Source organism: Sabethes cyaneus, chromosome 1, assembly GCF_943734655.1.
Source record: "Sabethes cyaneus chromosome 1, idSabCyanKW18_F2, whole genome shotgun sequence".
NCBI lineage: Eukaryota > Metazoa > Arthropoda > Insecta > Diptera > Culicidae > Sabethes > Sabethes cyaneus.
Window position 1 is genome coordinate 63,458,960 of NC_071353.1, and position 144,179 is coordinate 63,603,138.

Below are 144,179 nucleotides of genomic sequence, written 5' to 3' on the forward strand. Positions count from 1 at the left end.
AAATTATAATTTTTTCAGTCATCTTTTTTCTTCTTTTTCTTGTTTCTCAAGCTGTGTTTAGTTACAAAACCCAAAAGTTATAAAAGTCTTTGCTAAGCTTCTACCAACAAAACAAAAAAAAAGTTTGTTCCAATACGTTGTGTAGTTTCTGAGAAAAAGGTACATAAAGTTTGAAAATCGTGGTTTTACAGGAGTGGCGTTTTATTCCGGCGAAGTTCTTTCACGCCGCACTGGAATGCTTATGTGTTCGATCATTTTTCGGTCACTTCCCGTGGTCGAATCATTACAAAATCAGTATCAAAATAAGCGGAAATGACTGCAGAATCAAAATCTGAAATAAAAAATATATGACTTTTTCAAAAAAAAAAATTATCGTTTATGTCCCCTTAACCGCTGGATGTTGAAACGCAGCGTTCTCTCAGTGCGAGCTTTCGCCGTGTACGACAGCCTTGCGCGAATCTTACTCACTACGAGATAGTGGTCAGAGTCGATATTTGGTCCCCGAAAAGACCGTACATCGATAACATCAGAAGAGTGTCGACCGTCAATCAAGACATGATCGACTGAGAGCTAGAGTCTCCATTTGGATGCCTCCAGGTGTGTTTTCGAATATTCAAACGTAGAAAGTAGGTGCTACAGATGGTCATTCCTCTGGCCGTGGCAAAATTTATGAGCCTCAGACCGTTATCATTGGTCGACAGATGAAGGCTATGTCTTCCAATGACTGAACGGAAGAATTTCTCCCTCCCGATCGGCGCATTTGCATCTCCGATGATGATTTTTACGTCGTGTTTTAGGCACTCTTTATAGGTCCTCTCAAGCCTGTCGTAAAATTCATCTTTGCATCTTTATCATTTGTCGTTGCGGATTTATCATTTGTCGGTGCGTATAAGTTGATTAGGCTGTAGTTGAAGAATTTGCCCTTAATTCTCAACACACATATACGGTCGTCTATGGGCCGCCACCGGATAACTCGTTGCTTTTGTTTTCCAAACACTACGAAACCGATTCCATGTTCTGCTTTTTTGCCGTCACTCTATTAGATGTGGTAGGGTATGTTGCTGCTTTGCCTATTCCCGTCCTATCCAACACAAATTATTAAAAATATCAGCATTTTTATGACACATAATGCAAAACTAGTTATTCCTAATATTTTTGTTTGTTGTCTATCATACGCGATCAATCAAAGTGAGCTGAGATCTATTTAAATGCTTTTTATTAGTAAAGAAGTTCTACTAGCCAAATTTCTTACGTTTTTTCGTGCGATGATGAAGAAATTGTCGACTAATCGTTTTAATTTCCGTCATACATAAATGAAAATAACTCACGCAAGGCATTGTCCTTATTCTACAGCCCGGAAAACTTGCCTGACCTGCAGAAATTTTGCAGAATAACATTTGTCATGCCGTGCTACACAAATACATGCGCGTTAGCTTCGTAAACATTGTTGTGATTTTTAGTTCGGACGATGAAAAATGTTGATGGACGTATTTTAAAACGGTACGACGAATTTCAGAAATAAAGTCAGTTGCGTAATTTCAATAATATACTTTAATAATCGTTTTTCATTGATTTCAAAGTTTACGGATCGGAAGGTAAGTGTGTTTTAGTCAAATCAGCACAAGAACTTTTAGAGTATTCATTAAATCCATCCAACAAATGATGAAAATTAGAATGGCTTTACAGGTATACCTCCATAGTACGTACCCTCGTTAGTACGTACCCTCGATAATACGTACCCTCCATAATACGTACCCTCCATAATACGTACATTTTGCCTCCATAGTACGTACATTTTCCAACAATGTTTTTTTTTTAGTTTCTATATAAAGCAGAAACATTTTTATGAATATTTATAAGTCAATACAAGCAAATACGTATTCAATAATTATAAATTTTTGAATAATATCAGTTATTTCTATTATGTAAAAAACCAAAATTTTAAAATTAAAAGCGGTTCCTTAATAGTAAATTAATAAAATATACGTTCTAAATAACAGTTGTTTTAGCATTCCGGGCAGACTCATTGTCGGTACTAAATTTTGCAGATTTTTGCTCAGAGAATTCACCTTTTCTGCGATTCGCATTCTTCCCAACTGCGACGGGTGAATATATGTTGTCGTCATTATACAATAATTATTTTACTTTCTTCGGAAAAAAATTTACGTTACTCTAGTAATTAAACTATCCACATTAATTTTGTTGTAAAGTTAAACACAAATGCATTCTTTTTCAAAATTTCGAAGATTGAACAATTATGCTTTTATTTACAAACGATTGCAAAATAAAAGCATGTCTGTCCCGTATGTATTTTTTTAAATTTTTCAACAGTACATGGCGGAAGATAGTTCCTATGCCAATGTATGCGCAACCGGAATGCTCCTATAATATTCAGGACTTTAAAATCGTGATTAAAGAAGCCAAGAAAGACGTCGCGGTCTTGGATATAGAGTCATTGGTCTGGTTTAAATACACAATTTATAAATCCTAATATCTCGAAGGCATTCGAAAGACTATATTTAAAAATGGGCAGCTTCACTGCTAAATACAAACTTAATAAAGTTTGAAGTTGCTCTGCTGTCGAAAAACCAACACGAGCTATTTCTTGAAAACTTCTCAAATGAAAAAAAATCACCATAAATGACATTGTGGAAAAGAATCGTAGAGAAAAGTCACTCTATCAAATACTCTTCTCCCTGTCATCACCGAAGAAAATTGTGCCTGTGTAAAATCTTTACCGATTAAGAAAAAATCGTGGTAGAACTATGATATAAACTTAGAAACAAATATTACTGTCATATTACTTTTTTGTTAAATTATTATCACACTCAATAGAAGCGAAAATTAAAAGAATATTGTTTCCTAAATTGCATATGGAACGGTTCAAGTTTGATATTTTTTGGAAAAATTTTCGAACAATGTCCGTCTAAATTACAGTTTTTTAGGTAAATTAGGATATAAATAAGCTGCTTCCGCGTTTTTCTCAAAATCGATCAATATTTACATGTGACAGGTATACTTTCCTACGCAGATAAGCAGCCTTATAGGAACTTCTCCAATTACGCAGCCTACATCTGAAGCTCCGATTATTATATTTCTGTTTTCTGTTCATAGCCCTCACTCAGCTTATTGTCCAGCATATAGATTGGAAGCTCACTCGATTGATATTACTGGCTTTGGAATGAAATATCCCGAATGACGGCTATTGAGCTCCTCTTGTCATGCTTCCTTATTCCAGCATATATTTACATCTATGCACCAAAGCTTTACCTAGATTTATTCGATTAAAATATGTAAATTTTCATTTTGAGAGAGAATTTTGAAAAATAGGTGTTTTTGGATTCCTTTTGCTTTACTTTTCAACTATTTTTTAACATTTGTGGTTTTTTTCTAAAATAAAATTTTACTAAGATAATTATTTATTTTATAATATCTGATCTGATCTATCTAATTTGGAAGTTTTAGACAATATGTAGTATAATAAAAACAATACTTTACCTTAAAAGTTGTGATTCGATAGTACGTACGTTTCGATAGTACATACGCTAAACGATGCGCGGGTGTACGTACTATCGAGGTATACCTGTACTTACTACGACGGGAATTAGAAATAAACCCTACTTGAAAAAAGTGCCTGCAATAGGGTTTACTACACGAAACTCCCTTTCCCCGGAATTTGGCCATCGAACTTCCTGAATAGCAGCGATCTCCGAGTTGATGTAGCTCTCGAGCAAGCAAGCTAGCCCGTGCCGGTTCATGGAGAGTTCGAACATTCCAGGTACCAATTTTCCAATCGTTATCCCTTAATAGTTTCCATGTCCCTTGCCGTGTCCTATACCGATTGTTCCGTCCTGAATTTCTTTCTTCGTTGTTCGTGGTAATTGAGTTTTTCGGTAGGTAGTAGTTCGGTGAGGTAGTACCGGGGTCGCGATACCTACATCCCGTAGATTGGTCTGTCATCTTAGGTATAGTTTGCGGGATACAGCATTTTATATTCAGCCGCCCGTTCCGAGACAGACGCTGTGTGAGCCGCCCCTCACCTGGAAAATAGGCGCTCTAGTTCGCACCTCCTAGCTCAGCTGCTCCAGTAAGTACATGAAGCATTTCCAGGTAAGGCCATCAACCGTCATCATTTGACTTAGATTTGCGTGGAGGCGCTAGGCGGGAGCTTGAGAGAGCCTGAGCTATATTTGACGCTCCTTCCAGGTAACTCTCTCCATTTCATACCCACCAAACTGCTTCTGCATATAATACACCACGTTAACTGAAGATTAAAGTTAAGATTGAAGTCGCATTGAAAATAAGTTTTTAACGGTTTTATCCCACTACAACGCAATTGATAAACTGTTGATCATTTATTTGTAATTCAATAGGCAACTGGCAGGATGAGCAGTTTCAGGCACATAAGGTACCCCGGGTCACGCGTTAGTCCAGGATAAGTGTGAACGAAGGATACAATTCGCTCAAGTCACACTTTCTCAAGCATAATTGGAGCTTCCCACTTCCGTTGACCACGGATAACGCCAAAGTCACTCTTCTATAATTAAATGTACTGGTCAATCTCGTCAAGGATGGCTATAGTTGGAGACAGTACTGGCCTGAGGAATGAAGCGGGTAAAGTAGAACAAGCATTGAAGGAAGGGTAAATCCAAATCAAACAAGCGCGCATAAAAATAATGATTTTGTCATCCTATTAGGCGGATTCATGGTCACCCTAATAGTGTAAGAAAATGTGCCATATTTTATTAATAAACAGCCCCGTTGAAAAGTTACACATTTTTACGCTATAGTGGCTCCGCTGATACATATCAGTAAAGTTTTCTTGTATAAATTTCATCAATTATTTTTAAATATCTTTTCACAAGTGAAACCAATTATTATGCGATTCTGCAGATATATTTGCAGTCTCAAAACCTTTCGGTTGATACTAAGGTAATTGAAACTAGATAAATTATCTTAGTTAAAGTCAGTATAAATTATTGTTAATTTTGCACGATTGCTCATAAGTTTCAAATTGAAAATCCAATTCAATAGTAATCTATCTAAGGTAATATAACCACCTTTATGAGATTGTAGTTACGGCGCTACAATGCTAGTAACTCGTTAATGACTAAATGAACGTTCACTAGCACTAGCATTGTAGCACCGTAAATACAAAAGATACACCAATACTTTATTCAGAAAAGTTGTAGATATCTAGTTCTTCAATCGTCCCATATATAACTTTTTCAAATTCTGTATGACTGAGACGGTACTGTCAAATGAATGTGAATTGAGTCAAAGTGATTGTGCCATCCCTGGTTGTAATCGTACTAATATTTATAAATATTAATATTTATAAAGACCATGTGGCATCGCATAATTTTTTAAATAAATGATATTACAAATAAATTTGTTATCTTCCCCTGCTCGAGATGTCATGGCAGGAAGATAGTTAGCTCTAGCTAATTGCAATAACTTTTTCAAGCATATAGTTAATGTTTCCCGCCATAACTAAGTTGACTATTCTTACCCATTTGCTGCTCATATCCAAGCGGAAAATCATTGAAACGTATACAAGGCTTGTGCTTACGGTCTGCCATGAATATTCTGTTCTCTAATCTAACAGAAAGTGTGCCTCTCAGCAAAACTATAAATATAGATATAACATGAAAAATAACCAACCACATTTCGAAAACAAGCTATCACAGCTTATACGAATGCATCTCGCGAAAAATAGCTCACGGTTGCTGTTCGGCGTATGAGACAATGCTTCGCTGCAACGTTACACGGAGGTTGCATTTCGTATAATTTATCGACGCTGATTCCTTCTGTTTGTATAGATAGCCACCGATGCAGACCTCTAAAAAAGTTTGAGTGCATCATTGCTTGCGGTAAAACCGCCATCTGAACGACACGAAAGATACGACGAAGAACTTAGGCTGGTATAAATGAAGATCAAGTGAAGAAAATTTAATTTTGTAAACGTAGAAATAAATCTTTTAAAACACGCCTCCAGCAGTGTAGAGAATTCACAGGAGTTCGACAGTTGTAACGTGAACTATTCAAATACAGGGGATTAAAAATATTGATAAAGTATGATGATAACCTAAGTGTCAGTAAAGTCAGATCATTTATTCAAAAAGTCATTATCAATCCATCTCATCAGCTAAACAAAGCTTAATCAGTATATATTTAAAACTATGTCCGCATTCAGCTCACAATAGCCATCACACAGTTGCCAGTCATGAGGTAAGTTGTGCATTGAAGCCATTTTCTAAATCACAACCGCCGCGAAAAATCTGTACTCTAGATAGTTCCCTTTATCCTACCCTACTGCATTACGTGGCAGCCGCGTCACTTCCCACTGGTGCTGTCTTTTACTGGATGCAAATAAAAACATTAAAACGAACTGCATGATGCCACTTCTCTATCCACTTTTCAATAAATGCGGCAACTGCAGCATCTTTTTTCCAGCCGAAAACCTGAATTTCCTTTTTGTCGCGAGCGATCGTTAGCGTTTTATCTAGGCAAATGTTTTGTCTTGCTCGTTCACATTTCGCATTTCCTCCTCGTCGGCAGATAGATATCCTAATACCCTTCATAGTAAGGCTTTTCTCGCGATGCAGGGATGCTATTCGACTGCATGAATAAACGAGAGAAAAAAAAAAAACAATGTGCACGATGACGACGAGGCGGCTGTCGTTTCATATGTTGGAACCGAGACGCATATGCAAAAATGTGCATTTCTCTATTCATACGAGTGTCGATAACTTGTCGAAGCGCTAATTTCTCCGGTAGTGTAGTACGGAAAAGCCGCAAGCGTGGGGTCGAAAAGTCCATAGCAAGAATAACTTACTATAGATGGTTTAAACCTATTTACTTGAAGTATAGGGTTTTAGGAGCAATTGGAAGTTCCAATTTGGAACATGGTATTGAAACTATTTTACTGGCTGTTTGCGACGTCATTATTTCGTTTACAATGTATTATGGTAGCACTGTAAACTTTATTCTTACAACCGAAACATAGCAGCATAAATCCAGTTTTATGTTTGATGCTGGTTCAACTTTAGTGAATTAGTAAACTGTAGATTCTGGCAGTTATAGTACTATGTTTAGTGAAGCTGCGTTTCGAAAAATCTCGTTCTGTCCATTATGGGTTAGAAATTGGTCGAAAAACACAAAACTGATCCGAGGCCCGGAGGGCCGAATCACATATACCAATCGATAGAGCTCGACGAACTGAGCAATGTCTGTGTGTGTATGTGTGTATGTGTATGTGTGTGTGAGTGTGTGTGTGTGTGTGTGTGTGTGTGTGTGTGTGTGTGTGTGTGTGTGTGTGTGTGTGTGTGTGTGTGTGCAGCTCATTTTCTATCGCCTGTTTCTCGGATATGGCTGAACCGATTTATGCGTTATTAGTCTCATTTGAAAGGTATTATTGCCTAGTATATCACTATTGAATTGCTTCGTGGTCCGATGTTTCGTTTAAAAGTTATAAGCAAAAATATGAAAACTACGTGAAACGGTTTTCTCAGGAACCACACAACCGATTTCAATGATCTTAGTACCAAATGAAAGCTCTTCCTAAATTATAAAATTTTTCGGGAAGTTTTATTGAAAACAAATAAGTAGGTTAAAAGTTATGCTTAAAAACGTGTTTTGACAAGGTCGCCTGTTTCTCAGAGATGGCCAAGCCGATTTATGCGCTATTAGTCTCATTTGAAAGGTAATATAGCCGAATAGATCACTATTGAATGGTTTTTTGATTGGACTTTTAGCTTGAACGTTATGAGTAATTGAAGTTACACGTTAAAATTTACAATACTTTATAGCGATTTTAACCAAGATAATTTATCTAGTTTCAATTGTTTTAGTATTAAACGAGAGGTCTTAACACTGCAAATGTATTTACCAAATTTCATAAGGATTGGTTCTACTGGTCAAAAGATATTTAAAAATGATTGATGAAATTTATTCAAGAAAACCTTAATGACCAAACCTTTAATTGGACTAAACCTTTAAAACAGAATAATATAGTAAAAATGTGTAACTTTTCAAGGGATGTTTCTTTGCAGCAGTTAATTAATAAAATATAACACATTTTCTTACACTTTTAGGGTGACCGTGAATCCACCTAATAGGGTGACACAAATTTTTGTTTTTTACATGCGTCCAAAAAAATAGCGTTTTCACAAAAATTCTAGAACACTAAAATAAGCAACTTTGCTGCATATAGTAGCTATCTATCTTTTACTGGTTGCGAAATTTAATGATTTGTTTGAAGAAACCACTTTAAAATCAAGCAAAGCAAAGCCATGGGTGTAAACGTCCTTCAGAACTTTAACCGGAAAGCATTCAGATTCACAACATGCACGAAGCATTACGGTACGCAACATAGCATTTTTGTGCTCTCGGAAAATTGTTTTTTTTTGTGCGAAAACAAAGTTTTTGAGTGCCGAGTGCTAGTGCTAAAGGTTTTTTACCGCTACTGCAAGCATAGTTTTTGTGTGCAGGTAGGTAACAGTGTATAAAAGTGAAAATAAGTGATATTTCTGCCTCCGTAAATAGTGGAGTATTCATTAGAAGGCAGACAAAAGGTTGTAGCAAAGCGCGTGCCGCTGCTACAAAATCTGCAGTGTGTACCGCTGTAAATGAACTCTGATATCTAAAAGTGTGTGGACACGCAACAAACTGTGCTGCCAAGTTCATTGCAAAGGAAATTACTGAAATGATATTCAAAGTATATTATATTTTGGGTACGGTATTCCCAGAACCGCAACTTTAAATATAAATATATTTCTATTTTAGTTGATTATTTTATTTCAATTTATTTTTCTTAATGCAATCACATATACATTTATAATTAAATTTATTTATTGTTTTATTGTCCATATATTATATTAGCAACTTATTTATATCATATTCTATTAGTTTATTTATAACTATTTATTTACTTATTTATTTATTTTTTCTCTACTGTTGAACATGCATATTCAGACCTTTTCTCTTACAGATAAATCTAATGCTTAAGTGTTCTCAAATCGCATAATGAAAATAGTTAATAATCCCCATTTTTGTGCGCTTTATTGACATTTTCATTATGTCTGGATACCAATATTATTATTTTTTTTTCAGCTTTACAGACACGTTCTGAAATTAATAGGTGAAATAAAATGAATAAGGGACCCAAGTCGGAGAATTTGGAGAAAATGGAGACGGAAGAAATCTTGGCAATTGAGGAATCACTAGAGAGCCAATTGCTAAGAGATAACGGCTCGGATGGCCAATCTTGCTCTTCCTCAATCCTAAACACCCCAAAACGTGTTAATCCGTCTGGTAGTGAAAGCGATGACGAAATCAATGTCACTATAGGGCCGATTACAGTAGGACAAGAGGAAAGTGGGCCATCTGAAAAGAACCGATTAATAAAGAAATGGCGTAGGCAACTGTCAAAGAGCGAAAGGAACAAAATGAAGAAATTATTGCAGTCTGGGCTTTCTAAACAGGAAGCTCGGATGAAAATGTTTTCTGACGGTGTTCCGGAGACTCCGAACGCTGTCAAACGTTCAAGAGACGGTGATCTAGGAAGTAGTGGAGAGAAACCCAACGCTAAAAGGACTAGACCTCACCTATGTCCTTCGCAACGCGCTGGGTTACCCTGTAACCAAGCAACCACGTCTAGAATGGAGTGTGATCAGAGTGATAAGGAAGCTAGAAAAGCTGGAGGCGCCCAAAAGCGACCTAAAAGTTTGTCAGCCGACTTTAACTCTCCCGGTCGCTCCTTCAGGGATGTAGTTAGCACGGTAAAGGTAGGGATAATCCTAAACGGCTATCCTAGTAAACAGATGTCAACGGCAAATATGGATGCCGTACAAAATGCATTGCTTCTGAAAATTGAAGACCAAAGACACGCGACGGTAAAACCGAAGTTTGCAAAATGTAGCTATAAGAGTGGTTACTTAGTCCTATCCTGTAAGGATCAAGAAACTGCTATATGGCTGAAGGATGTGACTCGGTCTCTTACCCCCTGGGAGAACGCTGAACTGATTGCTGTGGATGAAAAAAACATACCTCGTCCAGATATGTTCCACGCGTTCTTCCCGCTAAGCGCAGATTACAGCGACGAGCGGCTTAAAGGACTCATAGAGAGTCAAAACGACGAAATAAGCACAACGGGCTGGAAGATCATTAAGCGTACTAACCCGAACCATCATGCAGAATGGAAGCTGCACTTGGATGAAGCATCGCTAAAAATTTTATTGGAGCGTAACTTTATCCTCAACTTCCGTTTTGGAGAAACGCAGCTGAGGAAGATAAGTCAGGACCAGCGGCGAATCGAAAATAGCCGAGAAGACAAGCCCAAGCAAAAAAGACCAAATGACTCGAGTGCGGGACCAAGCCGAGCCAAATCGGAGGCGTTAGCTAGTAGTTCCAGGCAAACAGATGAGCGAGTTTGGACAAACGAGAAACGGCAAATTATTAAACGCGACAATTCCACCCGAGAATTGCATTCTGGGTCCACTGCTCCGCCTAACGAAACGAGGAGCGAGAAACCCAAAAACAATGAAACCAATTAAATTCCTTCAGGCGAACCTCCATCATGCTAGAGGCGCTTCGGCGATCCTAAGCAGGAGGTTCGGAAAGGAAGGAGTGGACATGGCGTTGTTGCAAGAGCCATGGTCAAATAAAGGAATAATACTTGGTATTCATACACAAACATGTAAGTTATTCTACGACGAGAATCAAAGCTCACCCCGAACTGCAATTCTCGTTAAAGATACACTAAAATGCTATTCCATTACAGAATTCATTAAACGTGACATCGTTGCGGTCATGGTTGAGGTACCAACCACCAGGGGAAAGACAGAGGTCATAATGGCTTCAGCGTACTTTCCGGGTGATGTCCCAGAGGTGCCTCCTCCTGAGATCGCGTCGTTCATCAGATATTGCCGGGAAGTCAACAGGTCCTTCATCATTGCATGTGACGCGAATGCACATCATACCGTGTGGGGCAGTACCGACATTAATACTAGAGGTGAGAATCTTCTTGAATATTTGTCACATAACAACATAGACATATGTAATTTGGGTAATAAGCCTACGTTTTCAAATGCAATCAGGGAAGAAGTTTTAGATCTAACACTGTGTAGCTCTGTAATCTCGGAAAAAATACGGAACTGGCACGTTTCAGACGAAACTTCACTCTCTGACCATAAACACATTGTTTTTGAATGGGGGGAAGGCGGTACTCCGCCCGTAACATTCCGCGATCCTAGGAAAACAAATTGGGATCAGTATACTCATCACTTAAACACAAATGAACTTAATAATTATGGTAGTGTTGACTCAAATCAACAGCTTGAATCACTCTCACAAAAGTTAAACGAAGTAATTCTTAATGCCTACAACATCAGCTGTCCTATTAAGCAGTCGTCCTCTAACAGGGACGTGCCGTGGTGGAATCTCAAGTTGGAACGTCTTAGGAAAGGTACTCGGAAAATGTTTAATCTAGCAAAACGCACTTCAAATTGGGCTCAATATAGGAAGGCCCTCACTGAATACAAAAACGAAATTAGGAAATCTAAGAGGAAAACATGGATGAGAACGTGCGAATCCATAAATAATACTCCAACAGTTGCAAGACTACATAAAACCCTTGCTAAAGATCATACGATAGAACTAGGCAACCTTAGGTATCAGGATGGGGCTTCCACTAAAACTCCTAACGATACTCTAAGACTGATGATGGAAACTCATTTTCCGGGCTCGACTGAATGTGGGGTTTCGGAAAGCATTGGCGTAGTAAGTTCTGCAGAGATCTTATCAGAGTCTAGCAGGGCAGAAGATCTACCACTAAACATTGCTGACGAAATTTTTACAACAGCTAGAGTGGAAAATGCTGTCAGATCTTTCCAACCCTTTAAATCTGCAGGTGTCGATGGGATTTTTCCAGCCTTGCTTCAAAAGGGTGAAGCAATCCTAATACCGACCCTTACTAAGGTTTTCAGGGCAAGCTTAAGGTTGAATTATATTCCATCGACATGGCGATTAGTAAAAGTCATCTTCATACCAAAAGGTGGTAGGAGAGATAGGACGAATCCCAAATCCTTCAGACCCATTAGTCTATCTTCGGTACTGTTGAAGACAATGGAAAAAGTTCTAAAGGATTACATCGATTCAACGTACATGCAATCTTATCCATTATCTAAATTTCAATATGCATACCGAGCTGGCAGCTCAACAGTCACAGCGCTCCATTCGCTTGTGGGAAGAATTGAAAAATCCTTTTCAGTTAAAGAACTCGCTCTTTGTTCATTCTTGGATATTGAGGGAGCTTTCGATAATACTTCCTACACATCTATGGAAAATGCTATGAAACGAAGAAAATTTAACAAGTACATTGTTGACTGGATTCATACAATGCTTGCAAAAAGAGAAATCACTTCTAAGCTTGGTGGATCGTCTATAATGATAAAGGCTATGAAAGGTTGTCCTCAAGGAGGTGTTCTTTCGCCACTTATGTGGTCCTTGGTGGTAGACGATTTACTCAGAACTCTTGAAGCAAAAGGTTTCGAAGTTGTAGGCTTTGCAGACGATTTGGTCATCATGGTAAGAGGGAAATTCGATAATACGGTTTCAGAAAGAATGCAACAGGCTCTGAAACATACCCAAATCTGGTGTAGAAAGGAGGGCCTTAGCATTAATCCGGCAAAAGTCGTAATCGTCCCATTCACAAAGAGGAGGAAACTCAACTTGAAGCCTCTCAAGCTGGAAAACAGAGAAATCCAATTTAGTGAACAGGTCAAATTTCTAGGATTGGTCCTAGATGTTAAGCTCAACTGGAATGCACATCTCGACGCCGTGATAAGCAAGGCAGTCAGTGCATTATGGTTGTGCTCGAAAACCGTTGGTAGAAAATGGGGTTTAAAACCTAAAATGATCATGTGGATCTACACGGCTATCATACGACCAAAAGTAACGTACGCCTCGTTAGTGTGGTGGCCAAAAACAAAAGAAGTTACCGCCGAAGCAAAACTTGCAAAACTCCAACGACTTGCGAGCATTGCAATAACGGGAGCGATGCGTAGCACTCCATCGAAAGCCCTAAATGCAATTCTCAATCTGCTGCCTTTGCATGAATTCGTACAAATAGAAGCGGAAAAAAGTGCTCTAAGGCTTAAAAGGTTCAGGCATATTTCGGATCTTTCTGGTCACATGAATATTCTGAAACTTTTCAAAATCGGGCCCGTGCTAAGTATGAACGGAGATTGGATGAATCCGGAGGATAACTATGATACTCCCTACAAGGTGTGTGAAACTTCACGCTCCGACTGGGAGAGGGGAGTTTCTATGGTTCGTCAAGGCTCAACGATATTTTTCACGGATGGCTCAAAAATTGGTTCAAAAACTGGTGCTGGAATCTATGGCCCTGGAACAAAAATATCAGTGGCTATGGGACTATGGCCAACTGTGTTTCAGGCGGAGATCTTTGCAATAATTGAATGTGTGAATGTTTGCTTGAGAAGAAGATATAAGCATGCAAATATATGCATTTTCTCTGACAGTCAAGCAGCATTGAAAGCGATAAGCGCTTGCAAATGCACATCAAAAATAGTCTGGGATTGCATTCTTTCATTACGGCAGCTATGCCAAATGAATACAGTAAATCTATACTGGGTTCCAGGGCATTGTGGCATTGAAGGCAATGAAATAGCAGACGAGCTAGCAAAAGCGGGCTCCAATTCGGAATTCATCGGTCCGGAGCCTTTTTGCGGTATATCAAAATGCACAATCAAAATGGAACTTAAACGCTGGGAAGAACAAAAGGTGACGGCCAATTGGATGGCTGTCAGAGGTTGTAACCAGTCAAAAAGATTCATTAATCCAAACGTAAAAACTACTAAAAAGCTCATAGAGCTCAACAAGAGAGCTCTGTGTACATACACCGGCCTAGTAACAGGGCACTGTCCGAGTAGACATCATTTGAAGAACATGGGTCGTGTTGACAATGATGTCTGTCGCTTCTGCAATCTTGAAAGCGAAACGTCGGAGCACCTGCTCTGCAGTTGTAGTGCGCTTTACACGAGCAGAGCTAAATTTCTTGACAAGAGATGCTTATCTCCTAGTGAAATTTGGTCTGCCAATCCCGGGAAGGTTATCGGTTTCATAAACCATATTATACCTGACTGGGAGCGTGCAGGAGCAAATGACTAGTTGTCTATAATGGCAATTGGCTTGCATGGCACGTACGGTAAACAGGGATATACTACAAAAGTTCAAATTAATGGACAAAGTAGTCAAATCCCATTCTAAAAAAAAAAAAAAAAAGCATTACGACTAAACTGAGGGATTCCTATGTCATCAAAAACTTTTCTCATAGGTCCACCATCTTTCAAATCATCATTTCAAATCAATCTCGAAAAGCCACTCTTCTTTATCGATAGACTTCGCAGCCGGTTATTAGAGTACAGGAAAATTACGGGGCTAGGGCAAAGATCCTATTAACTCTGTAGCGACACCGATCAGTCGAGATTCGGACATACAATGACTGGCTTGTTAGGCTTGCATTGTACCCTGAAGCTAACAGCCACTTTAAAATCAGTTCTGCTCAAAAATTCTGTGCACGATGTTTTCATTGCTTTCCTATATTCTATAAAGTAATTTAGTAGGTTAAAATACACTCTGAAAATTGTTTGTCGCTAGGATGCATATGGATGATAACTAGTACAGCGTTAACAAACAGTTGAATTAAATTCCGAAGACGTGTCGATTTCTTTATGATCATTTCCAGCTCAAAACACTAAAAAAAGCCAGTTTTTACTCGACTATTTTCGATTGGAATTGGAATTTGAATGTGAAAATAGTTTCTTTTTAAACCTAATATTTGACGAGCAGCATTCCAAAAGGTCCAATGTGCAAATGAGAGATTCTCTTTGCGACTCGTCTCTTACGGTTATTACGGCGGCATAAATGCACTTGAATGCATCTATTTTGCATGAAACGGTTACTGGTGTTATTGGAAAGCTTATCCTTTAGAATAATTGGGTTGAAATGTATTTATGCCGCCGTAATAAGCATAAGAGAAGAAACGCAAAGAGAATCTCTCATTTGCACATTGGACCTTTTGACATGTTGGTCGAGATTTCCAGGTTTATCTGTAAGTAAAAAATAAAAAGGTTTGACAAAACGGGTCTTTTTTTAAAAAGGAGGTACTACCACTAATCGTACCACTAATGGAGGTATCAATCGGCACCAAATTTAAGATTTTTGCTTTCTGACCTAAAATGAACAATCTGACAAAATTTGGTTCAAATCCGTGAAAGTCGATTACACGGTTATCGGATACTTTGCATGTGTTGACTCCAATAGATAATTTTGAGATTTCACATCTGAATAACTTGAGAACGGCTGGGCCTAAGAAACAGTTTATATAAGAATTTAGTTCAAAGTGATGCGTATATAATTTGACTCTGTCAGTTTTATGAAAATTACAATTCAAATACAAATTAAAAATAATATTTTAACTGAAAATGCCTATGTCAAATGACATATAAGATGGTATAACAAAGGTTCCTTTCACCACTAGGTGGATTAAATCGGGTTTTTACCTTTGTTATACTATAACAAAGGTTTAGGAATTGATCGAAAAACACGAAACTGATCCGAGGCCCGGAGGGCCGAGCCACATATACCAATCGATAGGGTTCGACGAACTGAGCAATGTCTGTGTGTGTGTATGTGTGTATGTGTGTATGTATGTGCGGGGCGCAACTTTTCTATCGCCTGTTTCTCGGAGATGGCTGAACCGATTTGTTCGCAATTACTTTTGTTTGAAAGGTATTATTGCCTAGTATATCACTATTGAATTGTTTCGAGGTCCGACATTTCGTTTAAAAGTTATAACTAAAAACGTGAAAATTACGTGACACGATTTTCTCCGGAACCAAATGACTGATTTCAACGATCTTGGTATCGAATGAAAGCTCTTGTTAATGCTAAATTTTTAGGGTAAATTTTATTGAAAACAAACAAGTAGTTTAAAAGTTATCCTAAAAAAACCTGTTTTGACAAGGTAATAATTATCGCCTGTTTCTTAAAGATGGCTAAACCGACTTAGGCGCTATTAGTCTCATTTGAAAGGTAACATAGCCTAATAGATCACTATTGATTTGTTTTTTGATTGGACGTTTAATTTGAAAGTTATGAGCAATTGAATACAACACATTAAAATTTACAATAATTTATAACTATTTCATCTAGGATGATTTATTTAGTTAGAATTATTTTTGCATCCAATTAGAAATTTTAATGCTGCAAATATATCTGCAAAATTTCAGAAGAATTGGTTTTGCGGATCAAAAGATATTAAGCCTCCAACACTCGCGCCAACTTTTGTAATACGGTTACTCGCGCGCACAATGGCCCAAAGCCAAAAAGACATGCGCACTAGAGTTTTGACTGGGAAAACTTGGTTTTAGGTTTATCAAACCTTTGGAAGAATTTCATGAAATTGAAAGTTTTATCGTCTGGTGCAATTTAAATTTTGATTAATCCCCCTAAAAGTGAAATAAAAAAAAATATTTTTCTTCAGTTTCAATATAACACATTGATGTGTTCTGCAAAGTTTTAGAGCATATTATTACAAGAAATTTTGCTGAAGACAGTAACCCTATATCTCTTCAGCGAAGCTAGAAAAATCTTATTTATTGTATATGAATTAGTGAAATCAGATCAGATACATTTTAAACATTTTACATTATTGCTGATTGTTTTGATGCATATAGACACCATTTTTCCATATGAAGAAACGAGAGAAAATTCCAGTTGGGCCAATTCCGGTACACCTCATATGCTGATGCTTCATTTCTGTGATGTCAGTATGTAGTATGCTGATCTATTTTCCCAACAATTTAAAGTATTAATGCATTGAATAATTATGACATTTTGCTCATAACAAGTTTATTGAAGAATATACGTTAGTTACACAACGATTTGTAATTTTATAACAATATGGCGTTCAAAAACCTACACGTGTTATACAAAATACAACAGCGTGAGTAGCCAAAGGTTAATAAAAATTGATGGATTTTTTTCTGGAAAACTTTATTGGTGTGAATCAAATAGGCATTACAGGAAATTATGCATAGTTCAAAAATCTATAAACTAGACCTTTACTACGCAGTGTATATGTTAAAGAATAATATTTGCTCTTACAACTTACTTTTACTTGCACTTACTCAAATTATTAACAACTTACTTATCTTTATTCAGCACTTTCATGAAAAAAGAATCTATCAAAATTTATAAGTGGTCATATTTTGTTCAAATTTTGCAAACTTATTCAATTTTCAAAAATTTTATGTAAAGCAACGCAATACGTAACGTTAACCAATAGATGAATTATACTCCGAAAACGTGTCGATTTCTATCTCAAATAGCAAGTAAGACCGTATAACAAAGGTTCCTTTCACCACTAGGTGGATTAAATCGGGTTTTTTACCTCTACCTAAATTTTTATTTATTTATATAACTCTATATTTTTTTCATGTCATTAGATACGATTACTTTTGATCTGATACGGAAAGTGGCTAGAATTAGGTGGATGTATTACAGCGTTTTCGAGTAACAAAAAAAAACAAATCGCGTAACAACTGCGTAAGAAGTGACTTTACTGTACCGTGAACGTACCACATTCAGGGCAGTTAAGACATTTTAATAATTCTCCCGCTATTATAAGTATTCTAGATTTGTATTAACAACGCTGATAGCAGCAACGAGTAGTGCTACGGTCTATAATATCAAGCAAAAAAAATACAGTCAACCAAAAAAGTATTCGGACAGCAACGCATAAATTTTTCTTTTAATAACTTTGTGCCGGATTTTTGCATAGAATGATGATACTACTTACTTACTTACTTACTTAATTGGCCTAACGTCTTATGACAAGGCTTGCGCAGTATAATTTCTCCATCTGTTTCGGTCCATGGCAACTGATTTCCAGTTCCGCGGGCACCCAGTGCTCGCCAGATCTCGCTCCACCTGGTCTTACCACCTCGCTCGCCCTCTTCGTCTTGTTCCTATCGGATTTGATGCGAAACCCATTTTTGCAGGATAGTTGTCCGGCATTCTAGCAACATGTCCTGCCCAACGTATCCGTCCAGCTTTAACCACTTTCTGAATACTTGGTTCGCCGTAGAGACGCGCGAGCTCGTGGTTCATTCTTCGCCTTCATACGCCGTTCTCTTGCACTCCGCCATAGATGGTTCTTAGCACCCGCCATTCGAAAACTCCGAGTGCTCGTAGGTCCTCTTCTAGCAGTGTCCACGTTTCGTGCCCGTAGAGGACAACCCGACTTCCACTGATAATACGTCTTTTAATCTCACGGCTGGTATTGTTGTCCTCTGTTGCCAGCGAGCCAAGGTATACGAACTCGTCGACTACCTCGAACTCATCCCCGTCGATTACCACGGTGCTGCTCAAGCGAGCCCTGTCGCGCTCGGTCCCGCCCGCCAGCATATACTTCGTTTTAGACGTATTTATCTGCAATCCAATCTTCTCTGCTTCGCGTTTCAGTCTGGTGTACTGATCTTCCACCGCCTCAAATGTTCTGCCGACAGCATCCACGTCGTCAGCAAAGCAGATAAATTGACTGGATTTATTGAAAATCGTGCCCCGCATTTCGATCGCCGCTCGCCTTATAACACCTTCAAGCGCAATGTTGAATAGAACCCGAGATTCTCACACAGCACTGGATCCCATCCATCGTAGCCATGATAAGTCTAGTAAGCTTACCGCTTAGAATGATGATACATATTTTTTAAAACATTGTTTAACTAAAGCACAAGAAAAATTAGGGAAAAAGCTTTTCGTTTTGATGATTGACTACATATAGTTTGAATTGCCTAAAAATGCAGCCAAAAAACTATTCGGACAGTTAACTATTAATTGAAATAAATGTCCTTTTCCGCTCAACAACTACCATATAGGACAATTTACATTCTTGATGACCTGTTTCAATCTGTTTGGGATAAAATTAACAATTTTTGAAATATACCTCTATGAATAGCTGACCATTGTTTTACAAGAGCTCGTTTTAAGTCATTTTGATAAGGTATCAAATGATTTCTCATTATGAAATTATCTCAAAAGATGTTCAAAAGGGTTCAAATCTGCACTAAATACTGATGTTTCGATAACGCTAGGATGTATTTACCACACAATTATAAGTTTGCTTTTATTTCGCCTAAAATTGTTCAGATAATTGAGTTTACACTTAGTTCTATCCAAAAATATGTATCTTTGGTACCTCGGAGCTTTTCATGCACCCCCACATGGTATGACACCAACAACCATTATGCAGGAATAACTACAAAAGAAGGGCTACAAGAGAAAAATCACTCGTCAGTAAGAAAACAAGCAATGATAAATTAAAATTAGTTATTGATCATGTTATTCAATTTGTTCAGTTATGAAAAATCGTTAAATGTGGCACCTTTGGCTTCGATGGAAAGTAGAACATGTGGAAAGTGAAATACGGTATTAACGGTATTACGGTATTAAGATAAAATCATTCCTAAATCCTTCAGACCAATTAGTCTGACATCAGTACATCCTAAGCTGGTGAAAAAAATCACGGATAATCCCACCCGTAATGAGTTCTTCTCTCCTTTGCATGGCAATCGACATACTTACCAGCGCGGTAACCCCACGAAAGCCGCACTTTATTGCATATTGACGCTGATTTAACTTTTTAAGTCGCTCTAATGTCAACAGACGACACTGTGCTTTTCTTGATATTAAAGGCGCTTTCGAAAACACATTCTTCACTTCAATTGATATGGCTCTCTTTAACAAGAGAACCGATCAGTCGACAATGAACTGGATTCAAGCAATGCTGTCGAGCTGAAAAATTACAGTCTCATTGGGAGAAACGTCGCTCACGATTTCAACCATCAAAAAGGTGGAGTTATCTCCCCGTTGTTTTGGTTAGTGGTGGTCGACGCACTCTTTGCACAAGCACATCATTTCATGGTGTTAATAAATAATAAATGGGGGGCTCAGTACAATCCCCACCAAATCAGTCGGTATAATGTTTGCCAGGCAGAGGAAACATACCATTATCTCCTCCTATACTCAATAGTGTCGGACTAAGCTTCACCAGAAATATAAGAGGCCCAAGGTGGCTGCCTTGTGGGACTCTAGACGTGCTATCAAAGTAAGCAATAGTACAATCTCCGACTTTCACTAACATTCTACGTCCTATGAGCCAGTTTAGCAACAATATTCTCAGACCTTTGCAACTATATATTTGGATTGCTGAAATTTGTTTTTGAATGGCATTTAGAAGCAAATTCCAAATGGTGCCGCAACCATGATGACGCAATAAAACTACTGAAATGTCAATATTTTTTGAAACGGTAGTTCTTTTACAATTGACGAAGGGACGGTAGAAGAAAGTAGGGGACATGTGTATAATGTGCCCCAGGTGGGCAATACGCCCTAGTTCGTTTATTCGCAAGCTAGTATAAATTAAAAAGCAAAACTAACGAGAAACCTTAAAATACTATGAAACCAGCCTACTATGCAAGTTTGACAGTTGTCACTATCTGTCAAACCAAAAGAAAAATAAATTTGTCTTCTAACAGATTCCGATGTAATTTTTTGCGTCGTTTCCGTAAGCTCTCTTGTGCTTAAAATCAAGGTTGTATTTACAAGGTTGTTACGATTCGATTGCTTGAAGTGAAGTTCTAAAACATTACTTCAGGCGAAAACCAGGTGAAAAACGCTTAGTTTATGTAATTATTTAATATTTTTCCCAACAAGCCGTATGCGGCCAATATGCCCTACTTGCGATGGTGCAATTTGCCATATTGTAAATTTGGCTATAAATCCTGATAAATAGATATGAGTGACAGTCTATTACCACTATTAGCCTCAGTTAGTAATGTAGAATGGAAGTGCTAGGAATATTTTATCTACCACGTCCAAATTACAAGTTACTTAACTATGCGGGGCAATATGCCTCAGCTGCAGTATAATATGCCCCTTGCAAAAAAGAAAAGTTATCGCAGGAGACCGAAACTAGGTTTATTTTATGTGAAAACACATGGTTTGAGAATATCTAAACAAGTTTAACTTTCCACAAAATAGTATAGGCATATCAATCTCAAAAATAGTCGAAACACAACGTGGAGCGTATTATACTGCAGCTGAGGCATTGCCCGCACAAACGAGAAACCCAAATTTTAGAGGCTGTTTATGAATAATTCCTAGCATTTTTATTTCACAACATTAAAGGAAGTAAACAGTTGCAATTGATTTTCAGCTCAAAAGTAACATATATTCGTAATTGTAACGTTATTCTTGGGAAGCCTGTTTGAGATATATCCATTTATTCCTAAGGGGGGCATATTATACTACCTTACCATACATCTAAAAAATATATTAAGACTGAAAATTTTGTTCTGAAACTCTTTATTTTTAATAGAACCCACTAGCCACGGATGCACTGAAGTGCCGCCCTTATTTCGATCCATATTTTAAATCCATATATTAAATACCGTTTGAACAACTATTTTTCAGTTGTTAATTGTTAATAGACTTTTTATGTTTACTTACTGTCAGAAAACATGTACTTTTACGAAAGCCTGCTGCCAAAATATCGTTTATAGAAAGGTGCATCCAACTTACAACGCAAATTGAAAATAACGCTTAAATTGAAAGTTCAATTTTGGTTTTTGGAATGCCAATTATAAATATTCTACATTATAATTATAAAAATCTACACTTTTAATCTTTCATTGCTAGAAAAGGTTCAGTTGGAAAAAATGAGGTTAAAGAGAGTTATGTGCTCCGTTCCCACTTACCTCGTATTCTCACTTGCCCCGGGGTACCTTATATGAGTTTCTTTTTGCTTAAATAGGCAAATGTTAAACCGATTTGCGATTTGTAACGTTTTTGCTGTGAATATACGGAGTAATTCTCGCTGAAACGGGACCACTACTGATAAAAAATCGCCGTTTTCATCATGAGGCCCTCCGCCACCGATTTTCATTTTAAGACCACCATTGCACAGTGGTTTGATTGCTCAGAATCGTGAACTTTTCTAATAACTCTTTTCATAGTGTTTTTTTTAATACACTGGCACACTTCCCTAACACAGACATCAAATTGGACAAGGATTAATCGCGTTCGAAAGAAATTTGTTGACACGAGGGGGCTTTGTCACTATTTCTGGTGGACTTCCCAAACAAGGACATCAAAATGGTCTAGGTTTAATCGCGGTGTTAAGAAATCTTGTTGAGATCTTGTTGACTACTTCCCAAGCACAGATGTCAAATTTGTATAGGTTTAGATCATCGCAAAGAAACTTCCAACCAATCACGAAGCGAGGATTTGCAGTTGGACAATCCTTCATTATTTTCAATTTTTCAATAGTACGTATTTTGAAATCAATAGATTTCACTATTGATGTGGATGCGTAGAAGATATTCCAATCTATTGGCGTAAAAATATTGAAAATCGATCTGGAAACCGCTAAGCTATTAGCGCTCAAAATCTTTCATTTTTCGTGACGCTCGCATTTTTTGATTTTTTAGAATTACCCCCTATACCAGCTACCTTCCTGAAAGACGTAGTCCTATGTCAAAACAGTAAGAACCCAGATTAATACATATGAATATTAATTTTGCTTTATTTCATCATTTACTTAATTGGCCTAACGTCTTATGACAAGGTCTCCGCAGTATAATTTCTCCATTTATTTCGGTCCATGGCAGCTGGTCTCCAATTCCGCGGGCAACCTAGTGCTCGCCAGATCTCACTCCACCTGGTCTTGCCACCTCGCTCGCTGTGTCCCTCTTCATTTTGTTCCTACTGGATTCGATACGAAAACATTTTTTGCAGGATAGTTGCCCGGCATTCTAGCAACATGTCCTGCCCAACGACCCGTCCAGCTTTACCCACTTTCTGAATACTGGGTTAGCCGTAGAGACGCGCGAGCTTGTGATTTATTCTTCGCCTCCATACACCGTTCTCTTGCACTCCGCCAAGGATGGTTGTTAGCACCCGCCGTTCGAAAACTCCGAATGCTCATAGGTCCTCTTCTAGCAGTGTCCACGTTTCATGCCCGTAGAGGACAACCGGTCTAATTAGCGTTTTGTACAGTGTGCACTTTGTACGAGGGCTCAGATTGTTCAACCGCAAGTGTTTGTAGAGTCCGTAGTAGGCCCGACTTCCGCTGATAATACGCCTTTTAATCTCACGGCTGGTATTGTTGTTCTCTGTTTCCAGTGAGCCAAGGTATACGAACTCGTCGACTACCTCGAACCCATCCTCGTCGATTACCACGGTACTGCCCAAGCGGGCCCTGTCGCGCTCGGTCCCAGCCGCCAGTATATACTTCGGTTTAGACGTATTATCTTCAATCTAATCTTCTCTGCTTCGCGTTTTAGTCTGGTGTACTGATATTCCACTGCCTCAAATGTTCTGCCGACAGCATCCACGTCATCAGCAAAGCAGATAAATTGACAATCGTGCCCCGCATCTCGATCACTGCTTATCTTATGACACCTTCAAGCGCAGTGTTGAATAGGAGGCAGGAAAAATCATCTCCTTGTCGAAGTACTCTGCGAGATTCGCCATGCCATGATAAGTCTACTAAGCTTACCCGGAAAGCCGTTTTCGCCCAAAATTTTCTATATCTCTTGTCGGTCACATTGCAATCATATCTGACGTTGTCCAGCGGATATTGCACTTCTGCGCTCAAAATTATGGTGGCCCGACTCTGACAAAAAGCGCTTTTGTAACATTTATTCTTACCATGTTCAAACGCGTTACAAGAGACAAGAGGACTTTTACTCTAATGTTTGTTATGAGAAACAACACACGTAACGCAATTTCGATGGTTATCTTAACGATTGCATTGTTCTGGGACCACTCCTTGAAGACGAGTACATTGTACCCGGGAAACATTTTGTACTTTCTTATGAACGATTAAATGTATTTTTTGTAAAGAACGAATATTGGAAGAACTGAGAAAAATGATAAGCAAATTGTGAAAAATAATTGACTTCCGGGTGGGAAACATTTAGTGTATGGTTTTAACTACTGAATTCAGAGCCAGCGTTTTATAACACAATCGAAACTCTCAATATTATGAAAAGTTAGTATTCACAGAGATACATAGATGATACGGGCTACTAAAACGGTAACCTACCCTGACAGTGTTTCAATAAAGCGATTTTCTGTCGCACTGCTGGATTGTATTCAAATGAGTTGGATTTAAAAAGTGAAATCCGATAGTTTATATTAGAGGAAATATCTTTAAAAACTTTTATTGTTTTGACCTTAAAGGAATCGTGAAAATTGCAACTACATCTTGTTGTAAGTGGTTATTTTATAAATAGATTTTCAAAATAAGACAAAATTTAATAATTTAGTTTACTATGCTGTTAGGCGATATTTATATCCATCATACTCCGCTTATCAACGACAAACGAGAGATTTTCTAAAACCACATATTAAATACTGCCATCTAATTTGCGAAATCATCTCTTTTTACTTTATCTGCTATTTTTGAAATTACCCCAAATGTCCAGCCGGCAACTCGAGGGTTCTGCAGAAATCTTTATCGCTGGACTGCCTGCGAGAAAGTGTGGGAAATGCCTTGGACAGCGCTAGGTTGTGAGTATGCGATCAAACAAACCATAGTACATAACATTAGCATGTAAAAAAGAACTGCAAAAATAGCTCATACCACACGACTGCAGCCACATAAAAATTCACCTTACCGTTCACCAATGCAATACAGAAAAAGTCTCATGTATAACAGGAGTGCTTGGGTAGGTTTCAGCCTGCCTCTGCCATAGTTTCCTTCCAGCTTCTCCTTGCTGTATCCTGCTTATGCTTGCACTACAACGACGACGTTGACGACGATGATGATGACGACGGCGACGACCATCACCAATAATGGCCGGGTTGGGTTGTAGGTGGAGCTTAAAAATTCTCTTTTTCCTATTCCCATAGCCATGGCCATATAACGGACTTTTTTCGTCCTTTTTCTATATTTTTCACCCTCTTATTTTCCTACCACCAACACCGCCATCATCGTCAGCATCACCATTACCACCAACGGTGCCATTCGTTTGTCCTATTGAAGGCAATGTACAGTTCCAGGTAGTTGCAAACACCCCTTCTCTACCGTTTTCAACTACACCCTGTCTCGGATACCAAAACGAGTGTTACTCTTATATATACAATTAGGACAGTGACGGTGCCGTGGGAGGACGGGAGAACGCGGAATTTATATAACACACATCCCTGGACATAGTCAACGGGGGATGTCGGCGACCATCATGATGACGATGATGGTGCTGCTGCTGCTGCTGATGCTGGTGGTGCTTATAATGACCATGGTCATAAAGGCCATTCGAGAAAAAGAAACATGGATAAAGCGTCTGGTGGGTGGCGGGTGGCGGGATGGTGATAGCGGCCGCTTAGCTGCGTCTCTACCTCTTTTAGTTAGTCGAGATGTGAATGTTATGTAGAGGAACCGAGCAGTTAGTGGCAGATCTGGCCTGGCTTATATGAGAAAGGGTTGTTGAAGTAGAGGGTGAGAATATACGAAACGCGAAAAAGAGTGTTCATTACTGGACTAGAGCATGCTTATGAACGACGGTGATGGCGCAGAGAATAACCGAATCAGGAAGGGTGGCAGCATGGATATAGCTTGTATATACTTTGTCCGATCCGGGCGAAAAATGCTGTGCTGGGCAAAATGGACGTTTTTGATGCTTTGCCTTTGGCTTGAAATGAGAACTAAACTACCTGCGTGACTTGTCAGCAGGCAAGCGTAGAGATTTGATTATATGGTGAACTAGTAGACCCAGCAGCGATTTGCATTAGACGGCTTTGTTTGTAGAGTAACTATGAATCATTGTTATCGATAGTTATAATTTCTGCCGATGGTTAGTACTATGCTCGATGAAAATCATCATTTATTTCATCTGCCGAAACATGTCACCTTTCTGTGTGCATGTTTGGCAAGTTCACGGTAGCAAAAAGTTATTCAAAAAGCACTATGAACATCAGCAAAAGCATAGTTCCGGTTTGCATTTAACATACTTTTTCAGTAAGTATTTTATTTGAACAAATGCTTAGCTAACTGTTATGTGGCTAATATCTGGATTAAAGGATTCTAATAGATTTCTACACAACAAAAATCTTTGGTTGCTGGTTAAAATCAGTCGGTTAGAGTTGACATTTTTTCTATGACATTACAAATCACTTCCGAAATACCACGATTCCAATATGGATTCATATCATCAGTAATGTTTGGTTTAAAAAGTGGAACATTTTTCTGCAATTATGCCTGTGTGAAGTTTTTTTAACATCAGCAGAGCACTAGTAATGTAAGATTTGTTCCTCTTCATCATGATAAAAAAAAAGTTTCCAGGATCTATCTAATGCAACCAGAAAGAACTACGCAAATGTCAGCATAGTTGTTACAGGGCCAGATGATCAATCAAAACAAACCCCGAAAACGAAATTGGCACTTCTGCTAAACGGTCCTGCAGCTTCTATCATCGAGTTATAAATTACCCGTCACATTTCAATACACTCATCAATCACGATCGACCCAGCTGCAACAGTGACGGTGACGGTGACGGCCTCGACGGAGTGGTGCTAACCACAGACGTCTGTTTTCAAACCTGTCGGTACACTGCAAGTTTAGTGCAAGCTTAAGTCTGATATTGTCTCAATAATGGCCGTGTACAGATTGTGTTCTCTGAATAGGAAAGCACAACTCACCGTCGGATGGCTAACAATGCAATCTAACCCAGTGCAGTGAGCACTCCAAACGGTTTGTTTATCTTACTAGAACCTGGGTGAACGGTTATAATAGAATTACAGTAAGTTTTACCACTGAGCGACTGTTTGCCGAAAAAATATTCTAGTGCATGTGTAAAAGAATTAGATCCGACCCGACCAATTCGGGTTTAAATGACATATCATTTGGTTTGGCCCCATACCATCCTCTACCATTACTATAGGCAATTGCATCTATCAATAAATATTGATGCAGGTGAACCTCCATGATTTGCTGAGGGGTCTGCAAATAAAGTTTATCATCTGGTTTAAAAATAAATATAAAATCTATCCCATCTATAATTCCAGGGCCGATAAGTTCTTGTCAGGCCGGAGCAAGAACGGTTTTTTTATGATTTCTGATTTAGAAGCAACTACGATAATTGGCCGGATTGACTGTCGAAAACCACTTTTCTGCTAAGTGTATAGCAAACTGAATATTGCGGACCTCAATTACTATGAAATTTTTCTGGACAACTAAAAGTTTCAAGCTTCTCTAGAATAAATTTGATTACTTCTTCTGACGTCGATTCTTCGAGTTTCCGAAACTCTAAAAAAATCACTGAAGAAGTCCACAAGAAGCACAAATTCATGACCGATGAAATGGAAAAGATTTGTACTTGTCATAATCTGAAATCCTCTTGAAAAATACACCCACATGTTTAGATTTTTTAGATTTTAGCGCCTGTTGACAGCTCGCACTTTTCCACAAAGTAACAGATTGTTGTTGCCATTCGTGGTCAAACAAAACAACAGTCTGTTCCGACTCGGAAAAAACAAGTTCTTCATATTTGATAATTGAAACATTTAACGCTAGAAATTGTTTAAGAAATGAGAGGTAACCTCGAACACTTTTCATCGCTTGTTGATCATTGCTGGGCCAACCACCAAAAATGTATTCCAAAAGCTCCTGCATATTGATTACAACCTCCCATAGTGACTTTCTTATAACGCTCTTATAACTGAACGTTCAAGACAAGAAAAGGCACCCAAAGTCCATTCAAAGCATCAGCGACAAGTTCGTCTTCGCGTACTTCGAAATGCTGAGTATGTTACTCGAGCACCAATTTTCAAATTTGTCCGCTAGGCGTTGCAGATCAATGTGTTCGGAATTCATTGTGATTGCCTTAAAGATTTTTACATTTACATTTTACATTATAAAAAGATCAGCAGCCAGGTGGCAGGAGAGTTGATAGTTCGTTTATAAAAAAAGAAAAGAGCAGTGGTCCGAGGTTGCTCCCCAGTGGCACGCCAGAGATGTTTTTTTTGTATGCCAGAAAGGCACTGGGTTCAAAAATGCCACTGCCACAGTCACGAAGATTGTCTTTTGTAGCTGGCCCCGGTTGCTGTAAACCAGGGCTGTCCTGCGCTCAGTGCACCTATTTTGCTTATTTGTCTCTAGCACCTTAGTGAAGCAAAATTCGAAAATGTTGTGTATGGGGCATTTGTAGAGTCAATTATATAAGATAACAGCAAATAAGATTGCTGAACTAAATATTGCTCTAACTTGCGTATTTACGGCGTACTCCCAGTTCACACTGAGTGTTGTACAGAGAGCGCTCTTGGTGCACCACCCAGTGTGAACTAAGAGTGCGCCGTAATTACATAAGATAGAGTAATACTTATTTCTGCATTCTTATAGATAATAATTGACTCTACAAATGCCTCATACATAGCATTTTCGAATTTTGCTTCGTTGAGGTGTTACAGTTAATTAAGCAAAATAGGTGCACTGAGTGCAGGACAGCCCTGCTGTACACAGTTTATGGATTGCTCATACCCGTTGATGGAGTTGAGCTAGGTTGTAAGACTGTGCCCCAATTAAGTACTACATGGTTAATAACACTAACTAGCTTCTTGAGATGAAGTTTCCAGACAGAGTATGGAGTTAATAGGTAGCTTCCGAAGAAGCTGTACCTGGAAGACGCAAGAGCTCCACAGGAGTAGAGCAAGTGCGCAGAACTTTCTAGTTCTAAATTGCAAAAGCGGAAAATGTCGGTTATGACCTTGACAATTCTCTTTTAATGGTAAACAGTAGGACAATGTCCATTGGTGTAGCTAGGAAATTTCTCTGGATGGGGTCTAGGGGGTGCCTTCCAAAAAAGGCGTTAGCGATAATACAGAGTTTTGCAGGGAATTACCAGGCGGGCTTCATGGGGGCTCACGAACTACGGGCCATATATTTACCATCCGACAGATCTTGTAGAAATGTCGGGAGTACAACGTGCCCACGCATCACATCTTTATTGATTTCAAAGCAGTATACGATACAGTCGATCAAGACCAGCTATGGCAGATAATGCACGAACATGGCTTTCCGGATAAACTGACGCGACTGATCAGAGCTATAACGGACCGGGTGATGTATGACCGAGGGTTGAGACAAGGAGACGGCTTATCTTGCATGCTATTCAACATTGCTCTTCAGGGAGTGATCCAACGAAAACGGAGTCTAGGAGGATTGAGTTAAAAATAAATGTGTCGAAGACCAAATACATGAAACGAGAGGCTCAAGGGAAACAAACGCATGCCTTCATAACAGTAACGTGTATTTGGGATTGCTGGTGACCGCGAACAACAACATTAGTAAGAAGATCCAGCGGTGCATTTAATCGGGAAATCAGGTCCACGTTGCCCTTCGCAAAACGCTACGATCAAGAAGCATATGCCGCTGTACGAAGTAGTTCTTTATGGACTTGAAGCCGTGACACTGCTCACGGAGGATATACGCGCCCTTGCCGTGTTCTCACGGAGGGTACTGCGGACGATATTTGGCGGAGTACAAACTGAAAGCGGATATGTGGTGAAGACGTATGAATCATGAGCTACAGCAACTGTTTGGAGTGATTCCCATTGTGCTGGCGAAAGTCAGTACGTTACGGTGGGCCGGACACGTCATAAGCATACCGACGACGACAGTGCGACGAAAACAGTTCTCTTCAACAACTGCACTGGCACCATGAACAGGGGGGCTCAACATGCAAGATGGCTCGACCAAGTCCAATGTGATTTGCGACTCCTGAAGCGACTAGAAAATTGACGATCTGTGGCCCAAGTTGAACACAGACGATCGCTTGAAACAGCATGAGCCGAAGTGACTACTAGAATACTAACGACGACAACTCCGCATTTGTGAAAGTAGTGAAAAGAAATACATCCACGCATTGGAAACATACACAAAGATTTTTTTCCGGGTTTTAAATTTCAATGGGGAAAATTTCTGGAGGGGGCCTGCAGAATTCTAAAGGGGGCCTGGTCCTCCAGGCACCCCCTCTAGCTACGCCAATGACAATGTCCGGTGAGGAGTCCCGTGATTATGCGCAGTTCCCTACGCGTTAAGGTAAGTAGTTTTTAACTACTGCAGGGTCTGGGTAGATAAACTGTTTAGCTTGTCTACAGCCTTGCGCTTGGTACCAACTGGATGTTATTTCTAGTTTTTCCCAGGTCAGTAATTCGCTTTTGACAGCGGATATGGAGGTGTCCAGAAACGGTTCGGGGCCAATAAACTGATGAGCAGATCCTTGTCTCGCTAGGCTGTCGGCAAGCTCATTGCCCTTGATTCCGCAGTGTCCAGGCACCCAGACTAGTGAAACTTTGTTCTGGAGGGAGAGCTCCTTTAGGTTGTGATGCACACTCAAACTAATTTGGATGCACATTTGGTGGACTTGAGAGCCAGTAGTGCAGCCTGGCTGTCCGTAGAGATTCCGATTTTCGCATGCCTATACTTTCGTTTTAGACATACGCCAGAGATGTTGCAGAACCAGTTGGTCAGCCGGATCTTTGCATTCATCCTACGGTATGTTAGGTACGATTGTAGCCACTTGCAGAACGGTGCGGAAACTCCCAGCTTCTTTCCGCCGGATCAAACGATGCTTTCAGCTCCGTGAACACTCCTTCATTCATGTTATATTTAGGTAGAAAGAGACAAAATCAACGAGATTCATAGAAACTGAACGTTTTGGAAAAACCCCGCAAAGGAATTTAGGGTAGGGAACTTACCCTGCCGGATTGAAGTATTGAATAATAGTGGTCTAGCAAGAATAGAAGAATACTTTTTCTGGATTGAAGATGGAATACCGTCAGGGTCGGCAACTAACTAATATTTTAGTTTTCCGATGGCATTCTGGACTATCACCTCAGTTACACGAAAAACCTTGGATGCTAGAATGACCTTGAACAATCTTTACTCAAACATCATTTCAAAAGCGAACCGTAATCTGGGTTTTATCATACGTATGACTAATGATCTCCGTGACCCATATTGTTTGCGTGCTATTTCCTATTCGCTGGTATGCTCCATTCTGGAGACGGCTTCTGTAGTATGGAGTGCTTTCACTAATATTTGGTTCACAAGAATTGATGCCGTGCAATGGAGATTTATCAGACATGCGTTAAAACATCTACCGTAGTTGGACCATCAAAATCTCTCACCCTATGGGGACCGTTGTAAATTATTGAATAATGTAACATACTGTCGAAACTTTAAACAAAAAGGAGAAACGTTCCCAGAGCCGTCTTTGTGCCACGGCCACTTAGATCCCGAGGATTTCTTCGATCGGCCTTTCATCGCACACATTATGGACAACACGAATCAATCCAGGCGATGTGCTGTTAATTTATGGATGTAAATCAACTATGAAGATGATGCGTTTTTGTGCCGATTTGAGAATGATGTCAATGTTGTGGTGTTCATCATTTTGCATATCTGTTCACTTTATGTTTGTTCATACTGTGAAGACAGTAAGTGAACAGATATGCAAAAGTTTATAAATTAAAGTCCGTGTCAACGAGGCAGCATCCAGGGCAGTAAAATTGTAAATTACAAAATTCAAGCGAGTGCCTGCATCCTTACATCACTCCTCTCGAAGCGAAGAGGTGTGCTGTGATGATTTAGACACCCCTAAATTATATTTTATTGAACGCCGCACATCGCGACGGATGTTTACTTAGACCAAGCATAAACAGTCGAGCCGTGCATTGTGGCTCACTGCTAAATCCGCTTACGCATCATATGACATGGTTTTCGGCGCTGGCTGGTTCGTTGAGCGACAGCTTGAACTAAATAAATCATTACTTGTTCAACCACGGCATAGAGCGTGAGACATTTAATGAGACGTATCACAAACCCCATAAGGATAACTATATTTTGTAAAGCAAAGTCTAGGTACTACATTCCGTTATCGAGACTTAACCTTCTGTTTTTATACGATAGACTTCGCAGCCTGCTGTTAGAGTACAGGACAATTGCAGGGCAAGTTGCTACGATCCTATTGACTCTAACAGCTTCTCCCAGCCGAGAGGCTATATTTAGTAACGGAAGGCAATTTTGGAATTTTGTCGCGGCTCTTATGCTCAACAACCAGCGTTGCCAACCGGTTTTTACGAAAATCTGGAAAACGAGAATAAAAGTGTCTGGAAAAGTCTGGCTGCCATTTGCTCCAATGGAAGACAATGTTTGGAAAACGTCTTTTTATGTCTGATTAGGCATCAAAAAGTCTGAAAAATCCAGACAAATCTGGAAGGTTGGCAACGCTGTCAACAACAAACGAGCTCAGAGAGAAATGAGAGTATGTGTGTTGGCTCTCTCTCTCTCTCCTCTTTTTGCTAATATTTTTGTTTTGTTTATGCTTGTTCAGTTTTGCTAAAATGGCGTCGAAACAAGAAGCATTTCGGGAGCGCGTTATACATTTCTACAAACTGCAACAGAAATCTCGGCAAAAAGTATACGGTAAAACGTTTAAAAAGCAAATATGTTGCGGCTTCGGCTGTTTACCATATATCTAAGATGCCCAACAACTATTCGCAAGCTAGGTAGTGGAAGTCCAGCCAAAATTATGGACGCAGAAGGACATTGTTCTCTTTCTCGTTTCTTCAACAACAAGCCCTCTGGCTATCAATTAAGAAGCACCAGACGAATGTTTGAAGAAAATTTTGATCCCGTTTCTACAAAAACATCAAACAGATGGACAATACGTGTTTTAGATGGATAGAGCATCATCGCATTACGCCAAAAAGCATAGTCGTTCCTGAATACCCCATTCGATCCCATTTTTATCCAAAAACCACGACTCGAAAAATCTGTTTCAGGCCACCCAATCGAAGATTTCTTCGGGATTTTGAGTTCTTTGGTGTACAAAAACAACTGGAGAGCCACGAATTGCAAACAGTTGATTGGCAGAATCAAGAGATGCATTCGCAAAGTTGACATGACGGCCGTACAACGCTCCTGTTTCGACGTCAAACGAAAGCTTCGCCGAACAGCCGATTACGTACCGTTTTCAAATGTGCACTAATTTTTTTCAACAATGGATAATGTATCTTTAATTTCGGTACATAAGATCTTCTTCGTGTATCTTTGTCTGTTTTTGACAGCTTGAGAAAAAAATTCCAAAATTTTAGTTGTCACCCGTTCAAATCCCATCTCAAATCGGCTTTTCCCATACCTAAACTTCAAGAAGGCTCTGTCAGTTGAAGTTAAATAGAATAAATATAAATAAATATAAATAAAAATTTTCTATCGAGACAAATAGTTTCAGGTCATCGGTGTACACTAACCTGTATTTAGCCAGTATTCAATAGTAGCGCAATACCGTTAAGAACAGCAAAGAAAAGCAAAGGTCCCAAATTACTGCCTTGAGGAACTCCACACAGATTAGTTAACACCAATGAAATACTGGATCCCAGTTTCATTAGGTTCAACCATTCAACCATTTGTCGAGATACACCGAGTCGGGATGGTTTCCGCAAGAGTATTGTATGGTCAATTCGATCGAAAGCAGTTTTCAAGTCTGTATAGGTAACAGCAACTTGTTTCTTGTCTTTTATTTCCGAAATACACATAGATTTAAACTCTAGCAGATTAGTGCAGACAGACCGATCAGGCAGGAAACCGCGCTGAGCCGTTGTAATGTAGCTCGAACAGTTTTGATGACGCCGAGAGATTGGCGATTCCGCGGTAATTTCTCACATTGTGATGATCGGCATATATCGCCAAATATATTGAAGTACAGTGGGATTTCGAAATTGGCATGGTTCGATTTTGGCAACAAAAGTTTCCGTTTTAGGCAATAAAAATTATTTGACTTCCAAAAATATGCTTAAATATCAGTCAGTTTCCGCATACATACTTTAAATGACGAAAAAATATTGCCCTAAGTGTGTTCATGAAAAAAAGTTTGCGGTTAAGAATTTTTCGAACAATATTATTTTTATTGCCGTAAGACTACGTCTTACCGCAGGTCGCCAAAAACTTGCACCGCACGGATAGCTCATGGTGGATTTTGTAAACATAAAAAAGTTACAATCGTTGATTAATAACATTTAGTCAATTTCTAACGCATTTACATTCAACTTTTTCATATCAAAAAAGGGTCTCGATTTTGGCACGGTTTTGATTTTGGCAACATAGGCGATACGCATTTGTTGCCATTTTCGAAATCCTACTGTATTAAAGAACTGATGTTTCAACAAGTGTGCTTTTGATCGATTTGTAGGTTTCCTGATGGTTTGACTGCTGCAAGTCTACTACACCCTTCTATACTTTAGAGGCTCTGTTAGTTGAGACAAATCGGATAAGTAGGTGATCATCCCGATGAATGTTTGCAGATCTTCCTCGTTTCTTGGAGTATTCATGCATGCAACTATTTCAATTTTTTCGGTATGCATTTTTATTCCTTTATACATGATCAAATTCCCTAAAAGTGTACCTCTATTCGGTTCAAAATACATTTAAGGTACATCGGGGCTATTTGAAACAATTTTTTCAAAGTTCGTCTTCAAAGTTCTCTTACTTACTTATTTAGGTGGCTTGCCATCCTAAGACAAAGCCTGTTGAACAAAGTTTCTCCATGTAACTCGGTTGAGGGCTACCGCTTTCCAATTCCTCGGACACCGAGTACTCTCCGCCAGATCTCGCTCCAACTGGTCTAACCATCTTGCTCGCTGTGTTCCTGGTCGTCTTGTTCCTACCGGATTTGAGGCGAACACCATCTTTGCAGGGTAGTTGTCCGGCATTCTTGCAACATGCCCTGCCCATCGCATCCGTCCAGCTTTAGCCACCTTCTGGATACTGGGTTCGCCATAGAGCTGTGCGAGTTCATGGTTCATCCTCCGCCTCCATACTCCGTTCTCCTGTACGCCGCCGAAGATCGTTCTTAGCACTCGTCGTTCGAAAACTCCGAGCACTCGCAGGTCCTCCTCGAGCATTGTCCATGTTTCATGCCCGTAGAGAACAACCGGTTTAATAAGCGTCTTGTACAGGGTGCACTTTGTACGGGGACTTAGTCTGCTCGACCGCAATTGCTTGTAAAGCCCATAGTAAGCACGACTTCCGCTGATAATACGCCTCCGAATCTCACGGCTGGTATCATTGTCCGCCGTTACCAGTTCTCTAAGTTCTCTAATAAAACTATAAAATAATTATTTTCAAATCTGCTGATGCCATTTACTAGCTTAGTCCATTGACTATCGATAAAAAATAACAAATAATAAAAGTGGTTTTAAATAAACTGATTATTAAAATTTTAGATGCTTATGAGCGGTGTTTCAAAATGGCATCCCAAGAGATGATAATTTTTTGAATTTCAAACGCCGGCATGGTTTGTCTCTGACGAATCCACAATCGGTTGAACTTGCCAGGAAACGAGCTGCTGCGGTGTAAGTTGAAATACTGAACTAGCATGCGTTAAATATTTAAATTTTGCTTCTATATTTGCGAAATATGTTCCACAAGTTTGCAAATCTTCAGGATTGTTAAGAAACTATGTCATAATTTAGTAAGTGAAAGGTAGAGAGCTTGATACACTAAAGTGAGCATTGAGTTCTACAGATGAAGAAAAATGAAGAAGATTACCTTAAGGCCATTCACTCCTAGATTAAATGTTTAGAGACTATTTTTCATAATTTCATTTAACTTTGATAAAAACGGTACAATAAAAACGAGTGAAAAGATCACCAAAAAAGTTTAAAACATTCAGTTATATGTTAAAAGTTCAAACAACTTTAGTTAAAAATGCAATATTGCTCCAAGCAAAAGCTTGTTTCGTCAATATTATAGATTCTCTCGGAAGGCATGTTGCGGGTAACGTCTCGGAGCAAATCGGAGTAATGTGAGATAAAAAATGGATCAACAGCTCGTTTTCTGGCAAGTTCAACCGATTGTGGATTCGTCAGAGACAAACTATGCCGGCGCTTGAAATTCAAAAAATTATCATCTCTTGGGATGCCATTTTTAAGCATCGTCTTACTGGAGCTTCTCTTCAAATAGCTCTAAGTAGTAGTAATGTCTCTTTCGAGTATATGAAAATGGTTTTCCGAAAGTGCTTTCGGGCCATAATGAATTCTGGAACCGAATACTCAATTCGAAATAGGAAGTTAGTCGAACACTGTTGCTGTTTCAACTTGGCCCTCTGTATGCATTTCTATTTACCCCATGAGGATAAAGTATGAGGGGTAAGCTGAAATGGCCACAACACAAAACGAGAAAAGTATTCTACATAGCCTTTTTAATATTGTTACACTTAATCAAACCCAAATAATTACCTGCCGTACAATTTTGAGATAAAACTTTCCAAACACACTATTAATGAGCAGATTTAGACAACCCGAAAAAATGTTTGTTTTAAATTTCCGAATATCAAAAATTAAACAAGAGGACTGAGAGTATTCAGTCACTTCGATCTTCCATTTATGACAGTCAAAAGGTGCATTTAGGCGCACCCTATGTAACAATTCTAAAGCCACTAGGTTTTACTTGAATTTTATAAAGGTTTTATTGCGGTATTAATCATTACCTCTGGTTTTATTGTTGTATTGCGCAATACCTAGGGGATACGAGTCCAAACACACTTATAGCTAGCTAGAAAACCATAATAAAACTGTTAATAAAGCAAATTTATTGTGGTTGCTTGTATTACCACGTTAAAACTTGTTGGCTGCACCACGTCTCTTACAAATCTACCTTACGTGTGGCGTATCAATACAAAATGGCGCATCAATCAAAATTGATCTTATCGCGGTTACTTGTCAAACCGCAATAAATCTGTTAGTTTTATAGAGCTATTAAAACGGTAACACCCTGACCAAACAGTTTTTTGCTGCTATTATGAAGAATACCTAAGTTCAACAACAAAATCATTTTTTTATGCGAAGCCATATTGCCATATTCTAGTATTTTGTTTCAGCTCGCAAACAACTATTCATCAAAGCAAAGTGTTTTGCAGAAAAAAAGTTATTATCAACCGGTTTTCCTGTCAGACGAAGCAACTAAAATGGTTTTGCTAGAAATTGAGATTGACTAACTGAATATTTTCAATTTGTTGAAACAACCAGTTTTCGTAAATTGCAAAATTTCATTGGCACGCTGATTTTATCGACCTATCATATCAATATGCACGATGAAATTAAATGCGCACATACTGCAAACCAATGAAATCGTTTGAAATTTAATAAATATTCTATGGAATACATTATTCTGGTCGCTATAAACCAAATCATTCAGAATGATCTGTCACTAAAACCTAAACTTTTCTTCTCACGGATGTATTTTCAAGTTGCAAAGTTAGTGAACTTATTTAGCTTTTGGCAGAAAAGCGAAAAGCGAAAAGCGGAATGCGAAAAGCGAAAAGCTTTTGTAAATTATGGCAATGGCTGTCAAGCAGCGAAAGCTTAACCGGTTTTATTGCTGCTTTGAGCAGAGCGTGATACGACTACTTGAGCTTATGACCCAATTCTTATAGCGGTTATAAAAACATTCTGAGGAGTGGGCCACTTGGTCAGAAAGCAGTTTTATAGCGGTCATCAGAAAGTTCTGGTGGCGCTCATAGTTTTATTAGCGGTTTTATGAAATTGATCATGAAAACCACTATACGAACGTAATAAAACTTGGAATTGTTACTTGGGACCTGTTCATTGAAAAAAATCTGGCAGTGACAAGAAATGAACATGGTCGTTTCCGTTTTAACTTGCCCCGCATTTCAGCTTGCCCCGGTGTACCTTATCAGAACTTTGCTTCATACCGTTTTTATTCATTGATTTTTTCCTTCATATTCTGAAGTGTTTCTTCATCATTCGCATAGAAATTTCTACCACCGCAATGCTTCCGAACAACAACTCTGGAGCAGAAGCTAATCCGAATGGGAAACACTTGCAGGAGTAGCAATCCCACGGTATACTGAAGGTGTAAAGCTTCGCGGAGCGCTCTGTCAATGTCATTTGCTGGAAACATTTTCGGCAGTTGTTGCAGAAAGATCTGCTTTAGAGGCACTAATGAAAATGTTACCTTGTTAGTGTTTTTTGTACATCCGTCAAATCCACACTTTACACATAATCCCGAACCGGAACGGCAAACAAAACACGATGGTCAAAATCCGCGTCTAGAAACTGTACCGAGAGTGGCTGACGAGACCAAGAATTAGAACTAAACCCTATGGCTTGATCGTGTCATTTTGAAAATTGGTTTTTGGAATTGGTTTCCATAGTTTCCACCTTTTAGAAAACAATTTTTAAATTGACAGGATCAAGCTAAAGTTTGAGTCATTTAATATCAGGATGCAGGAAAACAGATTTATTTCGGAACCATGTTTATGAAATAAAAATATTGAATACTTAAATTAAATTAAATTGTTCGCTGATCTACTTTTATCGTATTTTACACCAGCTTGTCGCACATTACTCGATGGTTTATCGTTTTGCCATGCTTTTGCTGATCATCTTGCTCTTTTGTTAACCATAATGGTCTGCCCGCTGTTGTTTATACCAATGACGTTGATGTATCTGAATACAACTTCCGTAAAATTAATTTTGACGCCCTCAATTGATTGCTCTGCCAAATGGATTGGTCTGATGCATACGCCACTGTGAATGTTGATGACGCAGTCACTGCTTTCAATAATAAATTACGTCGCTGTTTCTCTGAGGTGGTACCCCCATTTAGACCTCCGAAAAAACACCTTGGTCTAATGCGAGATACCTCAACATCTGAAACGACAACGTTCTAAAATGCTAAAGAAATATTGCCTGCATAAAAACCAGTTCCCCAAACGCCAATTTGAGAAAGCGAGTCGAGTATACCGTTGCAATCGACTGCTGTATAGACGACATCTCAATCAGACAGAAAGTAGTTTACGCAGGCACCCGAAACGGTTCTGGACGTTTGTAAACTCGAAGCGGAAAGATTATAGTCTACCTACGTGTATGAAGTTAGGTGATCTAACCGCTTCTATTGTCGATAGAAAGTGCGAAGTTTTTACTTCACATTTCGGGAATGTATTCAACTCTAGCGCAGTCCTCCATGATCCAGAAAAAAGCAACGCTGTTCGCTATGCTCCCTTCGACGTTGTTAACGTGGATGTTTTCGGTATCAATGCCGAGATGGTAGTTGCGGCACTCGCGAAGTTGAAGTCGTCATATATTGCTGGGCCGGACGGCATCCCATCGTGTGTACTGAAAAAGTGTTTCGGTGCTCTAGTAGAACCTTTGCAAGCGATTTTCAATCTCTCTGCAACGTCGTACATTCCCTACAATCTGGAAAAACTCGTGTATGACGCCGTTATACAAAAAAGGAGCCAAAACGGACATTGCCAATTATCGAGGGATAACTTCGCTGTCTGCCGGGTCGAAATGCTTAGAGACCATACTGAACAAAGTGATTTTTGAAGCATGCAAAAACTACTTCACACATTCTCAGCACGGATTCTTCCGCAAGCGATCTGTGGAGTCGAACCTCTGTGAGTTTACTTCCTTCTGTATCAGCAAGATGGATGCTGGTGTACAAATTGATGCAATATACACGGATATCAAGGCTGCTTTTGACACAGTGAACCACGAAATACTTTACGCCAAACTTTGACGTCTCGGCTTTTCAGATAGACTCTGATTGGCTGAAGTCTTACTTAGCAAACCGACAGCTTTACGTAAAGATAGGATCGGCTGAATCAACAACATTCAGTCCGCAGTGTGGGGTTCCTTAAGGAAGTCACTTAGAATCACTTCTATTCCCTCTGTTCTTCAATGATGTCTCTTCGATTATAACGAACAGTTGTGTGTTGTTCTACGCGGAAGATTTGAAAATTTATCTCGTCGTCCGCAAGCTAGATGATTGTTTACGTCTACAGAATATGATCGACAGCTTTACCAGGTGGTGCCGGCTGAATCATCTCGTGATTAGTATAGCAAAATACTGTGTGATTTCCTATCGGCGTCTGAAGAATCCTATTCTGTTCAATTCCGTCGATGGGGAACTGTTTTGAATCGTGTCGATCAAATTAAGGATCTAGGCGTTCTGTTAGGTTACCAACTGTCCTTCAAAGCGCATTACTCTGCTATTGTGGACAAGGCTAACCGCCAACTTGGTTTTGTTTCGAAAGTTGCTACTGATTTCACTGTGTCTACGCGCATTGTACTGTTCTTTAGTTACATCTATACTCGAATTCGGGTCAATTGTATGGTCGCCATAGGAAGAGATATGGATTTCCCGAATCGAATCTGTGCAGCGCAGGTTTGTTCGATGCGCGCTACTTAACCTTCCATGGATGAATTCGCAAGACCTGTCTCCTTACAAAGACCGGTTTGCATTGATTGGCATCGAAACATTGGTAGATCGACGGAATGCCAACCAAGCAGTGTTTGGTGCAAAAATTTTACAAGGTGAAATTGATAGTCCCGCCCTGCTTGGTGGATGTAGAGGAAACTCCAGAATATGCTTTCTTCTTATGCCCTCGTTTCGTGGGCGTGAGAAGCAACATTATGGCAGTGAGCGGACAGGACACTACTCCGGATAACTTAGTCCAAAGGATGTGTTCTAGCTCGGACGCCTGGGGAGCGGTCAATGCGGCTGCTACTCAGATTGTACTTGAGCTACAAAACCGCTTGAAAGACGACCAACGGCGAGTAAACAGCCTAACTACCATTGTCCAGTAGAGAGTCTGAGAGGGAACGTTAAGCACAATAGCCCCTCCTTGAAGTAATACCGATAAGATTGTTCTATGGAGGATCGAGGCCGGAGACTCGAATAAGGTTTTAGTGGGTCGGGATCCTCACACCTCATTAGGGGGGTCGGGGTAGCCAACCCCACACTCCCTGAGTTATTTTCTCAGGAGTCTGTTAGCACCGTATCTTCTAGGTGCTCAGCCAATTTCCCTACTCGTAAAAAACCAAAGTTCCGAACTAATTACCATACTATCTGGAAGGTTGCAGTTGCTTTCGTCCCGAAGACAACAACTTTCAACAAGTCAATTTCCTATATGCAGGGATGGCACGATCACTTTGACTCAATTTACATTCATTTGACAGTAGCGTCTCAGCCAAGCAGAATTTGGAAAAGTTATGTATGGGAAAAAGTTTTGTTATGACGAGTGCTTGAAACAGCACGAGCCACCCCGGCTCTATGCTGAAGAAGAAGAAGAAGATGTATGGGACGATTGAAGAACTAGTTATTATTATAACTTTTCTGAATAAAGTTGGGCTGTATCATTTGTATTTACGGTGCTAAAATGCTAGTAGCATTGTAGCACTGTAACTACAAACTAGTTCTACAAATGTCCCACATATGCTTCGTTAGCTTGGATTTTATAAATTCTTGCTCGATTACGACAGCTTGTCAAGATTTGCAAGCAACACCCTCCTTTGCAAATAACAATTACGAAATGTACACAATTAGACTACCAGGATATATCTGAGCCACTAATTTACGACTACTCAGCCGCAGATTTCCGTGCGTTTAATTAGTTCATTGCACAAACAGACTGGAATGACATTTTTCACGATAAAGATATTGACAGAGCCGCTGAGGTTTTTACGCATATCGTCCTGTAGGCCATTGATCAATTTGTCCCCAAAAGGACACTTCGACCCGTACTTCAGCTTGGATGAATGATCGACTTAGGCATCTCAAATCACTAAAAAGATCTGCCTTGAAAAAGTTCAACAAGCATCGTAAAGCTCACAGTAGATCACAGTATATTTCCGCCAACAAACGCTATAAAAACCTCAACTTAAAACTTTTCGAGCTTATCAACGCTGAGTGCAACTAAGTCTGAAAAGTAACCCAAAAAAATTTTGGAAGTTCGTGAATGAGCAGAAAAAAGAATCCGGTTTGCCCACCTCCATGTCTTTCGGTGATAATACAGCTGACACCACTCAAGGTATCTGTGACTCATTTCGCGAACAGTTTAGCAGTGTTTTTGTTTCCGAAACTTTAACTAGTGATCAAGTAGAACTGGCTTCCGCAAATGTCCCATGTCACATATCAGTAACCATGCATTCCAACATCTCAAACGAAACAACCAGTAGTACCTGTACCATACTGAAATGCTCCACCAATTCTGGCCCAGATGGAATCCCTGCAATCGTAATCGAAAATGCTCAAACAGCCTTTCTGTTCCTTTAACGTACCTGTTCAACCATTATCACTCGGCTCAGGTACCTTCTCTAAATGCTGGAAGCAATCCTTCGTCTTTCCAGTGCACAAAAAAGGAAATAAGGCAAGCTGCTGCAACTACCGTGGAATCGCATCTCTGAGCTCCGTTTCCCAATTGTTCGAAAAGATTACACTCAACTTTTTTACTCACTATTGCCGTAATTTTATAGCGGAGGAACAACATGGATTTATTTCTAAGCGCTCTACAAACACTAATCTTATGGTGTATTCATCTGCAATCATCCGTGCGCTGCAACAACGTCTCCAAGTTGACGCTATATATACAGATTTTTCTGCTACATTTGATAAATTAAACCACCAAATTGCAATTGCTAAGCTTGAACGTTTTGGAGTTTCTAACTCCATACTGAAATGGATACGCTCGTACTTCGATGACCGCAAGATGGCAGTAAAAATCGGTGATTCTCAATCGATTTTTTTTGCCGCAACATCTGGAGTTCCGCAAGGAAGTCATTTAGGTCCCTTAATATTCCTACTATACCTGAATGATATCCACCTACACATTGAATGCCAGAGATTATCTTATGCTGATGACTTTAAATTGTTTCATATTATACAAAACGTAGACGACCAAATCTTTCTTCAAAAGCAACTGGATAGCTTTTACTCATGGTGCATTACCAACCGAATGGTTTTGAATGCTCCGAAATGCTCTGTCATCTCATTTTCTCGAAAACGCTCTCTATTATCATATGATTATAAGGTGTCTGGTCAAATATTGAATAGAGTAACTGTAGTCAAAGATTTAGGCATCTTATTGGATACTAAGCTTACCTTCAAAGAACACATCGCTTACATTTCTGCAAAGGCTGGGCACGCTCTAGGTTTCATGTTTCGTGTAACTAAATTATTCAAAAAGGCGACATCCATTTAGTACGTCACGCAAATTTTGACCAAAATCAACCCCCCCCTCCCCCCCTTGTCACATTTCGTCACACATTCGTGACCCCCCCTAAGAAAGTACGTCACGTCACGGCTATCCCCCCCCCCTTCACAACAAAAAAAAATTAAATATTCATTCCAACCTTTTTATTTAAAGCTATCAAATGAATTTCAGCAAATAAAAAAAGGAAAATTTTCGAGCTTATAAGTCATCGATTCACGGATTTTGAACATGATCTCCAATTGCTGCGATCGGATACGCTTCAGAAGTCGCTGATGTGCCGTCGATTAATGTTTCGCGCATATCCACGCGCTTTACATCCATCCACTCAAATTCGTCTGATCTAGTTGAAAGAATCAGGACTTCCTGCTGACGTCTTGCAGCAACACGCATTGGAAGAACTTTTCTGACGGATTTTATGATTTTGTGTATTCATTGAATCGTGCAATCATTCAACACTACCTTAGATGCGAAATTTAATCCGCAAGTGGCGTAAACTCTATCCTTCAGAGAGCTTTTGAGTGAGGGGCAGTATAGATTATACCGAAAAACCTTAAAAGTAGCCGTTAAACTTCGGTATGAATTTTTGTTCATCGATTGAGTTCAGCATGAATATCAAGGGAACACATTGCCATGGGTCTCTGGTAGCATCCCGTAACCCTTCAGGAGTTTGTGCGACTGCTATATGCGGTTGCAAAAATCTTTTAGGCAAGACGGTACTCAAGCAGCACTTCAGTGGAGTACTGCATATTCTGTAAAGCCTTAACCGTTATGTGTGCGACAAAAAAAAAAAACACCTTTAGCAGGGCGACAAGGGTACCCGGGTATCCAAAATTGATATTGTAATAACATCAACAATTTTAAACCGATTTCGACGAAATAGGTGTCATTTGATTCGTTTATTTATCTAGTTTTGAATCATTTGGCCATTTGGCCACTAAAAGATATACGGGGCCCGAAAATCCGGAATTCCGACAGAGTGTCCGCTGTGAGGAAGAGAAATGATTGTATTGCAGGAAAATCAGTCATGCGGATATAAAAACTCTAAAAATTCATACAAAGTACTATTTCATATAATGAGATGAATCAGGTTGGCCATTCCGGAGTAGGTTCTTGTGGGGTCATGGGTGGCCAGTCCAGGATTGGAGGTAAAACCTAGCAATATGGGTATCAAAGTTCTTGGAATTAGTTCGGTAGGTGATATTTTTTACATTTCGATGTATTTTGATTGGTTTTCTCGAAAATGGTTTCTACGGGGTCACAGATGATACCGCAGGATTCAAGATAATGCTTAGCATTATCAGAACCGTTCAAAACGTAGAACCATCCGTTATACATTTGGAACCAGTTCCGAAATTATCGATCAGTACTAAACTGACCATTTCAGTTCAAAACATCTAAAAGATCCGCTAAACCAATTCTAATATTGGATTAGGCACCCAACTCGCCATCTGTATCCCTACAGGAACCAAATTCTGGAGTGGCCAATGCGATCTAAAGTCACCAATTCATATAATTAGATGAAAAAAGGGTCCACAGTGTCAAGTTCAAAGCTAATAGGTTTACTGAAAGCTGATATTCTTTCAAAACATGCGGCTTCCCACGTTTTGCCGGATGTTGCTCCGGAATTACCGATTCCCGGGAACTACTTGTCATTTGATGGCCAAACGCTTTATCTAATCAAAACTAGATAAATGTACGAATCAAATGCCACCGGTTTCATCCAAATCGGTTCAACATAACTAAAGTTATGAAGATAGCAAATCATGGGTACCCGGGTACCCTTGTCGCCCTCCTACGTAATAAAAAAATTCAAGTGACTCTCATTGCTAAACCCCTTTATGGATATGCACCAACAAAACCTCAATTACTTAAGATCAACGAGTTTTACGATGTCGCAAAATTTCAATGACGTATGTTTTAAATTGAATGAGTTATAACTATTTTAAAACTGAAAAGGTACCCGGGTACCCTGTCGCACACATAACGGTTAATGGATAGTTCATACTACATAGAATAAATGAGTCCTGTTCACCCATATACGTTGAAAAATAGTTTTCATTCAAAAAATTTAACTATTTGTTTTAAAATCCATCAGTACGTTAATTTTATAGAAGCTTTCAATAGTTGTGTCTTAAAATGAAGGCTAAATTATAATTTCCCGAATAAATTTTCCATTTGATTTTTTTCATGTGACGTCACATAACTTCATAACCCCCCCCTCCCCCCTACGTCACAAATCGTCACGATTAGGTCAACCCCCCCTCTCCCCTCTAAGCGTGACGTACTTTATGGACGCCCCCAAACGTCCATTGTCTTAAATCAGTCTACTGTTCTCTGATTCGCTCAGTTTTGGAATACGGATCTATTATCTGGGCACCATATTACCAAAATGGTATTCAGAAAATTGAAGCAATTCAACACAAATTCTTGCGGTTTGCTCTTCGCTTCCTTCCATGGAATGATCCTAATAATTTACTTTCTTATGAAAGTAGATGTTAGCTAGTTGGACTTGACCAGCTAAGCGTTCGTCGCGATGTTGCTAAGGCTACCTTTGTTGCCGATCTGATTCGCTCGAATATTGACTGCCCCGATTTGCTTAACCGTCTCAATTTCAATGTGAGGCCTCGGAATTTACGGCGTAATAATCTCCTGTTCATCCCTGGCTCTCGCACATACTACGGCCAGGCCACAATGAACCGTTAGTAAGTGTATGTCGCGTGTTTAACCTTCGTAATGAAGAATTCGATTTAAATGTCTCTCGTGCTACGTTAAAGAAGAAATTTCGTCTTGTTATATCTGCCTCATTAGTATTTAATCAGTGTGTATGAATTAGGTGTATTATTTGTGAATTAGCGCATAGGATAGTATATGAGCAATGTTTTACTGCAGGATGTCATGTTATCTGTTGTACAATTAAAAGATGAGAGGTATTGTGCCCACGGGAGAAGATACAACGATATAGAGTATCATTCCCGAGGGCTTTTCCCTACTCCACAGAAAATAAACAAGTAAACAAATATATGTAATTTTGTCAAATTTTGCTTGGCTGAGACGCTACTGTCAAATGAATGTGAATAGAGTCAAAGTGATTGTGTCATCCCTGCCCATATGCTTTGTATACTCCAATAAGGTGTATACCATCCCATTGTAATGGGCTCTCAAGATCTTCTTAATCGAAAACGTTCTTTTTCGAAGCCACCTTAGTCCTCCGATTGTCGCATTTCTTGTATTATGAGAATATCCGGAACGAAAACAAATGAACATAAGGGGAATGGCTTGTAACAACACGAGAGTCCAAATAAATATAAAGGGTTTTGCTTTTTTGGCATGGTATTGGGTAGTAGATTGAGCGATTGATGAATGAGTCAGCGAGAGGGTGGGTGGTGGTATAAATAAGTGAAAGAGAAGGATGGAGAGAGAGAGAGAGATAGAGAGATAGAGAGAGAGAGAGAGAGAGAGAGAGAGAGAGAGAGAGAGAGAGAGAGAGAGAGAGAGAGAGAGAGAGAGAGAGAGAGAGAGAGAGAGAGAGAGAGAGAGAGAGAGAGAGATAACGGGTTTCAAGGATTACTGAAACCTAGTAGCAATCACTTTGTTTTAAATCCTAACGAGCGACATCGAACCAGGACAGTCGCGACGATCAAACCGGTCGAATATCACTATTGTTTTTTTCGCACTCATCGCTACCGGTTTTGTTTGCATTCTATCAAACGATTTATAATCATATTTATAAAGCCTTGGTGCTACATTCTGCATTCCACACTTGACCTTTTTTTGATCGACTGATTTTGCAATGAACTGTTGAAGTACAGGACAATTGCGAAACTAGACTACGATCTATGAACTCTTCAAGCCTCTTCGAGTCAAGATTCCATCATGCGACGTCTGGTTTATTAAACTGGTGTCATACCTTGTGGCTAACTGGGAGCCTGTAATCCATGGGGGCTCTATCATATTAAACATTACAAACATTTGCCTGTCATTTAAATTGAAGGAATGGCCCATTTGGTAAAATAAATTACTTGACTATATTACGTTCATATGAACTGGTGCTTCATTTTGATCTACCTTTTTTTAAAGATTTTATCCATTTTTGTCAAAGCATTTGGAAAGCCACAAACCAAAATAATGACACCTGGAAAACTGCAAAACAAAGATTTATTTACATATTCAATAAATATACTAAAGTCTAAGTATTTTAATTTCATCTTTCTTAATAATTTATCGAAATCATTATCCATTATAATGCATTGTAATTAGTTGAATAGAGGGAGATACAGTTATTAAATGAGTTTCTAAATTACCACAAAGTAAAATAAAATTAAAAAATTGCATTAGAGGACCCCTCGTTGAATTTTCTCTTGTTCAGTACAAAGCAATACCCAGCAAATTTTCCCCACACAAGCGTATCACCTTTATACCGTCACCACCAACCGGTCTTGACTGAATAGCCGTCCTACGTTGGCTGTTTTGACGGTGGTGGTGAAGCAACTGCTTTCGGTGTATTCCACCGTGGAGGGTGGCAAAAAACAGCGACTGAGGGTGCGCTTCAGTACCGGTGGCACCACTTAACTTTTCTGGGGCTCTGAGAGGTATTACCGGTAGAAGATGGAGACGTTTTTATTTCGTGTGGGTGGATTTTTTTTCTACGGATGCTTTTGATAGAGCGTCATACAGGCAGATATAAGCAGCATTTTTAGCGAAGGTTTTAGCTTCTCGCTGATAGATAGCGTTACAATGTTAGAATATTTTACCGAAAGTCGCCAATGGAAATTATTTTCACGTTTTTTTAACGGGATGACATGCGACACTAACATACCGCTGAAAAAGCTTTTCATTTTGAAATTTCTTAATTTGAATGACCAGACAGGTCCAATATATCCCGCCGAACATTTACGAAAGGAGCGTACTCGAGTTTGCCGACGGTAAAATATACATTTCTCTGATATCAAAACGTGAAAACGAGGTTTGTTTTGTTTTCACTCTCATTTTGGCTGCGAGAACGCAGTGAAACAAAGTAGGTATTTTCAATTTAATTACATGTATCCACCTGCTTTAAATTGGTGTTTCGTCACTTCACGGTCAATTCCAACCAACAGCTGTTCGGCGCCTGGCTAAAATTTAATCAACCCGAAAATCAGTTTACACGTGGCCCGGCAAATATTTCAACTATACATGATGGAAAAAATCAACAAAAAACAACATAGTTATTTTTTACGTCCTTTTTGGAGATTATTATGTATAATTAAAAAACAAATATAATGCGAAATTCCGGTTAACAGCGTCGAGGGAAAACCCCTCCGGTTGTATTATTGGCCAAATGAGTGACCTTTTTTATTGTTTTCGGCGCTGTGCCGCATGGAGTACCGATATATTGTCATCGTCTCGTCTCACATAGAAAGGAAAAATTCCGAAACCGGAAACGCTTGATTTATGCTATCACCGACATTTGCTGGGTACGTTTTCAAGATAGGCTTGAATCGAAGTCAATCGTTGAGCGATAGAAAGTTCATGATTATGCCGCTGTAATGGTTTGTGAAAATTTTGATTCAGATTCATTCCCAAATCGGAATGAATCGGAGCGCAATATAAGCATCGTAGACGTTTAAGTTTTCTAGTTCAATTAGAAAATAAAATAATACGGCCAACATGCAAAATATGAAGCGGCGTTTTACGAAATTAAGGAATTGAGTATTATTGTGATTTGCAGAGGTCATAAAATAAAACAAATACATTTTATATTCGGAACCATGCTTTTGTGCAGAAATAAGCACGCACGGAATGAATATGTATTGAATGTAGGTAGGTGTAGATGCAACGCACGGTATTGTATACGATCGTAAGCGCGACAGAGCGTTTATTATGTATACATACACGTGGTTCCACCGACCGACAGTGCGTTTCCGAAATTGTCGGAATGCATTTAATGAACAATCGATTTTTGGGGAACACATTGATTTTATTTTGTAAGTATGTTCGATATGCAATGGAACGCGAAACCATTATTTTCATCGTTGTTGCACTAATATTGCTTGACAGTTGATTTAAAAGATTTTTTTGGCATTCACAGCGTCATAGCTGACTGACTGAAATCAAGTAAAAATATTTACTTGTTTTCTATACTTTTATTTTTCACAAGGTGGACGTAGGAGCCAATTTGTAAATTGTAGTTGGCAGTACAATCGTAAGTAATACGAAATTTCTGTGCTTGTACGGTTTACGTATTTTGAAAGCCGGTCACAACTTCTTTTGACTGGGGTTTTCTGCTGCAAGGCCTGTTTATTTCACTATGGAGGAAACGCGAAGCCTTCTTTATGACACAAACATAAGTATGGTTGAAGTAACAACCGAAATATGCGTATATGCTAAATATTCATGCACTAGTAGCGTATCATAAAGTAGACCCAAGAGTAGTTTATAGCTTTATCCAGTAACTCCTGGGTAACTAACTTCGGTGGAAACCAAGGTCACATGTTTTAAGGGAAATAAGACGATTTCTCCCAGCGAGGCAGAAGGCCATCAAAATTTATCCAGAAGATCAAAATTTATTATGCTGATTCTATGTTGAAAATGAATCTTTATCATTAAAATACATCATCTAGACATGAAAATGTTCGGATCGTTCAAATAAACGTGTTTAAACATAACTTCACTAACATTTGAGATAGAATTATTAAATTAAGTTATTTTCAAAACCAGTGTTGAGAAATGAGATTTCAATCACATGAAATTTCAACCTTGACCACAAGAGAATCTACTGTCAGAGAAAACATCAGAGCAGCGAAAAATGCCGCACACATTCATGAATTAAGATGGCAAACATATTGTGGCGGAATTTACGTTTTTCCTTCGCGGGAATCAACATTTTCTTAACTAGAAAGTAAAAAGCCTAATAAGAATTAGATGAACATGCAATTTAAATGTGTGTTTTAGTTTAACTTTGCGATTTATTTAGAGATTCATTCTCTCACGCTCACGAGAAATAAAATTGGGGTGTTTTGAGATATTCGCATTTTTCGTTTTATATTTCAAAAAAATGTATGACGTTGACAAATTAGATAAAAATTAATAACATCATTCGATTGCGCGGCCAAGAACCCGTAGAAAGAGTATATTGGTATGTCTTCACATCCAACTGTTTCAGAGATATTTGAACCAGTGCAGTATTGGGAAGCCTGCACTCGTGTGATCTAATTTTCTCACACACGCATACTTACTCTAACGAACACGCCGGCATGAGCATTCCTTTAAAACTTTTATTTCATCATGCAGTGCAACGATTTTTTGTGCGTATGTGTTTAGTTAACAGCTACAGTTGTCGCTCGCCGTTCGTCGTTGCAGCCCGATCTGCTTGTGCCGATTACAAGCGAGGGATCGCGTTCCCGAACGAGAGTAGAATCGAGGGCGAAGATGCAGAAGAAGACGAAACAGTAATGCAAAATTTGTATCCCAGTGCGCCACCAACCTCACGGGCATTTGATTCCCCCCGGGTTTTTGCCTCGGGAATAAACCAAGCAGGAAGACGATGTGAGGATGAGCGTGCGCGAGTGTGTGGGTAACAAAATATCTCACACAGCACCGGTGGCTGTTTCTTTTACGCCTGCGTGTGCGGCGTAAGTGTTGAATGCTATTTTTCTCATACTCTTTCGCGAGTGAGTAGGCAGGCTCGGTTCGCAACATTGATTTGAACTCGAAAAATGACTTTTTTTGAAAATATGTAAAAAAGGAAGTAGCGCCACTGCTAGCGGGACTAATCAATCGGCATGAAACTTTGGAAAAGTGGTTGTGAGTTCGGAATGAACAGTTATGCCAACTTTGGTTGAAATTGCTGATGGTCAAATCCAACCGGTGTGTACGTTTAAGATGAAATGACCCATGTAAAAATAGAATTTTTCTATCTTCGCTGAACAGATAGAAGGTTTCTGTCTTCAGCCTAATTTCTCTTAATAATATGCTCCAAATCTCTAAAAAAATGTGACTTAAAATGAATTTTGGTGGCCATTTTTGCGTGTCTCACTTCTTTCGAGTATAGTCTTGGTTTGAGAAAGTCAATATCAAAACGGTTCACTTTTACAGTGAATAATAAAAGTTTGCCTTAGGGGGGGGGGGGATTTGAACGACCAAATGCGCCATTCCCTTGCCTGCGCCCGTGGCTCTCATTATAGCTTGGTTCGATTCACGGACTCCTCAGCTTGGGCGAAGAAGAACGTTATACAAACTTAAAAAGCTTTGCTTCAATGACGCTCCCTTATCTAATTTTCCGCTCTTTCCCCTTTATATCTTGCTTCCCCAGGGGAAACTATAAACACCTTTGTTTCATTATTTTCTTCTACCGTTCCCTCCAACGATCGTAAAAAACTACCGTTATAAATAAAATTGACCTCCCCATGCTTTATGACGATCTAAGACGAAATGTATTGGACCAGCCTATGGGTCCAGTACTTTACTTTACATAATTTTACTTTACTGTGTTGAATTTAGGAGCCGTCGCCACGTTTCTCGATCTTGCGGCTCTCCAGTCGCCCCTAGCACCCGCTGTTCTAGCATCTTCGTCAACTGTGGTCATTCAACGGGTAGAAGTTCTGCCGCAAAGTCGTTGGGCTCTGTCGAATTCTCATCGTTTTCACTGGTCTCTCATCCGGTATTCTTGCAACGCGGCCAGCCCATTGCAGCCTGCTTTTGTCGCTTCACGATATCCTCATCCTCGTCTACTTGGTATATTTCGTGATTCATGCTACACTCCTTCATCTAACAGGCGACCAAGAATGGTTCGCAAGATCTCAGGCTTAAGAACGCCAAAATCTCGCTCGGCTCAAGCAGCCTAACGTCGCCGTATGCATTCACTCAAAGCTGCACTGCTGGAAGAGGACGGCCTGAACGAAGCTCTGAAGATTATAAGAATATCATCACATAGCCATTGGCAGAGCTAGCGGAACGACTGCATTGGTATGACGATGAATGTAGAAGGGTGATGGATGAGGAGAACGCTGTGTAGGAGTGCCTCTCGTGAAAATTTGGAAAGTCACAGATTGAAGACTACGCAGCGAACTCAAATCTTCCAGGAGTAAAAGCGTTGCCTGAAAGAGCAGGAAAATATTGCAAATCGAGCGAGAAGCAAACGACGCCAACCTGTACGCGAGCCAGTGTGAGAAGCATAGCATCAAACGCTTACACCACTGATGCAAACGTACGTAACAGCCGCGGGTGCTGTGTGCAAACATTCTGATACCGACACACTCGCGAGCACATAACCTCGTAACGTCGCTTTGCGCAGCCCGCTCATGAAAACAGCAGCTCACGAGCGTAAGTAGGATGTATAGCTGCCGAATTTGTCTTATTTATTCTTTACTTTTTCATCTTACACCCCGTTTCACACGCAGGTAAGAGTGCGGGCGCTCGTAAGCGTTCGGAATGAACTACTCGGGTTGCAACGACAAGCGAGCAGAATTATGTCGGCACTAAAACTGGACGGATACGGTGGGCAAGGTATATGGTAGGAATGCCGGACAATTACCTTGCAAAGATGGTATTTGTTACAAATCCGGTTAGAACAAGACGTTCAGGTGCAAAACGAGAAAATCAGTCAGCCAACCTCTTGCCAGTCGACTAATATTGAACGATAGTCCAGTCGCGCTACGGCGAAGGAGAACCTTCGAGCCACCGTTGCGAACCAGGAACTACACACAGAATGAGCCAACGTCCCGCTTCATGAATGCCTACTTAGATTATATTTTAGAGAACAATTGTATTAGTGTCTTTATTATTTATATGTATTATTTATTTTAAGAAGTGTGTTTTATGTTTATGTTTTGTTACTAGGTTAAGATTGGGTAACGGGCTCAAAGCCTATATTCAAATACATACAATACAAAGAAATTGTTTTTTCCTGTATGGGCTCATCACTGCGACCAGTATCATTGATCTATTGTGATATCGCCCAGGTGTTTGCTGTATAACCCGCACTACATTTTTTTGCTGTAGTCGCTATTGAGTAAGCGATATGCTTATTGCACCCCTTCCTTCAAGGCTTTTTCTACTTTACTCACCTCGTTCTACATGAAAGCGCTATCCCCAATTATAGCCATACCTGCGCAGCTAACCAGTGCATTTTACTATAAGGGTCATTTTTGCACTGTCAATAGGCCTTATCGGGATAATATAGAATTTGGCATGATGATGAGAGCAGCAGAGCAGGTGATGAGGGGCCTGAGTATAAACCCATGCTAAAGTCACTTTGACATCGAATGGTCTGATTCTACTAAGATTCGAACCCATGACCATTCGCTTGTCAAAACAGACTCGGTAACCTTACGGCTATAGAGCCCCGCGAGCAAGTTGGTTACACCAGGTGGAGCGAGCTCGGGCAGCGAGTACACGGTGTCCAAGCAGTCGAAAACCGTCAACAACAACCTATGCCAATTTAATAAAAAATAAATGAAGCATAGGCCATTTTTGCAATCATTGTGGATCATGTGGATATCGATTTATACTAGCATTTTTCCAATCCTTCCAATGTTCGTTCTTCACAAAAAACAAATTTATTTCCTCATAGGAAAGCAATTTTCAAGAGAGAAATGGGGAAAATGTCGACTGAGACAAACAAACATAATTCTTTGAAGGAGATCCTACAAAGAATATCGTCATATCGTTGATTGCATTCTCGCACCAACTATAAAATTGACATCCTCAAATATACCTTTAAGGTGAAATTAGTCGCTTCCAAAATTGGGCTCTCCGATGAAAAGTTGATGACTGATAATTTCCCGTTAATCATCACTTGAACGTGCATATGTGTTACCACCAATTTTTCGCTCGCTTTAGTAAAGTATGCTGCAATGGCAAGTGTGGAGACTTTCGCAATCAAGAATTTTTTTTTATCACTATAACAAAGTGCAAAAAACTAAAAGAATAGATGTAACTGTAAAACTCTAACGGTGATGTACAAGGCGCCTCCATCAATTAACGAAAGAAGGGAGCACATGGTTTATTTTCAATTTGTATCGGATTTTGTAAAAATTATGGTGACAGGCCCATGTCATTCCTAAATTCCGTTCCTTAGTCTCTCGCTAGTTTAAACTTGACTGCTGCAGCATTTTATCGATCAGTGTTGTTGACAAATATCGATCGAGAGCATTTTTAGTTTAATCCAATTAACTTTATTGAACAAAACCACAGCATAACGTTTCCCCACTTTTGATAATTATTAAAAACAACCATTCCTTTGTTTTGTTTATGTTTCTCAATTGCGTATTAAATAAATAGAAAAAATCAATTCAACGTTCCTCCATAATCACTTCGAATAATTCCAGCAAAACTGGAATAAAAATCCTAGAAAATTATCATTAACCTGCTATCACAAATTAGAAATTATATGATTCCTGAAAATCGTCTAGAAGATATAAGATGAGCCGAAAATAAGGCAGGAGAATTTAATTGTTAATAATACAGATGGACATAATTCATACGAATTAGAAGGTGGCTACATTCAAAAGAATTTTATGGTGTGCTACAAATTTATCTATTTTCATATAACTAGGCTAGAGAAAGTGGTGTTTCGGTGATGGAAAACATTGTTAAAGCCCCTTGGTTTTGAAGCAAGCTGCACAGCAGTATGAGCCAAACATTATACTGAGGCACGTTACAAAGCAAATCTAATAATACTAGTCAGCTATTTGTCATGCATACATATTGTTGACAGCCAGTAAAACTACAGCAGCTACATGTTTCTAGTAAGCGATTTATTTACTTAGCAATAGTAACAAAGTAATGGATTCCTATAATCGAGACAGTCGTGAAGAAACACATTGTGATATGCTGAGGCTTCAGATTGCTAAATTGATCTCCGCCATCTGTAAAAAAAAAGAAAAATGTAATGTTTTATATTTATAATTTATAGGTAGTTGTAGTACAATACAAAAGAGTAATGTTAAATATTCTTAATATGTAACCTCATTTCACATCAAATTGAGTAGTTTTTAGTAATTTTTTTGCGGTTTAGTTAATGCATGATGAGGTAGCATATATATTTTATTTCAATGTATTTTAAAAAATTATAGGAAAACTTTTGACTTAGAAGAATTTAATTCGCAGAGCTTCTACATAATCTACCATTTGGTGTTCATGGCGGCAATATCATTTAAATTGAAACAGTAGAACAATGAATAACCTGAGTTAAACGTTAGAATTAATCAAATGAAATAAATGCAACGAAATCAATGGTTTTAAGAGTTTCTTCGAATTTCGAAGCACAGCGCAATTTTCCATCTGAGACACTTGCCATACACATGTTTACCGGAAACCAACCATTCTGCGCAAGTTCTTTCCACATCACTCCTCAAGGACCTCCCCCATCCGCATCCTATCGGGCCATCATCGGGTTTGGCAGTAAGCTACCTCACGCACGCACACTTCATCGTAACGCTGAAAAAACGCACTTTTTGCGGACTGGGACTTTCTCCCGCTGTAGTCGCATGCATGTACATGTGAGCAGCATCGGCGTACGTGAAAAATAAAGGATTACGGTTTTCACAGGGCGTCTTTGCCATATGTGTGCCATCCACCCGGTCTACGATGACGGTTTTCTTCTCGCAGCTCGCAGCACCAATACACACACTGATGGAAGTTCGACGGCTACATTCAAAAGTACGCACATTATGGCTGCATGAATACAAACTGCTGCGATGGGGTTGAAAAGTACGCAATTTTCGGCTCTCTCCTGCTTGCCTTTATGTTTTGGGTACTGTGCTCGGAGATGTATTTGGTAGGCAATGAAAATGTCGAAAAAAAAGCAGTGAAAAAGTTGGAGTTTGCGCAGTCACCAGTTGAGATGTAGAAAAACTGCTTTCCATGAGGATTTTTTTAATCGTTTGTACCCGTCGAATTTGAGGGTCTTATTTTTTAAGATTTTCTTTTTTTTCGGCACGTGGGTAAAGAGTTTTCTTTATTTTTAAATGTACGCTTTTCATACTTGCATTATTTACCGATCAGCTGAAAAATTATTTTGGTGCGTGCGCGAAGGAAAATCGATATGGAGGTTGTTTGGTTGTTTTGGGTTTAAAGGTATATATAAATTGGCATTATTTGGCAACAGCCGGTTAATACAAATTGACATCGTAAACAAGTCGATGCAGTATGCAACCTTTAGAGTTGTTTGAGTTGAATAATTTCAATGAAATTAGTCAGCCGTTAAGGCGCAATAACTTCAACTCACGAAAGATGACGCAAAAATTTAAAGCGATGCAAAATGCTTCACCGTTTGCTAGGCTGTATTTGAACGTTCTAAGACTCGTTAGAAAGACACAGACGTTTACCGTTTTCTACTACGGTTTAAATAAACTTAATTTTTGGTTCTAAGATCGTTTTTAGAAAATGATTTAGAACAGATTTTTAGTAGAAAGACAGGAGTAGTACTGATAAACCAAGGCTACACATTTTTTTCGACTTGACTTAGGAGCACATTATCACCACAATTACTGAATTTAACAAAGAAAAAACAAATAGTTCAGAACAAACTACGCGAAAAAATTAGATTGCAAATTGAGATTGGAAGTTGCACAAAAATCAATGGTCCTTCCATCAAGAGTATGTTTTTATAAAAATATAGAATAATGTAAGTAGCTGTTGATGTTCCAAATGGATATCGATAATTTAAAGATCTGCCATATTAGCATTTAAGTTATTACATAGCTGGCTGCTATTTTTTAAATATTATATAACAAGGGATTTTGAAATGCTTTTTGATCTACTTAGGTAAGAAACTTGATGTGAGAATTCGCGAAGAAAGGTCCAACCCCCTACAAAGAAAATTGAAAAAAATCACACTTACTAGTATTTGGCCTGATTCTTAGTATTTCTAATCACTCTACGTTACTTAGTATTTTTACGCTCTATCTATTCAATTAGCTGACCATTATAAAATTCTGTTTCCATTCGATACGATGTTGGAGATCAATGCAATCCCATCAAGGTCAGTGCTGATATCGTATGAGTTAACAATCAGCTGTGCTCTGCCGGTCAGTACACCACTATATGTGTATATCGAAAATAGCAGGTACAAGACACAGGATAAAATTTCGGGTATATTAAATTGCCGAAAATATCATTATTTGTTTGTTTTCTGGAAACCGCGGCAAGCCATCGTTTGTTGCCGTTTGGTCTTGCGACGAACTGAATCGTTTATCCCATGCACATGTTTAACGGAAGGCCCGTTTTTTCGCGAAATAATTAGGGATGGTCACTGTGCGTTATGACTCGCTTGGCAACCATTATTGCTTCTAAATTGGCCGCACTCGGTACATTACATACGTTAAATTATTTATCTAGAAGATTAATTTCATTCTATTTGCAATGTTTAGAAAGTAAACATGTTTTCTGTTTCTGATCGACATCCCTATTAGCGTTTGACCTCGTCAGGATCAAAACGAGCGCAAAATGGAACCTGCAAAATTATATACAGTCTGCACGCTGTTGCAGCAATCCTTCCCAGTCCAGGAAACAGCGGAAGCTCGTCTCTACGAAAACAGTTGTTGAAGGGTAATAATTTCGACATTTGGGCCCAGAGTCGAGACGAATCAATATAGTTCGATCGATTTTTTGGTGTTTCATCCGCTGTGATTCGATGTTAAGCGGATATTCAGACTGAAGTTTAACATATAATCATTAGTTACCGTCTGTACTAATAGGTCGATAGAGCATTCATAAGTTCATCCATAGGTACACGCTTCTAGATTGTTCTGTTTAACTTTTTGATCACGTTTTGCTTATAGTAGTAGTTGACATGATATGATCCAACTAAAGTAGTAAGAGAACTTGCTGAGAATGTTGATGCTCTTCAATACAGAATTAAAGGTATGTTTATTGAGAAGGAAAAACATTCTTTTATAGTAGTACCAAACCGTCTGTGTGAATTGCGCTTTTATTTCAGTGTGCAGAGTGCAGACTCTGAGCGTTCGCCACTCTTCCTGGTGGAGAGTATTAATGTTAATGGATCAGAACTTTCATGTCGGTTGTTTAATAGATTTTTATTAAAAGGTATAGTTTTTAGTACTGGATGATTACCACATCAGAATTATTAGCAATTAATGCAAGGTCTTTCGAAACATTTATTCAATAATACGATAGAAAAAATCTAATAACACAATAAAATGTATTCTTTTTTATTGAGCATTACCAAGCTTCTGATAGCCTCTACCTCAAATTATATGAAATTACTATGCTAAGGATCTCAAAATCCAAGCGAGGGCCAGCTCGTAGAATAACTATGAAAGGTCATAATACATCAAAGATCACACTTTGTTAGCTACCGATATACGCCAGAAAATAAAAATATTAATCTACAAATTCAATACAAAACCACCAAGGAGCTTTATTTTACCAGTCTGGAATACAGCAGATACAGCAGCATAAATGTTGGAGAATATAGGAACCACACGAAATCATTCGCTCCCCTAAAAGGAAGGTACCGTCGTCTCATCGCCTCGAACGCTCGTCAACACTTTAGATGCATAGCCGGGTTGGTGCCAGTGCACTGTCACATAGCTGATAAGTATTGTTCGGCAGCTGAGAAGAGGAGAAAGACTTTGAAAATTGCATAACCCCATAGTTGACCGCTAGCCTCAGCTATGTACATATACATGAAAGGAACGGAAAGGCATGTGGCCTGTTTCGAGTTTTCAGTCCAGACCACATGTATCTTTTCAAGGAATAAAATTCACAATTCAAACAAGCATTTGTTTGACGGTTTGCATTCATCTTTTTTCGAAATTCTGTTTATAAAATGTAGACAATAGTTTAATTCGTCCACTCATATGACATAGGGATCCACAGGGATTACTATATGGTAAAGAAACACGGTCAAAATTATTCACTTCAAACCTAGATTTGCAAGGAAAGTGTACACAGATTGAGCATCTATCGTCTACCGAATCTAGACTGATGCATTCAACCGCTTGCAATCCTGGTACTCGGTGCAGCTTTCGAAGGGGTACCACACGATGCATAAGTATGATTTTGGTTGGGGCCGGGAATGAGATTGTGCATTGTTAAAAGTGGGTATTTTCTGTCACAATCGCATGGTGGAGCGACCTGCTACTCTGTTCTTTCGGGATCGATTGCATAGAAAAGCCCTCCTCTTGCTACCGTATCTAAATACCCGGTGGTTCAAAGTACGTTTCTTTTTGCCTGGATAGAGTTATACTGCCAGTCGTGAAAAGCTCTTTTATTTGTCAGATGTACACATACTTAGGGTGGTGCTTACTTTAGTAGGGGAATGTCGTCGTGCTTGGGCCACCTTTTGGCATTTGCCCATAACTTCCGTTTCAAAATGAATTCCGGATATCTAAATACATCGTTGCAAAGAGTTAAGAATAAGGCATACTATATTTCTGAAAAATCTTGAACTGGTTATATAGTGTCCTTAGGAACATTTTTTGGTATAATAAGCCCCTTCTTGTGACTGAACCCTTTGGGTGATTAATTTCCCTAAAAGTGAGATACGAAATTTATTTGCTCTTATATTCGAGATACAGGTTTGGCACTTTCTCCAAAGTTGTAGTAAATATCAATACAAACAACTGTGTCAAAGACACCATACTTGTATCTCTTCATGGAAATTATCTATAAAGCGTTATTCGTGGACTGTGGATTTGTGGACAAACCCTATAAAACTGTTTTTAAACCCTGACTTATTCTGGTCAATTTTTAGGTATTCATAGTGTTCTAGAAAGTTGTTTATCTTGCTAAAATCAACGTTTTAGTAAAACATTACTATACGTTATTTTCTGAAGCCTTAGAGATTTTGAGCTTTTTTTTTTGTGAAAACCAGTACTTCTTTGATCTCAAATATTTCTCAATGTGGCAAATGGTGGCAGATCAAACAACTCGTACTTAAAAGTACAGTAAAAAAATTGTAAAAGCAAGTGTCAATTGTCTGTATCTGTTTGTATCCTATTTATTTATTTATTTATTTGTTTACATTTATGACCCTTTAAATCTAGAGTCATTCGGGTCACAATTTGTGGATACAACATACTATTTATACATTACTACATATACATTAATTTCGGAATAAAGATTTGTCATATTTAAAAAATTGAGTGTTTTTTCTAGTTCTTTAAGATTATCTCCCAGTGATGTGCAAAGAGCAGTTGACATTCCGCTGTCTTGTCTCCCCAGCTCGTATTTAGTGCATTCTGATAAAAGCTGTTTCACAGTAACGAATAAACCACATGATTCAGAAAGTTCTGGATCGCTTTGACTCATTAAATAACCGTGCGTTACTTTTGTGAGACCTATGCGGAACCTTGTAATCACTCGAGCATCACGGCGTCCCAATAGTCTAGAATGTAGATGCTTTCCATTCAACACTGGTTGATTTGATTTCTCTGAGTTTGGTGTCACTTTCAAACCACTTACTGTTCCACAAGTAGTTTAACTTCTTTCGTAAGACTCGTTTGAAGTCAGGATAAGGTACATGTTTGTATCCTCAAAAGTTGTAGGGTGCTGGATGGGTTCGCGGGATGGCGGGTCTTCGTCTACTTTCCAGACATATAGACCAGAAACCAGCATTACGACCAATTTTGATGCGAATTGCATTCAAGCTAACCTGGTCTTGATATTTATGGATTTTCTCTTCGCTATCGAGGAAACGAATATGTTAGTAAATTACTATTTTTGACTATTTGTTCAAAAGATAGAAATCCTCTTGGTTTTTCTACCAGTTTTGAGTATGACGAAGAGAATCTGCTGATTGCTCGGAGTAACTACTTGAAATTTTGAGCTGTGATTCAAACTATTTACACTTTTTTATAGTAGTTGAATAGCTCTTGTACACGGCTCAAAGAATATACACATAGATTTTTGTCAATAATTGCTGTCTGTTCATGATAAACGAAAGAAATCTTGCTTATGACGAAGTGAATTTTCGTATGACGAACTCCCGCTGGAGCATGAAAAATTGTTCCTCTGAGAAATGTAAATTCCGAAAAAAAAAAAATTCGGGCTAAATAGGTATACATGTATAGACAAGATATGTTAGATTTATCTGGTGTAAAAAACTTGAAAACTTGCGGATTAATTCTTATAAAAACTCGCAATAAAGTATGGATCGTGTTTACGTATGACGAATAGGGTCCGTAACCCTAGTTGTTTTAAAAATATATCTCAGTCATGTTTACGGAACAATTAACATGTACTTGCCATTTTGTTCACGTTGACAATCTCTTTCGAACAAATTAAGTTAGGGTTTATTTCTAATTCCCGTCGTATTTTCATCATTTCTTAGGTGGATTTAATGAATACTCCAAAAGCTCAGCTGCAGATTTGACTCAAACACACTTACCTTCCGATCCGTGCCCTTTGAATTCACTAAAAAGCGATTAATCTTATATCTTTATATAACAGACTTTATATCTTAAATTCGTCGTACCGTTTTAAATCCGTCCATCAAAATTTTTCATCGTCCGAACTAAAAATCACAATAATGTTTACCAAGCTAGCGTGCATGTATTTGTGTAGGACAGCATAACAAATGTTATTCTGCAAAAATTCTGTAGGTTATGCAAGTTTTCCCGGCTGCATAATAACAACAATGCGTTGCGTGACTTCTTTTCATTTTAAGAATGACGGAGATTGAAACGAGTAGTCGACATTTTCTTCTTCGTCGCACGAAAAAACGTTGGAAATTTGGCTGTTAGGAATTCTTTAATGAAAAAAAGCATTTAAAAAGATCTCAGCTCACTTTGATTGATCGCGTATGAGAGCCAACAAACTAAAATATTAGGGAATAACTAATTTTGCATTGTGGCATAAAAATCACAGATATTTTTAATAATTTGTGTTGGATAGGACGGAAATAGGCATTTACGACGAAGCAGCAACATACCCTACCAGTAATTTTTTCGCCTGTTTGCGAGTCAAAAATGAATGTAGACTTAAAATTATTTGACGCAATTAATAAGAGAAAAGCTTCCAGATAAGGCCATTGCAAATTATTTTTAAAGTTTTTGTCCCCCCTTTGAAATTGGCTTGAAAAATCGGGGAGCAAACAAATAACTTGTGGGATGTAAGCCAATTTTTTAATAAAAATAATCGTCTGTGGGCTCAGCTTCGAAAAATGAATGTATGGAGTGGCACGAAACAGAAATGGAAATTCAAACAATGGAATTTGCATGGAAAATAAAAACCTATATCTGAAAAGCAAGAATAGATTTGGTTTTCACATTTAAACTAAAAATGCCTCAAACGCATATTTTTTTCTAGATTAAAAAAATCTCATCTATTTATATAAAAGGCTTATGTCTGTACCAATAACCAGGTCTCTGACAGGGCGTCATAAGAGGCTTATTGGTATAACTAAAAACAGGTCCATGACAGGACGTCATGCTTTCGCAGCAATGGGTTGTATTCTCAGTCACCTCATTGGTCGACTGCTGGACTACTCGATTGTTCAACTGGTTGACTAGACTGCTCGATTTGATTGCTCGACTGGACTGCTTAACTGAACTGCTTGACTGAACTGTTCGATTTGACTGCTCGACTCAACTGCTTGATTGGACAGATCAAGTTGACTGCTTGACTGAACAGCTGGATTTAACTGCTCGAGTGGACTACTCGATTCGAGTCCTTGACTTCCTATTTGACCCGAGCTGCTCGACTGAACTGTTCGATTCGACTGCTCGACTGAACTGCTTGACTGGATAGCATGATTCATCTGCTCGACTAGACTGCACGACTTAACTGTTCGATTCGACGCTTGACTCAACCGCTCGATTCAACTGCTTGATTCCACTGCTCGAGTGAACTACTCAACTCAACTGCTCGAATGAACTGCTTGACTTAACTACTCGATTGAACTATTTGAATCGGCTGCTCGACTCAAGCTCGATTCAACTACTCGACTAGACTACTCGATTTGAATGCTCGACTCAACTGACAGCTTGATTCAGCAGCTCGACTAGACTGCTCGACTTAACTGATCGACTTAACTGCTCGACTTAGCCACTCAACAGACTGCTCGACTCAACTGCTTGACTTAACTGTTTGATTCGACAGCTCGAATTAACTGCTCGATTCAACTGCTCGACTGGACTACTCGACTGAACTGCTCGACTCAACTGTTCGACTTAATTTCTCGACTGAATCGGTTAACCCGACTGCTGGACTAAACTGTTTGATTCGAGTGCTTGACTAAACTGTTCTGCTCGACTGGACTACTCGACTAAACTGCTCGACTGGACCGCTCGATTAAACTGCTCGACTCGACTGCACGGTTCAACTGCCCAACTCGACTGCTCGACTCAACTGCTCGGCTGGACCGCTTGACTGAACAGCTTTATTTAACCGCTCGACTAGACTGCTCGACTTAACTGCTCAACTGAACTACTCGACTCAACTGTTCGACTTAACCGCTTGACCCGACTGCTTGACTAAACCATTCAATTCGACTCCTCGACTCAAGTGCTCGACTAGACTACTCGATTCAACTGCTCGACTGGAATACTCGAATTAACTGCACGATTAAACTGCTCGACTTAACTGCTTGACTTGACTGCTCGATCGGACTGCTTGACTGATCAGCTTGATTTAACTGCTCGATTTGACTACTCGACTCGACTGTTCGACTCGACTGCTCGACCCAACTGCTCGACACGATTGCTTGATTCGATTGCTCGACACGCCTGCTGAACTCAATTGCTTGTCGCGATATCATAAGGTCGGTGTTAAATCAGACCGGACCAGGCCAGAAAATTTAAAAAAATGAGTTAATGATATCAAACGATCAAGAATTTTCTAAGCAACATTTTACTCTAATCGGACTACATTAATGTTGTAAACAGCCAGAGTTAGAAGATGATTTCAAATGCAGCAAACTTTAATGCGTTTTCTCGAAGTCAGAATTTTGCCATTCGGTTCTGTCTGACTTAACACCCACCATATGAATCGGCAGACAATAGACGGTTCAGAGCCGCTCACACAAAAGAGCCATATTGCCCGCCTATGGAATCAGCACAGTGGAGATAATGTTTTTATTCAGTCAAATAAAATCCAATGCGACCATAAAAACTGTTTGTTTCAGTTTCCAGCTATGACTCTTTATGTACAAAATCTTCGAGCTATATCATGTAATACAAGAACTCAAAGAACTAATACAAAGATTAAACATCTTTGCAAACACTGGCCAATGGAATGTATCCGCAGTTTTCTGTATTCTGAACATACATTTATATTTTCCGGATCGTAAGATTCGGGCTAAACTAGTTGTTTATAAACCTTTATAAAATATTTGTAATGGCCTAATTTACTTATGCCTTTTCTGTTCAATACTTTCGATTAGTGTCTTTTCAAAAGATCACACTCATAATCACTGTTTTGCGTAATAAATACAGATAAATAAAACTCAGCGAATGTCATAGCTTTGAAATGAATTGTCTTGTTCTGTGTTCGGAAATTTTACTCGCGAAATCTTTGTTTTTAAGTTATCCAAAATGGCTGCAGGAATATTCAGCAAGTAGGTCATTTGGTAGCTGAAGTAGGTTATTTAGAGGTTTCTCTTATTAATTGCGTCAAGTTTAAATGTACATTACTTTTTCGACACGAAAATTAGCGAAAAAATTGCTGGTAACTTAATTTGTTAAAAAGAGGTTGTCAAATGGTCAGATGGATTTTTTAAACGACTATAACTTTTGAGGATACAAACAGATACAGACAATTGACACGTGCTGTTACAGGGTTTTTGTTGTACTTTTAAGTATAAGTTGTTTGATCTGTCACCATTTGCCACCTTGAGAAATATTTGAGCTCAAAGAAGTACTGTTTTTCACCGAAAAAGCTCAAAATGTCTGAAACTTCAGAAAATAATGTATAATAATGTTCTACAAAAACATTGATTTTAGCAAGATAAACAACTTTCTCGAATACTATGAACACGTAAAAACTGACTAGAATAAGTCAAAGTTTAAAAACAGTTTTAAAGGGTTTGTCCACGAATAACTCTTTATAGATAATTTCCATGAAGAGATACAAGTATGGTGTCTTTGTCGAAGTTATTTGTATTGATATTTACTACAACTTTGCCGAAAGTGCCAAACCTGTATCTCGAATATACGACAAAATAAATTTCGTTTCTCATTTTTAACGGAATTAATCACCCAAAGGTTTCAGTCAAAAGAAGATGCTTGTTATATCAAAAAATATTCTCAAATATGCGACAAATTTCACGTTTCGGCGTAATCTCATGCGATCACGTATTTCGCTGTTTGGACCACTGTGCACCGCTGAAATTCTAAGAAATACATATTGAAATTCTATATAGACATGGATAGAATGAATTTCCGGAAAAACGGCTCATATAAATACAAATACCGAATTTTAATTACATTATTTTTAATTACATTACATTTTATTACATTTCAATCACTGCGCCTGCTAAACTTTTATTGTAAGATTTACTCACTGAATTTTGCACGCGTGTTTTGAATATACGATTGAAACTCACAATATTGTGACTAACTAACTTGTGGCAGCTAACTTTGTCATAGTAAGAAGTTTTATAATGCTATCATGAGTTACTTAAACAGAAAAAATGGTGGAGGCTCAACCATAACAGTGACCCGACACTAATGACATTACCCAATTTTTACCTATATAAAAAAGGTTTAGAAATTGGTCGAAAAACGCGAAGTCCTTAGTTTACATTTTCGTACGTATATCCAAGTAACAACTGACAATTATGTACCGATATATGTATATCTAAAAAGATCGTATTCAAAGCACGAAACTAGTATATGCTTGAAGGCGATGTACGTGCTGCTGATGATCTGTAAAAAATTCACATTCATAAGTATTTGTATACGATGAGGTCCGACTCAACATGATTAGTATAGTACCATAATGCTATACAATAAGGTTTGTGTACGATTTCGATTTTTTTTAAAGATTATTTTCACACATATACATAAATAAGGTTGGTAAACGGCTGGATAATGCGGAATATAGACCCCATAGTGGTCGATAGCCTCTTATCCAGCAACTCCGATCCCGACCTCCTCGTGGTACCAGCCGGAATACGAGCAACCTTAGCGGAGATCGGGTAACCAACCCCGGTGGAAACTAAGGTCGTATACTAACCGGGAAGTAGGTATAGTGAGTCTCGGCACTATAAGATGGCAGCCCCATCACGAGACTCGGTAGTGTTGCCCCAGTACGGCTACACACCTAAACAACACAAACTAACAACATTCAAGCATATACGGAGCGGAATATTCGGCATCGACCTAGGCGACGAAATAAGGACGACGAATGGAGGCTCGGGACTCGGAACTGCAGATTGCTAAATTTCGCAGGTTGCGAGCGGGTGCTGATTGAACATCGGGAACCCCGCAAACTCGGCATCGTAGCTCTGCAGGAAATCTGTCGCAAAGGAGAGAAGGTATGGAAGATCCGTGGCGGAAAGGCCCAGTTTTACCAGAGCGGTGGCGCTACCAACGAACTGGGAACGGGCTTTGTAGTGCTGGGCGGAATGCAGGATCGCGTGATTGATTGGAAGGCGATCAATGAGAGAATGTGTGTATTGAGGATAAAGGGCCGTTTCTTCAATTATAGCATCATTAACGTGCACTGCCCGCACGAAGGTAGACCCGACGATGAGAAAGAAGCGTTCTACGCGAGGCTGGAGGCAACGTACGACAGCTGCTCGTCACGGGACATCAAGATCGTCATCGGGGATATGAACGCCCAGATCGGTAGGGAAGAAATGTATAGACCGGTGGTAGGACCCCATAGTCTGCACACCGACACAAACGATAACGGCCAACGGTGTATAAACTTCGCAGCTTCCCGAGGCCTGGTGATCCGAAGCACCTTTTTCCCGCGCAAGGATATCCACAAAGCCACCTGGAGATCACCTGACCAACGTACAATGAACCAAATTGACCACGTTCTCATAGAGGGCCGGTTCTTCTCTAACATCACGAACGTACGCTCCCGTCGGGGTGCGGATATTGATTCTGACCATTACCTAGTAGCAGTACATGTGCGCTCAAAGCTGTCCACCGTATACCGGACACGACAAAGCCGCCCTCCTCGGCTGAACATCAGGCAGCTAGATAACCCACAAGCTGCCGAGAACTACGCGCGAGTACTGAATGAGGCACTGCCTTCTTCCGAGGAGTTAGGTGCTTCAAACCTCGAAGACGGTTGGGGCAGAATACGCTCGGCCATCGGAGAGGACGCTACCGCGGCACTAGGTATTGAGCCTCGGAGTACACAAAATGATTGGTTTGATGGGGAATGCCAACAAGCGGTGGAGGAGAAAAAAAATGCTTGGAAAAATTATCTAAGTATTGCCACTAGAGAGAACCTGGCCAAGTACCGACGAGGTAGGAACCAGTTGACCACGATCCTGAGGAGAAAAAAGCGCCAAAAGGAGGATATAGATCGTGAAGAATTAGAGCAACTATTCCGAGCTAATGATACGCGCAAGTTTTATGAGAAGGTGAACCAAACTCGGAAGGGCTACACACCGAAACCTGACATGTGTATGGACGAGGGAGGGAATCTAATTACAAACGAGCGCGAGGTGGTCGACAGGTGGAAGCAGTTCTTCGATGAACACCTCAATGGCGAAGTCGCAGAAGGAGGCGGAACGGAAATTAACCTAGGAGCGCCCATGGAAGATAGTGATGTCCTAGCGCCTGATCTCCAAGAAGTCAAACGAGAAATCAGGTTGCTGAAGACCAATAAAGCCGCTGGGAAGGACCGCTTACCGGCAGAGCTTTATAAACATGGCGGAGAAACGCTAGCAAAGGCTCTACACTGGGTTATTTCGAGGATTTGGGAGGAGGAAAAGCTACCGGAGGAATGGATGGAAGGAGTGGTTTGTCCCATCTACAAAAAGGGTGATCGGCTAGACTGCTGCAACTATCGCGGTATTACGCTGGTAAATGCCGCCTACAAGGTACTCTCCCAGATCCTGTTACGCCGGCTGTCACCGATAGCACAAGGTTTCGTAGGGAATTATCAGGCGGGTTTCATGGGGGCTCGCGCAACTACGGACCAAATTTTTACTATCCGACAGATCTTGCAAAAATGTCGGGAGTACAACGTGCCCACGCATCACATCTTTATTGATTTCAAAGCAGCGATCGAGACTAGCTATGGCAGATAATGCACGAATACGGTTTTCCGGACAAACTGACGCGACTGATCAGAGCTACATTGGATCGAGTGATGTGTTTCGTACGCATCTCTGGGACACTCTCGAGTTCCTTCGAGACGCGACGAGGGTTGCGACAAGGTGACGGTCTATCCTGCATGCTGTTCAACATCGCTCTTGAGGGGGTGATCCGACGAGCGGGCATCGAAACGAGAGGCACGATTTTTACCAAGAGTAGCCAACCTCTAGGCTTTGCAGATGACTTCGATATCATTGCCAGGAACTTTGCGACGGCGGAGGCAATCTACGCCAGACTGAAAGCGGAGTCTAGGAGAATTGGGCTAAAAATAAATGCGTCGAAGACCAAATACATGAAAGGAAGAGGCTCAAAGGAAACAAATGCGCGCCTCCCACGGACGGTAACCGTTGACGGCGACGAACTAGAAGTGGTAGAGGAGTTCGTGTATTTGGGATCGCTGGTGACCGCGGACAACAACACTAGTAAGGAGATCCAGCGGCGCATCCAAGCGGGAAATCGGGCCTACTTTGCCCTTCGTAGAACGCTACGATCAGGAAGCATACGCCGCCGCACGAAGCTAACAATGTACAAAACCATTATTAGACCGGTAGTTCTGTATGGACTTGAAGCCGTGACGCTGCTTACGGAGGACATACGCGCCCTTGCCGTGTTTGAGCGGAAAGTGCTGCGGACGATATTTGGCGGAGTACAAACTGAAAGCGGAGAGTGGCGGAGGCGTATGAATCACGAGCTGCAGGCACTGCTTGGGGAGACTCCCATCGTACATCTAGCGAAAGTTAGCAGGCTACGGTGGGCCGGACACGTCGTAAGGATGCCGGACGACAGTGCGGCGAAAATAGTCCTCTTCAACAACCCCACCGGCACCAGGAACATGGGGGCCCAGCGTGCACGATGGCTCGACCAGGTCGAAAGCGATTTGCGACTTCTGAGACGACTAGGAAATTGGCGACGAGTGGCCCAAGACCGAGTTGAATGGAGACGAGTGCTTGAAAGAGCACGAGCCACCCTGGCTCTATGCTGCTGAAGAAGAAGAACATAAATAAGGTTGGACAGGCGTTACGCGTACTCTATTTTGGACATTTCCATTTAATTTTGCCGTAAAAGTCCAAAAGTCCAAAAAATACGCGTAACGCCTATCCAAAATACATAAACCACCCTTTACGATTTGTGGTTTGCTGGGTTGATCCGAGGTTCGGATTCACACTTCACAGCACGCTGAATATTCTATATCGTTCGGAGGGAAACTTCTAACATCTTAAGATATAACTAACACAACTTTAAAGTTTAAGTTATTCTTTTTACATGCTGATACTGATTTAGAAGACTCCAGGTATCCTATATGCATTCAACGGGTGACAAACAAAAATTTTGGAATTTTTCCAAGGCCGCTATGTTCAACAATATACGAGCTCAGAGAGAAATAATGTGTTAGCTCTCCCTCTCTCTGGCGTCAGGCTTGAAATGCTCATGTATCCGTGCATTTACATAAATAAATGTTTGTTAAAGGGAATTGGTAAAAATCGTTAAAATTCTATACTTGCTGCGTTTTATTGAATTTAAAACTGCTAATTTAGTCTGAGAGGAATTACAATATTCAAATATTTTGAAATGACATAATGATTTTGAACAACTCCTTGGAGTCTTCAAATAAAATGTGTATGATTTTTGAAATTCAAATTTAAAAAACTTTAAAAGTTAAAAGGGCACATAAAGCAAAAGTACCACCCTCGCTCCAATGCTGCATTTCATTCACAACTAACAACAGTGCACTGCCCACACGGCTGTTGGTTTGAGGCATCTCGTGTTTCGGTAGGTCCTTCTTGTTTGCTGTGGCTCTTCAGCAAATGCCTTTCCTGAAGTACCGACATAGAACGATGCAGGAAAGATTAGTGTTTTTTTTGTCATTCCACTTGCAGCGGGAAATGAATTAAATGTTGTCTAGTATTATGAGACGATGTAAATTATTTTTTGCCATCTATTTTCTACTCATTGTCATGCGCTTTTGCAACTAACAGAAATAATTTTGCTGACCCTCTTAGATTGGATGACAGGAAACAGTTTTCTCTCGGTTCACTCGGGTGTTTTTAATTTTATAAATTGCTTTCGTTGTAATACATGATAATACGTGACCATATAGAGTGCTTTTCGTCTTTTATAGTCTTTTGTGCTAGGCAGATTGGGTTCCATCTATTGAATAAAATATACCGAACAATGTCAGATGGGGGCTCGTGGGGCATCAGTTAACATCTCGGCTGTGCCCATAAGGATTGTAATTAATTTATTGAATTGCCAATCAATTTCTATCAACTTAGGAAAAAAACTGAATTCTTTTGAGGATGAGTGGAACTTCTCTCTGCGGATAATTGAGATATTTATTCCATTCAGTTCCTAGCAGCAACTGGGAGCTTTATATAATTCGTGCGGTTCAATTAGCTAAGTAATGTCCTACAGAACGATGTTGTTAATGAACAATTTTGAATCAATTTAAGTATAGAACCAGATGGGTCCCACGAGTAAGCAAGCATTGTAGCCAAAATGAAAGCAAGCGAACCTCTGGAGAAGGTTCATCACGGTACGGCCACATTGTGTAATTTACGTAAAGAACTCTGTGGATAGTAATTGAAAGCAATTGATTATTCTTTATTGGACTTTTACGAGATGTTGAGTGTGATTCCGACAGTAGGTACCTATTAAGATTAAAATAACGGTATTTAGCAAATTGGAAAACCTTTATTGAAAGTAATAGTTTTTCTGACGTTTTCGATGTAAATTAAAAGAATTATCTGAACATGTGTTGCAGCGTGGCTTGACCGTTCAATATTGTACTGTTTACAGTATAATATTAACTTAGTAAACTTAGTCAAATAATAATTAGATCTTGGTATTGTAGAGATATTGGTTGAACATTTAATATAAATAGTTCCTAATCATCAACCTCACAGTACAGTACGAGGTACAATGCTGGTCAAACAATTTAATTTAGTTTAATCCCAATGCTTTTTATTCGTAAGAGTAAGAGCCCAAGAAACAATATGAAATTTATTGTACTCTTATTGCAGTTTTAAGGCTACCCCAAAAACCATTACATGGTTTTTGACCCCAAAAACCATTACATGTGCGTAAATCTCATTTTGCTATTTTGGTGGGACAGAAAACTGAGTTTAATAAGCTGTACTGAGGTTTTCTTTTTATAAATCCATAGATCAGAATTGTGCACGGGAAATCTAATCTACGAAGAAGAGAAGAAATAGCGCTGAATAAGAAGAATCTATTATCTATAATGTAGAATCTTTAACACCTCTAAGGAATGGAATGGTCCCGTAATCTCCCCACAATTCTTTTTAACACCCTTCTCTCTGATATTGTTCTCACTTACAGCAGCACACAACAGGTGGTGGTCGATTTGGATTGAAATTTATATATTGGTTTTTATTCTTACTAAGCAAGCGGTTGTTGATGTGGGTTCCATTGCAAGGTGGATCTTCGCCACCCTAGTTTGGGGTGGCTCATGATAGCGTTTGACTCATAGCGAGCGGTTGAATTGAGAAACGTGTTATCTCGCCTCTAGTTGGTCTCGAGGTACGATGCTGGCCTAATAAGCCAGTTGTCGTATGTTCGAATCTTGGCTGGGAGAGGCTGTTAGAGTCAATAGGTTCGTAGCAATTGTCCTGTACTCTAACAGCTGGCTGCAAAGTCTGTCGTGTAAAAACAGAAGGTCAAGTTTCGGTAATGGAATGCAGCACCTAGGCTTTGCTATGCCTTTGTCTCGCCACTAATACCAAGATGGTAGCCCAATTACAGATTTACCGAGATCTAACGAAATCATAAAAAATGATCAACGTAGACAACGAATTACGGAATGGTAGCTTGGTACTTCAAATGTCCGAATGATGAGTTTCATGAGTGGCGATAGGATGCTGCTCGAGCAGCTACAACCCAAAAGTTCGGTATCGTGGCACTGCAGAAGATCTGTCGCAAAGGCGAGATGGTTTGGAGGATCCACGGCGACAAGACTTAATTTAATCAGACCGGTAGAGCCTTCAACGAGCAGGATACGGCTTTGGCTTGTTGTTGGTTGAGAATAACAGATCGTTTCGTCAACTACATCATTATAAACGTGCACAGTGCGTAAGAAGCTAGACTTGACAATGAGAAGGAAGCGTTCTCCGGGCGATTGGAGGCTTCGTACGATGTTCCGGATATGAGGATCATCATCGGGGATATGAACACCCTGTTTGATTGAGAAGCGATGTATTGACCAGTGGTATGGCCCCATAGTCTGCACATCGATATGAACGATAACGATCAGTGGTACGTCAACTTCACAGCTTTCCGCAGTCTGAAGACATCCAAAAGGTTGTCTGGAGATAACGAACAACAAATCCATTCTACCATGTATGCTCGAAAGAACCGACGGTATTCGCGACTAAGTCGTCCTCCACAGTCAAATATTTGGCAATTGAACACTTCGCAAACTGTAAAAAACTGCATTTGTCTACTGAATGACGCTCTACTTTCCTCTGTAGAGTTAAATGCTTCGGCTCAGCCCTTGAAGACTGATGGGGAAGCATATGTTCTACTGTAGCGTGGCCTTTTATTTCGCAGCTTTAGTACGCCCTTATCGCTTAGATTATGATCTTTTGACTATTTTTGAGCTAAACTGGATTCGATGGAACTGGAAAGTGATGTATAGACAGCGCCGTAGCGTGCGGATGGACATACTGGCTCCCGCCAACGGCGCTAGCTCTTGCAGGCACTAAAAAGAGCCTGTATTCAGTAAAGCATTAGCAATAATATATGCCATTAAAAAACTGCACTGATTTAAGCGATTTTTTCATACCACGTCATTAGTTGATTTGCATTCAACAGCCATGGCGAAAATAGTCAAACAACTGCGCTTGATACTTTGTTCGTACTGCCAGCTGCATCCCGTAGCGAAGAAGTTGGATATGGTGAAGCACTTCATATCCGATGAATAGAGTCAATCTGGCATTTACAACATCCTCTCCCGCGAGAAAACCGACAGCGACAACGGAAGCCTGGCTCCGGACGCCTGACAGTACTGCGCGACCGTAACGTGCAGCAGAAGCTGGAAATGAAGACCGAGAGCAAGATGGTCTCATCGTTCCGAGTCTTGGGCCGGGAGGTCAGAGCAACCGGCTAAACGGTGAAGAATTGCTTGGCCAAATTAGATATTTTTATGCGGATGCGCTAGTCGAGGCTGACTGTGTCTGAATAGCAGGCCATCGTCCAGAGAACGACTGAAGGCGCTGGTGAAAAAATCTTTTCGGCGAAGCGCGATGTCGTGGTCATAATGGGTGACGAAAACTACTTGACGCTGGGTGGCAATGGCTAGCAGAGGACCGAGTACTTTACTTCCCCCATCAAGAAGGCAAGTTATGACGTCAAGTATATCTTCCACCCCAAGTTACCCAAGAAGATCCTTCTGTGGCTGACGATCAGCGAGAAGAGAATGTTCAAGCGGCTGTTCTTTCGTTCAGTGTTTACAGTGAACGAGAAGATACGAACATATATTCCTGAAGTACCTACAGGAATTTGCCGCCTTCATCAAGATGTATCGCGTAAAGGATGTGGTCTTTTGACCAGACCTAGCCTCGGTCCATTATCCTAAGAGATTACGGAGGTGAACCGGTTGAAAATAAAGGCTGTACTGACGATCGCCAAATCTCCCAACGTCCCTCAACTGTAACTAATAGGAAATTTTTGAGCGAAGCTTAAACGGAGCATTTACTTCAATAATTTTGTTGCCAAAATGGAAAACGAGCTGATCGCCAAAAGCCACGAAAGAGTTGAATAATATGCCGACATCTATCTTTTGATCGGCCATAGCAATGGTTCCGGTGAACCGTTGTAAAGCCATTTGGCGCGGTGTCGAAACATTGTTATAGAAGGTTTAGTAAACTTAGGATTCCAGAAAAATTTGTTCCACTGAATTACCTATCACTTTTTTCATCACCATCTGAAATTAGCCCATTTTTCCAACATATACTTTAAATGCAGTGAAGTATTGGATGAGGGGCTTATACGAAAAAAATGAAAAACCTGGAGAGAACACTGATTTTGAAAACGAGGGGGTGCCAAATTGGGCTTTCGCCGAGGTCGCCACAATCTCACGCTACGGCTCTGTGTAAAGGATAATAATAGAGCATATTATTACTTTCAATATAGTTGAAGATGAGCGATTTGTAGTAGCACCGATCTTCATATAGAATATCGTCCTACCCTATAAACGTAGTTGTAATAAGGTTGTTGTGGGATGTGGTAACTTATTATATAACTAATTCCGGTTATAAATAAATCACCGCAACTATAAGTATCAGAAGTTTGTTGCTTGGGTAGTATTGCCCTACGAAGTATCTTTGGCTATTGGGGTTAGACGTTGTAAGAAAACCTTCCTCCAAAGTTTTTTTATTTTCCCAAATCCTAGAAATTATCCAATGAAGTGCCGTTACTAGTGGTTTCTTGCCACGTCTATAAATTTTTACCGGGAGTTAACCCTTTACGGTCTCACAGTAACCTCACCTAAAATTTTTGTGTGGGAGCACAATTTACGATTCTGAGAGTCATCTGGGTATTTGTACATATCAAATGGCGATTGTAAGGTGTGGTAAGCGAGTTAAGTGTGGTAAAGGAGGTGACTGATAATAGGGTCAAGGGAGCTAGTACGCTACCAGCGTTTGTGAGCCCTCCCAAGTTACTTCCATTCGAGTTGCATCCCGTACTCTGTATGGGGTAGCGTATGTTGGTGATGTATGAGAAAAACCGGCCATCGATGACAATCAGGTCGATTTGGTTCGAGATTCCTTGGTCAGATTTTTTTTTCCATGTGTGGACTCATTACTGCGACCAGTATAGTTGATCTATTGTAATATCGCCCGGGTGTTTGCTGTATGACCTGCACTGCATTTCTTTTTGCTATAATCGCTATTGAGTGAGCGATATGCTTGTTTTAAATTGTATGCGTGCTTGCGTGTATTTGGGTTTACCCTTCCTTCAAAGCTTGATCTACTTTACCCACTTATTACTCGCTGCCAGCACTATCCCATATTATAGCCGTTCCTGGCGAGGACTCATTCGTACCTCTGACCAGTACACTTAACTAAAGGAGGAACATTTGCACTGTCAAGAGGCTTCAGAGGGTAAATATAGAATTCAGCACGAAGGAAGGGTAAATTGAGGAGCCTGAGAATAAACCCATGCTAAAGTCACTTGACATCGAATGGCTTGATTATACTAAGATTCGAACCCACGACCACTCGCTTGTCAAATGATCAGAGGTCAGATGATCTCCAAGTGGTTTTGTGGATATCTTTGCGCGGAAAGAAAGTGCTTCTGATCACCAGGCCTCGGGAGACTGCAAAGTTGATGTATCACTGGTTATCATCGTTTGTGTCAGTGTACAGGCTATTGGGACCCGATCACCGGCCTATACATGTCTCACACATCATCAGTCTATCACGCTATCCAATATTTTGCCCATCACTATCAAACCCATTCCCAGCCCGCTGATTATTCCATTGCTCTGAAAAATATCGGCTCCCCCACACCTTCTCGCCTTTGCCACAGGTCAGTGCAATGATACCAAACTTTCAGGCTTCTAGGTGTTCCAGCATCACCCTGTCGCCACCCACGAAATTAAGCGATCTGCAGTCAAGGTACCAAGCGTCCATTACACGTTCTTATTTTGACGCCTTTGTCTATTTTGAATGTTCCTTGGTTGTTCGTAGTCAGATTGGTTTGAGAAGGTTGCCTTGCCAGGGCCATGCTACCGAGTCTCGTGATGGGGCTGCCATCTTAACTGTAGTGCCGAGACATCAAACGTATTTTTTAATTTAGCCGCTCGCTTCGGATCAAACGTTGGCGTGAGCCACCCATTACCTGTAGTACAACCTCGTACTTGGTTGAGGAATCGAAAAGCCATAAAAACCGTTTTGATATTGGAACAGACGCTTGAGGCTGACAAAGCTATTTCTCGTTGCTACACATAGCATTCGCATGAGTGTCTCCTTTACTGTCGGTATACGACTTTACTTTCCTCCGGGGATGATTACCCGATCTCTATGAAGGTTGCTCATATGCCGGCTGGTACCACAAGAATGTGAGGATAGGAGGTGCTGGATAAGAGGATAAGGGCCACTTTGGGGTCCTTTTTATACCTGGAGGTACGGAGGCACCGATGTTACGTATTATCCAGCCGTTCAACAACCTACAACCAACCAACCACTGTAATCGTAATCATGTTTATAGGGCAAAAGCCGTATTCGAACGGAAGATGTCGTGGATGAGTCACGAACTGCAGGCACCTCTTGAAGAGATTCCCATCGTAGACTTGACAGGCCCGGTCGCGAGAGTGGCGATGGGGTGGTGAAATCTATTCTCTTCATTTGTTTTTCAGCGACGAGTAGCCTAAGACCGAGTGGTGTAAAGGCGAGTTCTTAACGCAGCACTGCTATAGAATGGCACTATAGGGTTTATTTCTAATACCCGTCGTATTAACCTTCCGTTACTCGCGCTGTTGTATTTTGTACAACACTTGTAGATTTTTGGATGCCATTTTGTTTCAAAGTAACAGATTGATTAAAATTTTTTTGAAACGATGGTTCTACAATTGATGAAGGGACGGTAGGGGAAAGAAATGAAAATTTTTTGGTGAAGGAGGGGAAGAGCGAAAAGGAAGGGGGGGGGGGGGTTTGGTAGCTATGCTTGACAAGTAGTCATTTTGACTCCTACCTTTTGTCCAATGCTGGTAGGTGCATGAGTCGAACCAAGCTGTAATCTGAGATTACAACCGGTTTCGAACCCACAACACCCGCCAGGGCATGTGGTTCGCTGGTACTTGTACCTTTGAACCATAGAGGCGCTGGACAAAGTACCAGCGAACCACATGCCCTGGCGGGTGTTGTGGGTTCGAATCCGGTTGTAATCTCAGATTACAGCTTGGTTCGACTCATGGACCTACCAGCATTGGACAAAAGGTAGGAGTCAAAATGACTACTTGTCAAGCATAGCTACCAAACCCCCCCCCCCCCTTCCTTTTCGCTCTTCCCCTCCTTCACCAAAAAATTTTCATTTCTTTCCCCTACCGTCCCTTCATCAATTGTAGAACCATCGTTTCAAAAAAATATTAATATATATGTATGACCGCATTTCAAGGTCAAGACTAAAAACTTGAGATTAGTCTATAACAGATTGATGTCAAACCAATGTGTATTCTTCAATAAACTTATTATGAACAAAATGACACAATTATTCAATACATTAATTCTTTAAATAGTCAGAAAAATAGATTCTCATAAACCGAAATCGCAGAAACGATGCAAGTGACGTGTGAGGTGTGCCGCAAACGGTTTCTACTAGAATTTTCTCTCGTTTCTTCATGAGGGAAAGTTTCCGTATGCAGCAAAATTATTTATTAGTTAATGATCATTCCGAAGGTGTGCAAAAGTTCGCAATTTCGTTACTGCACGGCGCTAGTGTATGGGTCAGCTTTCTGAATGTGTTGTATCTACGCAATCTGTTTATTCGCAAGGTCTTGCTTTCAGAAAATGTTTTAGTGGACCAAAAACGCTAGGCAGATGAACGGAAGTTTTAAATTCTCACTTTTAAATAGAAAGTAGAAATGATATCATACTGTTTTATGTGAAAAACATCGAAGAAAACATGATAACTACTAGAAAAAAATCTATTCAATAGAATATTACATGATGTAGGAATGATAAAATGATCTTTCCTAATGCAACAACCTGTATATGGCTGCTATTGTAGGATGTCCAATTTACAGCGCATTTGAGTGCCGTCTGGTGACAAACTTATGAAATATTATCCCCCCAAGGAAAGGTATTGACCTGCTGATTAACTTTGTTGAAGACCGTAGCTTTCTATATAGCCAGGATTACGAGATATTCCGAGATAAAAAGTGTTGTACAAAATACAACGCGCGAGTATCCGTGTTACAAAAGTTGGCGCGAGTAACGGAAGGTTAAGGAAAGCTACTGTAAGTTTCATCATTTCTTAGGTGGATTTAATGAATACTTCAAAAGCTCTGCTGCTGATTTGACTCAAACACGCTTGCCTTCCGATTCGTGCCTTAGAATTCACTAAAAAGCGATTAATAAAGCATTTGATTCAAATTACGCAATTGACTTTATATCTAAAATTCGTCGTACCGTTTTAAAATCCGTCCATCAAAATTTTTCATCATCCGAACTAAAAATCACAATAATGTTTACGAAGCTAGCGCGCATGTATTTCTGTAGGACAGCATGACAAATGTTCTTCTGCAAAATTTCTGTAGGTTATGCAAGTTTTCCCGGCTGCAGAATACTAACAATGCGTTGCGTAAGTTATTTTCATTTTATGAATGATGGAAATTAAAACGATTAGTCGACATTTTCTTCTTCATCGCACGAAAAAACGTTGGAAATTTGGCTGCTAGGTATTATTTAATGAAAAAAAAAAAGCATTTAAATAGATCTCAGCTTACTTCGATTGATCGTGTGTGAGAGGCAACAAACTAAAATATTAGGGAATAACTAATTTTGCATTGTGTGTCATAGAAATCGCTGATATTTTTATTAATTTGTGTTGGATAGGACGGGAATAGGCAATTACGACGAAGCAGCAACATACCCTATATTGCCAGGCTCGGCACGCTTCTTCCGCTTCGATTTTGCTTTTTTGATTACTGCACCTCAGCGAAGCAGAATTTGAAAAAGTGGTGTATGAGGCATTTTTAGAATTAGTTCTTATCTGCAATATTGTTGAAGTAAGCATTACTATGTCTGTTGTATTTGTGTCGCTATAGCGCTGTTACCCGTTGGTAGCAAGAAGAGCACCGCACAAAAGGAGTATTTTTATAGCTCCTTGAATACAAAAGATAAATCTTTACTTTATTCAGCAATATTGTAGATAATTACTAGTTCTACATATGCCCTATACAACTTTTGAATTCTGCTTGGCTGAGTTGACGAATCAATATAGCATACCAAGCTTAAAGTGAACTTTACGAAAGATTGAGTACTCAAACTCGCCTGAAAACAACTCTAGGTCAAGATTAAAACAACAAACTTACCATGGAGGCGCTGTTTACAATCCTTTAACGGTTAGGACGCAAAACCTTTTTCCCGTTTATGCTGATTTTTCGATTTGATGTAAAAGGTTTATTTTAATCATTTGTCTTTTTCATAAGGAATATAATTAGAACAAAACAAAGTTCTTCATAATTTAATGAAAAAGAATAGGAAAAGCGTAGTATAGTAAACGTCTAATTTGAGTTGGTTTGCTTTCAAACTTCCAGTACGGTCGGTAAACAGAGTTCAATTATTTCTTCCGGATAATAAAGCTTCTCCGTTTGTTGAGTACCTACACGAAACGATAAACGACGAGCGTAGACGGATTTGATGTCGAAATAAACGCATGAAAGAGCAATTTCCATCGAGAGCATTCCTTACCATTTCATGTCTGCAAGTTTCCGAGGATAGCGTACAACAAACGCTTCTGCCGTCCATAGACTCGTTTCTGGTTCACATCATGTGATCCAATAAAAAATCAACAAAATTGCGCTTGAAATTTTCCAAACCATGAAGTTTTAATTGCACTGATACTGTTTCGTTTCGTTGTAGTTAGCTGGGGAACATTTAAAAAATGGTTTGTTGGCATAGACTAATTACTTCATTACATTTTCTTAGTAATCAAGCCTTGGATACTAATAAATGAAAACTGTGGCACAAAGCAAATTGACTTCCGAAAAATTGTTTGTTTTTGAATTCATTGCTCTCATTGTGCTTTTAACAGTGTAGAAGACGTTAGTCAGTGAATATGTGCATTTGAAATTATTACACAGTCATCAGTGTCACAAACATAGGACTTCTGGTTGAATAGAGCAAACTTTTCTTACTCTTTCTCGTGTCTATATCGCTGGCGCCAGAAAGAGACTTGTTTTCTATGTCCACTTATAATTTCTCTTGTCGGTTAGGTTGGTCCCAGCAGTCACTAATATGAATGATAACTGAACTCGCACCGCAATGAAACGACGAAACGTTGGTGAGGGAAAGTTACTGTATGGTCAAACAAAGATAGGAAGAGCAAGAGTGGAAGGACTGTCTTCTACGAACGCCAGCTTCATCATTTCAAAGCAAAAAAAAAAAAAGAATGGAAAAATCACATTTTATCCTTTTGCTACTCTTTTATATAGAGGTCCGAGTTTGCAGATGCACAACCTATTCTCATACCAGTGAAATGAACGAGACAAATCGAAAGATGATGCTGCATTGATGCCGATGGTCGTGTAGGTGGAGAAGCTACTTTTTATATTTATCTTCGGATGGAATAATTAAACATTTCGCAATCAACGGACGACTCGTTCCAATGGATCCTAGTTGGTTTAACTAAATTGAAAATATGGGACGGACCACCATCTCAACTAACGTTTTAAGGGACTGCTTCTGTTCGTACTATTGCAAGGTTTCTTTGCAATTTACAATATTTCAGGGGCCAGCGTTTATCGGAAGAAGGGTGCTCTGGGTCTGTCAGGTCTCCGATGAGAAATTTCGTATTCTGTGTAAATGATGGTCACCCATTTCCATTACGAATCGTTCCATGTGCACATGAGAAGCTGAAATTCTTTATTAGGGTAGCAACGTTTGCATGAGTCAAAACACGACTCTCGAGTTTAATAATGGTCATGGAACATGCAAAACTGTAGAAAAATTTTATTACCTCGAAGACAAAAATAATTGTTGAATTTTAGCTGACATTGTGGAACCGTATAACAACAAGTTATAGGAACTGCTCTGTGAAAAAAACAGACCTGATTTTTAATTTTAAATGATTCAGGAAAGGAATTTTCTCGTGATTTTTTACAAAGAGTTTTATTCATCTAAAAATTATATAATTATGTTTGGTGCTTTGGCATAAGTAATTTGTGACGCTGCAACACACCCAAAATACAATAAACTGAACCATTTTACTATTACTTGGCAATTACTCGCTGTATCGATCTATAAATCTCCTACTTAATTACAAATAATAATTGACTCTTTGTTGATTAAATTATTTTTGTGGTTTTACGTCAATTCAACACGGTATTTTACGTTCAATAAATATTCATGAATGATTTTTCTAAATATTCGTGTTTCTCAAGAAGTACCAATGAACTGGATTTTAATTTGAGTCTATTGCATAATATATTTGACTGAATTGAAATACGTTGTAGATGGTTTTTCTCATTTTCGTTTTCTTCATCAAATCCGAAAGGTGCAGCAAAGTGATCTGAGTTTTAATTGTTATCTTATCATAAATGTTGATTTTCAGTGGAACAAGACCCAAAACAGAATAATAACATATTAGGTAAACCATTTCAATCCTAAGTAGAATGAAAGTAATGAATTATTTTGAAACTAAACGTAAAATTCAGTACTAGTTTCCATATAGACGAGGATTCAAGAAGCGAAATGCGCCCACACTGAAATCATTGCAATGCCATTTTAATACAGTAATTCCGTTCCTATTGATTTGAGTCTCCTTCAGCAGAGGAATTGGTAAAATGTAAAACTGTGATATAATCAACCAAGCAAAACCAAAGCAAAATTGAACGAAAATTCATTTTGGAAACTTTTTCGGTGCAATCTCCTTCCAACAATTGAACACGAAATTGACTATACGTAGTAGAGAACCTATTTTTGATAGCATTTCACTGATGTTCCTTTCTGGCTGGTCATTTTCCCTTGTTGCCAGGGTGTACGGATTCGTGGAACGATGGTGCACAGCTTGGTGCGGGATGCAAAAACAGTACTCAATTTTATGTTGTGTGCTCGGACGATTCCGGAGAAAACTATTAGGAAACTAGCACCAGAAAGCGAGCACAGTTTTCCTATCCCCCATTCTTTTTAGGCGGGTATCGGAGGTCCTCATCTAGCAAACGAAGAAGCTGACCTGTGCGGTGTCAGGGGTCGCAGAGTAGAAGGTGGCTGTCAAAAAAGGTTTTGTTGTTATTTTAGAGAAAAGTACGACATTTCACCATTGAAGCATTCAGCTATAAAAGAACATTTCCGAAACTAAAATTTACGGTTCGGTAGTCTCATTTGCTTGGGTTCTATGTGTGAAGAGTTCTTTTGATTCACCTTTCTCCTTCAGTCTGTTGGTAGGATTTTCTGAGTTGGGTGGACCGAGAATGAAACGTTAGAGTCGAGTGCCGGTCCGCAGGATTGTGTTTTAGTTTTGTAGTTTTCTCGTTTGAACTGGGAGCGAGGGACTGTCAGTGCCTTTTAAAAGGAAAAAGGAACAGATAAAATTTTGTGCTGAAATTACTAATTTATAGTTCGTAAAAGTGGTCACAGCGTTGCCAGCTAGGTATAAACCGGGCGATACACCCACCAGCTTTTAAGCGAAGCGGCGGTATCGGACGCCCCGTCAAAGCTGTTTATAATAAAGAAGAATTAATGAGAAATTGTAGGCACCGGTCAGTGTGGGCGGGACAAGAGAGAAAGCACTGGGGTGGCTGGTTAGTTCGTAGTGATGGTTTGCCTTTGGAAAAGTTAAAAACTTTTAAATTACATTCCGAGTTTGGGAAATGACTCCGAGGTATCGTAGGTGGAGACTGACACAAGGCGATGGAAGTTGTTTAACTAACCACGATGGTGCTTTGAAAATAAAAGGATATTCCATAAGCTAGTTTAAGTTTCGTTTTAATTTCATGCTAACACAGATGCCTATTTTTATGGTTCAAATTATTTTATTTGGAAAATTGTATTAGCAATAGGCATTGAGATTTGTAAGAAAATTCATTACGTCAAATGTAAGCTTATGTTTAATATGAAATCCAGCAATATTATTGATTTTAACTTAGTACTTCACTACTCACTATTTACTATTCACTGCTCACTACTCATTATTTGTTACACACTATTCACTGCGCTCACTATACACTAGTACTACTCAGTACTCACTACTCACTGCTCACTACTTATTACTCTCTACTCATAACTCACCTTGAACTACTCATTATTCACTATTAACTACTCCCCACTTTCTACTCTACTCATTACTCGTTACTCACTAACTCAGTACTGGCTACTCACTACTCACTATTCACTTTTTCACTCACACTCTCACTTCTAATTTCTCAATGCTCGCTTTTGACCTTCCACTTCTGACTTCACACCTTTCACTTTTCACTTTTTCCTTTTCTCCTTTCACTTTTCATTTTTCATTTTTCGCTTTTATTTTTTCACTTTTCCGTTTTCACTTTTCATCTTTGACCTTTCACCTCTTACCTTTCACTTTGCACTTTTCACTTTTTACTTTTTACTTTTTATTTTTAACTTTTCATCATTTGCTTTTCGTTTCTCTTTCGTTTTTAAATGTTCCCTTTTCACTTTCGGATTTTCATTTTTCACTTTTCGCTTTTCAGGCCATTACAAATCTATACCTATAAAAATGGATTTCTGTCTGTCTGTCTGTCCCTATGTTTCTTATAGAATCGAAAACTACTGAACCGATCGGCGTGAAAATTTGCATGTAGGGGTTTTTGGTGCTAGGGAAGGTACTCTCGATGGCAAAAGACCCCTCTCCCTACTAAGAGGGGGGGCTCCCATACAAATCTATGCCTATAAAAACGGATTTCTGTCTGCTCTATGTTCCTTATAGAATCGAAAACTACTGAACCGATCGGAGTGAAAATTTGCATATAGCGGTTTTTGTGGCCAAGGAAAGTTCTTATGATGGTTAGAGACCCCTCCCCCAAGTAAGAGGGGGGGGCTCCCATACAAATGAAACTCAAATTTCTGCATAACTCGAGAACTAATCAAGCAAATGGAACCAAATTTTACATGTGGGTGTTTTTGGAGGCAAGAATTTTTTCTATGGTGAATTAAGACCCCTCCCCACTTTAGGAGGGGGGGCTCCTATACAAATGAAATACAAATTTCCTCATAACTTGAAAACTAATTAATCAAATGGAACCATATTTGGCATGTGGGTGTTTTTGGAGGCATGAGTTTTTTCTATGATGAATTGAGACCCCTTACCTTTTTAGGAGGGGGGGCTCCCATACAAATGAAATACCAATTTCCGCATAACTCGAGAACTAATCAAGCAAATGGAACCAAATTTGGCATGTGGAGGTTTTGGAGGCAGGATTTTTTTTAATGATGGTTTGAGACCTCTCACCCCTGTGGTAGGGGGATAAGGACTCTCATACAAATGAAACTGAAATTTTTGCGTAACTCAAAAATTAATCGAATTCGAGTAATTTCAGACTCTTTCATAAAATATTAATCAATAACAAGAGTCTTGTTACAAGACCACCAAAAACTATCAAAAGTAACATTAGATAATTTAGCGTGAGACGGTCACAGGCCGCGAGTGTTGCCAGCGAGCTCCCGTCGGAAGCACCGGACACTGCCGGGGGTAGCCCCCCGTAGAGATTATCTCTATCACCTCTATCACTTTTTACTTTTGATTGTTTTTGAACTAAAAATCAGTCGACTTTGGACTTTGGAAGTTCAACTTTAACATCGATTTGAATATTTTTTTGAAACGATGGTTCTACAATTGATGAAGGGACGGTAGGGGAAAGAAATGAAAATTTTTTTGGTGAAGGAGGGGGAAGAGCGGAAAGGAAGGGGGGGGGTATTGGTAGCTATGCTTGACAATACCCCCCCCCCCTTCCTTTCCGCTCTTCCCCCTCCTTCACCAAAAAAATTTTCATTTCTTTCCCCTACCGTCCCTTCATCAATTGTAGAACCATCGTTTCAAAAAAATATTAATATATGTATGACCTCATTCCAAGGTCAAGACTAAAATCTTGAGATTAGTCTATCGATTTGAAGCTCAGTTTAAATTTCAATTTTAGTTCAATTTTAAGGTTTATTTCAATATTAAGTCTTATTTCAGGTCCAATTTCATGTCTCATTTCAAGTCATATTCCATGTCGAATTTTAAGTTCAATATGAAGTCTAAATTCAAGTCCATTTACTAGTTAAATTTTCGGTTTAACTTCAAATTAAACTCCAAAGTTCTAATCTAATTAAATGACTGAACCCAAACTTGGGCACGTACCCCACATTCTCTACAATATTTAATCCATTATATCCTGGAATATGAGATTTAATATATAATTTCACTGCAAACCGGGCCATCATGAATTAAGGAGAAAAGAGTCGCCATTGGTTTGGTGAATTTCAAAAGCTGTTTGAAATAAAAATTCTGTTCAGGGAAACATATTCTCTGTGTTCAGATTGGCAAGAAGAAACCAGATAGCAGACGAAAGATGATGAATGCATTAATGAAATCGGCATGTAAGCATAATTGATTGTTACTGATTGGAAGTGAAATGGTCAACATGGACGGACCAACACCACCTTCGCGAATATTTTGACAGCAACTGCATTAGTAGAAATTCACTTCTCGCCGGTATGCCGAAATGTGTGAAGGAAGGTGGCAATGATGGATGATTACTCATCTTTCGCAATGTTCTTCATCATATGTTTCGTGTGATATTTGCAGGGACGGTGCTTCACCATGACTGACGGTAGCGGTGAATTGCAGTCTGATGCACTCCTCTGCGGAATAATCTGTGTTTTATGCATTTTTGAAACCCACTCCACGAGAAAGCGCTGTACGCTAGTACCCAACCGGTACTGGTCTGGGATTACGCACTGCACTTTCGGAACAATTCGGACAAACCACAGACAAACTCACACGGGACTCTCTTTTTACTGCGCATCATTTCAACGTTTGGTTTGAGTACAGTGCGATGGATAGCCAAGGCCTATTTTCCATCGGTTTCATATTTCAAACACTAGTGCTCCATAATTCGTATAAATTTTAATAATGCATTTTTATCATCCCCTCCACGTATTGGTCGTCGACTATGGCTGGCTGATGTAGGAAAACCACAAATCTTTTTCTGTTGCTTCCAAATGTGTCGCAGATTCCATTTACACCGAATGCACTGCAGCCGTCAGCCCATCACATTTGCTGGCAAGTGCACTCAACTGACAGCAGTGGGAATGCATTTTTACATCGTACGACACATCATCATGGCACATCGACTCATCGAGAATTGCAGAGTTCTTGCCATATCTGCTCATTTGAGAGGAAGAGTGTATGGATGTGCTAGAAGCTGTTGCTGTCACGTCTCTGGAGACAGTGCTCGAAACGTCCGGGCTGCCGGAAAATTCGAGTGACAGCTCAGCAAACCAAAAACTAGACACGCAAACGCATTTCGTGAGTGCATCTATGTATCATAATTGAATTCGTTAATTACGATTTATTTTTTCTCTCATTGGTTTACACACTGAGGACTTGTCTGAAAGTCTGGTGAGATCAAATGAGCAACATGGTTGTGATATGATTTCACAACTTACCGGTGCAGCGAAACTCGTTTATTGCTGCTGTAGCATTTTCCAACAGAATATATTACTAGGTGATGCATTTTTAATTTGGCTGAAGGCAAGAAAAATATATTTATAGGTTTATTAAAGGACGATACCAGGAGGATGTTAAATTCCACGACACGTTGAGACTAACGGATGACCTTTAGTCCCTACATATTAAACATAGTTAGAGAATATCAAGTAACTAATAGTCCAGTAACAGAAGTGCATCAATTTGATGATCTTTTTTGTAAGAAATTTAAAATGAACCTAATTTTTAATAATTCGTCATTAAACTTATAACAATCGGTATGGTTTTGCGAAAAGATATAACCGCCAACTAAAAACTTTATAAAACATTTGTAATTGCCTTACGAAGCGTAGTAAATGACTGAAGCATAGTAAGTCGAAACGTCCGCCTAAAACATTATAGTTCTTATTTCTTAAATCAACAAGAATAACATAGAATTTAATGGTGACAAACCCCAACAAAGGAATAAGCAATTTCCGGGTTTCATTTTCTAGTACTAAGAACGAAGGGGGTCCCCGCGCAGCTTTCAATTGGACCAAGCTATGATGAGAGCCAATTACAGTTGTGAGGATGATGAAATGATAATTACGTATTTTGCTCGGATAAAGCATTTTTTCATTACACTGAGGTGACAATTCAAGTAACATTTCTAAAGCCACTTGGTTTTATTTGAATTTTATGAAGGTTTTATTGCTGTATTAATCATTGCCTCAGGTTTTATAATGGTATACAAGTCAAAATACACGTATAGCTAGCTATAAAACAACAATAAAACTGTTAATAAAGCAAACTTGTTGTGATTGCTTGTATTACCACGATAAAATTAGTTGATTGCGTCACATCTCTTATAAACTTGCTACAAGTGAGGCGTAGCAATATTATATGGCGTGCCTATACAAAATTGATTTCAATGTGATTACATGTCAATCCGTAGCAAATAGCGCGTTGATTTTACACTCCAATCATGCCAATATGCACGATAAAATATAATGCGCATATGCTGCATAACTACGGAAATTGCTAAACATTTATTATATATTCTATCGGATATTTTATAATGGTCGCTATAAACCAAATCGACCAGAATGACCTGGCAGTGAAATATTGACTTTTGATCTCACGGCAATATATTTTCCATTTAATAAAGCTGGCTAAGCAGAGGTTGGAAAACTCGCAAAATAAATATATACGCCGAGCATCGGGAAACGGTTTCATCAGTAGAAAATATCGACGCGAGTGGTTCAATTTGCTTATAACAATGAGTCACATACATTCATACTTCATAACAGCGCTGAATATACGAATATCGTGTGCAACGCAAATGTTCGAATTAACACCTTCTACTGTTTGTAAAGCCACTAACACTACTTTAAACTTTTCCCTTTTCGTCGTAATATTATATTTTGCATACTTTACGGCGTCCCCGGGCATCCTATATCCGCTAAATCGAACACACTCAATGTTCAATGTTCAATTTTTGAATGAATTCTGATGTTCACAATGAGGTTTTGTTCGAGATAAAATTCAAAGCTGATGCGTGCATTATCGGTGAGGCAGGCGAATAGTGTATGTTCATGAGGGATGTTAATCGATTCAAATGATCACTTTTTCGCGGATTCTCCAACCACTGTGGCTGAGTGATTTAGCTTACCAAGTAACAAAGTGAAAAGCTTCATTCAATTAAGGCGATGGCTATCAAGCAGTAAAAAGCATAATCGGGTTTATTTGCTAGTTTTAGCAGCGCGTAATAAGACTACTAGAGCTTATGGTCTGATTCTCAAGGAGGTTATGAAACCTTTCCAAAGAGTGGACCACTTGGTCGGTAAATAGTTTTATGGCGGTCATCAGAAGGTTCTATTGGAGGTCATAGTTTTAATAGCGGTTTTTATGAAATTGGTCGTGAAAACCACTAGAGGAACGTAATAAAACTTAAATTGCTGCTTGGGAATGGAGCTCTCGACCAGACAAAAACATTGACCTTATACCTGAAGTGTAGAATCCTAGAAACTTACCACAATGCCGACCGATCGCAAGTTTATTTTTCGATAAGCCAAAACTTTAGTGTACAAAAATGGTTGGAAGGCCCTAGATGTGAGACAATTGATACATCGTATCGGGCCCTACCTAAGGGAGTTTATACTAATGGTATCAATGTATAGGTCTATAAAAATGGATTTCTGTCTGTCTGTCTGTATGTTCCTTATAGAGTCGAAAACTACTGAACCGACCGGCGTGAAAGGTTCTTATGATGGTTAGAGACCCCTCCCCCCACTAAGAGTGGGGGCTCCCATACAAATGAAACACAAATTTCTGCATAACTCGAGAACTAATCAAGCAAATGGAACCAAATTTGGCACGTGAAGGTTTTTGGAGGCAAGAATTTTTTCTATACTGAATCAGGACCTCTCCTCGTTTTAGGAGGGGTGGCTTCTATGCAAATGAAATTCAAATTTCGTCATAACTCGAGAACTAATCAAGCAGATGGAATCAAATTTGGCACGTGAAGATTTTGGAGACAAGAATTTTTTCTAAGGTGAATTAAGACCCCTCCCCTTCTGATGTATATCCGCTCATGGGGTTCAAAACAGGCCAATAATTGTGAATGTTTTGAAAAATTGATATTTGACTACATTTTATCTAATAACCTAACCTGAAAGCCCATGATCACTGAACAGTAAAAGGTTGAGTTTGCTAGCATTGGACAAAATCCGTGTTAGGTTTTAAATGTAACGCTGTAATCCTTTCCCGAAGTACACGAATGCTTACTGCAAAAGACCTTAGCGTGGCCTCGAGTCCTTACTGCACATTACGTGTGGCAGTCACATCTGAATAGAAAATGCTGCGCGAACATTCGGGTGCGTGGTTTATGCATTTGCCATCAACCGAATGAAATGCATTAGAGCTCATTCACCATTCTTGGTGCTGGACTGTGCAAAGAATGTTTGAAAAGTGCAGGATTTTGAGTTTCGATTTTCTCTTGCCGTCTGTCTTTCACGTGTTGGTTGCCTAGCGCTTTGTGATGTCATGTGCATTGAATGCACGGTTTTTTACCTATCCGGCACGCTGCATTCGCGATAATGCCTTTCTGCACTTTATAAACACATACACTTATATTCAGTTGCACTGCCACACAAACACGTTCTATGAAACCTGCGGAAAAACGTACTGCGAAGCACGGAGCAAATATGAACGCGTATGTCAATAGAAATGCATTTTCGTTTCGCGTATCCAGACGCATATGTCTGCGCTCCTTCTGGCTCGTCACCCGTCACGCGGTCATCATTACCGGAGCGATCCTGAACCCAGGATATGGAGTCATGGCGAAAATAGGAGGACAGTTCGTTGGCGGATAGTTTTGCAGAACAAAACAGGCTTTATATAACTGACCGTTCTTCCTTTCTGGTAGAGAATAAAACTCGACTAAAAAACTACTAACCCTTCCTTGCAATGTCGAAAAAAGTGTTTTTGAAGTTTTGAAGGCTAAGAATCCTAATTCATTTAATAATGATTTCAAAATGTAAGAGTTAGTATACTTTTCGAGTCAGCTTAGGTTGAAGCATTTATTTTGATTTTGATTCCAGTATTTATTATTTATTGTAGCTGATTTTTCCCGCCGGCTGCTTCAGGGTTGCATTTTCACAGTATGTATTGTGAATAAACCGTGGTATCCAGCTAAAGCTCCAACCGATGCTGTCTCTGTGAAATGGAGTAGTCGTGCACTTTTTACCTTTGTTATACTACATAACAAAGGTATAAAAATCGTTCGAAATACGTGTGACACCGAACCGTGAGGTGGTTAACTGAATATTTAATACGCGTTTGCTTGTTTGTGTAGATTAAAAAATTAATCATCTTACATCATTATTAGGATAATTATTTGCACTTCTTCTACTTCTAGCAACGTAGAGCCGTCCTGGACTACTTGTCATCAGTTCGTTTACTGGATATCACTACGCTGTCGTTCGGTCTTTCGACTTTCATCAGGTGACGACGGGAATTTCTTCAAGTTGTGTCTGCAGCTAGTGGTTCATACGCCTTCGCCACTCTCCGCTTTCCATTCGTACTCCGCTAAAAGTAGTCTCCAATACTTTTCGTTCATACCTATATGGCTAATGCACATGTCTTTTGAAAGCAAAGTTGCAGTCTCAAGTCCATAAAGGACTACCGGTTTGATTACCGTTTTCCACATCGGGCGGTAATTTGGGCAGCTTATGTTCCTTGACCGAAAAGTCTTGCAGGAGGAAAAGCAGGCTTGACTTCCAGCTTAAATACGTCGTCGAATCACCAAGCATGTCGGCGGTTACCAGAGATCCCAAATATATTTACCCAGCAATCACTTCCAGGGGCTGTCGGTATTGGGCGCTTTCGGTAAAAACCGGTATTTCGGTATTGGCTCAGAAAATACTGGTAATACCGGTAAAATACCGGTATTGTCAGATTATTCGGAATCAATAGAAATATAGATCATTTTCAGTAAATGTCTTTATTTTCAAACTTTAGCTTCAGTATTGTTGCTTAGCAAAGTAAAAATTAAGCAGATATAGTACGCTTAGCGATTTATCTCTCTTGCTAAAACGGATTTCTCTTAAATGCCTTGGACACTTTACTTTTTGTTCTTACAAAGTATAAAAATTACCTTTTTGCCGATCGGTTTCGGGTAAGTAGTTACCCATCTACGGGGCCGAGTCATTCTAGTTCTTACGTTAGCTCGACTACGTAATTGAAGTTAAAACGGATTTTGTTGTCAACGCTTCCAACAATTCAAAAACTTCCGCTTTCGTCGAAGTTTAACGAATGGATCTAAGCGCATCAGGAATTCCTTTCCTTTCTTCAAATTTATAGTAGAGAAACCCGCTTTTAACTATTTTCAAAATTGCGGGATTGCAGCTTCCACTATAATGGATGCCCCGGTCTCCTACAGTCTCTACATGAATTTTTCCTCCATCCCCAAACCGGAACCCTTGATATTGTCATCATCTTCATCATCGTTCACAGGTGCCTTCTGTAGTTAGTGGTTCATCTGTAGGTAGTGACTGTTTCCAATGATGACGACTGACAGTCAGGCACGATTATCGATGTTTAGTAGGTTAATTATAATATGAGTTAAATTGTAGGAAATGTTACTAAAATTAAATTCAATTGCATTCAAAGTTTCTGGCCTTTTACTGAATATTTGATAGAAAAATACAAATGAAACTTTAAAACCAGTCGTCATGATAAGTGAAGACCGTTTTATTAACGTTGATTGTAGCCAGTTTTGAAACGAAACGGCACTGCTTCAGTTGAAACTGGAGCTTCATTACTTCATCGTTGAATGACGATTAACTATTCTAAGGTACGTTGCCAGCCCTAATCTTGTTTCCTCAATTCATTATTTGAGAGCATCAAATATTTTGGCGGCTTTTAAATATCAAGTTGTTAAAAAGAATTGAAACGCGATATTTGGCTCATATAATGAAACATTTATACAGCAAAGACGCTATACTGTGCCGTAAACGGGTTCAAGAGCTATAATTGTTTGACCCAGAATTCATTTTCTTCATTGCTAGCAGTTGGAGAATCTCGTCCAAGTTGTTTTTCTATGAATTTTACAATCTTCTATCAAACTTAGTTCTTCTTCAATTAAGAAGTTTTAAAAAAAACTAAGATATTCCCTTTCCAAAACCGGTATTTCGGTGTTCAAAAATTGGCCGGTATTATCGGTTTCGGTACTACCGGTTAAACAGCCCTGCTTTCAGTTCATCAGTTCATCGCCGTCAATAATCAGTGTTCGTGGGAGGTGAACGTTGTTTTCTTCCTACCATATAATTCTGGTGTAGATTGTTCACCCTCCCAAAGTTTCTAGCAATTATGTCAAGGTCTTCTGCGAAGGCACGGACTCTACAGTGCCCTCGAAAAATGTACGCAGGGATGGTTCGATCACTTTGACTCAATTTTGATTCATTTAACAGCCGAGCAAAATTTGACAAAGGTAAATATAGAGCATTTGTGAATGAACGTTCATTTTTTCCCGTGTTGGTTATTTTTATCACTGCAACGTTCACTTGGTTACTAACGAGGTACTAGCTTTGCAGTTCCGTAACTACAAAAGATACAGCGAGACTTTATTCAGCAAAATTGTAGATAATAACCAGTTCTACAAATGTCTTATACATAATTTTGCCAAATTCTACTCGAATGAAACGGTACTGTCAAATGAATCAAAATTGAGTCAAAGTGATTGAACCATTCCTGAATGCACGTAGCACATCACCCGTTCCAGTCTGGCATTGATCAACCACGTCAGTTTGTCCGGAACATGGTTCTTGTGCATTATCTGCTAAAGCTATTCGCGCTCAACTGTATCATATGCTGCCCTTAAATCTACGAAAATATGCGTCGTATGGAATTTTTCTGGAGGATTTGTCGGAGAGGAAAAAAATTGATCCGCAGTAGATCGCCGTAAGGCCCGTGCCCTATGAATTCTATTGCTATTGGGGATGGACGACGCAACCAAATTTGGGAGAGAACCTTGTAGGCGACATTGATCCGCATTATTACCATCAGCGGTATTAGAAAATGTGTTCCATGAATATATCAACCATGCACCTCCGCTTTGATTGATTTATTGAAAACCATCCTTCATGAAACCGTCGAGCATATCGCAAAGTTTTCGTGTCACGGGTTTAATTTTTTGCTAACTAATTAGCAGTGCAGCGAGTCCTAAACGACCGAGTTGGTCACAAGAACAGCTTAAACTATAAAAGTGACTTTTGTACCATCAAGAGGCTTCATCGGGGTAATATAGAACTCAGCATGAAGGAATGGTAATGAGGGGTCTGTGAATAAACCAATGCTAAAGTCACTTGACATCGAATGGCCTGATTCTACTTACACAGATAGAAATTTGATCTCCAAAACGAGCAAAATGACTCATGATTCCAGGTTTCTAGCTTATGATTTATGAAAATACACACTGAATAATAATCATGATATCACGAGCTTCTTGCAGTACAGCACAACGCAAAATCATGAACTATTATTTATGATTTTGTGCTGTCTGATATGGCAATTCAGTCATGATTTGACAGGAATACACATTTCATGATTTCATTAATGGATTCGGAATCAAATTTCTTTCCGTGTAGATTCGAACATATGACCACTCGCATGTCAAAGCAGATTCGGTAACCTGGCGGCTACGGAGCCTCCTTGAGTATTCTACCCAAGTAACAATTTGGGTGTGTAATAAAACCCAAATGATAAAACCCTTATGATGGCATTTAAGACCAACATTGGTCTTGAAGACCGTCATAAGAGTACAATAAAACTCACATTGTTGCTTGGGTGAACACTTAAATCCCGATCCAAATCATTATCTGACCACACATGTTGTAATTGAATGCCACCAGGCTAAATTTCCTATAAAAAAAATCGCACAGTAGTTCCTGATGTTAAAGTTTAGTAGGTTACTAGCACTGGAGCTAAACGTCAAGTAATTTCTGAAGCTTCAAATAGTCTAAAGTATTTGTAACAAAATACACAGCTTCCAGAGCGAGAAGCGGAAACGACAGAAAGTTCTTGAGTGCACAGGTTGAAAATCAAGAACTGGTTGTTCAACATAAGCATTATCAACGTGCACAGCCTGCAATTCGGACGATGCGAAAATAACAAGTATGAATCCTCCGAGCACACAAGTACACCTGGAGGTCACCAAGTTAGACAGAAACACAGACGTCAGATCCTATCGAAGCGAAGTGAAGTTAAATAGTTAAGATGCGCCCAAAACTCTCCGTTGTGAACTATATTCGGTATGGACGCTAGCCTCGGTTAAATCTCGCATGCCTTAATCCGTCTGATGTCCCCGAATATTACGCGCACTCATCCGAAGTTGTGCTGCCGATTTAGGACGAGCTGGACGAAGTCCTTCTCTGTTGAAATACCATCGAAACAGTCATCAACAGCGTAGCAGAAATCAGAAAACTCGGGAACGTGGAACGAAACCAGTGGGCCGATTGGTTTGACATTGAATGTTTGGAATGTTAATAATTGTTGAAGAGAACACTGCGCAGGTCGCAAAGATGTGAAATGCCACTCGCCAGAAGATGAAAAAGACACAAACGGGGCTGATTCAGCGAACCTGGATGGATTGTCGAATTTATTCGAATCTCACAGGGGACTTTAGCAATGCGATGGTCTCTGTTGCGTAGAAAATCCACACAATTATGAGGAATGTGCTGCTCGGGTCACACCGCCGAAAGCTGGTTATGGTTGACAAGGTCTTCGATTTTGCTGTTTGACTATACCGCTTCAGTTAAGCAGAATTTGAAAATGTGATGAATGGGACACTTGTAGAGTTAAATAGTATCTATAATATTGCTGAAGTAAACATTGCTATACTTTTTGTACTAACCTTGTTTATTTCTTGTTGGTAGCAAAAAAAAGTGATATTTTGGCTACCAAGTGCATTGTAGCGTTATAGCGCCATCAACCTAAAAAACTTTGTAATATTATATACATTAATTAACTCTGCAAGTGTCCCATACATCACATTTTTAAATTCTGTTGAGCTGAAGCGTTGCAGTCAATAGAGCAAAATCCAAGGAAAAAGAGCGAGCCAAACCTTCAACAAGACTTAAGAAAACCGTTTTTCTAATTTAAGACTTGGTTTGTGACCTGAAATCATAATATAGAAATCATGTGAAATCACATCATCATCATGTGACTTGAAATCATAATATAGTCAGCAAGGCATAGTCAGTTTATTTTTTAACATAAATGTTGTTTAATTCTTGTAAAATCAAGATAACCAACGAGCTAATTGATTTACGGTATTCACTAAAATGCACCTTAGACAACTCAATCACACTAAAATTAGAACATTTGTGGTTTCATGTATTTCCATGGTTGTTTACGCATACTTATTAACATGTGATGACCTTTTCTTTTCAGTGATTGCGAAGTCCAGCTGCCAAAATGCAGGATCTAAATATAATCTTAGTTGATAACCATGAGTTACCACAACAAAGGTCTCCCTCGCCGTTAGGTGATCGAAGCGAGTGTTTTTGCTTCTTCACCGGACGTGAGATTGATATTTGCTATCCAGGCGGGACGCTAGCGGTGGAGGTTTCCGCCGAAATTGCGCGTGCATGAGTTCCGGGAGCAAAGAGATATGCATCGCCCGGCTCTGGCATCAACTAGACTGGCCTTTCACGCGCGAAAATAGTGCAGTAAGCCTAGGCCCCCCACTGAAAGGTATGAAATTCGCGAATTCGAGTCCCAAGCGAAGCGGCTGCAGCACTTGCAGAATGAACTGAAAATGCCGTGGAAAATGCAATGCCTGGCAGACTGTTACCCGAAAAAAACTGCAACACCAATAGGGAATTACAGTTTTTGGTTCGCGTGTGCATATATATGTACGTAACCGTGTGTACGTGTTTATGTACAAGTTTTAAGTGCGTGGAAATGGGATTGGAATTGCTAGCAGCATAGAAAAAATACTTATAAAACATATGAAAATTAATGGTGTAATAATAAATATTAATTCGTTCAAAGAAAGTTTGCTTTTTTATTTTTGAAATTGCGATCGAAGTATTGGAAGAAATGTGGTTGCAATTTAAGGAATGATTAGGCGGCCAGAAAGTATACTAATTTAGTATTAGGTGTTCTCGAACCAAACACAACTGCACACTACGTTGCTTATGTTTCTGCATTACATTAAAAATAGAAAACATGTGTATTCATAGTTGGTTTCTTGGGAAAACTTGTTAGTATTTGTCCTATAGTTTGTTCTTGTTTCAGTCCGATTTTTTCCTAAAATTTTATTTTTCAAATGGGAGAAATTGTTTATATAAACAAAATATTCAAAATAAAAAAAATCAAAATATTTGTTGTCCTCTTGTCAGGTTCCCTTAATGATATTGTAAAATTCAATGGTATTTTAGAATAGAATAGAATAGTAGAACTTTCAACTGTTATCCACAATTATTTCTTCTACACAGCACAACCACAATAAAAAAAATCAACGCCTGTTTTACATGGTTAAAATAATCGCACTTTAGTAGTAACACAGTTTCTAAAACCAATTTTTTTTTCTTCTCTCTACTGATCTAAAATAAAGCATTTTTCGCTTACCTTAAGACTGCCTTGCTACATCTTTTAATTTTAACGGATAAGCACACAATTGTTCCTAATTTTGTGTCATTTCTACATTGACGGTACCAGTACCGATCCTACGGATGCCGAGTCACACGAAAAACTAAATTGAGCATCATCAGCGTTTTACCAGATAGCAAAATATTAACAGTTCTCAAATCGAGTTTTTTTGGTCTCCTCTAGAACTTCTAGAAATTTTCCCAGATTCCGCAGGGCCAAAAGGGCGCGACCTGGTAAGACTTGTTTTCGTCTGTCAACGCGCAGGCAAACTGGTCTACGAGCGCTCCTTGATAAGCTCACCTTTGCTGTCTCACCACCAATTGCATCTTATTACCGTGGCGAGGAATCAGCGCGACCGTTTTATCTCGGTCACCGGTGTTGAAACATGCAGGAAAACCGCTTCGCATCTCTGGTCAAGCCTAGTCAAATCCAGTTGTGTCCCTTTATGTGTTTAATCTTAATGGAATGTCCTTGTTCTCGTAAGATACTGTTTGCCCGATGCTCGCAGGTAACTGGATCGGTTTGGTTCGTTAGCTTTCTTCTTTAAATGATGAACCGTACGTTCTGCCTTTTAATTCTTTTTAAACGATATATGAAAGCCGATACCTTGGATGAATGAAGGCAAAGGATTATGTTACCAAACATTGATTTTTTTCTCAAATACGTTTTAAATGGAATATCCTTTTTGTTCTAATTTACTTCAAACTGGCCAAAATTGCGTTAGAATGCTAACCAAAGCAGATTGATAAAATTGTAATTTTACGATAGTAATGAAAAAAATAGTTACAATTTGTAATAAGCAACAAATTACCTTGACATTATTTTTAGGCAAATAGAATGTCCGTTAGGCAGCATGCACTATCCGGGTACTTGTTCCATAATTATATTTTACAAATCCCGTGTGAAATTGTGACCTGCAGCAAAGTGTACTTCGCAAGCAAAACGAATTTAAAAATCATAATTATGTTTGTATATATGCTTTACTCTCATCGCTAGGTAAATGCAGCACGTACCTACTTATGTAGGTTTGTATAATTGTGAAACGCGTTGATATCAGCTTTACTATAAATCCGGAAATTCGTTGAAATTTTCTCATAACAGGTCGATAAATATTATATTGTGTTCGTCCATTTATAATTCATAGCTTGATCCGAGTGGGGTATGTTCATTTGAAAATCTTCTAGGGATGTGTGCTTACTGTGGATACATTTTGGCCCCCTACACTTACGAACATAATGATTTAATTATTGATTTTAAAACTTGAACTACCAGTTTGCTAAAATTCTCGATTAGTCGCGTATTAACACTTTCTGATTTTTGGGTCGTAAGCGTTCTTTTATTTTACATGATATAACCATCAAACTTGGTTGTAACACGATGGCAAGGGATAGATACCTTAAAAGTAAGGATAGATTCACTTTTTCTGCCAAGCATAAACATCCTCTCCAGGTTATTATCCCGCAAGTGTACTCCACTCATTCGAAGCTACGGACTGGTTCGTACTACGGGTCCCGGCTGACTCTTACCTTTTCTGCTAGCGCTGACCCAAAGTTGTTCACGTTACGTCCATCCACTGGAAGATATTATAATCCGCAAATAAATTATTGTAATAAAATACTTTCAACCCCCAAAGCTGACATCAGCGCATTCATGGTATCCTCTTTGGTATCGGGCTATATTGTACTGGGGAATTTTTTTTCTGGTTGAAAACAGCATAATACAAAAAGGTCAGCTTGCCCGTCGGTCACCGGAGTTTGATGGAAGTATGCTTAGCGGCAAGCAACTGAAACGTCCCAAAAGATTTCCCCTCGAAATTACTGCTGTAGTGAATGGTAAGAAAAAGTATACTTTATACTTTTAGGAGCCATCTACCGGCAGGTTGTCTTTCAGGAAAAGTACTTTGGCACACTTCTCAAAAAATAATGTTTAAATTTGGATAGTTTTTGTCAATTGATAAGACTTACAGTATTACTTGACATGGCGTTCATGGTGGTACGTCATACTATATTAAAATAGTCATGTTTTTTGCTGACATTTCTTTTGTTAGACTATAGTAACTAGCCTGACTTATCCACCTCATCAATTTTTGTATCGAGCGAAACGTTCTTTGTTTTCTGGGTCGATTTGCGAAAGTTATCCCAAGTAAAAATTCTAAGGCCACTTGAGTTTACATAAATTTTATAAAAGTTTTATAAAATTTTAGTGATATTTATTTGTTTATTTATTTATTTATTTATTTATTTATACACAGTCAACAGGTTAAAAACAACCCCAATGACTCCACTTAAATTAATTTAAATATAATACAAACATCATTTATTATATCACACCGCCCTACTAGCACGGTTGTTATAAAGTTGTTGTGGTAACCGAAATATGGATAATTTTAGTCGTAATCCGGTTGCTTCAACTAAATGAACCTAAAGTGTGCTACCTGGGCGATAACGCTTATACCAAATTACTTTTAATAACACGTCTACACAAATTAAAATGGAAGCACTCGAAACAGTTCTCAAATACACGACACATATTTTTTATTGGCTCATGCATCCCATAGTTTGTCCTGGATCTCCCTATATCAAGGAACATATGGGAACGAAGAGCATGTCTGCGGATGTTCACGTCCAAGAGATCGAGAAGTTCAGGGCAGTCAATGTAGAACGTTAGTAAGTCGCTGATGAAGCAAGCCTTGGCGACATCTCTCCTAACGCTGAGTGAGTCAAGCTGGATTAACTTGCAGCGATCAGCATAACGAGGTAGGTTATTCCGGACGTTCCATGGCAGGTGTCGTAGTGCATAACGTACAAATTTGCGTTGGACGGCCTCGACTTTGATGATCTCATTTTGATAGAACGGTGCCCAAACGACCGACGAATATTCGAGCGTTGAACGCACTAAAGTACAGTATAAGGCTTTGAGGCAGTAAGCGTCCTGGAAATATTTGCCGAATCGAAAGATGAATCCCAACTGCGACGAGGCCTTGGAGACAACATATGACACTTGATCTTTGAATGTCAGTGAGGAATCAAGAAGTATACCAAGATCTTTTACGGTGTACTCACGTTTTAAAGATGTACCATCGAGAATGTAGTCGTGAAGCATTAGTGATCGTTTGCGCCCAAAAGAAATAACACAGCATTTAGAAGCGTTCAAAACCATACGATTTGTTTTACACCAGGCTGTAAATGCTACTAGTTGTTGTTGAAGAGAGAGGGCTTCACTTGGTTTGTTGATGACGCAATAAAGTTTCAGGTCGTCAGCGTAAGATTTTTTATAACAATCCAGGATTAAGTTTGCATCATTCATGTATAACAGGAAAAGAAACGGGCCAAGATGGCTGCCTTGTGGAACTCCGGACTTAACTGGAAACGAAGGTGAAACAAAATCTTCTATCTTAACGGACATATTCCGTCCAGTCAGGTACGAACGCAGCCAGGAGCGTAGGCTACCGGAAATTCCCAATCTCTTGAATTTAGCCAGGTCAATATCGTGATCCATTTTGTCAAATGCAGCCGACAAATCTGGCTTTAGTTTTCAGAAGGTCGCATAATCAACCCTTTTACATGCATTATGCGACCTTTTGAAAACTAAAGCCAGAAATCAGTATAGATGGCGTCTACTTGCGAGCCTTTCTCCATACGGCGAATGACAAGGGAAGTGAATACCACAAGGTTGGTGGTAGTCGATCGCTTTGGGACAAAACCATGTTGAAATGGCGAGATATATGGCGAGCATTTCTGCGTTAAAAATTCAAGAACAATTAGTTCAAAAAGCTTCGAAGAGGCACCCAAAGCGGCAATTCCTCGATAGTTGGATACGGATCGCTTGCATCCCTTCTTGTGAACCGGAAAAACGTAGGAACTTTTCCAGCAGCTAGGGAAAACACCAGTGGCCAATGAGCTGTCAAATATTGATGCAAGTGGAGATGCAATAGCATTGATGCAGTTCTTTAGCATAATGGCTGGAGTTCCATCGGGGCCGGCATTCGAAGAACATTTCAAACGTTTTGCTGCTGCTATAACGATATCACTTGTGATCGAGTAATGGGGACCAACGCCAGGTAAGGACGGCACATTCGCAGCTGCTTCTGTGATAACAAGCGGGCTGACTGGAGCATCCAAGAAAACATTGCTGAACTGTTCTCGAAAGAGCGATGCTATTTGATCTATTGTCGACGCCTCTTTGTCTCCGTAATACATGGATGTAGGAAGACCAGACTCTTTTCGTTGATTGTTAACATAATGCCAGAATCCTTTTGGTTTAGATTTGAGTGTCCGTTGCAAGCGATTTAGGTGAATATGAAAAAGACGCTTATTTAATCTTTTGTACTTCCTATTGGCTTCAAGGTACAGGGCTTTCGATGTTGCAGTTTTCAATAAGCTGAATTTTTTCAATGCCTTCTTTTTCAACTTTTTTAGATGTTTTAGGCAATGAATTGACCAGGCAGGGTAAGCAGGCCGTTTTCTTATTCGCTTAGGAACAAACTGATCAATTGCATATAGTAAAACATTGCAAACTGTGCAAGCAGCAAGGTTGATGTCACGATCACGGATTAATTCATTCCAAGGAACAGTTGTGAGAAAGGCATTCATACCGGTGAAGTCGGCTTTACTAAAGTTATAAAATATACTATTGGGACTAGCACTAATGGTTGGACTTCGAGCTTCATGATGCATAGATAATAGCAAAGGCGGGTGGTGTCTACAATCTTTGACCAACGGACATGGTGCAAGTGTCAAGCTAATATTAGTCACTTCCTTGCTCACCAAACAGAGATCAAACAAACGGCCATTTTCGTTGAATATACTGTTCAGCTGTCCCGAACAAGCTGTACTAAATGCGTTTAACAAACAGCTGGATGTAACACTGTTACCAGAGCGAGTCGCATTCAGATAGAGAAATCCGTTAGTGTAGAGCTGCCACGTAATGCTGCGAAGATTGAAGTCGCCTATAATGATGATGTTATCCTTGGCATGCAGCTGAGATACGATCCAGTCAAGCGGTTTGATAAGCTTTTCGATGACATCAACATTGTTAACACGATCTGGAGGAAGATAGATAACACCGAAGAAAGTGTTCGCTCCGAACAGCGCAGCTTTAATCCAGAGTTGTTCGATTGCTGAATAATCGGGCGGAAAGACATGACGCGAGTTGATTCGCGAGCGGATGGCTAGTGAAACACCACCTCCTGAGCACTTGTCGCTATTGGTCAAAGACCGGTCCTGTCTGTACAAGACATAAGAGTCGTCAAACAGTTGACTAGAGACGGTATTTTCGTTGAGCCAGGTCTCTGTGAAGGCGTAAATATCATAGCAAGCATCTGAGCATGCGAGTTTGTATTCTGTTAAAGAACAGTTAATCCCTCCAACGTTCTGATTATACATCAGTAGAGGATCGCTTTTCGGGACGGATCCGACAGAGTTCACCAACGCGGGTTCAATGTGCGTCGTTCGAATGAGTTCGGATGGTTGTGCAGAGTAGAGTGTGTACTAAAATCGGAAAGATGGTCACCAGAACATTGCTCATCACTTAAACGGTAAATGTACTTGCATGCGAATTTCTGGTTTTATTATGGTATTACACAATACCAAGAGCAAACGTGTCAAAACACACTTATAGCTAGCTATAAAACCATAACAACACTGTTGAAAACGCAAATTTATTGAGGTTGATTACATTATCACGATAAAGCTAGCTGGTTGCACCACGTCTCTTTCAAACTTACTATAGGTGTGGCGTACCAATACAATATGGCGCAGCAATCAAAATTGATTTTATTAGGGTAGCCTGTCAACTCTCAATAAATCTGTTAGTTTTATAGAGCTATTAAAACGGTAACTCCCTAACCAAACAGATTTATTGCTGCTACTATGAAGAATATTAGAGTTCAACACCAAAATCATTTTTTATGCGAGACCATATGGTCATATTCTAGTATTTGGTATTAGCTCGCAAAAAAAATATCAATGCAAAGCAGGTAAAATGATATTGAAAGAAATTGAGACTGGCTAACTCAATACATTTATTTTGTTTTTTTCCCTCCTATAGGTCACTTTACTCAAAAAGCTCAACAAATTGGCGACGGGTTACCCGGGATCGAGTACTATGGAGACAAGTTCTTGATACAGCACGAACTAGCCAGGATCTATGTTGCTAGAGAAAGAGGAGAAAGACTGAGCAAATATTTCTGAAAGATTGGTTAAACAGCAAGCGTTCAACTAAAAGTTAGAAAATGAACACAGATATCTGGATTCGATTACAACAATAACGTATACCCAGGTAACACTTCTAAGTTTTATTACGTTTCTCTAGTGGTTTTTATGACCAATTTCATAAAACTACTAATCGAACAAGGAAGATTTCCCGAAGTTTGGAAGGAATCGTTTATGTTGCCAGTATTTAAATCCTCCCAGTTGGCTCCGAGGTATGACGCTGGCCTAATTAACCACTCGTCGTATGTTCGAATATCGACTGGGAATGGCTGTTAGAGTCAATAGGATTGTTGCAACTGGCTCTGCAATTGTCCTGCACTCTTACAGCTGGCTGCGAAGTCTGTCGTATAAAAAAACAGAAGGTCAAGTTTCGATAACGGAATGTAGCACCTAGGCTTTGCTTTTATTTAAATCCGGCGACCGTTTCAACGTAAGGAATAATCGAGGAATCACTAGCCTTTCCGCAGCTTCTAAACTGTTCGAGCTAATTGTGAGTGGTGTAATACTGTCCCGCACTAAGAACAATATTTCAACGGTGCAGCACGGTTTCATGTCTGGTAGATCTGTTAGCACTAATTTGCTGGAGTTTACATCGATGTGTATCTCGCTTATGGAGGACAAGAACCCAGATAACACAAAATCGTAATAGAAAGTTCACATTAAATCGTTTTCATGTCAATTTCACATTGGAATTGTATAATGATTAGAGTATGTCAAATTAAAGTGAACAATAAGTTGTTTTGCAGTCGTGTGTGTCTTCATATACAATTCATGACTGTGAATTATAAAGCAGGATAGACAATTGCAATATTTGATTATATCTTAATCATATATTCAGGAGTATTTAGTTGCGTGTTATAAAAACTGCGCAAAATAGAATTACAAATAGTTGTCAAAATTTTCGCACGTATATCGCCTCCACTTTGGTACATATATGTTGTTATATGGCGTGAAATATAACTTTTTCGTTCAGATATGATTTCGTATACCTCAGTTGCAATCGAGATATACAAACCAAATGGTTTACTGGGAAGCAAGTTGATGTCATCTATACTGACTTGAAAGCAGCTTCCAACAGATGGTTGAATGGCAGAACTCATACCTCTGTGGTAGGGTGCTTCGTGTGAAACTGGGTAGTAGTAGTAGTATTTCATCGGTGTTTACCAATAAGTCTGGAGTCCCTCATGGAAGCAACATGGGACCTACCTCTACTTTTCTTGCTCTCCTTTAACGATATTGCCTTGCTGCTGGGAATAGGCTGTAAGTTAGTGTACGCTGATGATCTGAAATTGTCTGCTTCGATAGGAAATATAGACAACTGCCGCCGCTTACAAGATTTGCTTGATTTATTCACTAACTGGTGTAAACGAAACTGGCTCATTGTAAGCATAGCCAAATGTGAAGTGATGAGTTTTCACCGCATCAAAAACCCGATCACTTTTGGTTGCACTATTGATGGGTTGAATTATGCAGAGTGGACCGAGTTAGTGACCTCTGCGTCTTGCTGGACACCAAACTGACGTTTAATCTACATCGTGAGTTGATTATCTCCAAAGCATCTCGACAGCTTGGTTTCATCCTCAAAATTGGTCGGGACTTTAAGGATCCATACTGTCTTAAATCATTGTACTGCGCCGTAGTACGTCCACTACTGGAGAATTGTAGTCTTGTTTGGTTTCCTAAGCAGCTAACATGGAACCTACAGATCGAACGTGTGCAACGGAGATTTATCCGACTAGCATTGCGACACTTGCCCTGTGACCATCCTGATATCTTTCCTGCTTACGTAGATAGGTGTCGTTTACTCGACTTGGCCACCCTCGAACACCGACGCAAGATGCAACAAGCAATATTCGTGACAAAAACTATAAATGGCGAAATCGACTCTCCAAACTTAGCTAAATCAGTCCGCCGGATTTGTTAAATTGAAAAGTTAAAATATTACTGTCAGATCATCCTGATTGATTTGGTTTATAGCGACCAAAATAAAATATTTTATAGAATATTTAAAAAATTTCGAGCAATCTCCGTAGGTTAAAAGCAGATGCGCTTTGAATTTTATCGTGCACATTGATACGATAGGTGGATAAAATCATCGCCATCATCGCCAGCGCCATTAAAATTCCATAATTTTCGAAAGCTGGCTGTTTTAACAAATATATTTAATGTGATAAATCAAAACGAAGATGAGCTGAAAATCTTGCTCTTAGACTAAAAATATCAACTAAGCGAGGGTGAGAGTCAAACTCACAGCTCTCAATCTCTAATTGATTTTATTTATTTGATTTTCTTTAAACGATTAACGTCGTTGAGATAATGTGGATTCTAGGCGGCCGAGCAATATTCCAGCATCGAATGAACTACTAGCGCGTAGTATAAATTCTGCAGGCAATGTGAAGCTTTTAGCCGTTCTCATAATCCGCTCAGTAAGAATTTGTCGTACGACGTCGGACAGACGTCGTTCTATAGAAACGAAACTTTCGCTTGAGATGTTGCAGCTTCGAACGAAATATTCTTACTGGGAGGTCAAGACTATGGCATGCTTCAGCATCAATGTAGTTGATGTGCTGCTTGTAGGTGAATTGTCAATCAAGGAGAACTCCCAGGTCCTTGATGCGAGTATTCTATTTTAATCAGTTCACCGCCGAGATGCCAAGCTGAACAGAATTGGTCACTTCTTCCTGGAGTATGATACAACTGAATACTTGCTAATATTGAGCACCATTCTAATTTCGTCAAACCACCTTGAAAAGCTCTCCAGTTGCTTTTGTTCGATCCTGGCGTCTTCTACATTTTTGACCTCGAACATTTGTGAAATATAACACGAAGATAATCGGGATAAGGTTCTCACAGCAGTAGAGTAGAGTAGAGTAGAGTAGAGTAGAGTAGAGTAGAGTAGAGTAGAGTAGAGTAGAGTAGAGTAGAGTAGAGTAGAGTAGAGTAGAGTAGAGTAGAGTAGAGTAGAGTAGAGTAGAGTAGAGTAGAGTAGAGTAGAGTAGAGTAGAGTAGAGTAGAGTAGAGTAGAGTAGAGTAGAGTAGAGTAGAGTAGAGTAGAGTAGAGTAGAGTAGAGTAGAGTAGAGTAGAGTAGAGTAGAGTAGAGTAGAGTAGAGTAGAGTAGAGTAGAGTAGAGTAGAGTAGAGTAGAGTAGAGTAGAGTAGAGTAGAGTAGAGTAGAGTAGAGTAGAGTAGAGTAGAGTAGAGTAGAGTAGAGTAGAGTAGAGTAGAGTAGAGTAGAGTAGAGTAGAGTAGAGTAGAGTAGAGTAGAGTAGAGTAGAGTAGAGTAGAGTAGAGTAGAGTAGAGTAGAGTAGAGTAGAGTAGAGTAGAGTAGAGTAGAGTAGAGTAGAGTAGAGTAGAGTAGAGTAGAGTAGAGTAGAGTAGAGTAGAGTAGAGTAGAGTAGAGTAGAGTAGAGTAGAGTAGAGTAGAGTAGAGTAGAGTAGAGTAGAGTAGAGTAGAGTAGAGTAGAGTAGAGTAGAGTAGAGTAGAGTAGAGTAGAGTAGAGTAGAGTAGAGTAGAGTAGAGTAGAGTAGAGTAGAGTAGAGTAGAGTAGAGTAGAGTAGAGTAGAGTAGAGTAGAGTAGAGTAGAGTAGAGTAGAGTAGAGTAGAGTAGAGTAGAGTAGAGTAGAGTAGAGTAGAGTAGAGTAGAGTAGAGTAGAGTAGAGTAGAGTAGAGTAGAGTAGAGTAGAGTAGAGTAGAGTAGAGTAGAGTAGAGTAGAGTAGAGTAGAGTAGAGTAGAGTAGAGTAGAGTAGAGTAGAGTAGAGTAGAGTAGAGTAGAGTAGAGTAGAGTAGAGTAGAGTAGAGTAGAGTAGAGTAGAGTAGAGTAGAGTAGAGTAGAGTAGAGTAGAGTAGAGTAGAGTAGAGTAGAGTAGAGTAGAGTAGAGTAGAGTAGAGTAGAGTAGAGTAGAGTAGAGTAGAGTAGAGTAGAGTAGAGTAGAGTAGAGTAGAGTAGAGTAGAGTAGAGTAGAGTAGAGTAGAGTAGAGTAGAGTAGAGTAGAGTAGAGTAGAGTAGAGTAAAGTAGAGTAGAGTAGAGTAGAGTAGAGTAGAGTAGAGTAGAGTAGAGTAGAGTAGAGTAGAGTAGAGTAGAGTAGAGTAGAGTAGAGTAGAGTAGAGTAGAGTAGAGTAGAGTAGAGTAGAGTAGAGTAGAGTAGAGTAGAGTAGAGTAGAGTAGAGTAGAGTAGAGTAGAGTAGAGTAGAGTAGAGTAGAGTAGAGTAGAGTAGAGTAGAGTAGAGTAGAGTAGAGTAGAGTAGAGTAGAGTAGAGTAGAGTAGAGTAGAATGGTTAAAACTAACTCAAAGGCTGGGGAATAAACTCGAATAGCACCAATTTATTCAAAAAACATCAGGAGTTGGAATGTTATCAATTTTGTACCGGGATGAATTCACAAATGGTTAGATTCTCTCCTAGATCCGCAAAAACACGTCCACTGGCTTTATTAATAAAATTTAGCGCATCTTCTTACACTAGTAGGATGACCATAAATTCACCTATTGTATCTCCCTACAAACTTCTGTTTTTTTTAATACGCCCATAAAATTTTTTTCTCCAGATAAATTGTAGAACACACTAAAATGGGAAACTTCCTGAATATAGTAACTTCCTATATATATATCATACTAGATTTGTAACAACGATTTATTTAAAAAGGTCACTTGAAAATCAATTTTGCACAATATCTTTGCATCAAAATTATTTTTTGATAAACAGTCATCACGAAAAATGTGTATTTTAACATACTGAATAACCTTGGGGAACAGTTGAAAGCAAGAAGAAGTGTCTTCAGAAGAAGGTTGATATAGTAGTTTATTTCATTTGAACTTATAGTATTTTTCGAACATTTGAACATGGCATTGGAGGAATGAATCTAATTCCTTTTCAAAATGATCAAAACTGTGAGATAGGAGCGTAAGTACAGTATATAAAATTGAAAAAAACTATATCTTGAGGAAAATTTTAGTTTATTGTTTATCAGAAAAAAGTCAAGCAAATTTAGATAAGTACAATCTTGCAATATGATTCGATTTTTGTCGTTGCAATATTGAAACTGTGACATTACAAACTGTGAAAAGTAGGTATTGTAGGTATGTATTGTTTGTGGCAGGAAAAATACTGCTGCAATTTTAAAAGTAATTTGTAATTTGCAAGTAATTTAGTAAATGACATCTTGCGGGAAAACGTAGCCCTAGCCTATGGCCACTTTTTGACTAGGTATATACTATATGATTCATAATTCAAAATAATTATTGTTTATATTTCAACAGCGTTATCTGATACAATGTATTGACTTTTAAACCGCTTGAAGTTACATCCCGGCTATTATAGTGCTTTCAGTTATCTTTCATTACATAATGAAAAACAGAGCATCACATTTTGGTCCCGGTTAGGTGATGTTCTACGCGAAATTAATTTTAATTTACTGTACGATTAGGAGATTAATTACACAAAAGAAACGTGAGCTTAGTGTACCGCAAAATAGTTTCCTGCTGTCAGTTCGTAGCGGGACGCTTGGCAAATGAAGATGAAAATTGAAAAGCTCACAGCTATATCCGCTTCCTCTCTAAAACCGCGCAACATCCACGCTTCCGAGGCAACCACCCAGTCAACGGAAAAACTATAATACACCTGATAGAGTTCGCGTTGCTGCCTGCCAGTGCTTGTACAACATCATGCGATGTATTTTTAAACAACGTTCGTCCTCATTTAAAACAACTACCGTTTTTTCGCTCTAAATCTAAAAAATATATTTAATACCATGAGTTCTCCTCTATTCGTTCGCCCCCTCTAGTCTACCATCGGTTCTCTGTGCTTGACCAACGATGAACCAACCATCCTAGTTTGCAAGCCAACCGCCATCACCCCCTCTTTGGCTGCTTCACCGAGGAAAACCCGAAAATGCCACCACCTTCTAACAACGGCTATCATCAGGATCACCCTTTATCATCATCTTCTACTTGTTCGTCTTGACTGTCGGTTCTTTTGTCGAAACCCGAATAGCCCTGCTCAAACTCATACTAAAGCCTGTGCCATGCAGAGTCAAGTAGCATCAGCATCAACAGCAGCAGTTCTTTCCTTTCTTTCGTTCCCACATCCAAAACCCACCCACCGAAACCCATCATCGTCAGGCACATGAATAGCTTTTCCAACCCGAGAGATGAGAAAGAATTGACCAAGGCAAGGCCACATACTGGCTGCTTGCTGGTGGTGTTCTTTATTCGCATGGAAGCTCGATGCCGAACACCCGGCCACGTCGAAGCGGTAGGTGGGGAAAGTCTTCCGGAAGGCGAAGATACGCTGCAGTTGCTGGAGAAGGAGAGTTTACTTCAACATGGCTGTTTCCAAACGTATAGGCATGAAGGGTAGAGTCGGTAGCGCATCGTGCCATCTGAGGGATTGAAGAAGGTGGAAAATGGTTCGCATTTTATTTACACAAGAAAAGTTCGTATATCAGCAAACAAAATCGCCTGACGCCCGGTAGTGCTGGTAGGAGTGCGAAGGCATAAACGCGTGTTTGAATTTGTTTTGGAGAGAAAAAAATGATTCTAGTGCCTATTTCCTGCTAAAGTTATGTTAACGCACGCTATAAAAAGCAGATTCGTTCATTAAAAATGCGACTTAAAATCAATATTATAATGTAAAAGTGTGTAATTTCGCATTATACATATATTTGGTTTTTAATACTTAGGTACACACAATAATTAATTCGATAATATAGGGTGATTGGTCCACGATTGGACACTCCCAATGTTTGAACAGTATCCAGTTAACCGCAAATTCCTCAATCAATTTACGCCTAAATCTTATCAAATGGTAAAAATTTCTTATTTTCGCCAGTTGCAGATCATTTTCTATAACAATATTTCACAAGAATTTATATGGAAACAAAAATGTTGTCGAGTCTGTGGCACAAGACACAAACGCAAGCTTAGCGTAGGACTACGAATTTTTGCACCTGTACTAGTACCTGTGACCATTTCATTGATTGCGTATAAAGATCCCAATCGATCTCAATCGTCCCAATCCCAACCCCATAACAAGATTATATCAGTGTTAGAACATATTATTATGATATCTAAAACCTATTGTAAAATATGTAAATATAATATAAAACTAATCAACAAGCAATCAAAAATTTGTTAATTTTTTTGGAAAGGGTGGAAGTGTTTGATGAGTAGAACGACTAATTGGATGAACTGGAACCGCCCAGCTAGCTTCGAGGTACGATGCTGGTCTAACAAGCCAGTCGTCGTATGTTCGAATCTCGGCTAGGCGGTGCTTGCTAGTTAGAGTCAGTAGGATTGTTGCACTGGCCCCGTAATTTTCCTGTACTCTAACAGCCGGCTGCGAAGTCTGTCGATAAAGAAGGGTAATGTCTAAAGACGGTATAAACCCATGGCTTTGCTTGGATGAACTGGAAAATTTCGAATAGACCGACGTTTTCCCAGTTGGTGCCCAAATGTTTTACTTATTAAACTACTGCCGCCCGTTATGTTGACTAGTCTAATACCTAGCTTTACCTAGCGATATTATTTTTGTAGACTGCTCTTTGTTTTTACCGATAAGAGAGACACTTACCTATTCGGTCAGTGCAATATAAAAACGCAGTGCGTTCCCAAAAGTCGCTTCGGCAAGTCTCTTGATTAACCGTCACAGGATGTGTTTTTTCTTTTGACTGATATGACTCTATACACGGTTATGACGGAAACTATTTTGGAAAAGGAAAAAGTATCTGATGCGATGAAACCATTGGCGGAACTAGCGCTCATTTCTAGGGGGGGCTATAGCCCCGGCATTTTTTTCGACCATTTTATTGGTCGGCCAAGTCAATTTTTCTAGGGGGGGCTAAAGCTCTCCTAGCCCCCCCTAGCCCCCCCCTAGTTACGCCAATGGATGAAACGCACTGCTTGTTTCTATCGCACTGATGGAGTAGATAACAATCTATCTTCTCGGCTGTAGAAACAGAGAGCACTAGAGCAGTCATACAAAAATAATATCGTCGCAGAGCAGTGTGTGGTGCGTATACAGAAAATCCCATGTGGATGTACATCCTAAACTTTGACGTAGGACTAAAAAGCGTACTTTTACTTCCCGTGCCCGATATGACAATATCATACGCCTGTGATTTCGTTTACTTCGATTCTAGGAAAAAGTGACAGAATCTTTGCATACCAAAAGGTCAGGAATTATCTATTTCGACGTCACAATGAGATTCCACCATATTCTACTATAGTTTAGTCATAGTAAAATTAAATGGAATTTTACTATTTTTCGCTGATTCGTGAATTACACTAAGAGACGTTCAAAAGTAATTTAAAATTAGCAATGCCTATTCCAACCAAGCGAGGATTTATAGTTAGACATTCCTTAATCATTTTCAATTTTATTTGATGATGATGATAGTTTTATTAAGAACCTTTTAGCATAGACAATTTTATTTGAAAAACTAGTTATTGTAAAAGATGGTAAGAATAATCGATTATCTCCGAAATCTATCGAGGATTGACTGAGTTATAAGCGTAAACAATGTTAATACTTTGATACATACAATGGAAATTAGTAAGGTTTTTTCAAACAATCAAGAAGCGATAATTTCTAGTCAGACAATGTATTCCCTTTTCTGACAAAGTATTCCCAATTTTTCAATAGTGCGCAATGGGCCATCAATAGTTTCCTTTAGGCCATTACAAATATTTTAAAAAGTTTTTATTCTTCCGTTGTTGGGCAACTGAAAGGGCGGGGACGAAAAATAAACAAAAAGATTTTTTAATCGAACAAAAAATGCGTTTTAAGCATTTTTACTTAAAATTCATACGTGAAAACTAAATCTGTTCTTGCTTTTCATATATATTTTCGTTATTATTTTCCATGCAAACCCAAGCCTAGGAAAAGAAAGACAAAAACGAAAGAATTTTTTTTGCTGATTTTCGGGTATTCCATCGTTCGAAATTTCCATCCCTGTTTCGTGCTAGAAGCGTTAACACTTTCAAAGGGAGGTAGGGTCCGCCGGTAGACATAAACTTTAAAAAAATATGCAACAACCTTGTTGGAGTCGATGAGTAGTAGATTTTCCTATCGATTGGCGTAAGAGTATTGAAAATTGATCGAAAAACAGCTGACCCAAAAAAAATACAATGAATTTTGGGGTAGAAACAATGCATCTACAACAGTTTTTATTGTCGACATTAAAATTTTAGGTAAATTTATTGTAAAAGTATCGCAAATTTTAAATTTTTTCATATTTTTGTTTCTTATTTCAAGGCCATATTTCATCACAAATTTGCTTCCTGTTTTAATTATATTTTGCTTTTTCGTTCAAAGCTTGTTTCAGATAGTATTGGAACAAAAACAATTGCGCGTATTTCAGTTATTTATTATTGAATTCAAGATCTTTGAAATGTCGGGAGTACAACTTGTCTACGCATCACTTCTTTATTGATTTCAAAAAAACATACGATATAGTCGATCGAGACCAGCTATGGTAGATAATGCACGGGCACGGTTTTCCTCAACTGATCAGAGCTACATTGTGTTTCGTGTGCATCTCGGGGACACTTTTGAGTTCCTTTGAGACCCGGCGAGGGTTGAGACAAGGTGACGGCTTATTTTGCATACTACACGGGTAGAAATTTGATCTCCAAAACGAGCAAAATGACTCATGATTCCCGGTTTTTAGCTCATGATTTATGAAAATACACCATGAATAAAAATCATGTTATCACGAGCTTCTTGCAGTGCAACACAACGCAAAATCATGAACTATTATTCATGATTTTGTGCTGTCTGATATGGCAGTTCAGTCATGATTTAACATGAACTCACATTTCATGATTTTATGATTTCATTCATGGCATCGGAATCAAATTTCTTTCCGTGTATTTTGTATCACACTTGAGGGGGTGATCCGATGAAAGCGGAGTCTAGTAGGAGTGGGCTAAACATAAATACGTCGAGGACAAAATACATGACAGAAAAAGGAAACAAACGTGTGCCTCCGCGGACGGTAACTGTTGACGGCAACGAACTACAAGTGACACATGAATTCATATATTTGGGATCGTTGGTGACCACGGACAACAACACTAGTAAAGGGATATAGCGGCGCATTCAAGCGGGAAATCGGGCCTACTTCGCCCTTCGCCAAACGCTACGATCCAGTAGCATACGCCACCAGAACAGTAGGGGAACTGTGGGTAAAATGAACAGGGGGGTAAAATGAACAGGTAGCCAAATTCCCAGTAAACCGATTAAAAACTGTTCCAGATCAATAGGTATCTTCTCCTCGAAGTATTTCAAGCTGTTTGAGACAATACGTGGTGATCATAAACTTTCTAATGTGAAAAAAATTGAAAAAGTAAAAAATATTTGTTGAAATCTGACGCCGATGGTAATTTCCACGATTAGTACATAAGCTTTTTTGGCTAGACAAATTAAATTTCGACTATTGGTATCATTTAATGGTGTTTGCTTATCACTGTCCTGCGGATCTGTCGAAAATTCCAGATATTTTTATCAACTGTTTGTTTATAATAAACAATAGAAAACAATTGGTGTTTTGGGGGCAAAATGAACACTTCATTATGGGGGCAAAATAAACAGTGTGTATAATAAGGTTTTATTTTCCATTTATCAGCAGACAGGACCTAATTACAATTCAATCAATAAAAATGATCGAGTCTCTCGAAAAATGATGAAAAATGACCGATGAAGCGAGTTACAAGTCAAGCATTGTATGAATGTGGCGAAGATACATTATGTTAACTTTGTGGAGTCCTATTTTAATTCCAGCAGCCTTGTTGAATATCTACAGCTTATGTAGAACAATGATAAGGTAAAATAATGTTTAATTTATCCAAGCTGCATGTTAACTTTAGTTTTCCATGACATGTTCATTTTGCCCTCACTGCATGTTCATTTTACCCACACGAAAAAAATCAGGCTCGAATGTGACGCTTTCGAAAATAAGGAATTTTTCATGACAAATCGTCCTTTTTTAAACATCTTCATATTTTGCTACATGGAATATGAATCCAGCTTTCAATTCATGTAGTGCGTTCAGCATTTGGTTGGTTCCTGGGGAAGCAAATGGCGAAATTGCTAAGGGTGTTCATTTTCCCCCCAGTTCCCCTACAGAAAGAACAGTAGTTTGAACTGCTCACGCAAGACTTACGCGCCCTTGCCATGTTCGAGCGGAAGGTGCTGCGGACGATATTTGGCGGAGTACAAACTGAAAGCGGAGAGTAGCGGAGACGTATGAATCAGGAGCTACAAGCAGTATTTGGAGGGATTGCCATCGTCATCTGGTGAAAGTCAGTAGGCTACAGTGCGATGAAATCAGTTTTCTTTAATAACTGCACTAGAATAGGAATAGGAAGGCTCAACGTGCACGATGGCTCGACCAGGTTGAAAGTGATTTGCGACTTCTGAGACTGAGCAATTAACGACGAGTGACCCAAGAAAGAGTTGAATGCAGACGACTGCTTGAAACAGCATGAGCCGGGGTGACTACTAGGCTACTGACAGCTATTTTTGACGACGACTACTACGCGTTTGCGATGTCTAGTGAAAAAAAATCTACGTAGCGGGAACATGTACATTAAATTTTTTTCCGGTTTTTGAATTCCAATGGGGAAAATTTCTGGAGGGGGCCTGCAGTATTCTGGAGGGGGCCTGGTACCCCAGGCACCCCTACTAGCTACGCCAATGCTTGTTTCCTTCCCGGAGTCGAATTCGCCTTACGGTACTATGGGCAGCACCGAATTTTGTGGCCAAATCACTGTCCGACAAATTGGAATTCTACTTGATGGTCTTCAAAATCTTACCACGCAGTTTCCTGTCGACAAGTCCACTCCGATGATTAGCTTGAGGCTTCCGAATCGTCAATGGTTCCTTATACCGTTTGATAACGCGCCCTCCGGTATTTCTTGGCAATATCAGCTAACCTGTTTAGCTAACCTATATGCAGACCACAATGGATTTTCCAAATTACTTAGCACAATTTTTTCCCTTCTTCTGGCTTCCATGTTGTTTGTTTACAAAATACAGTCGTTTTACGGAATGTCAAAAATATATAGATGAAGCTAACCAAATTTCCGCCACGTGGGCGCCAAGAACTTCCAAATCCGTCACAATATGAGCAAAAGTTTGTTTCAATTCTAAATGAAGCAAGCCTTAAAAAATTACTATAAAAGAATGATACCATTTACAGTAAATAAAAATGTTTGTTCGCCAAGAAATACATTTTCTATTGTTAAAATACTTGACAGCCCGTCATTTTTATGGTAGAATCGCTCAAAACTATAAAAGTTATGGTGGACTACAATAAGTTTGATGATATGGTTATCTTTTCTGATAATGAATTTTATTGCTTTCACTGTATTCTGTATCCTACTGTTCCAATCATTCTTATCTTCGAGTTATAGTTTTTTCCGTGAAGTTATTTTTATATAAAGTCTTCCGTTAAATTCAACTCAGGAAGCATTTTGGTTTTTGAAGATTTAACTGCAAAATTGATTGCTTAAAGTAACGTGTAGTGCACGGTGCACCCACAACAAGTTTTAAGATAGCCGTCTTTAGAAATGTGATTTAAAAATATGTTCGACAACAATCGATTACCACGTAGTGATTGTGTAAAACAAAATAAGCACCAGTAGGAAACAAATATGGGACGAGATTAATCAAAAAAAGTATTCTGTGTTAAATGACTGTGATGCTAGAAATTGCTGTTAACATTACTGCTGTTGCTGCTGCCGCATATATGTATGAACAGTGAAACTTTCCTTAATTGTGCAATTTTCTCGTGTTTTTCCTAAAAGTTTCATATGATGCAAATGCAGCAAGTAGGTTTCGTTTTACTTTTTTGTGTTACTCAACGCCAGAACAAATCACTAAATCACGTGTTTATGTAATCACATATTTCGGACAAACAATAATTATAAATTAATGGAAAAAACTATTTGATAAAAATTATTTCTTAGCGAACTGTGCACCATTTCATAATAATATTTTACTTTACGAATAGGCTTTGAATTGGTTGTGACCGGTAAAAAATAATTTATGTTGGGAAGCGTTGCCGTGTCACTTGCTTGCACTTTGCGCTGCAGGGACCTGGTCAGTTTCGCAGAAGCTAAAGTTTAGTTTTTCCAGTTGAAATAATACGCGCTAATGAGTTTTATTGTATACATACAGGAGAAAGTTGGTGCAATATTTCTCTTACTGTTTTTCAGGAGGAGACGTCAAACAACGAATTGCAATGTTTTAGATTGCTGTTTCATGCATGCTGTTTCATGGTGTTTTAGGGTAAGGAACCGATTATTCAGGGGTCGCTAAAAATAAATGAGCTTAAAGTGCAAAACGCTTCTATAGTCAGAATCTTTTAATAAAAGAACATCATCTTGAAACACTACTTGACACTTGACTTGATTTATATAAACACAGATTACTGTGTTTCGGACAAGAAATATCATAAACTAAAAAACTTAAAAAACTTACAATTTTTCAGCTGCTGAAGAGAAAATTGCCATCTCGCTACTACTGAAAGGTATTGCCAGCTCGGTACTTTGAACACTGATTACAGCATTTCTAAAAGTCAAGCACTCATTTTTCACATACCAAATTATAGTAGACATATGAGCGGTATTGGTAGGTTCCCTACCCTATTTAGTTACCATTTCAGTTTGAATGAATTACATAATGATATCAAGGCGATTAAATCAACTCCAGACTTTATTGATATCATGCAAGGATTCAGTTTAATGTTTCATTCCCGTCAGCCTTGTGCCGTTTAAATTAAGCTGTACTTTAGATTTTTGATTTTAATCAGAATGTTGGCGAAAATATTTTTATTGGAAAAGCAATGGTTACTTCCTCTAAAGGCTTTGAAAGTCTTTTTAGGGTGGCGAATTTTGTGTTTTGACGTATTTCTAAGGTTTCTGCTTCTACGATCTATTTTGACGTAAAGTTTTTACCTTTGTTGTACAATAACAAAGGTTTAGGAATTGGTCGAAAAACACGAAATTGTCACATATACCAATCGATAAGGTTCGACGAACTGAGCTATGTCTGTGTGTGTGTGTGTGTGTGTGTGTGTGTGTGTGTGTGTGTGTGTGTGTGTGTGTGTGTGTGTGTGTGTGTGTGTGTGTGTGTGTGTGTGTGTGTGTGTGTGTGTGTGTGTGTGTGTGTGTGTGTGTGTGTGTGTGTGTGTGTGTGTGTGTGTGTGTGTGTGTGTGTGTGTGTGTGTGTGTGTGTGTGTGTGTGTGTGTGTGTGTGTGTGTGTGTGTGTGTGTGTGTGTGTGTGTGTGTGTGTGTGTGTGTGTGTGTGTGTGTGTGTGTGTGTGTGTGTGTGTGTGTGTGTGTGTGTGTGTGTGTGTGTGTGTGTGTGTGTGTGTGTGTGTGTGTGTGTGTGTGTGTGTGTGTGTGTGTGTGTGTGTGTGTGTGTGTGTGTGTGTGTGTGTGTGTGTGTGTGTGTGTGTGTGTGTGTGTGTGTGTGTGTGTGTGTGTGTGTGTGTGTGTGTATGTGTGTGTGTGTGTGTGTGTGTGTGTGTGTGTGTGTGTGTGTGTGTGTGTGTGTGTGTGTGTGTGTGTGTGTGTGTGTGTGTGTGTGTGTGTGTGGGTGTGTGTGTGGGTGTGTGTGTGTGTGTGTGTGTGTGTGTGTGTGTGTGTGGGTGTGTGTGTGTGTGTGTGTGTGTGTGTGTGTGTGAGTGTGTGTGTGTGAGTGTGTGTGTGTGTGTGTGTGTGTTTGTATGCATGTATATATGTATGCGTGTGACGCTTCATTTTCTATCGTCTGTTTCTCGAAGATGACTGAACCGATTTATCTGCTATTACTTTTGTTTGGAAGGTGTTATTTATAAAAAACTAAACTTCGGTATTATGCAGTTAATTTATTTAATAGCACAGAAATACTGAATTTCATTTTTTTACTGAAAGTTAGTTTACCGTTCTCCCCTCCCTTTTATCGGGATCACTGATAAGATTCGATGAATTTCCAGTTTCTAGTTTGAATATTTGAAACCATACTATCGAACACTGACTCATAGCAATTATAATCAAACTTGATTTTTTCCATCCAGCTCAAAAATTAAACTAATTTGCTGAAAGCCACACAAAAATCTTTGTAACTCGTCTGACGCCAGCGAGCACGAACTCTTCCGATTCAACGATTTATTGTTAAGTACAATTAAAAGTTCGAATAAATGTATAAAAAAGTTATTTTTTGTCGCTGGATGCATATTACCAGTTGCATTCGATAAAATTGCTCTCCTGAATGTTCGAGGGCAGTGCCACTTTACTATAGAATCCACTACAGCACTTTTTTCCAGCCTTTTCTGGATGTTCAAATGCACCGGAGCCAAGAGAAAAAAGCACAATAAAATACACATTTTCAAATCGCTATTTTATTGCAATAAAGTGCTACAAAATGTTTTAAACGGCAATATTCGGCAAGTGCGGGGGGTAGCGTTTTGTCTGAGTTTTGTTGGCAGTAACGCAGAGGGAGATGGCCGCGGCCTATCACTTTGGGTTCCATCGTGCTCTACCGCCGTTAATCGTTGCCCATGTAGGAAAACAGTTTTGTGAACACGTTTTCCCCATCCACCCCTATGGGAACATGGATTCATTCGCAAATCCATCCGTGATCAAGCCTTTGAGGCAGACTCCAACGCTGCGAGCGAGAGGGTTAAACGAATGCCTGACTGAAGGATGCCTTTCACTCAATTCTGCCCCATACTCGCAGCGGATGCTTGTGTATAGAGTTCAACTGGACGGGCGCATCTCACGGATGCAAATTTGCATATAAATCCAATGCATTTCTACATCGACTGAACCGGGAGCTACGTTGTCTCACTGGATGCAATATCTGATGAACGAAGGAAGTGCGAGGGCGAAGAGTACATCTCCACAACACAACATAGCAACCTAGGTTGGCGTTCCACTGCGTAGTGCAATGATGCATTTCGTCGGATTGTGCCAGGGTCGGCTTTTTGATACGGCCTCCGGTGCTAAACGCGCTATTCAATAGTGTGGCGTTTCACTAGAACTCATACTACTGCAACCTGCTCCGTGTTCATATATGCGATTTTCGGGCCTTTTTGGAAGGGTCCTAGCCAAATTGCGTTTTGCAAACTGCCCTAGTCAAACTGTAAAGCGAAGTAAGTGACGTAAAGGCGGTCGGGCTTAAACTCAACCACGGAATATGTGTAGATGAACTGTCTTAAAGGCCTTAAATAAAGGCAAAGTATTTTATGTATTATTCATGGGTTTGCATTCGGTTATTTGAGAAGATTTTTTATTAAATGACTTATTGAGAGGATTTAACATTTCAGCAATTCCATAACAAGAAGTGATAAACCAGCTGTACTATTTCCTTTTTGAAAATAATTTGATTCGATTTTTTTTATTTGGTCGCTAGGAGTTCTGAGTTAGAAGGGTCGCGAAAAACTAGATTATCTACGTTGATAATTTTGAAAAATCATAGCTTCTGAATCAAAGGACCGATTTTAAACATTGACGCGGCAAATGAATTTTAATTTACACTTAAGTACTTTTTAATTTACACTTAAGTACTTTTTTACACGGTTTGTGTTTTCAATTAGGTATAAGGAACGGGGCAACTTAGGGACCATCTACAAACTACGTGACGAATGTCGGGCCTCTCCCGTCTGGTGAGACGGTCAATGAACAGCAATGGAAGCTTCAAATCTTTGGAGAAACATTCCCATACCATCACCCTGCAAACATTCTGGAACCTTTGAACAGCCATATAGCTAGCATTTTTATAAGTATATCAAAGTAAAAAATCAGCATTATATATAGTATGTATGAGTATGTATATATACTCATAAATCGACTGACCCGTCGAATTCGCTCTTTACTCGTTTGATGGCTTCCGGTGTGCTTACAGTGCGGTTACGGTCAGGTTTGGGGAGTATTTTCCAAGAACCGGTTACCTTGTATCGCTTGATGGTACGAAAGATGAATCTTTCATTTATTCTGAGTGGCTTCAGCTTCTAAATATCACAAGGTAGAAAATTGTTCAAAAACAGACTTATCACAAATTCCCTTTTTGCGTCCATAACTTGACTCTTTACGAATGAAAATTTAAAACAAACTTGTCAGCTGGGTTGACTTTTGAATACAGTCTACACGAAAAATATACGAAATGCGGTTTTAATCAATTGGTCATTCACCACTGTGATTTTTAATTTCACACGTCAAAAAACACTAACAGTTATTACCGCTCACCTTGTAGTCAGCTGATGGTGTACTGTAACCAGCGTTACCGACCTTTCAGATTTGGCTGGATTTCCAGACTTTTTGATGCCTAATCAGACAAAAAAGACGTTTTTCAAACATTGTCTTCCATTACACCAAATAACACAATAGACCAAATGACAGCCAGATTTTTCCAGACATTTTTGTTTTCATTTTCCAGATTTTCGTGAAAACCGCTGGCAACGCTGACTGTAATACCGGAATGTGCATAAGACACATTATAGCGTTAAGAGACACAATTAACAGACATTGTAACTTACTGTATTTGGCAAATAGTTTGTAAAATTGGTGGCTAAAGGGGACTGTAATTTCCAGTTGTATTCCAGGGATTTGGTTCAATAGGAACTGATTTGCAGGGTGGGTATAGTGTCCTGTAATGCTGGAATGACACATCATCATCCCTCTCGAATGCTGATTTTTTTAAATCTTTCACGTAGAAATCGCGAAAATCAGAGATGGTGGATGAGTCGACCACCGCTCCGTAGATGGGTTGGATCAAACCCGAAACCGGTTAGCGAAAAAGGTACTTTTAATGTTTTGTAAGAACCATAAGTGATGTGTCTTGTTTGTTCGTGTTAAGTTGTTCTTACGTTAAGCAAAAAAGTAAATTTATAAGATGGTGGATGGTATCAACATTTATTGAATTCGTAAAGTTTTAATTGCATTTAAATTTAACTTCGGTGCGATTTCTATGCATATTATCTCGAAACAAAATCAATTATTCCAAAAAGTCTTTTAGGCCAAAAGACCTTATGCCTAATGATTTTATGCCATATGGAGTAGCACCAATCAATTTTGCTATTTATTTCATATTAATCATATTATCATATTAATCATATTAATTCATATTAATCATGTAACGATAAAGAATACAAAAAAGTAGACTTCTAATCTTTCAGATCAGTTATCCGATTGAGTAATATTTCTACAATTAGGCAAAAGCTGAAGTTCAAGTGACAAAGTCGGCGTTTGTTGAACCGTCACGCAGTGTTTTTCCCCAAAGAAGAATTTTTGCACCTAACTTGTTTCCATACAAATTGAAATTCTGTAGAAAATTTAATGACTGAATTTTAGTGATTAACGAAAATTTGAGAAAGTTATTGTTAGTCTGAAAAAATCCATGACGTTACAACGGAGAGTGGAAAAAGCATATGCATAGATTAGCATAGCATAAGCACGGTATATTTCGTACATTGCACACTAATAACTCCAACCGCTTGAAGATCAATGTTTGAGAATAACAAACTTGGAACCTTGCCTGAAAGTCATTATTGCTGGCCACGTTCAACTTTACCGTAGCTTGGGAAAATGCGACGAACGATGCGACATAATAGGAATTTACAAAAAATAAGTAAAAATAAAACTAAAACTTAACAATCTAATAAATATAATAAACTAATAAATGGATAAACGAATACATATATAAGCAAAGAAGTGTACAAAAAAGTGGATTTACAGGCAAATAAATAAACGAACGAATGAATAAATTTTTAAACAGCTTAAGAGAACTGCAGAGATATTTAAAAAGTGTTCAAAGGCAAAATGATTTAATCCTCAATTGATCAGTCGGGTGCACCTGTATTGTCGAGATCTTCGAGTTCCCGTTTCGGATTATTCCTTTTGAAATATCGTCAGAAGGCTCCAGATATTTCTTATTTACATAATTTTACGTAAATTGACTTACTCAAAAACTTTTATATTTTTAACCGGGCTGTTCGAATTTTGTCGGATTTTCGGTCAGTAAATCTATAGTTAAATGTCATTATCAAATAAATCAAATAAATCAAATAAATTTAGGGCCAAATATAAAATGGACCTCTCTCTCTCGCGCTTGCTCTCTCTCTCTCTCTCCAACGCAATGAGAATACCGTAGTTCTCCTGGTGGTACCTTATATGCCAAATCCACCAGTGGGATGTAGGCATCATGACCCTGGTAAAGTAGTATAGCGAAACTCTTTTTCACCACGTACAACGAAAATGGAAATACGGAACGGATCAATCGGTATAGGATACGGCAAAGAACAAGAAAACTGGTAATGGATAACGATTGGAGACGTGGTACGTGGAATGTCCGAATTCTCCATGAACCGGCATGAGCTGGCTTGCTTGCTTGAGAGCTACATCTACTCAGAGTGGATATCGCTGCCATTCAGGAATGTTCGGTGGCCAAGTTCTAGTAAAAGGGAATCCCATGCAATTTACTTTATTGCAGGCACTTTCTTTCAATTACCGTATCTACTACAGTGGCGGTAGAAAGGTAGAGCATGGAGTCGTGTTGCGAAAGCAGAAGCAACGAGTTATCCTGCGGAGGCACGTAGATGACCGTATATGTGTATCAAGAATTATGCGCGAATTCTTTAACTACAGCCTAATCAACATATATGCACCGACAAATGATAAGACCGATGTTGCTAAAGGCGAGTTCTACGAGCTCGAGAGGGTTGCGCAGAACATGATGTGATCCAAATGGAGACTCCAGGTCTCAGATCGAGTATGTCTTGATTGACGGTCGATACATTTCGGAAGTCATCGATATACGGTCTTTTCGGGGACCAAATATCGACTCTGACTACTATCATTATTACTGACTAAATGGCAGTAGCAGCCAGGTTTTCCAGTCCAGACGCTGTTGAATGGAGGCAAACACGGAGTTTAGCAGGATCTTAATAAGAATTTTGTGCGACTGCCAAACTGTGGAGCCCAACACAGGAGTAGGTCTAGAAGGCAATCAGTGAACTGCAATGCGGTAAAGCTGCTGGGAAGGACCGTGTTTCGACCGAGCTTCCAAAAGCGGTGAGCGAGTGGCTGTACGATGGGCTATACGATACACTGGGAGCAAGCAAGGGGATGCACTGTCTAACCTTGAGAGGTACAATACGAAAAGGCAAACGTGGGAAGGAATAGGACTATCATCACGAAATCTTACATGCTTCTTGGCTTTGCGGTTGACGTTAATATCATAGAAATGTTGTGTTTGAATGGGAAGCAGCGAGGTTGGGACTTACCAATAACACCGCCAAAACGAAGTACATGGTTGCTGGCAGGGAACGTGGGAGTCCAAATGGTGTTGGTCGAAGGAATTGTTATATCTTGGTACTCTCGTGACATGTGGCAACAATGTAAATCGCGGAGTAAAACGACAAGTTGCAGCTGTGGAGCGGTTTTTTTTATAAATTAAGTCGAAGTCTCGTAGTTTGCAAGTTCGCACTAACCTGGCGTTAATTCTCCCGGTGGCTCTTTACGGACGTGAAGCATGGACGGTAAAGGAAGCTGGTCGACGAGTACTTAGGTTTTTTTGGATGTTAATATAATGGTATGCGACCCATCAAAACTTTCATTTTTCGTTAAGATTTTGGAGTGACACCTTTCAGCAAGACGTCTATGTCTATGTCTATGTCTAACTCCTTGATTGTGGAAGCAAGAAACAGGTTGACGTACGCTCCTTGCAAGGAGAAGGAACTTATAACGAACTTATTTAGAAAGTGATACAAACTGGGTACACATAAAAGGTGAAGATGCGCTCTAAGCTTAGAAAAGAACATATGGCCAAGAGGTCATCGTGTAAGATACTCATCGAGAAGTCATTGTGAGAGGTGGAGTAACGATTGTAAGAGAAATTCAGCTTTATTTATTCCTTTGCGCGTTACGAAACGATATGTCATGAGTAGTGGTATTGCAAGCTTAGCAGAGATATAGGGTGATTTATTTACGCGTACGTTACGTTTACGTTACGCTTACTCTATAAGGAAATATCAAAAATAGAGTAGGCGTAACGCTTCTCCAAAATGAATAAAACACCCTCAGGCTTGTTATTTCTTCACTCATTGTGCGAAAAGTGCAACTTTTTTTTTCAACACAATGAGCAGAAGTGCTTTCAGAAATGAGAAATAAATCCAGGAGAAGGAGAACAAGGACAAGGAGAAACAGACTAAACATAAAGAGAAAAATTGACGCGCAGAAAAACTTCTTATTGCGCTCTTTAAATGAGAAACTTTCGGTTTCGCTCTCGGTCCTCTCGGTAGCTACAGCAGTAAGCGTGAAAACGAAACAACCGGTGCGCGTATAGAAACTATAGACTCAGAGGCGTCAAGGCAATCAAAAGTCGTTAAATTTTGAATCTTAGCGGAGAATTACCTTTGTTTATAATGGGACTTTCCTGTAGGTGCGCGTCAAGAAGCAAGTGCATGGGAATTCCAATGTTGCCATCTCTAAATAACATTTTTCACACTGTTGCCATTGTGACATGTCTAACCATATGATACAGTTGCGTTCACGAGCAGCCAAACTCTACTGAATATACGAAATGTAAGAATCATGATTTAACTGCATTAATGGATTAATATTTTTCTGATGGCAATGACCGCCATTTACAATCGTCGTTTTTTCTCAACGCGCTACCCATGTTAAAACCGCCGGTAATCCGGTCATACGTCAGCGCAATGCATCAACGTATTCATAGTGTATTAACATTCGGTTGCTCCTCAATGAGAAGCGCAATGTGCGGTTGCTCATATAACCGCGTTCAGCAAGAAAGAGAAAAGTCGAAATGAAATGGAGAAGAATAAATCGCGTTGAAGACTGAACACAGTTTGAATTTTTCTCTTCTCTTTTTTTCCTCTGAGGAGGAATCATCTCTGATCACCTTATTCTATTTTTAACAGGCGATTTTACATATTACGACTTTTAATTATTTTAGACAATAATTAATTGTTAATGCATTTCAAATCTTGCAACAAAATGAAAATAGTATTTTTTTTAGTTATATGGTATCAAAGAAAGTGCAGTTTGTTTAATCTTCAAATTCTCATTAACTTAGCAAATTACTCCGAAATTACCGCGAAGTCTTACTTCAGGTGGCAATATTTAACAACAAATATGAACAAAGCATACTTTAGCTAATTTTACACAATTACACAATCTGATATAGCTATACTATTTAGCGCGGAAACTAGACTACAACCCCGTATGCATCCCGAGCGACAGCCTATTTCTACATGGAACCGTTGCATTTTCAGTTGGCGTCTGTGAAAGTGTAACAGCGAACAAAAAAAAAACGAACGAACTTCATAATCATCGCTGCAATGATGGCGGAGGTAGCAACTACATCAACAACAACTATGTACAACGTGGTCCAATGCGGCAGCTCCAAAAGAGGCGCGCCATATCCTGTAGGCTAAAATGGCCTTTGTTGAACACAAAATCGACTAACAACACTGCCAGTCAGCTTGCTGCAAAAAAACCGTACTCGAGCACGAGTTTGCTCGTGAATTTCATTTCTTTCGGCATTCCGCAATATTTTTCCCAGAGTCCGACAATTTTTGCACAGTTCTCACTCCACGGAACCGTCACGTTGAAAAAAAAAGGAACGCTTCAAAAGTCTCTCGCTCTAATTCTTCCCGCGGAACCCGCGTGCTTTTTGTTCCACTTGCAACGAATCCTTCAACTTTTAGCTGCTTTCAGCTCCATGTCATAGTCAAATTTATCGTCGCCAGTGTTGTCCTTTGACGAATGCACTTTTTCCGGACCGCGCATCCGGCCGTCAACTGAACGACTGTAGCTGCAGAAGGATCTTGCAACTGCAGTCGTTGGAGCCTTTCAAAAATTTTCCCGGGACGCAAAATGAGTTTGAGGAGCGCAAAAAGTGATCTTCTTGTGCAGTTGCACATTTCAAACATACACCGAAATGGTATGGCTGGGTGAGCAATAGCAAGAGATTCAACTTGCATTTTTTTCCACATCAATCAGTCAACGTGGGTACACCTAACTCAGTAGCCATCTATTGCCGCGGGAAGAATTGCGCTCATCAGACGGTCACACTAAGCGGCTACAGTCGTTATCAGTGACAATGATGGAGGTGGTTTTTATGGCTCGACTTGAAAAATTGCATCGAAAATTTAATTACATGCACTCACTTATGGAATGGTGAGCAATTCTCGGCCATTTACATACTTGAAAATCTTTCCTTCATAAAATGATCCAGACAAACCAACAGTTAAATTCAAATTCGAGCGTACAACAGATGTGAGAATATTAACATGAAAGTAACCTTAATTCTTCTCGGTGAAAAAATGACTCCCGTTAATTTTTCTGCGTAACGCTTCAGGATAGGTAGGACGCTTTAGGATCTGATAATAGTTTGAAATATTTTTTTCAATGCGTTTAGTGTTGGTTTGTATTTGTATTAGATGAATGGTTAGGCATGCAGAAAAGCTTACCAACTTAATTTATGTGCAAACATTTCATCAGAGAAAGTGGGTTCAACAGGTTTTGTCATAAGAATTTCAGAATTAATGGCTGGGCGCTGCTTCTGGCGAAATTAATTAGTAATTTCTCGGCCCCTGCCTAACATTCCTCTTAATCTAGTAAAGAGATTTAATAACTCAAAAATTTATTTTGCTTCAAATAGACTAATAATCGATGAGCTAAAAGAGTCTGCGACGAATCAAATATTCGCTCTGCGACAGGTCCTACATATGTTTGTGGATTTCAAAACGGGGTACGATTCGATTAAACGAGATTTGCTATTTTTGGTTTTGGGAATGACATCGGAAGCGACCGTAGGTCTATTGAAGAAACTTTCAGGAAAGAAGTTATAAGATTGAGGCGCATCATAAACCCTGTGAAAATAGATAACTAGTAACGTACCAGGCAGTTCTAGTGGTGTTGATGCTGAAAAAAAGCTGAGGGGAGATCAATTCTCGGGTAATTTTTCAAATAGACCTTTGTGACAATGAAAGATTCTCTTCGTGTCTTCTCTCCTTCACTGTTTACGGCGATACTAATGCATTTTAACACATCAGCTTAACATGAATCCGTTGCCGGAGTCACTAGTTAGCTAAATGTTTTGAAACTTTTCTTTAAATTGCATTTATGTTGCCGTAATAGTCGGAAGAGAGGGACACCGAAGAGAATCTCTCATTGTCACATAGGTCTATATAAAAAATTACCCGAGAATTTGAAGTGGTTGAAGAATTCATAAATTTGGGACGTCCGTGGTATGTGTCAACGTTATGGGAAGCAAGACAAACAACGAGTTGCTGTTGCGAATGTTACTTATCCTGGTACGATGTCCTGCATAACAATATTCCGCAAACAAACTCGATCCATGGCTGTCCGTCTCCAATTTCTTGACTGGCCCACGCTTCCCAAGTCCAGCTACACTGGTCGAATACGTTGTGCTCCTCTGCATCTGGTACCAACCGGATTCAAAATGAACAACATTTTTACGTGGTTGTTGTCCGGCATTCTAACATTTTGATCAGCCGCATCAGTTTGTCCGGAAAAAAATTCTCGTGCATTATCTTCCATAGGTGCTCACGCTCGACTGAATCGTATGCGACCCTTGAATCTCCAAATATATAATGCGTGGAAACGTTGTACTTTCGTAATTTCTAGAGGATTTGTTAGAGAGTCAAAATTCGATCCATAGCAGCACTGGATTCCCATGAAGCCTGCCTGGTACTGGTTTACGAATTACGACGTAACAAAATCAAGCGGCGTTGATCAGCGTAATATCGCGGTAATTGCAACAAGCTTGCCAATCGCCCATTTTGTAAATGGGAAAAAGTACACATTCCATACACACCTCCGGGAGTTTCTCCTTCTTCCAAATCATTGAAATTATCTAGTGAAGTGGCGTCACTAGCGGTTTTTGACCATTTTTGTAGAGTTCTGCCCGGTGCGGGTCCTTTCCGGCGGCTCTATTATTCTTCAGCTGACCGATTTCTCGCCGGATCTCTTCGAGCTCCGGAGCCGGCACGCTGTTATCGTTTGTTGGCACTCCTAGGTTAACTTCCGTTGCATCTCCTTCTGTTATATCGCCGTTGATATGCTCATCTAAGAATTGCTTCCATCTGCCGACCACCTCGCACTTGTTTGTGACCAAGTTTTCTTCCTCGTCTCTCACATATCGGGCTTCAGTGTGTTGTCCTACGAAATTGGTTCACGTTATTATAGAACTTTCGAGTTTCATTAGTCCTGAATTCAATATTTGTCCTCCTCTTTAGGATCATGGTCTACTCATTCCGCGCTCATCGATACTTGACCAAATTCTCACTCGTGGAAATGCTTAGATAGTTTATCCAAGCTCATTTTTTCCCTTCATCGCCCCGTCAAACTAATTATTTCATGCGCTCGAGGCTACCTCATCTACCACCACGGTTACGGCCTCTTTGACGGTCGAGCGTATCCTACTCCATGCGTCTTCGAAGGTCGAAACACCTAGCTCCACAAAGGAAGGCATAGTTCTATCCAGTACGCGCGCGTAGTTCTCGGAAACTCGCGGGTTGTCTAATTGCCGAATGTTCAATCGAGGAGGGCAGCTTTGTCGTGAGGTAATAATAAACCGTCGTTAGTATTAAGCGCACTGTACTGTTTGAAGTCACCTTAAATGCTACTTAAGAACTACTTTGGTAAAATATATGGCTATACTTTATTGTTAATCTTCTTATTTTGCTAACAATGCTTTTTTACCGGAGATTACAGATAAGAAGTTTGAATTTTAAATTACTGAATAGAATTTTGCATGTCAATCACATAATGCTTTAATTTATTTATGTTCAGTTTTTCCTTTGTCTTGGCTTATCACAAAATGCACAAATATTGCAAATGTTTCTAAACACAGTACATTTCTAATTGTTTCTTATCTAACCAAACAAAATATACTTGGCTTTATTCCAATGTACAAATCATCGAAATCTATTAAATGAAAAAAAAACCACAGCCTGATAGTAGCTAAATAATGTTGAAACTTAATTGTTATGAAAAATATCATTAGCTAATATTAATGGGTAATAATATCAAAAACTTTATTACCACTTTAGTAAACGACTCAGAAATGCCCCTGCCCGAATATCAAATAATAAATCCAATATCCCCCGACCCTTTTTTGTCGGTAGACAAACGAGCACCTTTAGGGGTCTCACTAAACTCGGCGTCACTCTTTCGGTTCAACCATAAAAAAGGACCGACCCATTCCTGGATGGCACGTGAATGGGAAATTCTATGAACTTTCCTATCATGGTTCGAGGTTAGAGAATGGCAAAAATCAGTATCAACCCATCACCTTTTCACCCGTCGAACGGTGAACGCAACCGGAGTAGGTAGGGTAAAGAGAATATATAATGAGTCTATCCTTTGGTCGGACACACGACGTGCGTCTTGGGATGGGACAGCAAACTGGCGAATCAAAGGCCGTTAGGTCCAAAGGGCAGGGGCCATTTTCTACTTCTGAGCTAGTGGCAGTGCGCACCCCTCTCCCGTTTTGGCTAGCGAGAGATGATGTTCGGTTGTGTGAAACAAACTGAAGTGTGGTTAAATGATTAATTGTTTTCATCCTGGCATTTTTTTTTTTAAATTTAAAGCTCCAAAAATAATTATAATTATTGGACGCGATAACGACTAGAATTCTGCGCTACAGATTTGCTTAAAATTTTCTCACCTTGTGAGTCTGCTTCTAGTAAAATGTTGTACCGTGGGATTTTTTTTTTACTTCTCGGACATCGTCAGAATATTTTGATATCATTTCCCATCAAGAAAGGGTCATGTGCGGATTATCAGATGCCGAAAATTTGGATTTCTCGTCACAGGGTTAGGGGACAACTGGAATAACCTGATTTGATTCGGTTTTAAGATGTGAGGTCAACTTTCGAGGTCTGACTGGTGATGTGAATTTTGGCGTCTTAGACGTTTATTACGTGATCGAATCATGCAACGATGCTTTCTGGTTTCAATCTAACAATTTGAATCGGGTGCTCGAAAAAGATGTGTCATACATTCTCCTATTTGGAGCGGAATTGTAAGCAATTGTACGTTACGATGAGATACAGCCATCAATTCTGGATTATTAATGGAAGGGTTGAAACATGCTATTTTGGATTATGATTTTGCGGGTCCGCTAGAAACCGAATTTAACCGAATCCACCGTAGATGATGTGCAACACCTTCTGTTCAAAGACAACCGATGATGCTGGTCAACCGCGAGTATAATCCATTTTTCGCAACTGTATAGGACTACCGAAGGTGTAAGTTTTTTTTTGTAGATTGGTGTTATTACTGGTGGTTACCAGTGAGCCCAAAGACATGATTCAATTTTGTATCCGTTAATCCGAATTTTGTGGTGCAGACTGGTATCTGTCTCCTTGGAGCTACTTCTTCGCCTTCGCTTTCTTTTGTTTTCGACAGATTGGTGATAAGGTCAACTTATTATTTTAAAGTTGAGTGCGACGATAGCAATGTCGTCGGTATAGCCGCAGACTGACTTCCGAAAAAACGTACCACTCGTATATATTTCTGAACTTCTGATCAATAATTATAATTACCAAGCTCCCTGGCTGTCCACAAATCTTCCCGAACACTTTCGTCATCTTGTGTATTTGCCTAATTTAAGCGATGCGCGAGCAAAATTTTAATGTTTTGTGTGTCTTGCTTGGACGCTATTTTAATAACTATTTTGATTTGAAAAAGCAAATGTCAAAATCAAAATAGTGGCAATAGTAGTTTCTGCAATACCTAGAAATAAAAGTATTACGGTGACTAAATCCTAAACAAATACATTAGGTTGATGAACTGCTGGACAATGTGTACCATCAGATACCTCGCGCACCGGCGGAATAAAAAAGATATCACAGTGGTCCTCAGCCTCTTATCCAACCACTCTTATTCCCACCTCTTCGTGGTACTAACCGGATTACGAGCAACCTTAGTTGAGGTCAGTTGGCCTCGAGGTAAGACGCTGGTCTAATAAGCCGTATGTTCGAATCTCGGCTGGGAGAGGCTGTTACAGTCAATAGGATCGTAGCACTGACCCCGCACTGTCCTGAATTCTAACAGCTAGTTGCAAAGTCTGTGGTATAAAAACAGAAGGTTAAATATCGATAACGGAATTAGCACCCAGGCTTTGCTTTTTAGTTGAGGTCAGGTGGCCAACTCCGGTGGAAACTAAGGTCCTATATAGACAGGAAAGGAGGCACTCATGGGTGCTGAGTATCAGTACGAAGAATAGCCTCGCGTACCAAGAGTGCAATGTCTTTGAGTGGCTACACTCTAGGTTAAGACCAGCTCATGATAGCGTCTAGTCCGGAGGGGGCGGCTAGATTAAGATATGTGAAGTCACGGCACATCTAAGATGACAACCTCATCAGGAGACTCGGTAGCATGGTCCTAGTCAGGCAATATACCTAAACAATGATTACTACGAACATTCCAGCTAACATGGTTCGGAATATTCGGCGTCGACCTAGGTGACGAAACAAGGAGGACTAATGGAAATTTAGTACTTGGAACTGCAGATCGCTGAATTTCGTAGATGGCGACTGGGTGCTGCTAGAACTGCTTGAAGTTTGCAAACTCGGAATTGTAGCTCTGCAGGAAATCTGACGCAATGGAGATAAGGTTTGGAAGATCTGCGGTGGAAAGGCCCACTTTTAACAGAGCGGGGGCACTAACAACGAACTGGGAACGGGATGTGTTGTGTCAGGCAGAATATAGAATCCCGTGAGAGATTTGAAGGCGATCAATGGTCGATCGTATAATAGAGATGTTAAGACCTTCTTTTCGACTAAACATTAAGCTAGCTAACCCGTAATCTGCCGAGAACTAACCGCGAATTCTGTATGAGGCACTGTTTTCTTTCAAGAAGTTAGGTGCTTCAACCTTCGAAGATGGTTCGTGACGAGCTCAGGACTATCCGAAATGATTGGTTTGATGGGGAAAGCCAGCGGCAGAGAGAACATTGGCTTGGAAAAATTATACGAGTATTGCCTCTAGGAAGAATATGTCTAAACTCCGAGCAAGGAACCAGTTGATTACGATTCTGGGGAGTAAAAAGAGCCAGAAGCAGGACGGCGAGAGATCGTGAAGAATTGAAACAACTATTTTGACCTAATAACACGCGCAAGTTTTACGAGAAGGTAAACTAAGCTCGTAAGGGCTCGTACACCGAATCCTGACATGTGTAGGGACAAGGGAGGGAATTCGATCACAGACAAACGCGATGTGGTCGATAGGTGGAATCAGTTCTTCGATGAATAGCTCAACGGCGAAGTTGCAGAAGGAGACGGAACGGAAGTTAACTTTAGAATGCCCATGGAAGATAGTCATGTCCCAGCAGCTGGCTTCTAAGATGTCAAACGAGAATTTGGGTTGCTTAAGGCCAATGAAGCCCCTGGTTAGGACTACGGACAAACATGGCTGCGAAACGCTGCCAAGGGCTCTACACTGGGTTATTTCCAAGAATTGAGAGGAGGAGAAGCAACTGGAGAAATGAACGGAAGGAAAAGATGGAGACTACTGCAGTTATTGCGGCACAGTAAACTCGATCCTGTTTCGCTGGCTATTACCGATAGCATAAAGATTCATAGGAAATCAACAGACGGGTGTAAAGGGGGTTTGCATCGCTACGGACCGAATTTTTACTATCGACAGATCTTACAGAAATGTCGGGAGTACAATATCCTAAAGCACGTCACAATCACATCTTTATTGACGAGCAATGGCAAATTACACACGAGCACGGTTTTCCGGACAAACTGATTGAATCGAGTACTGTGCTCCATGCGCATCTCGGGGACACTCGAGTTTCATCGAGATGAGACGAGGGTTGAGACGGTTAATCTGCATGCTATTCAACACCACTCTTGAGGGCGTGATCCAACGAGCGGGCATCGGAACAAAAAGCACGATTTTCAGTAAAATTATCCAATTCAAAGGCTTCACAAATGACTTTAATATCATAGCCAAGAACTTTGGGACGATGGAGACAATCTCTGCCAGACTAAAAACGGAGTCTATGAGGATTGAACTAAAATAAATTTGTCGAAGAGGTTCAAAAGAAACTAACGCGCACCTCTCACGGACTATAACCATGAACGGCGACGCAATAGAAGTGCTCGATGAGTTTGTGTATTTGGGATCGCTGATGAGCGCGGATAACACCACTAGTAAGGAGATCCAGTGGTGCATTTAAGCGAGAAATCGGGCCTGGTGTGTGTGTGTGTGTGTGTGTGTGTGTGTGTGTGTGTGTGTGTGTGTGTGTGTGTGTGTGTGTGTGTGTGTGTGTGTGTGTGTGTGTGTGTGTGTGTGTGTGTGTGTGTGTGTGTGTGTGTGTGTGTGTGTGTGTGTGTGTGTGTGTGTGTGTGTGTGTGTGTGTGTGTGTGTGTGTGTGTGTGTGTGTGTGTGTGTGTGTGTGTGTGTGTGTGTGTGTGTGTGTGTGTGTGTGTGTGTGTGTGTGTGTGTGTGTGCGTGTGCGTGTGTGTGTGTGCGTGTGTGTGCGCGCGCGCCTGTGTGTGTGTGTTATTTGCTGTCTAGGTAAACCTCAGAAACTCAGTGACTAAAACACCATCTTGAAACTCAAAATAAGTACCGTTAGTCAAAAAAATCATAACAATTCCTGGTAATGTCGTAATCATTCAACTCAGTCGATAAAACCAAGTCGAACGACTTTTGGGATCGTCATCAGCACTATTACTGCAACGAATGTTAGTCACTACTTGAATAATTAACAAAAAATAATGCGATTCAAGGTCCATAAAAGGGAACGTAAGAGGAACTCTATTTTCGAAAAAAAGAAACATAGGTGAAGCATTTCCAAAATAATGAAAAAAATTTGAAAAGTGGGTACGTTAAAACATTAGCTTGCTGTAGATGAAAAAATTTCATAGATTCTACCGCTTGTCGAATATTTTTTGATAGCCGCCGATGTAATTTATAAACAAATAATACACAGTTTTTTGTAGATTAGCAGAATTTTAGTGTATCTCTAAGAAAATGGCATCAATACCATATAAGTAAACTCAAGATTTTTTTTATTATACAATTTAGAAGAATTTCACTTTACGTTTTCAATATTTGGAGATCAATTGTTTTAATTAGTAAATTTCAAAAATCATGAATCATGAGGTCTTAAAATTAATTCTAAGTAAAGGTGAATAAATCTGCAGATGAGTCTAACTTGTGATAAGTGCAAAAATTTTAATATTTTGAGAACTCTCCTTAAAGAACTACTAAGAAGAGAGACGGTCCATCTTCTTCTTCTTCAGCAGCATAGAGCCGGGGTGGCTCGTGCTGTTTCAAGCACTCGTCTCCATTCAACTCGGTCTTGGGCCACTCGTCGCCAATTTCCTAGTCGTCTCAGAAGTCGCAAATCGCTTTCGACCTGGTCGAGCCATCGTGCACGTTGGGCCCCCCTGTTCCTGGTGCCGGTGGGGTTGTTGAAGAGGACCGTTTTCGTCGCACTGTCGTCCGGCATCCTTACGACGTGTCCGGCCCACCGTAGCCTGCTAACTTTCGCTAGATGTACGATGGGAGTCTCCCCAAACAGTGCCTGTAGCTCGTGATTCATACGCCTCCGCCACTCTCCGCTTTCAGTTTGTACTCCGCCAAATATCGTCCGCAGCACTTTCCGCTCAAACACGGCAAGGGCGCGTATGTCCTCCGTAAGCAGCGTCACGGCTTCAAGTCCATAAAGAACTACCGGTCTAATAATGATTTTGTACATTGTTAGCTTCGTGCGGCGGCGTATGCTTCCTGATCGTAGCGTTTTACGGAGGGCAAAGTAGGCCCGATTTCCCGCTTGGATGCGCCGCTGGATCTCCTTACTAGTGTTGTTGTCCGCGGTCACCAGCGATCCCAAATACACGAACTCTTCTACCACTTCTAGTTCGTCGCCGTCAACGGTTACCGTCCGTGGGAGGCGCGCATTTCTTTCCTTTGAGCCTCTTCCTTTCATGTATTTGGTCTTCGACGCATTTATTTTTAGCCCAATTCTCCTAGACTCCGCTTTCAATCTGGCGTAGATTGCCTCCGCCGTCGCAAAGTTCCTGGCTATGATATCGAAGTCATCTGCAAAACCTAGAAGTTGGCTACTCTTGGTAAAAATTGGTTGGTAAACGGCTAGATAATGCGGAATATAGACCCCATAGTGGTCGTTAGCCTCTTATCCAGCAACTCCGATCCCGACCTCCTCGTGGTACCAGCCGGAATACGAGCAACCTTAGCGGAGATCGGGTAACCAACCCCGGTGGAAACTAAGGTCGTATACTAACCGGGAAGGAGGTATAGTGCGTCTCGGCACTATGAGATGGCAGCCCCATCGCGAGACTCGGTAGTGTTGCCCCAGTACGGCTACACACCTAAACTAAACTTAACTAACAACATTCAAGCATATTCGGAGCGGAATATTCGGCATCGACCTAGGCGACGAAATAAGGACGACGAATGGAGACTCGGGACTTGGAACTGCAGATCGCTAAATTTCGCAGGTTGCGAGCGGGTGCTGATTGAACAGCTGGAACCCCGCAAACTCGGCATCGTAGCTCTGCAGGAAATCTGTCGCAAAGGAGAGAAGGTATGGAAGATCCGTGGCGGAAAGGCCCAGTTTTACCAGAGCGGTGGCGCTACCAACGAACTGGGAACGGGCTTTGTAGTGCTGGGCGGAATGCAGGATCGCGTGATAGATTGGAAGGCGATCAACGAGAGAATGTGTGTATTGAGGATAAAGGGCCGTTTCTTCAATTATAGCATCATTAACGTGCACTGCCCGCACGAAGGTAGACCCGACGATGAGAAAGAAGCGTTCTACGCGAGGCTGGAGGCTACGTACGACAGCTGCTCGTCACGGGACATCAAGATCATCATCGGGGATATGAACGCCCAGGTCGGTAGGGAAGAAATATATAGACCGGTGGTAGGACCCCATAGCCTGCACACCGACACAAACGATAACGGCCAACGATGTATAAACTTCGCAGCTTCCCGAGGCCTGGTGATCCGAAGGACCTTTTTCCCGCGCAAGGATATCCACAAAGCCACCTGGAGATCACCTGACCAACGTACAATGAACCAAATTGACCACGTTCTCATAGAGGGCCGGTTTTTCTCTAACATCACGAACGTACGCTCCCGTCGGGGTGCGGATATTGATTCTGACCATTACCTAGTAGCAGTACATGTGCGCTCAAAGCTGTCCACCGTATACCGGACACGTCAAAGCCGCCCTCCTCGGCTGAACATCAGGCAGCTAGATAACCCACAAGCTGCCGAGAACTACGCGCGAGTACTGAATGAGGCACTGCCTTCTTCCGAGGAGTTAGGTGCTTCAAACCTCGAAGACGGTTGGGGCAGAATACGCTCGGCCATCGGAGAGGCCGCTACCGCGGCACTAGGTATTGAGCCTCGGAGTACACAAAATGATTGGTTTGATGGGGAATGCCAACAAGCGGTGAAGGAGAAAAAAAAAACGCTTGGAAAAATTATCTAAGTATTGCCACTAGAGAGAACCTGGCCAAGTACCGACGAGCTAGGAACCAGTTGACCACGATCCTGAGGAGAAAAAAGCGCCAAAAGGAGGACAGAGATCGTGAAGAATTAGAACAACTATTCCGAGCTAATGACACGCGCAAGTTTTATGAGAAGGTGAACCAAACTCGGAAGGGCTACACACCGAAACCTGACATGTGTAGGGACGAGGGAGGGAATCTAATTACAAACGAGCGCGAGGTGGTCGACAGGTGGAAGCAGTTCTTCGATGAACACCTCAATGGCGAAGTCGCAGAAGGAGGCGGAACGGAAATTAACCTAGGAGCGCCCATGGAAGATAGTGATGTCCTAGCACCTGATCTCCAAGAAGTCAAACGAGAAATCAGGTTGCTGAAGACCAATAAAGCCGCTGGGAAGGACCGCCTACCGGCAGAGCTTTATAAACATGGCGGGGAAACGCTAGCAAAGGCTCTACACTGGGTTATTTCGAGGATTTGGGAGGAGGAAAAGCTACCGGAGGAATGGATGGAAGGAGTGGTTTGTCCCATCTACAAAAAGGGTGATCGGCTAGACTGCTGCAACTATCGTGGTATTACGCTGGTAAACGCCGCCTACAAGGTACTCTCCCAGATCCTGTTACGCCGGCTGTCACCGATAGCACAAGGTTTCGTAGGGAATTATCAGGCGGGTTTCATGGGGGCTCGCGCAACTACGGACCAAATGTTTACTATCCGACAGATCTTGCAGAAATGTCGGGAGTACAACGTGCCCACGCATCACATCTTTATCGATTTCAAAGCAGCATACGATACAGTCGATCGTGACAAGCTATGGCAGATAATGCACGAATACGGTTTTCCGGACAAACTGACGCGACTGATCAGAGCTACATTGGATCGAGTGATGTGTTTCGTACGCATCTCTGGAACACTCTCGAGTCCCTTCGAGACGCGACGAGGGTTGAGACAAGGTGACGGTCTATCCTGCATGCTGTTCAACATCGCTCTTGAGGGGGTGATCCGACGAGCGGGCATTGAAACGAGAGGTACGATTTTTACCAAGAGACGTTCCATCACGAATCACATATTGAACATTAAATTTCAGCGAAAGAAAAGAGCACCGAAGTGCGTTGTGCATCGATAGCATAACGAGTTCATAAACCATTTTACATCAAACCATCAACGGTGCCTACATATTGCAATGTCATCACAGATTCCTAACTCCTCGAATACCCCAAGGCAAAATTGTGGGGTTGTGCTTTTGCGTCAGAAGAAAATTTTCGAATTGCTCAAAGGCTGTCCATAAATTTAAATTAGTTCGCAGAAGCACCGGCATAATTTATTAAGGATACAGTAATTGGTTGGAGGATTACATTATTGCTGGGTGCTTCGGGTATTTGCTACTCTGGTACTCCTCCCACTTGGGGAAGTAGCTGCTGGCATATCTATTACAGTGAAAAACGGTTTCAGACCATCCGTATAGAATACCAAATGGACTGGGAAGCGTACAGAATCGGCGTGCCTGTATCCATCTTGAAGAATTATAACTAATGAATATGTATAAGCGTACCGCTTGGGGACCTTCGTCGTGTTTAGGAACCACATAATTAGTTTCTACTAGACATAATTTTCGGAGAAAAGCTTTTGTACACTACTGAATCGTACTTGTTTGGTTGCGGATTCTATTAAAAATAATAAGTCTGCTTGATTTTACATAATTTAGTTTTTCGTCCTATGAACACTACTCTCGGTTTACGCAAAATATTGTATGAAGCAATAGAGGAATAATATTGAATAATTTCATTATACTCCACAGGAACGGTTAAACGCAGCCTTGGAATGGCTCGGACAGGAATGCGTTGAAAAATCGCCTATCCTTCTCTTTACCGACTGACAGCGCCTGGAATGTCGACGTGTAAGTATTGGTTCAAGATCCTCTGACAAAACACCGCCATCGTACACTATGCCTAGACGGCGTACCGACTAGCCACGTTTGCAAGTCTCATACTTGAGGGTGTGAAAACTGGAACCCGCATTTTAATAAGTTGTCCAAAACCCCCGTTCGTGCCGAGGGTCGGTGGAAAATGGAAGAAAGCTGTTTGGAAAATACAGAGAGTCATTATTTTTCCCATTGAATTTAATAATTTTCCCTTTTCACCATTCTTCGCACTTATGTGCTCGCACGTCGATGGAGTCTTGCTAGAAGCGTAAAGAATCAACGTTACTGTAGGTGGCTGATTGCTGTTCGATTTATTAAAAATACTTTTAGTTATAAAACATTCTATAAGAAAATGAGTTACCATCGAAATTTAGGTATACCAAAACTGTTAACCTAAGCATATTTCTCTCATGTTTCATGTAATTATATAAAAAAACAAAAAGAAAATATTCATTTACAATTGTTTGAGTTATTAAACAAAACATTATGGAAAATTGGTTGATTACTGAGACAAACAGCTGTAGTAGGAGAATGATTGTGGTTCCTGTATTATCAAATAGAATCTGACCAGTTTTTGCACCCCTTGCGGTATGAACTCACCACATCGAGTCAAATAAAAACGAGTGGGTGAAACAAACGGCTTACATTAGAAAGGTAGCGGCATTAGAAAAGACACGCTTCTCGCTTTTGGCAAAGTCCTGTGAGAGGTCCATGAGAAAAATTAACATTTTGGCTCGGTAGTGGTAATACCCATGCCAACACTTCGGAACGCGGTGAGGGTGAACCTCGAGAAGACTACGTGTAACAATATTGCCGTGAAGAAAAATAGATTGTTTCCCCACCTATTGGTGATGCAATTTCTTACTTAAATCGAACATGATTGTTTTTTTTTTTGAAAATATGACAATCAAATGACAGTTGAAATAAGTAAAATTTGCCTAGGAAAGGTTGGGATTTGAAACTATAAAACTGTAATGTTTGTTAAAAACCGAAGGAATGTGGTGTCTTAGTTTTGCTTAGACTCGGTACATGTCTTTGGACATGACTTGTACAAACTTTGTTGTACTTTATTAGTGTTAGTTAATTTACACAATAATAAAAGTTAGTTATTTTACACAATAATAAAAGAAAAATTTATCTTAAAATACCAGTTCGTCGAACCTTATGTCAGAATCACAATTATTCATGAAACGGTAAATTCTTGAAATTACTGCCTCAGCAATCAATTTTATTTATAACATATTGCTGTTTGTTTCTGTGATAGATCATATACAGATTATCAACAGAAGACGAATATACTCAAAGTAGTCAAGCGGTGTAAAATAAACCTTCGCTGAGAAATTGCAACCTTTCTTTATACGAAAGATAGAAAAAAAAACAGTTTGCCTCCCCAGTGGCAAATAGGATATAAACGAGCACGAACGGAACGGGGTTGGTTTTCTAATATTTGAAAAAGGAGTGTTAGCCCTACCGTTCGGATGTGTAACGTCCAACCAGGGAGGGGTTGGCGAGCAAGAAAGGGTGAAAAGGTCTCCGTCGTTAATGTTCGTATTACGGGACCACGGGGACGCAATCAATTTTGCGGCGACAGGGCACGAAGCAAGAATGGTTTTGCCGGAGCGGGATTTTTAATTCTTTGCCAGCCAAAATGGCGTAACGGAATAATGATTAGAAAATTTCAAAGTAAACGATCTCATAGGATCATAAACCTTACCTACTCATATGGTGCTTATTGGTGCTTGTTGATGGCGTTGAGCTATAGCGTCTTTTCTCGTACTTTCTGTCCGAGTGTTTAGCTTTGTTTCCTGAAATAAATTTTCAATAGGTACGTAAACGGCGTTACGATCAAAATTTGCTCACCTTAAACCTCACCTTGACGCATTTGAGTCAATCATACGGTGCGATGATGCCTTTATTTTGATTTCAAATTGGCTTTTCAGTTATCAAAATGGCGTCCAAGCAAGAGGAACAACTACAGAGACTATAGGTTACAGAGGTGACAAGGCACTCAAAAACCGCTAAATTTTGATTCAAAACCATCACAATAAAGGTAACTCTTCGTTATGATTCAAAATTTAGCGGTTTTTGAGTGTCTTGTCGCCTCTGTAACCTATAGTCTCTGTAGGAACAACGCATCAAAATTTTGCTAGCGCATCGCGAAAATCCACCCAGTGTGTACCCACACATCGCCTTTCTAATGATGAAGCAGTTTACGATGCAATAGATCGAGTCGAGATTAGTTGTGGCTGATTATGTACGAACACGGATTTCCGGATAAACTGACACGATTGCCTGAAATTAAAGAAAATAAAAAAGCTTTGTTCGATTCGGAAAAAGAACGTGCGACCTCAGCCGGCACATGGGCTGCCCAAGCAACAATTTAAGTTTTATTATACTCTTCGGATGATTTTCAACACCAAATTTATAAATCTGCTAATAAAACCGCACAACCTTCTGACAGCAGCTATAAATCCGTTATACTGCCAAGTGACCCATTCTTCAGAAGGTTTTTAAAACCTTTCTCAAAGAACGGTTATAAGCTCAAGTAGTTTTACGCTCAGACCTCCCAGTTGGCCTCGAGGTAAGACGCTGGTCTAATAAGCCGGTCGTCGTATGTTCGAATCTCGGCTGGGAGAGGCTGTTAGAGTCAATAGGATCGTAGCACTGACCCCGTACTGTCTTGTATTCTAACAGCTGGTTGCGAAGTCTGTCGTATGAAAACAGAAGGTCAAACTTCGATAGCGGAATTAGCACCCAGGTTTTGCTTTTTGGCCACCGTGTTTGGTTTGTCGTTCCGGTTCAATGTCTTCCGGATCATAAATATATAGAAGACACGGTGACCAGGATCCACTTTAGAAACCGAGGTGCATCGTGTTGGATGAAGAAGCTTACATCAAGGCGCCAAAAAGTCTAGACTAGACAGGCCTGCGGTTGCGACAAGATCATGACGGACAACCTGCAGTTTTACGTCGGCGCTGTTTTGACCGGATTTGACATCCTGCCACAATATGCGGCTAGTGTTAAACAAGTATATACCAAACAATGTCGATTTTGTACCAAACATTGATTTTGTACCAAACCTCCGAACTCGTCAATACCACAGACACTCGCGTTAGTTCCATTGTTTATTTGTCTATTCAACAGTATTTCCATCTGACAATGATGACGTAATGAATTTAAAAATTAACTAAAATAATAACGACCTAATTGTACACAAAAAAAAGTTTAGTTGGTTCGTCAAAACCAAAATACTCTTCAACGGCCGGGATCGGTTCATTATACCCAAACACAGTTCGATGAAATATTGGCTGCAGCAACGTTGTATGTTTTGCAACATGGCCACACCGTGGCGCTGAAGTGCTGCTGCGAGAGAAAACTTTGCACATACAAGCTATACTCCACAACATGCATAACAGAGGTTGGATTGTTGGAGATAAAATTTCACGTCGAACTTACAGGAAAAGTGATGTAAATATTTTCCATCCAACTTTTCCCGTACTATTTACCTGAATCCAACGTAGTTTACACACATATTATTGCGTTTCCGTGAAAATCAGATAGATTTTATTGTATTTTGCAACAATGTTCAACAGAAAATCACGTAACTCCCTGTAGAAAAATTTAAATGATTTTTCACGTGGAAAGGATGTGTGGATTATTTTGCATGAGGACGGTGGTTTTTGAGTGATTTTCTTTTAGTGTCCTGTCAGTTCGTTAGTGCCAGAACTTCGACTTAATGGATAAGTTATGGGATGGGCCATCATGAAGACTTCATTAAAATAACTCCAACAACAAAATTGTTGGAGAAAAGTTATGGGTTGAAGTATTAAGTAAGAAGTCAATTCTACTATTTTCCATAACTTTATGACTGGTGTCAAGGGCAGCGGGCTAATGGAGAGAAGATCCAATGAAGTAGTAAAGTAGAAACCAAATAACCTAACCACAGACAAACAGACGGGACACTCGAGTTAATTCCATCGTCCAATGAAAAACCACTCATTTTTCAAAAAAGCATGTTTTGCAACATGGCCACACCGCGGCGCGTGGGTGTTGCTTCGAGTTTTCAGTATAAAACCATATATATATGTAAACACCCTACAACATAAAACCCTGAAAATGCAAGCTACTCCGCAACATGCATAACAAAGGGTGCTAGTGTGCAAGCAAAATGTGTAGGACGATGGTTTTTACAGGATTTTCTTCTATGTGTCTTGTCAGTTCGTCAGTGACCTAACCTTAAGGGGGGACCCTACTCTGGAAGACCGAAAAATAAAAGATTTCTGTAAAAAAAAATTCAGATGCTTGAATTATAGTTAAGTGTTGGGGTATATTTGTTATTGGTTAAGGTATATTTGAAGATATATTTTGTATTGTTTGGATACCAGAAGAGTGATTACCGTGGACCCCCGTTCGTTTAACTGTTTTTAATCTGAACACTTTTTAATTTGAACCCCGTTGGTTTGCACGACGTGCAAATTAAAAATGGTTTAAATGTCATTCTCAATACGACATCTTTTGCTTATGCAGACAATGCACATAAACACGATTTGTTTGTACTGATCTAGCGTGTTTATTCTGTTTTACAATGCGTTTTCCCAACGATTATGGTAGAAATCTGATCGGAGAATGAAATATTCGCTGCTTGCAACTGCCAACTGAATCAAACCACCAAAACAATAATAAAGAACAGGGCAGCCAGTTCCCACAAGCTCCAGCATATTTAGCACTAACCCCGTTAGTTTGCATGAGGAATCGATCAAACGAACGGGGGTCCACTGTATTATGCTGGTGGCAGGTGGTCGCGTGAATGCCCTCTAGAAAATAGTTCCTTGCTGGCGGTACGTGCCGGAAACCAACGGAGTGTCGTAGAACGGATCTCAAGGATGATTTTGAAGCTTTAGGTTAATACCTAAATTGTTACGTAGCGGTTTTTGAAAATTCGAAGAATTACCAAAATGGCGGCAATGTTTCCAAAAGAAAGGTGTTTTTTCATCAAAAATCGCCAAGAAAAGCTCATAAAAAATTGAAAAATTGAGGTATCAAAAAACGGCTTCGTAACAATTTAGATAATTCATTTTTACATGCTGAAAAAAAATTCAGCCAAATCGGTCCACTAGATTATGAGATACACGTACCGCCAGCTAAAGAAATATGGTTTTGGGGAAAACGCGTTCAAAGTTTCGTACAGCAATGGACTTCACTTGAGGTGACTCCACAATATTTGCCGTAGGTTTTAAACGAGATCAGTTATTAAAAAAAACTGTTGGAATGACATATCTGAATGTGTAAGCGTCTCGAAAATGCAAAAAAAATAAAATGCGATTTTATACTTTATACGATTTTTTACTTTATTTTTGCTCTTTTGACTACAGCGTCCCAGTCAAACAAAATTCGAAACAGTGATGCAATTGTAGAGTTGATTATTATCTACAGTATTGTTGAAGAAAGTATAGTTTTATCTTTTATATTTATGACGCTATGGGGCAGATACCCCGCTGGTAATCAAAAGAGCACTCTTTTTGCTACCTATGGCATTGCAGCTCTGGAACGCTATAAATACAAAAGATTAAACCATACTTTCTTCAATAATATT